The 125,000-nt window shown below is 41.2% G+C and overlaps 3 protein-coding genes across 3 annotated transcripts in view; 1 reads left to right on the top strand and 2 right to left on the bottom strand.

Moving 5' to 3' along the window:
* LOC308090849 (beta-1,3-glucosyltransferase-like) overlaps nucleotides 1-38,346 on the bottom strand; it is a gene marked incomplete at its 3' end in the record, with an annotated part of 82,419 nt that extends 44,073 nt beyond the window's left edge. The window contains exons 1-6 of the mRNA XM_080436122.1: nucleotides 38,236-38,346; nucleotides 36,260-36,309; nucleotides 35,854-35,890; nucleotides 24,711-24,820; nucleotides 4,975-5,051; nucleotides 1,609-1,720 (exon numbers count right to left, since the gene is read on the bottom strand). Of these exons, the coding sequence (XP_080292248.1) occupies nucleotides 1,609-1,720; nucleotides 4,975-5,051; nucleotides 24,711-24,820; nucleotides 35,854-35,890; nucleotides 36,260-36,309; nucleotides 38,236-38,296 (447 nt within the window). The 5' untranslated portion in view covers nucleotides 38,297-38,346. The remainder of the gene's footprint in view (nucleotides 1-1,608; nucleotides 1,721-4,974; nucleotides 5,052-24,710; nucleotides 24,821-35,853; nucleotides 35,891-36,259; nucleotides 36,310-38,235) is intronic.
* Nucleotides 38,347-39,741: 1,395 nt separating this feature from the next.
* Nucleotides 39,742-47,444, top strand: LOC308089978 (uncharacterized protein). Its single transcript, XM_080434976.1, has 4 exons — nucleotides 39,742-39,894; nucleotides 43,572-43,728; nucleotides 44,666-44,866; nucleotides 45,599-47,444. The coding sequence occupies exons 2-4, from the start codon at nucleotides 43,674-43,676 to the stop codon at nucleotides 45,718-45,720; spliced, it is 378 nt and encodes a 125-aa protein (XP_080291102.1). The 5' UTR covers nucleotides 39,742-39,894; nucleotides 43,572-43,673; the 3' UTR covers nucleotides 45,721-47,444.
* Nucleotides 47,445-53,270: 5,826 nt separating this feature from the next.
* Nucleotides 53,271-102,963, bottom strand: LOC308090535 (rab proteins geranylgeranyltransferase component A 1-like). The gene is made up of 17 exons (XM_080435748.1): nucleotides 102,866-102,963; nucleotides 92,199-92,265; nucleotides 92,007-92,082; nucleotides 91,218-91,339; nucleotides 90,684-90,802; nucleotides 89,173-89,267; nucleotides 88,863-89,009; nucleotides 88,173-88,289; nucleotides 84,052-84,172; nucleotides 83,175-83,397; nucleotides 73,512-73,586; nucleotides 66,818-66,925; nucleotides 65,853-65,916; nucleotides 62,916-63,012; nucleotides 60,160-60,258; nucleotides 56,127-56,272; nucleotides 53,271-54,874 (listed from the first exon to the last, which is right to left on the bottom strand). Exons 1-17 carry the CDS (start codon nucleotides 102,915-102,917, stop codon nucleotides 54,479-54,481), a joined length of 2,124 nt encoding a protein of 707 aa, XP_080291874.1. The 5' UTR covers nucleotides 102,918-102,963; the 3' UTR covers nucleotides 53,271-54,478.
* Nucleotides 102,964-125,000: the final 22,037 nt, after the last annotated feature.

Here is a 125,000-nt window from a genome sequence, read left to right as displayed (position 1 = left end):
ACTTAAGTACAATTTTGAGGTTGTTTTACTTTACTGGAGTATTTCCAATTGTCTGTACTTTTACTTCTACTCCACTACATCTCAGAGGAAAATATTGTACTTTTACTCCACTACAATTATTTGAAAACTTTGGTTACTAGTTACTTTGCAATTATCAATATTATAAAATAATACATTAACCACTTTAGTCCTATTTTATACATAGGCTATTTGAAAATAGCCGATCTACAAGCTCACAATGCGTCGCATCGCGACGCGTTGTGAGCTTGTAGATCTGCTATTTTCAAACATTTCAGTACTTTTACTTTTGGTACTTTAAGTACATTAACCAATAATTTTGTACTTCTACTCAAGTACATTTTGAATTCCGGACTTTTACTTGTAACAGAGTACTTCTACATTGCAGTATTGATACTTTTACTTAACACATTGAGTGCCATAAACGGTCTGGACCGTTTTTGAGAAGCTATGCGTTATGTACCATAAACGGTCCGGATCGTTTTTGGCCCATTTAAAAAAATATATATTTTTCCCACGTGGGGCGCTCTAACGAAACTTTGGGATCATCCAAGGAGTCTCTAAGAAGGAGAGGCCGGATGTGGATCCATGTAAAAAATGGTTCCGGTCGGCCGCTCCAATGTTAACTCCTTGACTAAAAGCTTAATATCTCCATTTCTTTTTAACGTGGTGGAAGTGAGCCGTTTTCGATCGGCGATCACTCTGCAATGGAGGATCGCGTTAGAAATATTATTGTTCCAGGCGTTAGCGTTAGTACCCTCCACCGCGAGACGCACGCACGCTTTGTTTACATGCACTTCCGCGTCGGGGCTTCTACAGCACGAAACATATCAACGTAAGTGGCTGGAAGATATGCTGGCACTAGATGTACCCTATTTTAATAAACCTCTGGCACATAATGTGTTAAGTAAGACATTTGAGTACCTTTTCCACCACTGGTGTGTGTGTGTGTGTGTGTGTGTGTGTGTGTGTGTGTGTGTGTGTGTGTGTGTGTGTGTGTGTCTGTGTCTGTGTCTGTGTCTGTGTCGCTGTGTCTGTGTCTGTGTCTGTGCGTGCGTGCGTGCGTGTGTGTGTGCGTTCAGGACCAGATTGCTAAATTATTTAAGACAGATATCTAAGAGATACCTAACTACTGACCTAACGTTTTTAGTTTCTTTTTACAACAAGGTCGGCCTGATTGAGGCTATAATGTTTGAAATATAACCCCCCAAGAATGAAACCAAGCCATTCTCACCATTATGCAGTAGGCACCTACAGAGACTTCATTTTATGTGGGGGGTGTGTGTGTGTGTGTGTGTGTGTGTGTGTGTGTGTGTGTGTGTGTGTGTGTGTGTGTGTGTGTGTGTGTGTGTGTGTGTGTGTGTGTGTGCGTGCGTGCGTGTGTGCGTAATCAAAGGACCACAATGAAAATGTTGGTCCTTTTTTGTGTTTTATCTTTTTGATATACTCTTCAAATATGTTCTTCTTGTATGTGCCTTTGACGATAGAAAGAAATGTGTGTGTGTGTGTGTGTGTGTGTGTGCGTGCGTGCGTGCGTGCGTGCGTGCGTGCGTGCGTGCGTGCGTGCGTGCGTGCGTGCGTGCGTTTCACCTCCTTTGCGTTGTATCTGTTAAAGACATGCATCAGACCAGCCAGTCTGACTCTAGTTCCCTCCTCCAAGAAGAGAAACCAGGACGCTGATTGGCTACACGGGGCTGAGAGGCTGGAGAGACAACCAATGAGAAGCTCCTTTTAGTCTGACATATTTTCTGTCATCAGTTGGGTCATAGAAAGGCCAAATTCAGGTCGACTAAATTTAACCCATTAAGGGAATGCATACTGTCATTTTAGATTTTTAGCTATAACCATTATTTTATACTTTGGGCTATTCAAAAATAGATGATCTACAAGCGCGTAGCGTGGCTTTTTGAATACGGGACTTCTACTTGTAACAGAGTATATCTTTTTTTTTTTTTTTTTATATTTATTTTTTATTAAGGTGATACACTTTTACAACTTTACATTGTGGGGACACAGAATGTGGCAATTCTTGTAATACACCTTGGGGCTTTTTCTTTTTCTATACATAAAAGACACGACACATGGTGAGAAAAAATAGACTGTGGGTGGGAGCATGGGGGTACACATTGCTGCACATATACACAATTCAGTGGAGAACCCAACATGCTGGCAAAATGATCTATGTTCAGAACCATAATATGCACTCCCACCGTAATGCTGGAAGTAGGAGCAGATACGGCACCAAACACAAAACAGGACAGGAGACATACATAAAATAAAATAACCTTAATGAATAAAATTAAAAAAAAGGAAAAATAAAATAAGACATAAAACAAAAATAGAAACAAGACCCCGGGATCCCAGGGTGGGGGCGGCGGGGGGGGGGGGACGGCTTCGAATGCTCCGTGTTAGTGGTTTGCATTGGCGTTTTCCCCCAGGTGTTGAACCAGGGGTTGCCATATAAGGTCAAACCTATCTGTCTGATCCAATCGCAAGTACCGGATCCTCTCTACCTCGAGAGTGTTGACAAGGTCGGCAAGCCACATTTTGACACTAGGACCTTCCTTACCCTTCCAACGTAATAGAATACATTTTTTTGCGGACATGAGACAGAAGTTTAAAAAACATCTGTGGGCCGGGGGAAGGCCCCTCAGGGTCAAAGAATTGTTGAAAATTATAGTTTGGGAATCTGGGGTAATTTGCAGTGAAAGTATAGCGGAGATGGTGTTAAAGACCTTAGTCCAATATGTTAGAATTATAGGACATAGCATATAGCTGTGTGCCAGAGTGGCCTCCCCGGATTCACATTTCTCACATAGTGGTGACAGGGACGGGAATATTCTATGAAGTTTGGCATTTGAGTAGTGCAACCTGTGAACAATTTTAAACTGCATAAGACAGTGTCTAGCATTAATAGAGCATCTGTGAATCTGTGCGAGAGAACTATTCCATTGCTCTTCAGCTAACTGCATTCCCAGTTCCCTTTCCCACCTTCCTCGTATACCTGAGGTATCCACCTTGCCCTCTCTTAGGTTTGTATAAAGCTCAGAAATAAGGTTTGGGGAGAAGGGAGAGCGCTTAATGACGTCCCTGATATTAGACTGAGTCAGTGACATGTATAGGGGTACATTTCTGGAGACATAGTCCCTTATCTGTAAGTAGCGAAAAAAGTGCGTAGTAGGTAGCCCAAATTTGTCCACTAACTGCTGAAATGAGGAGAAGACACCCTCGTTGTACAGATCTAATAGGGTGGAGATACCCTCCCTCTCCCATAACTTAAAGGCAGAGTCCATGTTAGATGGGGGGAATAACGGATTGCCTACAATTGGTAGCAATACTCGCAGTGTACTCAGATCTGCTCGTCTTGCTATCTGTCTCCAAATGTCATCTGAGGCTCTTATTAGAACATTACCGTGATATCTACGACTGTGCACTCTGGATGGTGCCAGGAGAATGGTCTCGGGTTTGTATGGATAGCAGTCATCTCTTTCCAGCATTACCCAGGAGGGGAGATGCTGGGGAGGATGAAAGTAGAACATCATAGCTCTAACATTTGCTGCATAGTAATAGCGATTAAAGTCTGGGAGTGCAAGACCACCCTCCAATTTGGGCTTACATAGGTGGATTTTTTTTAATTCTGTGACTCTTGTGTGACCATAGGAAGGGCATAATAATAGAATCTAATTGTTTAAAGAATTTCTTTGTTAGATAAACCGGTAAATTTTGAAAGAGGTAAAGTAATTGGGGGAGACTGATCATTTTAATTATGTTTACTCTGCCTATAAGGGAAAGAGGAAGGGTTTGCCAAAACCTCATGGATGCCTGTAATTTGTCAAATAACAGAGTATATCTATATTGCAGTATTGATAGGTACTTTTTTTTTAGGTAGGCTAAGTGATGTTTTTTGGGGTTTTGTTAAAAAGGTTAAAGTACTATATTCTGATAGTAATCATTGCTACAGAGCGTTTGTTCGGTCACAGGGGTCTCTCCAGCTCTTTAGTAAACAGAATAAATATAAATACATTTTCAGTTTTTTTTTAAGCCAATCAGGAGAGAGCACTGAAAATACATTTTCTGTTTAATAAAGAGCTGGAGAGACATGGGAGACTCCTTTTACTGAACAAACACTCCATAGCAATGAGTACTATCAGAATATAGAGCTGTTTAACACTTATTTTAAGTAAATCACTTATCCTACCTTTAAAGGGGAATTTTGGACCACGGTTTTCTTACCTTTTCTATGATGTTATGATATCCTAGGATGAATGGTACAGTAGATAACTCCATCCCGGGTCCGCCACATCTAAAAAACGCGCGCCAATAGGCCTTGCGCTAGATCGCATATTTTTTAGCTTGAACACTATGCAACGTGATTGTCTTTAATGCGTCCCACCGGAGGTCTCGCTAGACGAGATTGCAATCTTGAGATTGAAAGGTAAGAAAACCAAAATTCCCCTTTAAAGGACAACTTTGTTTTTTTACAACCAAGGTTTATGTTTTAGCTTGTAATTAAAGTAAATAAAAGATGAGTGTTAAAAAAAATCATTTACTGCTTTCTACAGCTTTAGCAATGTTTTGCGATCTTTTTTATAGTGGGCATTTGGTCAGGTGGCTAAATGTTTTTTTTTACACAATAAAAAAGGTCCCGTGGTCTTTCATGGCCAGATGTGAGTTATTGGGGGTTAGAAGAGCTACTGTAAATAATAATAAAGGAATCGACGGGTTATTGTGTAAAAAATATACTTATTTAGCCACCTGCCCGAATGCCCCCGCCCACTGTAAAAAAGATCGCGAAAATTGCTAAAACTATTTTTTAACACTCATCTTTTATTTACTTTAATTACAAGCTAAAATATAAACCTTGGTTGTAAAAAAACTAAGTTGTCCTTTAAGTACAACATTTTAGTACTTTTTCCACCACTGATTATTTCAAACTGATGTGCGTGCGTTACTCACCGAGGTAGAGCAGGTAAGATGCTCCAATCACCTTGGTATTCAGACAGCTCATGCAGGAGGACGACACATGGAACGCCCTAGATGGATTAAGACCATGTTTACTGTTAGTCGTTTTGGACCAACCACAGATATATACACGTACGTATACAGTCTCCCACTGCTGTTCACTGGAGTGATGCGTCAAAAAGGCTGCCATATGCAGTGGTGTACAGTAACTAAGTATATTTACTCAAGTACTGTAATTAAGTACAATTTTGAGGTACTATTACTTTAGTATTTCCAATTTCTCTTTTACTTCTACTCCAATACATCTCAGAGGAAAATATTGTACTTTTACTCCACTACAATTATTTAAAAACTTTAGTTACTAGTTACTTTGCGGATTATTACAGGACAGGACATATATTAACCACTTAAGCCCTATTTAAACTTTGGCTATTTGAAAATAGCTCACAAAACGTTACGATGCGACGTGTTGTGTGCTTGTAGATCTGCTAATTTCAACAAAAAATATATATACATTTCAAAATTATGATAACTTGTGAAACGGTGTGCTTAATGAGTATTTTAACTTTTGGTACTTTAAAGTTATACAATGCATGTCCACAAATAACGATTTTTAGCAGCCTCTGCTGGTCATTACCGTCACTGCAGGCCGTTCGTTTATTTCTCCGTTACCCAGAATTCCATTTGTTTTCACCGGAAGACGGAAGCTTTTAAAAAAGCGTTCTTTTAATTGTTTTATACGATCTGTGGATCGTTTCTCTTAGCCAGTGGAGCTTTAGTTACCGTGAGCTGTGTTTTCTTTTTCTGTTGTTTTTCGATCTTCAAATCATACAATCTCTTAAAATCAGCGTGGGTTTCCTTTTTGTTATTAGCGCGGTAGTTCCTGGCCAAACAGGAAACCGGTGCGGTAGTTCCTGGCCAAACAGGAAACCGGTGCATTTCCGCTTCCGTTTTCCGGCCAGATGACGTCAATAGAAAACATATAAATAGAGGGGGTGTTGTGAAACATTTGCCACTCACAAAATATATACAATTTAACTTTAGTTTTATTGAAAAAGTTACCTAGTATTACTTTAAAGGTAGGGTAAGTGATTTGCTTTGGTTAAAATAAGTGTTAAATAGCTCTATATTCTGATAGTACTCATTGCTATAGAGTGTTTGTTCAGTATTAGGAGTCTCCTTGTCTCTCCACCTCTTTATTAAACAGAAAATGCATTTTCGTTTCAGTTTCAGTTTCATTTTCAATTTTATCCAACCAGGACAGAGAACTCAATCAGGATACAGATTAAACAAGTGAAATTGGAAGTGATGACACTAAGAAATGAGCAGACAAAATTGGAACTGGAAAACTATACAAATTAAGCTTAAAAATGGGTACTTTCTCCTGATTGGCTGAGATTTTGACACCTACCGAAAAATTTATTTTCTGTTTATTAAAGAGCTGGAGAGACAGGGAGACATCTGTTATTGAAAAAAACACTCTATAGCAATAATTACTATCAGAATATAGTGCTTTAACCTTTTAACAAAATACTTTTTGTTTTAACCAAAAATATCACTTACCCTACCTTTAAGTATATTTTGTATAAAATATTTTGTACAAACATTATAATTGTAATATTTTGACTCAAGTAAATTTTGATTACCGGACTTTTGTTGTAGTGTGTTAGTGTTTCTACATTGCAGTATTGATATTCTTACTTATTAAAGTAAAAAATGTGAGTACTTTTTCCAACACATTCTGAGCTGCTCGGGCAGGAACCTGCTGGTTGTTACTGAGCAGTGTTGCCAGATTTTGCAAGAGAAACAAGCAACCGGGTCTATGAAAACAAGCTCAAGAAAAGCAACTAGGCCACTTTAGCGTGCGCACACACACACACACATGGAAAAGTACATTTTTTTCGGCTTTCTGTTGCTTATTGGCGAAAAAGAAGCTACATTCACCTGCCAATAACTATGGAGTGGATTATCGCGGCGGCACAATAGTTTTTCTCCGATTCTACCAGACCCCCCTATGTCTTTTAAAGAGCTCGGCGGGTACGTGGATCGTTGTGAAGAAAAATATTCCATGATTTTTCAAAGGTTAGCGAAAACGCTCGGAATCACTGGCAAGGGCAGCTATAGACGATGTTTTAACTTTGGCTGTCAATGAGTTAACCCATTTAGACCGGGAAAGAATCTCTGTCATTTTTTAGATTTCTTTGGCTATTAAAAAATAAATAAATAGCAGATCTACAAGCGCGCTATGAGCTTGTATATCTGCTATTTTCCAATAGCCAAAGAAGTGTAAAAATGACACACAGACGCGTACCCGGTCTCAATGGGTTAATGTTCTTATTCCACACTGCAACTTTTATACGTGTTCATTTGTCAGAGTATCTAATTAATTCAGTTTTGTAATTAGACGAGCGTGAGCCTTAACGCTAATCACTCGTCCCCAGCTGTAATGACATTCTTGAATGCAGGCGCAGGTTTCAAGGGTGTTTATTAAAGTCCAACAAAGGTACAAGTGCAAAGCACAGATCATAGAAACTAGACACAAAGGCAAACACGGACAGGACCGTGTGGAGCTGCTAGTCTAGTCTAGAGTCAAACAATACTGCCTGCTGGCAGAGTGGACGAGGGGGGTATATATAGGAGTGCACTAAGGAGGAACAGGTGTGTTAGTTAATAGGCTGGAGATGAGGACCTCTGGAATGAGGGCGTGGGCGTGGTCGTGACAGTACCCCCCCCCTGACGCGCGGCACTAGCCGCAGGACGAGCATGGCCTGGAGGCCGACCCCGAGGGCGTGGAGCGGGTCGATCGGGACGACGCTGATGGAAGTCCCAGATGAGGTTTGGATCCAGGACATCAGCAGCTGGAACCCAGCAACGCTCCTCAGGGCCGAACCCCTCCCAGTCCACCAAATACTGACGCCGACCCCCACGACGCCTGGAGTCCAAGAGGGTCCTAACAGCATAGGCAGGGGCACCCTCTATGTCCAGGGGAGGCGGTGGGGCATCGAGGGGGACAGCATCAGCCAGGGGACCGGGAGTCACAGGCCTGAGGAGAGAGACATGAAACGTGGGTGAAATGCGGTAATGACTAGGAAGTTGCAACCTGTATGATACCTTGTTGATGCTCCGCAGGACTTTGAAGGGACCCACAAAGCGTGGACTCAGCTTTCGGCAGGGCATGAGAAGGTTGAGGTTCTTGGTGGAGAGCCAGACTCGATCTCCTGGCTGGTACACCGGAGCCTCACTGCGATGACGGTCAGCCTGCTCCTTTTGTCTGCGAATGGCACGCTGGAGTCGGACATGAGCTGAATTCCATACCTCCTCAGATCGACGGAACCACTCATCCACTGCAGGGGCCTCTGTCGTGCTTGGGTCCCAAGGGCACAAAGGAGGCTGGTAGCCGAAGACACACTGGAAGGGAGTCAGACCTGTAGAAGAGTGGCGAAGGGAATTCTGGGCATATTCAGCCCAGGGAAGGAACTGAGCCCACTCAGCCTGCCGGTCCATGCAGTGGCTGCGGAGGAACCTCCCGAGTTCCTGGTTGGTCCTCTCCACTTGTCCATTTGACTGTGGACTGTAGCCGGAGGTGAGGCTCACTGCAACCCCCAGTCTCCCCATGAAGGCCTTCCATACACGTGACGTGAACTGGGGACCACGATCTGAAACAATGTCCTCCGGAAGGCCATAGTGCCGGAACACCTGCTCAAACAGCACCTCTGCTACCTGGAAGGCAGTTGGGAGACGAGTGAGGGGGATAAAACGACAGGCCTTGGAGAATCTGTCAACTACTACCAACACGGTGGTGTAACCCTTGGAAGAGGGAAGATCAGTAACAAAGTCAATGGACAGATGCGACCAAGGTCGCTGAGGCACAGGAAGCGGATGGAGTTTTCCCGCCGGAGCGTGTCGCGGGGATTTCGACTGGGCACAGATTGAACAGGATTTTACATATTTACTGACATCTCGGACTAAAGTGGGCCACCAGTATTTTTCAGAGAGTGCCTGTGTTGTGCGAGTAATACCTGGATGTCCAGTTGCCACCGAAGTATGCACCCAAGTCAGTAACTGATCCCTCACCCTTGCGGGAACATAGGTGCGGCCTGGAGGACACTTGGCCGGAATAGGGTCTCCAACCTGGGCCTGACGAATCTCCTCCTCGACATTCCAGAGCACGGGAGCCACAATGCGAGATGGAGGGATAATGGGGCTTATTACCGCTTGGAACTCAGCTGCATCAAACATCCGGGAAAGAGCATCGGCCTTGATGTTTTTGGAACCCGGTCTATAAGAAAGGATGAAGTCAAAGCGTGAAAAGAAAAGAGCCCACCTCGCTTGTCGGGAGTTCAAGCGCTTCGCCTTTTGGATGTACTCTAGGTTGTGGTGGTCTGTCAACACCAAGAATGGCTCCTTAGCACCCTCCAACCAATGACGCCACTCCTTCAACGCCTTCTTCACCGCCAGCAGCTCTCTGTCACCTACATCATAGTTCCTCTGAGCAGAACTAAGTTTTTTAGAATAGAAAGCACAGGGGTATAATTTTGGTGGATTACCTTGTCTCTGAGAGAGGACTGCTCCCACACCCACCTCTGAGGCATCCACTTCCACCACAAATGGCAAGTCGGGATCCGGGTGCTTCAGTAGGGGGGCAGTTGTGAAGCAGTTCTTAAGACGATTGAAGGTGGCCGTTGCAGCTTCGTTCCATGGCAATCTGCGAGGACCCCCCTTGAGGAGAGATGTGAGGGGCGCCGCTATGGAACTGTAACCCCGTATAAAACGGCGATAAAAGTTTGCAAAACCTAAGAAACGCTGCAACTCCTTCACCGTGGTAGGTCTTGGCCAATTCAGAACAGCATCAACCTTTGGTTTCTCCATCTTCACCCCCCCTGGACTGATCACATAACCGAGGAAAGAGATGGTGGATTGATGAAACAAACACTTCTCGGCTTTGGCATAGAGGTGGTTGTCTAGAAGACGCCTGAGAACCTCATGGACATGTTTGATGTGCTCCTCCATAGTGGCTGAGTAGATCAGGATATCATCGATGTACACGACCACCTGGCGACCGAGCATATCCCTGAAGATCTCGTTGACAAATGCCTGGAAGACGGAGGGGGCATTTGACAGTCCGAAAGGCATTACCAGGTACTCGTAGTGACCTGTAGTGGTGCTGAAGGCTGTCTTCCACTCATCTCCCTCCTTGATGCGGATCAGGTTGTAGGCACTACGAAGGTCCAGCTTGGTGAAGACACGGGCCCCCCGGAGCTGTTCCAGAGCTGCGGGCACCAGAGGAAGGGGATAGCGGTACTTAACGGTGACAGCGTTCACGCCCCGGTAATCGATGCACGGACGCAAACCACCATCCTTCTTGGCCACGAAGAAGAAGCTCGCAGAAGCAGAAGAGGTGGAAGGGCGGATATAGCCCTGCTTCAATGCCTCCTGGATATACTCCTCCATGGCCTCGGTCTCCGCGATGGACAAGGGGTAGATGTGGTTACGAGGAGGAGCAGAGCCAGCAAGCAGGTCGATGGCGCAATCCCAGGGGCGATGAGGAGGAAGACAGGCGGCCCTCTCCTTGGAGAAAACCTCTCTCAGGTCCTGGTAGGCCTCTGGGATAGTGGGCTGAGAAGTGGACTCTGGACTCTCTACTGTTGTGAACCCACAAGATAAGGGAAGACATGTTGCACGACAATAGTCTGACCAGGCTGTAATCTCCCTCTCTGTCCAGGAAATGGTGGGGTTATGAAGTTGGAGCCAGGGGAGACCGAGAGTGATCTGGTGGACCGGTGCCCTTATCACAAGAAGTTGGATACTCTCACGATGCATAGCACCAACAGTAATGATGAGGGGATAGGTGATGTGGGTAATAGTGCCGTCTCCCACAGGTCTGCCATCCAGGCCTTCGATGGGAATGGGAGTGGTGAGACGGTGAAGCGGAAGGTGCAGGGACTTGACAAGGTCCTTATCAATGAAGTTCCCTGCAGCCCCGGAGTCCACTAATGCTGTAGAGACATCACATGGAGAACAGCTATCAACAGTAATTGGGACCAGAAAAGGTTTAGCACTAATAGCTGAGGGTGGAGTACTCACTTCAGCAGTAGGACTCAGAGGACTGTCTCTCCGATCTCCGCGGTTAGTGAACGACGCAGGTTTCACAGGACAGTCTGCACGCTGGTGATTCTCTGCTCCACAGTATCTACAAAGATGCAGTTGGATTCTGCGACGTCGCTCAGCCGCTGAGATACGGGTGAAATCCACCTCCATGGGCTCTGGAACAGGCTCAGAGCTAGTGGTGGCTGTCGAAGGGAAGTGAGAGGGTCTCTGGCGCTCTCTGATGAGGTTATCCAGTCGGATGGCCATGGAGATGATAGCATCCAAGGAAAGGTTCTCATCTCTGCATGCCAGCTCTGTCTGGACCTCCCTCCGTAACCCTCTTCGGAACAAGGTGCGCAGAGCTGGTTCATTCCAACCACTGGATGCGGCCACGGTGCGGAAGGAGAGAGCATATTCAGCAGCAGTACGGGAACCCTGACGTAATTGAAGAAGCCGCTCACCTCCCTCCTGGCCCTCTGGTGGATGATCAAAAACAGCTCGAAACAGATTCAGGAACAAGTCGTAGGACCCGACCTCAGGTCCTCCATTATCCCAGACAGCAGTGGCCCATTCCAAAGCCCTTCCAGTCAGGAGAGAGATGACCGTAGCCACTTTGGCGGCTTCGGACGTGGGTGCTCCAGACTGGTGGGCAAAGTATAAGGAGCATTGGAGGAGGAACCCCTTGCATTTTGAAGCAGTGCCATCATACTTATCAGGAAGCGCCCACTTGGCATTAGCAGTAGGAGGAGGGGGACCAGGCTGACCAGCTGGTAGATTGACGACTGGAGCTGGTGTGGGTTGGTCGGATTGTTGAGAAACCGTCATGGTGGTGTTCAGCGTATGGAGTTCCTTAAGAACTTCATCCATGGCAGTGGCTAGTAGATTCAGCTTGTTGTTGTGTTCACCCAGGAGTCGCCCCTGTTCACCAACAGCACGCTGCAAACCTGCTGCATCCTCTTGTGAGGCAGTATTCTGTAATGACATTCTTGAATGCAGGCGCAGGTTTCAAGGGTGTTTATTAAAGTCCAACAAAGGTACAAGTGCAAAGCACAGATCATAGAAACTAGACACAAAGGCAAACACGGACGGGACCGTGTGGAGCTGCTAGTCTAGTCTAGAGTCAAACAATACTGCCTGCTGGCAGAGTGGACGAGGGGGGTATATATAGGAGTGCACTAAGGAGGAACAGGTGTGTTAGTTAATAGGCTGGAGATGAGGACCTCTGGAATGAGGGCGTGGGCGTGGTCGTGACACCAGCAGCACCATCCTACCTTAATCATACCATATAATCAACAGATAGCAACCTCAGGTGTGTAGGAGAATCAAAGTATAATGGAAAAAGAAAAGTCATTATTCAAATGAAATAAACTTTTAAATGGGTGGGGTTATATTTAGTGAGGTTAGGCCTCTGGTGTGTGTGTGTGTGTGTGTGTGTGTGTGTGTGTGTGTGTGTGTGTGTGTGTGTGTGTGTGTGTGTGTGTGTGCGCGTGTGTGTGCGTGCGTGTGTGTGCGTGTGCGAGAGACAGAGAGACGGAGAGAGAGAGAGAGAGAGAGAGGGAGAGACACACAGAGAGAGACAGAGAGAGAGAGAGAGAGAGAGAATGGGTGCACATCTGACAGTAGCTCGGTCTATACAGCCGCCGGGTTCATCATGTCCAGGAAAACTCCTCAATTTCAATGCTTGGGAAAAGATGAATCACTGCATGGTTTTCGGTGCATTCATGTGCATGTACAATCATGCCATTGTCAAAGGGAAATTGAGGAACACACTCTGGTGACAGAATGAGTTTACTGTTCAATCAAAAGGGTCGTAGCGGCAAATTACGCAGCAAGCAGCCCAGTGCTTCCTCCGTCACAGACTGTCTGGGGCTGTCACAGGCTAAAACAACCCAGCACATGTTTTCTCTCTGAGCTGTGCGCTCAATGAGCATACCTATTCTGGGATGAACATTAGGTAGATAGCAGATCTACAAGCTCGCGACGCGTTGTGATCTTGTAGATCGGCTATTTTCAAATAGCCTATATCTAAAATAGGTTAATGTATGTTTTATAATGTAATAATTGATATCTGCAAAGTAACTAGTAACTAAAGTTTTCAAATAATTGGATAAGTGGAGTGAAAGTACAATATTTGCCTCTGAGATGTAGTGGAGTAGAAGTAAAAGTATAGACAACTGGAAATACTCCAGTAAAGTAAAAGTACCTCAAAATTGTACTTAAGTACAGTACTTGAGTAAATGTACTATAGTTACTTTACAACACTAAAAGTAATGTTTGAAAACGGCCATCCCACCCATGAACCAAAATTGCGTTATAAAAGAAAATGCCAGACGCCAGAGTGTGTTTTGTAAACACAATGTATTGTGTGTTTACAAAACTAACTAAAATAAACACATATGACAGAGAACCTTGTCCTTAGTTTTACTCTTTGTCAATATTTCATACATAAGCCTAATGTTTTGGTTGGCAATGAAATATTATGTTCCAGTATTTTTTTTGCCGTGCCAGTTTTAAGCCCTGTTGTCAAACATTGTCAAAACATCGCCTACAAAAATAAAGATCTACAAGCTCACAACAAGATGCATCGCGACACGTTGTGAGCTTGCAGCCCTTCAATTTTTAGCAATTTTTCTGAGCTTTTTGAATCTCGCCCTACCCCATATATCCTAATAAACAATAGAGTGGCGCACATGCGTGGCTGTGTGTGTGTTTGTGGTTCTGCGTGGCTCATACGGGTCCTCATGCTCTCTCTCAATACAAACTGATGGTTACTCGCCCATGCTCTCTCCGTTCTCTTTCTCACTACAAACTGATGGTCACTCGACCATGCTCTCTCCGTCAAGACAACGTTACGTTTCACTTTCGTTTTCCCCTCCCCTCCACACAGAACTGCAGTGGTGGAAAAAGTACTCAAAAGTTGTACTTAAGTAAAAGTATCAATACTGCAAAGTTAGAAGTACTCCGTTACAAGTAAAAGTCCGCAATTCAAAATGTACTTGAGTAAAAGTAGAAAAGTATTGGTAACAAAATGCACTTAAAGTACCAAAAGTAAAAGTACTAAAATGCGACGCGTTGTGAGCTTGTAGATCGGCTATTTTCAAATAGCCTATTTATAAAATAGGGATAAAGTGGTTAATGTATGTTTTATAATATAATAATTGATATCTGCAAAGTAACTAGTAACTAAAGTTTTCAAATAATTGAGTGAAAGTACAATATTTGCCTCTGAGATGTAGTGAAGTAGAAGTAAAAGTATTGGAAATTGGAAATACTCAAGTAAAGTACAAATACCTCAAATTTGTGCTTAAGTACAGTACTTAAGTAAATGTACTTAGTTACTTTACACCACTGCAGAACTGTAATAACCTTGCCTGCTCACACAGTCTTCCCTCCCAACAGTCACATCTGTCATTACTTGGCTGCTGCTCCACGTCGCCCCCCTGGGGTGACAGAAGGATGTGTCTTCATCAGGCAGCTGCAGCACACATGATAAGCTGCTGCTGGCTGGCAGGGAGCCTGCTCACCTCCAAGCAGTGACAATTTTGAGGTATTTTTCACTCTACTGGAGTATTTCCAATTTTCAGTACTTTAACTTCTACTCCACTACTTTTACTCCACTACAATTATTTGAAAACTATTACTAGTTACTTTGCAGATATAAACTATTGTATTATAAAAACATACATTAACCACTTCAGCCCTATTCAGCCCGATGCTTGTTGATCGACCGTTTTCAAACGTTACTGTTACTTTTGGTTCTTTAAGTATATTTTGATGCCAATACTTTTGTACTTTTACTCAAGTCAATTTTGAACACAGGCCTTTTACTTGTAACAAGTATTTTTATATTCTGGTATTATTACTTTTACTTAAGTAAAACATTTGAGCACTTTTTCAACCACTGTGCGTGCGTGCGTGCGTGTTGAGTTCCACAAAATCAATTTATTCTTAAACTTTCTGAACTCCTTTCTGAAGCATTAAAAGTTTGTGAACACCATGAGCCCGGCGGGCTGCAGAGACTGCACCGTGAGATTGAAGCTACTGTCAGACATGAATGAACCCATTCCCTCTCTCACTCACTCACTATCACAAACACACACACACACACACAAACAGTCACACACACACAAACAGACACACACACACACACACACACACACACAGGCGCGCACGCACACACACGCACACGCCTAGTAGCAGTAACAGTTTTCTGGAAAAAAAAAACGCATGTTGCAATAATATGTGGTTCTCAAACTTTTTTGCCAACAACGTGACCGAACCCGTCAAACCCTTCTATGTACCATTATGATGGCCAATGAAAAACTATCCTTTTACACCCTACAAAAAGGTGCTTGGAGGGCCGTTCCACACTGAGCACTACAACTATATTGCTTTCTTTCATCTTAGAAATATTGCGCGAATTAGAGACTATCTGTCGTTAGACGATGCAAAGACGCTGATCCACGCTTTTGTTTTCTCCCGGCTTGATTACTGCAACGCACTCTACTCTGGCCTGCCAAAGAAAACAACTGACAGATTACAACTTGTTCAAAATGCGGCAGCCAGAATTTTAACTAAAACCACGATGAGAGAACATATCACTCCAGTTCTTGCTTCACTACACTGGCTCCCGGTTGTTTTTAGGATTGATTTTAAAATTCTTTTAATAGTTTATAAAGCTCTAAATGGTCTGGCACCTACCTACCTCTCTGACTGCCTAGAGAGATATGTTCCAAACCGGGCCCTCAGGTCTTCAAGTGCTGACCTGCTCGAGGTGCCTACAATGACATATAAAAAATACGGTGAAGCAGCATTCTGCTTTTACGGACCGACAGTGTGGAATAAACTCCCATTACACCTAAGACAGGCAGCCTCTGTCGATAGCTTTAAAGCACAGCTCAAGACCTATTACTTCACTCTTGCTTTTAGCTGATTCTTTGGTTGATTTTTAATTCCTCACTGTATTCCCTATTTTAATGTTGTTTTATGCCTTTGCTTTTGCCTTTGCTTTTATTTTATTTTATTTTATTTTATTTTTGTTTGCTTTATTGTTAAATTGGTTCTAACTGTAATTGTATTCTTGCTCTGTAAAGCACTTTGAGCTGCATTTCATGTCATGAAAGGTGCTATACAAATAAAGTTTATTATTATTATTATTATTATTATAACTATACAAAGATATATAGTTTTAGAAATTGTCAAGTGGATGGCAGAGTTCACACCACAACTATAACAAATACAACCAACGATATACAGATGTTAATGTGACATTCTAAAGTTTCAGAGACCCTGCCATAGGGCAGGGGTTCCCAAAATTGGGGGTCGCGGGACACTGACAATTATTTTGGGTAAAATTAACAAAATTATATATATATATATATATTTTAACAGAATGTATTTCAATCTAAAAATGATTACAAATAGTACATTTTACCCATCTCATTAGGTACTGTAAATGTGATTGATTGAATTCTAGATTATTAACAGTACAAGTAGTAGGCCTACAGTCAAAAGTCATACTAAAATACATTACAAATGCGCACCGAACGTGCAAGTTTATGTGCATAAATTACCTCCAATGGCCTCCATGGCCGTATTATTTTGGGGTCGCGGGCTGAAACGTTTGGGAACCCATGCCATAGGGCACAGCAGTGGCAGCCATGATGTGGTTCCACTTCCCATAGAGATTTCCAAAAATATTGATTTAAATTATTTTAAGCCTAGAATCAAGACCTCCAGGCTCCTGGTGAATCATGACCATACGACATTCCATTCTGTGATTTATTTAATCTTATTTTTATATTTAATTGTAAGATATACTATATTTAATAAATACCCATTGTTTTGCGGTTGTGTATCACAGAAACAAACGCTTTATGGTCATGATTCACCAGCACCCTGGATGGCTTGATGGCTCCACATCTTTTTGAAATGACGTATGCTTAAGTCCTTGGCAGGCAATGTGTTAAGACCGGGAAAGCGATCGGCCATTTTAGATTTTAACCATTATTTTATACTTTGGCTATTCAAAAATAGCAGATCTACAAGCTCATAGCACGGCACCGAGTGCCGCGCTATGAGCTTGTAGATCTGCAATTCCTTTGAAAAATCTTGAAAATGTTGCTTCTGGGGATTCTACAAATGTCTTCTAAATCCTAAAGGCGGTTACACACCGGCGAATATGCGAATATACGCAAAATTCGGACTCGTTCCGAATAATTAAAAGACGCTTTTTTCTCTCCGCGAAACTGATGTGGAAGCTTGCATTGACTTTATAAGGTTTTTTAAAAAAGTGTATTATTCGCATGAAAAAAATCGCCTCGGTGTGTAAGGACCATAACAGTTTATTTTATTTTTTTTAACTTGTGTTGCTGTAATACCGGTGGTTCTCAAACTTTTTCATGTCAAGGACCACCCAAAATGATATGTATTTGGCCGCAGACCCCTATCTCAAAATATTTAGTCTCAGGGACCCTCATGTAGAAGCAAAGATTTGAGTAAAAAAAATGTTTTATATATATATATATATATATATATATATATATATATATATATATATATATATATATATATATATATATTAGAGATGCGCGGATCGCGGTTTTAGCCGCGGTTGCCGCAGTTAACCGCAGTTTGGGTGGATTTGGGTCAATCAAATATAATTATTAATTAATATCGGATAAACGGTAAATAAGCGGTAAATAAATTAATGACATCTAATATATCTATCCATAAAATAGCTAAATCTCTGCGTGCTTGTGTCTGTGTGAGTGTGTAGAGCAGCCTCTGTGCGATGCGATCACAAAATGCATTGATTTAGCCTATGGAATGTCGGTGCGTCTTTTTTCTTTTTTTTTAACCGGTGCTGCTGTGCTGCGCTGAAGAGCAGTGCGCTCTGTCTGTTGGATGCCGCACAGAGTCTGTATGTTCAGCGCAGCAGAGCATTGCGCTCTGTATGTTCAGCGCAGCACCGGTTAAAAAAAAAGAAAAAAGAAGCACCGACATTCCATAGGCTAAATCAATGCATTTTGTGATCACATCGCACAACTAATACTAAAACTAACGGGGAATACCAGAAAATAATAATATTTTGACATACGGGAAAAACGGTTGGTGCGGATGCGGATATTAAAATTGGATAATATAATTATTGCGGTTGGATAACGGATGGATAATTAATTTGTACATGCGGATTCGGATGACCATGAGAGGCCATCCGCGCATCTCTAATATATATATATGCAAATTCAAAGATTTGCACAAATTTTCCACGATTAAAAAAATAAAATGCAGATCTACAAGCTTTTGAACAGCCAAAGAAATCTACAAATGAATGACTAGAACCGTGTCTTTCCCAACAATAGGAGTCCCCGTTTTTTTGTAATGGAAGACGGTGTGCAGGAGTTTGTTCCATTACAATGGCCACGCATTATAAAGGTTTAGTCTATCTTTCTAGTATTTTCTTTTAATAAAATGTTCTTCTCTTTCAATTAAATCTTGAGTTATGGTGCTAGACACCGTTGAGTGTGCCGACTGCTGATTACATCATTAACCCATTCAATCCGGGAACACACACGCATGTTTTAGATTTATCTGGGCTATTCAAAAATAGCAGATCTACAAGCTGTGCTACGAGCTTGTAGATCTACAATTTTTTTCAAACGTTTTTGAAAATTTGCGCAAATCTCTGAATATATATATTTTTAAAGCGAACATTTGTAACTCACATTTTTGCTTCTGGCGGGGGGTCCCTGGCACAAAATATTTTGAGATGGGGGTCCGCGGCCAAATACATATCAGTTTGGGGGTCCTTGACATGAAAAAGGTTTCAGAACCACTATATTATAGCAACATAAGTTTTTTCCAAAAAAAACTGTTAGGATTTAGAAGACATTTTGTAGAATCCCCAGAAGCAAAGATTTGACTTAAAAAAAATCGCTTATTTTTTAAATATATATATATTCAAAGATTTGCACACATTTTCACGATTTTTCCAAAATAACAGATCTACAAGCTTGTATATCTGCCATTTTTCAATAGCCAAAGAAATCAAAAAATCACACCCTGTGTGAAGTGGGCGGTGTCTTCCTAGCTAACCACAATACTGAATGGAGTCAACCAATGATGTACAAAAAATAAATAACTATATAACTAAATAACTATAAATATATTTATATATGGTTTATGATGGACAAAACCATAACTTAAAAAAAAACAATTTATGTTTTTTTTAAGTTATGGTTGCTTATATAGGGCTATGCACATGTGTCATGTGACACTGGCCAATCACAGTCCTGAATAGATTGTGATTGGCCAATCACAGCGCAGGATAATTGTACAAATTTCCAAACCTCACTTTTAGGGGCGGTTTCACTGCCCAAGATATTTGTACATTTTTCCAAATCTCACTTATTTCGCCCCAAAATGACACGATTATTCCCCGGTCTAAATGGGTTAAGATGAGCAGGATGTGCTCACAGGCCAAGCGCTGAGGAATGAAGGGAGATGATCTAATTGCAAACTGACTGATTCTGATGATATGTCAGAGAAGTCAAGGAATATAACAGTGCAAATACATTTAAAAAAAAGTGTGAAATAAAAGCAATAACCACTTTCAACTAGACGTTCCTATTTGGGGCATGTCATTGTAGGCCAAATGTTTGAAAAAATAATAAATAAATAAAATACAAAAAAGTGATTTATCAGCCTTAAAGGGCAAGACCACTTTGAGTGAAACAGCTCTCAAAGTCACTCTTTTAGCACAAACGCAAACAAAGTTGATTCAGACAATCTAGAGCATCACCAAACCCAGTACTATTTTCTATCCTGTTGATTTAGCAATCTTTATTAACACATTGACTGCCAGAGTTTATTCATAATGTACTCACCCCTGTGCCAGCGATTTGCGTGTTTTTTGTTTAGTTTTTTTTTGTAATTTTTCATTCAAATAAATTGTCTGGCTGCGGTTTTAAACACATACGACAGATCTACCAGCAGAGAGCAGCAAATAGACACCTTGATCACTCGCTGACTCGCTCGACCCCCCCCCAAACAGGCTCAAACAGACAATACGTCATAACCGGATGTGACGTTTTCGACAATCGCTGATCGGGCTTAAGTACGATGTGATACACGACGACGATGACTGTTCGTCACCCGGACTAAAGAAATAGAAGTGGAGCTCTCCGTTCGTTTTTTATACCGTGTGAAAAAAACGTGTTTTTCCCTATTCTGGACGAAAATGACAAAAAAAAAAAAAAGAACCGGAAACGGAATCTGCGTCATGAATCCGGATCCCGGTGAGTGTGAAGTAAGTGGAAAACGAAACTGATGATGAAAAATAAACAGAACAGCGCGATCACAGATTAAACAATGAAAATTCCAAAGAACGCATATATGCGATTTTCAGAATTGCAGCACGCAAGCGATGGATTTGAAAAACGCATATATGCGATCTAGGCAATCAATGTGTTAAGAGGAAAACCCGGACTGGATCCGCGGATCCGGATTTTCAAATAGTAAAATCAACCGGAAGTTGACATTTTTAGTAAAAAATACAAACTGTACTGGGTTTGGTGATGCTCTAAATTGTCTGAATCAACTTTGCTTGTGTTCGTTTATGTGCTAAAAGTGTGACTTTGAGAGCTGTTTTACCGTACAATGTAAGTCAATGAGGAGCATATTTTGAATGATCAATTTCTAATCAATGGAGCAATATTTTTTTATTTCTTGTCCACCTTTGGAGTTACATCATGGCAAGGTAACTACACAATCCAAACCTCTACCAAAGTGGTCTTGCCCTTTAACTCATCAGGAAGGTCATTCCACAGTTGAGTCCTGACAGCAAAGACACCCTCACACTTTGACTTCAGCCGCAACTCAGTAACAACCCGCAGGAGTCTGTCTGCCTGAGGACCTCAGGCTGTGTACAGGTACGTAAAGGTGCCCTGATTAAAACTCAAAGTTTTAATTAGGGCCAGGGCACGAGAAGAATTACATTGACATTTCTGAGTGTTTTTGATTTTAATTTTTTTATCCCGCGATTTTTGTAACCCATTTTTTTCACCCGGTGTCAATTTCCTAAGTGATCCTGGGCGCTACACCAGCCCTACACCAGCACTACACCAGTCCCCCACAGTAGGGAGGCCAGGGCCGAGCTCATGCTTCCTTCAGGCATGAGAGCCAACTGACCTTCTTGTCACCTGACAGGGGGGAGTTTTCCTGGTTGGACGTAGCGCGTGGAAGGAACACGTTATTCCAACCAGTTCCCTTCCCCTCCATCAGGCGCCCCGGCTGTCATGGGGGAGGCGGTATAGCGACCAGGATTACTACATGTTTTTGTGAGGGTATTAACTACCCTAGGAGACACGGGGAGAACATGCAAACTCCACACAGAGTAGGACCTTTCGCCATTTCTGGTGTTTTTAAATTAACAACACGTTCATGCCAACGACGAGTTTGGACGACTTTTAACTTTTCAGTGGTTTTCCACTAGTTGGCGCTGTTAGCTATCCTATGGATGATGCTTTCACTGCCTGATGATACAGTGCCGGAAATGCCAATTTGGGGTTCAGAGTCTTGCTCAAGGACACTTCGACACTAACTCTGGGGGAGCCCGGGATCGAACTGGGAACCTCACGGTTGCCATCTGGCCGCTCTACCGGCCACTCTAGCCCTGAGCCACTAGCCACCCCAGGCTACTTCAGAGCGTTTTTTGGAAAGTAACTAAGTACATGTACTCAAGTACTGTACTCAAGTACATTTTGAATACCGAACTTGTACTTGTAATATACTATTTCTAAAAAAGGGTATTGATACTTTTACTTAAGTAGAACATTTGAGTACTTCTTCCATCACTGGCCTTCGGTGTTCCTTGAAAAACTTCACAATATTATTCTATATTATGTTTGCCTAAAGAAGTTCATGGTTATAGTGCACCGACAAACTTTATGGCTGTTGTCAGCAGTCAAAATGTCAATTAATGATCGTGAATAATAAATAATTCATGGGGTTAGGTCGTCGACAAGCTTTAATTGATATTCCTGGGTTGTTACTGGAAAAGTTTGTTGCACCCTTGGTGTAGACGAAGAGTTTACTGCAGTAGTGTCTGAGGCAGCGAGGACGTCTAGTGGTAAGAATCATGTACTGCAGGAAAACCTTCTGATTCCCATACACCAGGGGTCTTCAGCGATTTTCAGGCCAAGGACCCCTTAGCTGAGAGAGAGATGAAGCAGGGACCCCCCAACCAATACCTGTGGTATAACATTGTGTTGCAGATTAAACTTTTTCATAGATTTCATAGACTTCTTTGTCAACACTATCATTGTGTAGTGTTGTGTTGGCTTCATGCTAATGTGTATTTTCAGACAGTTAACCACTCAAACCCCACCCCAAAAAACAACATCTTTGCTGAAAATAGCCGATCTACAAGCTCACAACGCCTTGCAGCGCGAGGCGTTGTGAGCTTGTAGATCTGCTATTTTCGGCTAATGTTCCCCTCAGAATAGGGATGCTAGGGTTCAAGTGGTTAATGTAATCACACAAATATGTGACGGCACCCCCTGTAGTAACTCCTGAGGACCCCCTAGGGGTCCCGGACCCCCTGTTGAAGACCCCCTGCCCATACACTACAGCCTTCAGCCATGGCCGCTTCAAGCAGGACACAGCTGTGATACACCCGACCTTTCTTCACCCAGGTTTGGGACTGTCCACCGAACAACGTGCCTATGGCTGCACTCTTCAACCATGTCCTTCTTTGCCATCACAGGCTGCTACACACACACACCTCCCACACATGGGAGCAGCTTACATGCACAGCTTTCTTCTGCTGGCACCGGGGAGCAGTGTTGCCAGAGACAAGCAACCAGGGTCTATGAAAACAAGCCCAAAAGAATCGACTATAACACATGAGGGGCCCTATTTTCAAACTTCTTTGCCATTCTTTACTATTTTTTAAACATTTTCAAATAGTTCAACTAGCCGATCTACATCGACACGTCGTGAGCTTGTAGATCGTCTATTTGAACTATTTGAAAATGTTTTTAAAAATAGTAAAAAATAATGGCAAAGAAGTTTGGGGATAATGGGTAAGGTACCGGCGAAAATAGGGCCCGAGCACTTTAGACCTATAGACATCGGGTAGTTGAAAATAGCAGATCTACAAGCTCACAACGCGTCGCAATGTTGGGTTGGTTGTCACAGTGCTTATTACAGCCAAACTAGAGGGCGCTGTTTCACCATGTTGATATCAGTCATGTTACATAACATCAGCATCATTTCTACCTGGGAATTTGTTTTAAGACATCAAAGACATTGATGTGAGATGAGATTTTGTATTTTTTAGGTGTCGGAGTAACTTTTTATTTTGGTGTTGGTTTTGTAGGAAAGTTTGTAGGATATTAGACATTTAAAAACAAATCAGTTGTTAGAAAGAGGAAGTCAATAGCTTCATTAAGATGACATGTGTCATTGGCTAGCTACAGCCAAGTGTTGAAAGTTTGTCACATGGTCAGAAGGGGTTAGTTGTCTCAACTAACCCCACGCCCTTTTCTGGTGTGACAACCCCATCCCAAATCCCATTGATTAACTATAGGGACAACCAACCCCGTACATTGTGACAAGCTACCCCGGTATGGGGTTGGTTGTCACAATGTGTCAAAGTCACTTTGATGGCTAAGAACTTCCTGATAGAATAAGTTAAGCCGAAAAAGGTTATACCCATTTCAAGCCAAGACCTTAAACTTCCTTCTAAAGTGGGAGTGATTATCATCAGATGTGTTGTTGATAAGTAATTCAAGTCAGAGTAAAAAGTGTGACAACCATTCCCGGTCTCCCCTACTTGACATGAAAATGTTTGAGAAAACACTGGTTATAAAATTAGGAAGCAAGCCCAAATAACCAACTACACTTTAGAAACAAGCCAAAAAAATCAATGCAACCCGCAACTACCAATATTTCCAAGCGACTTTACAAGGGAAAAAAGCCCAACGTCAGAAAAAGCCCAAAGCAGACATGGCAACACTGCCAAGGAGCCGGACTGGGGGGCACCTGAGGTGCTTTGATCTTTTGTTCTGACAGAAAAGCTGGATAGCGGCCCAGTCTATAGTTAGGGACCAGCCTTTCAGTGAGTTATTCAGTAGCTCCAGTAATAGGAGCCAGCATCGTGTTCTCGCCCCTCCTGTTTTTGTGAGAGCTGGCGAGAACTTCTGGGAACTCAGATTGGCATTATTTTAGCTTGACAAGATTTATGTGGGGGGGGACTGCAGTTCTTACCTGTGAGTTTGATCATCAACACAGTTAGAAGTAGTGGTATAAGTAATAGGCCTATACCAGCAGTGGTGGAAAAAGTACTCACATTCTTTACTTAAGTACAAGTATCGTTACTGCAATATAGAAGTACTCTGTTACAAGCAAAAGTATGGAATTCAAAATGTACTTGAGTAAAAGTACAAAAGTATTGGCATCAAAATGTACTCAAAAGTATCAAAAGTACTCATTATGTAGAATGTCTCATTTCAAGTTTTCAAATGTATAAACAAATCTTTTGAAAATAGCAGATCTACAAGCTCACACCGTGTCGCATCGTGAGCTTGTAGTGTAGTGTGTAATCTACCTGGTTAATATTAGTAGTTATAGTAAACTACCTGTCCTAGTTGGGTCGCCTGCTGTAGAATGTCCTCCTTCCTCTGTGTGGCCCGACGGGTGTGGAAGGAATTCTTCTGGCTTTGGACCACCAGCACTACCTCCTCCAACCCTGAGAGAGAGAGACATAGAGAGAGAGAGAGAGACACAGAGAGAGAGACACAGAGAGAGAGAGAGACAGAGAGAGAGAGAGACTTATCTTTGTTATTTTGATGAAAAACATGATTGATTGATTGAATATTTTATTAGGCAAAAAATGTAAAACAGCACATTTAAAATACTTTGTCTAACAGGTCCGTTCATAAAAGTCCTTGCGGACTTGTTTCCAATGAGGGCCTTGGTAATTAATTCATAGGCATATATAGTGGCACCACAGTTCAAATATCATTACAAAATAAACAGCCAAAAAATATATATAACACTATGTACAACAACAAAAAATAAAAAAGAGGGGGAAAAAAAATATGTACAAGAACAGGGGGGGGGGGGGGGAGGGTCTGCTGTCTAACTGGAAAATGGTACTACCTCCACCTTTGGCCTCCTGAAAGGTGATTTTTTTAAGGCTCTTTTAAATGAGCCCAGCGAACTGCATTTTTTGAGGGATGGAGTTAGACTATTCCAATCCTGGGTGGCAGTGCTGTAGAAGGAGAATTTGCCCATGTTTGATTTATGGGTGGGTGGTACCAAATTGTTGTTAACGCTCCCTCTGGTATTGTGACTGTGGGTGTCGCTAACCTTTTGGAGGTATTTACTCAGATATGCGGGAATAGGGGGCATATCGGGCAAATTTGCATTTACAATTTTGAAGGCCAGTCCCATTTTTAGTTGTTTAACCCTGTCTTCCACCCTGAGCCAGCCTAGGCTGGCAAAATGGGTGGGAGAAAGGTGGGTCATGGGCCCCAATCCGAGGAGTAGCCGAATCAGTTTGTTTTGGGAGATTTGAAGCTTAGTCTTCAGTGACACTGAGGTGTTGGAGTACCAGGAGGTGCAAGCATAGTCAAAAAGTGGTTGAATCAGGGCCCCAGAGAGGGTCCTGAGGGCCTGAGGGTTGACAAAAGAGGAAACTCTGCCCATAAATTTGGTTCTCTGGTTTACTCTTTTGACCACCATCTTTTGATGCACTATTTGTTTGTTCTTTGTTCATCACTTTATGGAAGATACTGTTCACAATTATCCTTTGTATGTGTATTCTGTTAATGCTTTGGCAAAAACATAGGTCCTCTCCTGTCTAGAGACAGACAGACAGACAGAGATAAGATGCGCACACACACACACACACACACACACACACACACACACACACAAAAGAGAAAATAAAAACAGAAGCAGAGAAATACATCATCATTCTCATCTTTCCATTCCACCTTGCGTTATTTGGGAACATGGGGTCAGGCGTCTGCTGTGCATTCAGGGAAACAGCAGCTCCTCAGCTAATTCCAGACGGTGCATATGTGCTGCTGAACTCGCTTGTTTTGACTGACTGCTTTTTTTCATTCATTGGTCTATCAATTGGTTTAATCACTTATTTCACTCATATTTTGTACTTTGTCATACGGTGCTGTTGCATCGTGACGCGTTGAGAGCTTGTAGATTGGCTATTTGATTTCTCCGCCAGGCCAAAAGGCATGGCGAGAGAGTATGTTTTACCCTCCGTCCGTCCGTGTGTGTGTGTGTGTCCGTGTGTGTGTGTGTGTCCGTGTGTCTGTGTGTGTCCGTGTGTCCGTGTGTCCATCTGTCTGTGAACAGCTAATATTCTCCGGCACCGTTGGCCCGGTCGTTGCGAAACTGTGAACACACACTCCCTGGATGCCAATTCAGAACCTCTGCCCCAAGTTTTTGACATGGGCCTGTTATAGCGCCACCAGGAGGCCGATTTGTGCAAAACATTTTTTGACAGTATTCCTACAGATTTTGTCCAAAAATCTCGCAAATCGGTACACAGTATCTCTATAGTCATTAAACGAAAAGAGTCTTTCAGATTTTTCATATTCCATCCTGATTGGCTAAAATGGCTTCCAAAGTTTGCAGGAGTGCTCCGTTTTCAACAAAATGCCTCAAATCATGAACACAGCATGCAATTTCCGTGAAATTTTGCACGCATATTCCCACTATGCCGAGGAAAATTTTCAAATCAGCCTCATGGTGGCGCTATAACAGGCCGATTCATGTTTTTACCTATAACTGCACCGATCTGTGTAAAACTTTGTATGCGCACCTAGAGGTCAAGGAAAAACCTTTGCCCTGCATTTTTCACATTTGCCTTTTATAGCGCCACCAGGAGGCCGACTTATGTAAAACTATTTTTTTTATATTACTCCTTCCGATTTTATCCAAATTTCACGCAAATCGGTACACATGATCTCCATAGTCATGTGATCAAGATGGATGTGTTTTATTTTTCATATTCCATCCTCATTGGCTAAGATTGACATCTAAAGTTTGCAGTAGTGGCTTGTTTTGAACAAAATTCCGCAAATCATGAACGCACCGTCCGATTGCGGTCAAACTTTGTACGCACATTCACACTATGTTGAGGAACAAGTGCCACCCTTTTAACATTGGCCTGTTATAGCGCCACCAGCAGGTCTAATTTAGCAAAACATTTTTTTTACACAAAATGCCTCAAACCATGAATGCAGTGTCCGATTGCCGTGCAAGGCCTAAGAACAAATGGCACCCTTTAAACATTGGCCTAATATAGCGCCACCAGGAGGCCACAATAACCTACCTGACCTGGCGGAGACCTTGTTCTAGTTTTAACTAGTGGTGGTAAAAGTACTCACATTTCTTACTTAAGTAAAAGTATAGATACTGCAATGTAGAAATACTCCGTTACAAGTGGAAATAAGAAAAAAGTCCCCCCCCCCCCCTCTATGTTGCCTAAAACTGGATAATTGATTGAGGTCATGTGATCAGTGACATACGCAGGGTGTATTTTTGGCTCCGCCCAAAAGTACACCCTGCGTATGTCACTGGGGGGGGGGACTTTTTTCTTATTTCCACACAACAGCTCTAAGGTGTATTAAAGACATAGTTCATGTTGAGAATGAGTGGTCTTCCCCTTTAAAAGTACCAAAAGTAGAAAGTATTCATTACGCAGAATGTCCCATTTCACACGTTTTCAAATGTATACAAATCTTTTGAAAATAGCAGATCTACAAGCTCCTATGCGACGCATTGTGAGCTTGTAGATCGGCTATTATCAAATGGCCGAAGTGTATATAGAGCTGAAGTGGTCAATGTATGTTTTATAATAATAATCAAAATCTACGAAGTAACTAGTAACTAAAGTTTTCAAATAACTGCAGTGGAGTAGAAGTAAAAGTATAGACAATTGGAAACACTCCAGTAAAGTAAAAATACCTCAGAATTGTACTTAAGTACAGTACTTGAGTAAATGTACTTGTGTGTAAATGTTTATGGTTATGTCTGAGACGTAGTGACATGGCCGTGTTCCGCCGGCCGGCCCTCCCACAAGCCAATTTTAATATAGGAAGGATGCTAGCCTTAGTCTATAATGACATGCTAGCCTTAGCCTATAATGACATGCCCAACATAGGGACGCAGAGTTGAAAGTGGTTACATGATAACAAGCCTTAAAGTAATACAATGCAGGTCCACAAATAACGATTTTTAGCAGCCTCTGCTGGTCATTACCGTCACTGCAGGCCGTTCGTTTATTCCTGCGTTACCCAGAATTCCATTTGTTTTCACCGGTAGACGGAAGCGTTTCAAAAAGCGTTCTTTTCATTGTTTTATACTATCTGTGGATCGTTTCTCTTAGCCAGTGGAGCTTTAGTTACCGTGAGCTGTGTTTTCTTTTGCTGTTGTTTTTCAATCTTCAAATCCTACAATCTCTTAAAAACAGCGTGAGATTCCTTTTTGTTATTAGCGTGGTAGTTCCTGGCCAAACAGGAAACCGGTGCGGTAGTTCCTGGCCAAACAGAAAACCGGTGCATTTCCGTTTACGTTTTCCGGCTGGATGACGCCATTTTCGCGGGAATGACAACCCTAGCCACCGTTTCAATAGAAAATATAATAGAAAAGGCTTTCGGGGGTGAAATTCATGGAGTGGGTGTTGTGAAACATTTGCCACTCACAAAATATATACAATTTTACTTTAGTTTTGTTGAAAAAGTTACCTAGTATTACTTTAACATCTCATCACAGTTTTTAACAGATTCCATTATGAAATAGCCACATCGATAAAGGCTTTTTTCACCAGAAGAGTGCCTTGTTTTTTTTTCATTTGTTGCATGTTTTCAGTCCCCTACCAAAGTGTAGCGAAGCACCTTCCAGTGTTGATTTCGTCAACTAAAACTATGACGAGAAATGTTCGTCGACTACCTTCTTTCACTGACGAAAACTAAATAACAACTAAGCTATGATGACTAAAACTAAGACTAAATATACTGACCATTTCGTCAACAAATAAAAACTAGACCAAAATGTTGGCGAGGGACTAGTGGAGAAGAGATCCAGTAGAACTAAAAGACAAGTCATTTTATGTTTGGTTGCGCTCTGAAAATAGCAGATCGACGCGTTGTGAGCTTGTAGATCGGCTATTTTCAGCATGCAACCAAGTGTAAAATCAGCCATTACGACGACATCAAGGCACCGCCAAAATATTTTTTTGTCGACTTAATCAACTGTAGATTTAGTCGACTATAATCTTATGATATTTAGTCGACTTAAACTAGACTAAAATATGACTAAAACTAAATCAAAATTTGCTGTCAAAATCACACTAGCACCTTCGCTACACTTTTTTTTTAACTTCCGAGCACCCAGACCCTTTCTTTTTTTCTGAAGCCTTAACATCTGTTGTAATGAATGAAAGTGTTTGAGCGTATGGTGCATGTAAACATTTTTCCACTGCTGCACTAGATCCCAATCTGATTGCATACAGGGCCAATAGGTCAGTGGATGATACTGTGTCTGTCTCCACTTCATCTTGCAGCATCTAGAGGTGCCTGCCATCTACACGCTGTATTAAATGCTGAGCTACTGTATAGTCAATGAAAGCAATCATATACAATCAATGATTTCAGTCAATAAAGTCAACGCAAAAAAACAATTGAGGGAGACCAATGTACACAATTGCTCATCATTTTCTGCCCGAGGAAGAGTTCTTGTACAAAAAATTAGTTGTTGAGTAGGCTAGTCTAAGATTTTAAGCCAATTGTGTTTATTTGCGTAAACAAAAATGGTAAATAAATACATAATAAATAGCTGTTTTAAGGCATTAAAACTATTATTTTGCATTGTACAGTGGTCGCTCTCCTCAATTGTTCTTTGCATTGGATTTTTTTCCTCCTTGGGAAGCCATAGCACTCTCCACTTTTTTTGGGTGGCAGTCAATGAAGTCATACACAGTAAAATCTTCAGTGTTAATTCATACATTGTTTAAATCAGAAAATGTCAAAGTGTACAAAAGGGTTACATTTGTACACTTTCAGAGTTAAACTAACACTCATGACTTTACAGTATAACTACGTTTAGAGAAACAGCTAAAACGAAGACACTGAATATTGGTAATTGGTCCAAAAAGAACGTGCAATATTAATTGCGTTCAGGTAAACCATGATAACAGACGATAAACATATTTCAAAATACAATGTGAAGAAGAGGATTCCAACACATCAGCATCAAACAAATAATTGTTTTAGACTTTTCTCCCCAAACGAGGGAGCCAAGGGACAACAGAACAAGAGAACTTGTTCTGGACCACAATGGAAACTATAAAAAGTGCTCCTCGGAACACAGGTCTCCGCCAGGTCAGGTAGAATCGGCCACCTGGTGGCACTATAACAGGCCCATGTGAAAATTTTAAAAAATTTGGGCAGAGGTTCGGAATTGGCATCCAGGGAGTGTGTGTGCAAAGTTTCGCTGCGACCAGGCCAACGGTGCCGGAGATTAGCTGTTCACAGACAGAAGGACGGACGGACAGGGTGCAAAACATACTATCTCGCCACGCCTTCGGCCTGGCGGAGACAATAAGTGTTTCATTACAATTTATGTGCACAACCTCCTGGGTTGAAGTTATACTTTGTTGGAACTTGCATTTATTTTTTACCAAAATCAAATCAAATCACAACCACAGAAGCTACAGGGGAGCAGAGAATGTAATCAATTTATCAGGTACTCCTCTCACAGACATTCACATTCAAGATTTGTCTCGAGGACTTTCATTTCCTCGAGTGATTTTGATGTCAAAGTTGATCTTTTTCCATTCTACAGAAACCAACATTTGAAAGCATGGTACAAACAAAGTACACCCCTCAGCTTTCTTGCCAGGATAGCCACTCTTCCTCTACACATTTGTCATACTTCTGTTTGTTGTGCAAAATGCCAACAAGCGTACAATGTACTCAAGAAAATTAATCCATTTAGACCTGAGGACAAAATGTCTTCTAAATCAGTAGTTTGCTTTCAGAAAAACGTATGTTTCTATATCGGTGGTTCTCAAACTTTTTCGTGTCAAGGACCTCCCAAAATGATATGCATTAGGCTCGCGGACCCCCACCTAAAAATATTTTGTTCCGGGCAGGGACCTCCAGGGGCAAAGATTTTAGTTAAATATATATATATTCAAAGATTTGCAAAACCAAAATCCCCAATTTTTCAAAAATAGCTGATCTACAAGCTCATAGACACAAAGTGACGCGCTATGAGCTTGTAGATCTGCTATTTTTGAATAGCCAATCAATAAAATAATGGTTAAAGTGGTTAAAATGATGCAGATGCCTTCCTGGTTTTAATGGGTTAAAAGGAATTGGGACCTGATTCAATGTGATGAGACCTTCCTTACTAGAGGTAATCCCATGAACCCCTATAGTTTTTACATTTAAGAGAGCACCAACTAGGGCTGGTCAATTAACGAAAAGATATATTGAAATAGATCACGCCGCATAGTGACGCGCTGTGAGCTTGTAGATTTTAGATCTGCCATTTGCACGGTTTTTGTTTTATTTTTTATAACCCTTTATTAATCGGAATCGAGACAAAAGTTTGAAATAATCGTGATATTGATTTGAAGTCATAATAATCTTTGCTTCTGGGGATTCTACAAATGTCTTCTAAACAGTTTTTTTTTTAAACGTATGTTATCATATAATATCAGTGGTTCTCAAACTGTTTTCATGTCAAGGACCACCCAAAATGATATGTATTTGGCCGCTGACCCCCCATCTCAAAATATGTTGTTCCAGGGACCCCCCAGAAGCAAAGATTTTAGTTAAAAATTTGATTCAAAGATTGCCATGAGCTTGTATATCTGCACATTTTTTTATAGCCAAATAAATCTTAAAATGACAAGAGATGCGTTCCCGGTCTTAATGGGTGTAAAGTTAAGTCAAAAGGCTTTACCCATCCAGTGACTATGTTACATATCAATAATCAATCACTTAATCAATTTTAACACCACCCATGTTATATATTCTTTGTTGTTTTAATGCGATGCCTTTCATGTAGGGCGTACCAAACGACGCCTGCAGGATCACTAGGCTGGATCAAAACTCTGATTATGCAATAGTGAAGCACTTCAGGGAAGCTCATGGTGGTAAGTCCTTCTCAGCTATTGGTATTGATTGATCATGTACAGGGGTCATCACCATGCTAGTCTCGCGTAGCCAGACTCTCTGAACGCTATATAGAGTCTGGAACTACAACTCCCGAAATCCGAGAGAGGAAGCTGGCACTTCCGTTCACGAAAATATATTTTAAAATATCTTTACATTTTATTATTTTATTTCCATTTCTGCTAAGCAGCAAGCTAAATATACTTAGATGATTTGTATTTATATTAGGGTAAATTTGCGCGACTGTAAAGACGAAACGGAAGTGGGGAGGAGGCTTCATATCCGGTTTATATTCTAATCATGATCAGAGCTTCCGAGTCCCAGACTGTATGACCGGAAATATTTGAAAATTGTGGGAGGCAACAGTCTGGGAGATGCGAGACTATCACCATGCTGTCTTGTGGTGGACATTTTGGTCAAAATTCCATTTTTGCGACAGACATACAAAATGAGTGGACAATAATATTACCAGAAACACATAAAGAGCTAACCCTGAATGACCATATAACAGGTCTATAACTCTGAGAGTGCACAAATGGAACCAAATGGACCCGTAAGGGTCCATTTGGTTCTGTACACTCTCAGAGTTCTGTACACTCTCTGGTTCTGTACACTGGTTCTGTACACTCTCAGAGTTATGGTGGTTGTTGCAAATAAAACATTTGAGAACCAGGCATTAGTACTAGTAGGACTCCTAATGTACCATACATAGTGTCATAGTAAATCAGAGTCATACATTTTCTGAAGAAAACCTGGAGACTGACATTCAGTAATTGGGTCTTATGGTCAAAATAAGAACATTATAACAAATATTGCCACGGACAAGACCAAGTCTTTGCCACGGACACATTTGTCCGTGTATGGACAAATTGAGGACCACTCATGTTCCTCTCACCATCAGAAGAGCGAAGGTGATCTATTATCCAAATGGAAACCGGAAGAGTGGGCACCAGAGAACTCTGGGCACTATTCTTTTTCATCACATACATCTACCGGTACATACATTTCTAACTTCCATTTCTAACTTTTTTCATTTTTCATTAAATGTTTTAATGCCATTTAAGGCCTGATATTTCTACAATTGCTACAAAACCTGTGGATAGCCAGTCATTATGGGCATTAACAAGAGGGTGAAGGGTCAATGTAGGTCTGATGATGATGTACCGTGCCTGTTTAAATCATGTATAATTGTTTTCAACAATTTTCCAAAGAATGCATTTTTTATTTCACATTTTGGGAACATTTGCCAATTTAAGGTTGAGGAGAAGGTGGTGGTGTGGCAATTCTGGCTTTTTGGTGCATTTAAAAAAAATGTATAGCATTTACTATGATGTTCTTTTGACTTGTTTGTATTCTTATACTGACCTCTAGTGGTTATTTTTACATGTTTTCTAGGCCACCTTTGGGCTCAAACACTTTGGCAGATTTCTTTTGCCAAAGTGACTGACATTAAAGTTTTTTGTTGTTTTTTTTACCTAAAGAAGAGTGTCTTGGATTCATTTTGTTTAGCCAAAGCATATATGTTGCAAAAAAGTAAAATGGAAAAATATGTCTTGAAATATATTGTTGAAAAAATAAAAGGGCACAGTCAGTCACACACACACACACACACACACACACACACACACACACACACACACACACACACACACACACACACACACACACACACACACACACACACACACACACACACACACACACACACACACACACACACACACACACACACACACACACACACAAATGTTGAGGAGGTGGGGATCACTGAGGGAGATATCAAATATAATGTGAAAATATGCTGTAAATATTCATTTACGTTTTCCTATGGGATGCATCATGCAATCCGCTAGCCCTGGTCCAGAGCGTTAGTGAGTTCTCTCTAACGCCCTGCCAGGCGCTCGGCTCTGCTCATAGACAAGGAATTCCACTGACCTGCGAGGCAGTGGAATTCAATACAATCAATCTAAATTACCATTGACCAGATCTGTAGAGGGCGCAGTGGAGTGAATAAAATAATTTCCGTCTGGCGGTCATATTTTATTTTCTGCCCAAAAATTGTATTTTACAGAGAAGGTGGGGTGCTGAGAGGCTTTGCACCTCCGAAAATAGACCTTCAACAACACAAAATATTCTTTGTTTCGGTGAGTAACAAAGTGGTTTTGTTTATTTGTACTACAGCCCTCGCAGGCCAGTGGAATTCCTTGTCTACGAGTAGAGCCGAGCGCCTGGCAGGGCGTTAGAGAGAACTCACTAAGGGCAGGTACACACTGTAGGACTTTTAAAGTGGTCGGGATTCATCTGATCGTTGGGCATTACACACTGCAGGAGTTTATTTCTTGAAATCGGCTGTCATATATCGTTGTGGTTCACTATAGATTGATCCCCGACCAGGGATTACACACTGTAGGATAGTTCACTAGGATGCTATCCAGGATCAGACCCAATACATACATTTGTTTTTATTCCAAGTCATTTTAATTGACGTCTCCCGTGATGCGTCTCTCTCTTTCTCTCTATCTCTCTCTCTCTCGTCAAGTAGGCTACGCAGCACGCACGCAGTGTTGCCATGTCCGCTTATTATAAGCGACGTTGGTATTGTTTTTCTGTAGAGTTGCTTGAAAGTGTAGTTGCTTATTTGGACTTGTTTCCTAATGTTGTTTGAACCAGTTGTTCTCAAACATTTTCATGGCAAGGACTCTCAAATTCTGAAAATAATATGTTGTGCCATTGACCCCCATACAAGATCTGTGGATTTGGAAAACATTCGACAATTTTCAATTTTTTTCAAGATGTTCTTCTTTGAAAATAGCCTATCTACAACGTGACCTGGTAGATATTTTCAAAAAAGTGCTCATGTTGCCTGTCGCTTGTTTTCATAGATCTGGTTGCTTATTTCTCTGGCAACAACAAGGCACGGGTTCCCGAGTGACAGACATGCTTCACTCACTCACTCACACACTCACACACACACACACACACACACACACACACACACACACACACACACACACACACACACACACACACACACACACACACACACACACACACACACACACACACACACACACACACACACACACACTCTCTCTCTCTCTCCTTCAGTTTTATAATGTTTAACTTAAAACAGGACTGGACGGTAATATTGTGGGGGAGGGTCTGTTTGTTGCTGTTTGGTCAGGTCCATTGATCCTCTCCTAGCCACGGTGGCTGCTGTAATGTGCTCTCATTGGCTGTGGCGCTGATCTACTCGCAGACTCATCTCAGACCCTTTCACATTGTATGATTTTCAGTCTGGGACAGACCTGAATATCTAACGAGGTAGTTATTTGAAAACGGTCGGAAAGCCATCGCAGAGCAGATGACCGCGGCCAGATCGTCTCGCAGAGCCTTTCACACACAGCGAGCATTATCTCACCGATCAAAGGCCGATCTGCGTCAGATCGGGAGGTTTTGTCGGCGAGCGCCAAAAAAAGTCGCGGACAGCATAATCGGACCAAATATCCTGCAGTGTGTACCTGCCTTAACGCTCTGGACCAGGGCTAGCAATACGCCTACTTACCACCAGGAGGACTGTGTGCAGTGTGACTCTCTGTTGCCTGCAGTGACAACAACAATGATATGTCTATCATTTAGAAAGCAAAACAATATCATCATCATCCTCATCAACTTTCTGGCAGTGGATGTCAAGGACCCCCAAATTCATATTGTGCCAGGGACCCCCAGAAGAGAAAATTTGCATTTCTAAATCATTCAAAATTGTCCCAATAACTATTTTTCAAACTTTTTCAAAAAATAGCAGATGTACAAGCTGTCAAGCTTGTAGATTTGCTATTTTTGAATAGCCAAAAGTATAAAATATTGTTAAATATTGTACATGTGTCTTGTATTACAGTTATTCCAATTCACCCATACACACATAGGCCTACTGATAATGCACAATGGACTCATTTGGAGACCATACTTACATAATTGTGTTGTGTGTCTTTGCCAGCAGCCCCGCAGCAGGAATAAAGACCTGGAGGAAAGATGAACTTCAGTCCATGTGGGGAGTTATGGCAATAAATACTGAAATAACAGGATTCACTAATTATCTAGATCTACTGTATCTATAAAGTAGCAAGATAATTAGTGAATCCTGAGTGGTTCTCAACCACAATTTCAAATAATATAAGAGGCAAAGATTATTGAAAATAGCCGATCTTCAAGCTCACAACGCGAGGCGTTGTAAGCTTGTAGATATGCTATTTTCACAATATTTATCTTCCATGTGCTTATCAGGGTGGAGGGTTCCCAGTTCAAATATCATTATGATTTGGGGGGTCTCGCGGCCTGAAAAGGTTGAGAACCACTGGACTATTGCATGTCTTCATAAGGATCCCTGGCTTATAAGCCAAATATGCCTTAATACTGTATATTATAATTGTCCTTAAATATTGTATTTATTTTAGAAATAAAATCGCAAAAAACGTCGCAAGTTGATGATGTCATTTGTCCATGTGTGGTCTAGCCCTATGGAATTTATGGAGATAAAAAATGTTTTTTATTTTAAAATACATTCCATAACATGGACAAATGACATCATCAACTTGCGACAGGCATTGTCCCTATTGACTGAAATTAACTGTTTCTAAAATAAATACAATATTTAAGGTGTTTTACATTTTTTATTTTAGTTATAGAGGGCAATTATAATGTATTAAGGCTTATTTGGCTCATTAGCCAGGGATCCTTTTAACTAAGACAGCCATGTTGAGTACAAATATTATTTTAAGAATGTTTTCTCATTGATTTAAGGCTCAATTTACCCCAACCCCACTTGCTCATCTTACCCAGATAATACCCAAATTCTGAACAAATAAATGGTAGGGTACATGTAGCAGGACAGACCATCTGATCTAGTATGCTACAATTATACTGTATATCAAGAGCTCAATGAAATCATTCAGTTCATATTCCAGAAACAGTCATTCTAGTAGCCCTGTTTATTCTGTACACTCTATGATCAAAACCTAATTCATAAATTATACTACTACATGATATTAATGATTTTTGGGTTCCTGGACATATGGGGTGGCTGGCTCATGTTACTCCATACTCCAAAACAATCTGTATTACTAGGTTAATTGTCTGTTATTTATAACACCTAAAAGCCACGGTCCAGCACGTGGGCGAACCAAACATCGCCACGCATTTCAATGAGCGAGACCCCTTCAGCGTGGGGACAGACCAGCGTTGTCGGTCTATCCCCACGCCCCGCACGCCCCGAAACTACCAGCCTGACGTCAGCGGTCACGCTCAGTTGCTACCTGGGAATGGGTAAACAGACCCGCTTGACTCTGTAGGTTCCCATCCCTGAAACATAGTGCAACTTGTTCCTGGTTTTGGAAATGTCTCCATTTACAACCCGTATATCTACATAAAAGCTCAAATTTCTAATATAAAGTGCTGACCCAACTACCATGGATGTAATAAGTTAAAACGCCTGAGTCTAAGTACCCATATCTTCCGTATTGTTCAATAAAAAGCATTTTAATCCAATCGGTGACCATTTCCCCAAAATGTCCTTCATGCTTTCAACTACGCGACCTTATCGGTTGGGAGGTGTATTGCACTCTGATACATCATAACTCTATGAGAAAAATGGCCACCAATCGGATTAAAATGCTTTTTTATTGAACAATACGGAAGATACAGGTACTTAGACCCAAGCGTTTCAACTTGTTACATCCGTAGCCGTGTGGTCAGCACTTCATATTTGAAATCTGAACGTTTATGTAGATGCACGGGATGTAATTGGAGAAATGTCCAAAACCAGGAACAAGTTGCGCCATGACGCTTGTGACAGACGAGCGTCCATGGCTATGTAGGTTCCATGTCTGTCAACATTCCATTAGCTGCTACTAGCTGCAGCCTGTGCTGTGGTCTAGAACCGTCTACTTACCAAGCAGCAGAAACACAGCGACACGGTTGCAGCCGATAACCATGTTATTATATGGTATCATGGTTGCTTGTAAGTGTTGCTTTTATGGAAGCCTAGATAATGACATTATGCATGGTGGACCGCTGTCTATAAGTATAAGGTAGCCAACAGTGTTCAGCAACACGCTCTGAGAGAGAGAGCCTTGTCTCTGTTGCGTTGTGTTATGACGCCCTCCTGTGGCCAAAGAATGATGGAGCAGCCTCGTTTGAGTTTGAAGTGCTTTTAAATCATAGAGTTATAATGGTTTAAATGGGCTGGACATTAATTCATGGTTTAAATCATAGAGTTATAATGGTTTAAATGGGCTGGACATTAATTAATGGTTTAAATCATAGAGTTATAATGGTTTAAATGGGCTGGACATTAATTAATGGTTTAAATCATAGAGTTAATGGTTTAACTGGGCTGGACATTAATTAATGGTTTAAATCATAGAGTTATTGTTAGCAGAGCAACACAACAGCGATCTGCATGTGTACCACAATACTTCAGTGAAATAATATAGACGGAGGAATAAGGAGGACAAGGAGACATCAGGCATCATCTCAACCCATTCACTTTGAACTAGGGCATATTTATTAAGTCACTATTTTATAGTGTCAGTAACAAGCACTTCCTGTTGTGCGCTTCAAAATAAGAGTATACATACAGATACAATGGAGAGCATATGTTAACAGTTATAATGGTTTAAATGGGCTGGACATTAATTAATGGTTTAAATCATAGAGTTATAATGGTTTAAATGGGCTGTACATTAATTCATGGTTTAAATCATAGAGTTATAATGGTTTAAAAGGGCTGTACATTAATTCATGGTTTAAATCATAGAGTTATAATGGTTTAAATGGGCTGGACATTAAATAATGGTTTAAATCATAGAGTTATAATGGTTTAAATGTAACGTTTATTATGTTAATTTGATTGTTTTCTTACAGGTTTAAAAATGTACCCTATAAGCAATGGTTTAAAGTAACTACATTTACTCAAGTACTGTACTTAAGTACAATTTTGAGGTATTTTTTACTTTTACTCCTCTACAATTATTTGAAAACTTTAGTTACTAGTTAGGCTTTGTAGATTTTGACTAACATTACAAAACCACTTCAGCCCTAAACTTCGGCCATTTGAAAATAGCCGATCTGCAAGCTCACAATGAGCTTGTAGATCTGTTAAAGTTGTTTTTTAAACTATGTGAAACAGGACATTCTGCATAATGAGTACTTTCTACTTTTGGTACTTTAAGTACATTTTGATACCAATACTTTTGTATCAAAATGTATATGTATTATGAATTCCGGACTTTTACATTGCTAGTATTTATACTTTTACTTAAGTAAAGAATGTGAGTACTTTTTACACCACTGGTAGCATGATAATGGAGGGAGGGAGGAAGGGAGGAAGGAGGGGAGGAGGGAGGAAGGAGTATTCAAGTATTGAGACTCAGCCCACAGACTGTCATCTATTCCTCCAGGCAGCAGCAGCTCTATTATCAACTGACTGGTGAAACTGCAGGACTTTTAACTGTTCAACAGAAACAGCTGCTTTAGTTTATCTTAGGATAACCTGGACAAATAGAAGGGCAAGTTGAACCATTCAACTAATGTTTGAATTCTACTGATGGTAAGTCTGAAAAATGTCCTTAAAGCTGTTTCCTAATCTATCCTTTTAATCCATATTTACAGAGACATGAAGTTTAACTCAATTCAATGATGTTCTGGCCCAGTTTTGGGGTTTATTTTTGCCAAAACGTTTAAGCTTTTACCAGATTGGGCTGTTTGAGATGCAGACAGCAGCAATCTGTCAAACTATACTGGGCTGAATCTGGGGATTTATTAAGCTCAAATTGTGCCACAATTAGGCTGTTATTACAAGGACGGGGCTTTAACAGTGAACAAAACAAAGTCATTTACTGGAATGGATGTCAAAGTCAAGTACATGCTGTAGATCTGCATTTGTCACAGTTCTGTCACAGTCTGTATTTAGTAAGAACAGGTGCGTGCAATCTAGAAAATGAAATACAGTAGTAGCCTAGAGTTCTGCAAAAGCACTTTCTGGGTGCCACTGTGTTTAGATTTCAATATCACCAAAATGATTCCCATGCATGCTACTGAAATAAAACTATCTACTAGGATACCATTTGTGTAAATATTTTTCTATGTAACAAGAAGATGCAATTTGTAGAATAAACAGGTAAACGATGTAGCCTACAATAGGCCTATAGATATAATTACACAGAAATAACTAGGTCCTATATCAACTGGACATATTGTAATTCATTTTGTGCATCGTTTAAAGTGCAAATGGCACGGCTTCTGTAAAGATTGTCCTGTACACAGTAAAATCCTCAGTTTAATTTAACTCAGAGTTAATACAGTGGTTAGTTTAACTAGGAACACTCAGGGTTCTACTGAGTTTGTGCCATTTTTGTATGTAAAGTTTATGTTGTATGTGTCAATCAGCTTCAGTGTAATTAGCTAGCATCTCACCAGCAAACCCACTGCACTTCTTGAGTCAAAACTATACAACACAGAGGAATGTACCTCCTCAGCTATCGCTCTCTCTCTCACTCACACACACACACACACACACACACACACACACACACACACACACACACACACACACACACACACACACACACACACACACACACACACACACACACACACACACACACACACACACACACACAAGGTCACAAGGCAGGGGGAGAGCTGTCCCTTGTTATGTGACAAGGCCTCCATTCAGCGCAGTCAGACAGTAAACACAGGACATGAGCTGTTGTTTGTCTCTCTCTGTGCTTCAGGAGGGTTAACCTCACAATGTCATCCATCACATAACTCACCACCACACTCCTGACCCAATAGCTATAGCATTAGTAATGCCTGTGGGTCAGGTGACTTATTCACCTCCCCAAATGGCTCGTTGTTGTTGGACAAAGTGCATTACTGTTTATTTGCTGGATGGATTATACTCAGATAATGTTCTGGTGTTGTTCAGCAGTAAGGGGTATTTGCAAGTCAATGGCGGAGGGGGGGCCACTGCACTGCACAAAAAACACACACAAGCACACACACACACACACACACACACACACACACACACACACACACACACACACACACACACACACGCACACGCACACGCACACGCACACGCACACGCACACACACACAGTTATTGTTCTGACAACGCATCGCGTCAGGTCCCAAAGGATCAATCAGTGTGTTCAAGCTTTGGTACCCAGCATTGGCCAGGTTATTGAATGAGAAATAGGCTCTCTCTTCCTCCCGAAACCAATATTTGTGTCGCGATGCGACGCATTGTGAGCTTGTAGATCAGCTATGTTCAAAAGATGTTTATACATTTTAGACATTTGAAAACTTCTGCATAATGAGTACTTTCTACTTTTGGTATACTTTAAGTACATTTTGATACCAATACGTTTGTACTTTTACTCTTTTGAATTCCGCACATTTACTTGTAACAGAGTATGTCTACATTGCAGTAAATGTGAGTACTTTATTCCACCACTGGTATCCGGGATTTGCATGTTTGGAGTACAACAATATTACTGACACGGTTGCTAAGCATCTCATGTTCTGGGCACACTGCACATAACTCAATATAATGTCCTCCGCGGCATCCATCCAACCCATGTCAGTCAGCCAGGGTCTCGTGTCTCATACTGTTGGCTCAACAGCATGACCATAACAACAAACACAGAGAGATGGTGATGGTTTTGTTTTCGTCCTCCTGACCGCACGACCGTCTGACCAGCACCAACCACCAGACCGTGACTCACTCACCGTCAGTCCAATTTGAGCAATTTAGCTGATACTCTAATCCCAGCGGGACGCCACAGGCACCGCATGAGCATAATAGAACGTGTTCATCAGAGTGAGATTTCAGTGGTAGTCATCATAACGGAGTCCTTGCACACAGTCCAGGACCTAAAGCCGTGGTTGTTGGGAGAGGCCTGCTGCTTCTGGCTGGCTGGCTGGCTGTTCTATCTGTTCTTGGACCCCTACTATTCTCCATTTACATGCTGGAGTTAGGTCACATCATCCGCAAGCATAAGCTTCGCTTCCACTGCTATGCGGATGATTCATAAATATATGTCCCAACCGCTGGAAGCTTGGATGGTCTAAGGCAGTGGTTTTCAACCTTTTTCATGCCAAGGACCCCTAAAATGATACACATTTGGCCGCGGACCCCCATTTGAAAATATTTTGTGCCAGGGACCCCCAGAAGCAAAGATATGCAAACCTTTTCAATGTTTTTCAAAAATAGCAGATCTACAAGCTCATAGCGCGGCACTCGGTGCCGTGCTATGAGCTTGTATATCTGCTATTTTTGAATAGCCAAAGCTAAGTGGTTAAAATGATTGTGACGCTATGTTAACTAATTTCGCTGGGGACCCCTGGTACCCCCCCAAGGACCACTGGCGGTCCCCGGACCAGTGGTTGAAAACCACTGGTCCGGGGCCTACCTAAGGGCCTACCTCGCTGACATAAATTCATGGATGTCACAAAACTTCCTCCAGCTGAACACAGATAAGACTGAGATGGTTCTCTTCGGTCCCCAAAATCTGACAAGCCTCTTAAAAAGACGACCTGGGCAGCCTATCCAGCGCGGTGAAACCGGTCGCCAAAAATCTAGGTGTCTTCTTGGATTCTGACCTCACATTCAATGTCCAAGTCAAAAAAGTCGTCCAAACCTGCTTTTATCAACTTTTTTATCAACAGAACCATTGCAAAAATGGATACGCTATGGAACACCCTACCCTTGGCAATCAGAAAAGACAATTCTCTGGAATCTTTTAAATCACTTCTAAAAACACATCTGTTCATTAAAAAGCCTTCCCAGGGCCCTATAGGTCACCTCTTTCATTAACATGGAGGAGGGAGGGAGAGAAGGAGGTTGTGTGTGATGATAGACCAGAGCTCGATCAGTGAGAGAGAGAGAGGGGGGGGGGGGCAGCGAGAGAGGGAGGAACGGGGGGGACAGAGGAGGAGGAGAGAGCGTATTTCTCATTCAATGACCTGGCCAATGCTGGGTACCAAAGCCTGAACACGCTGATTGACGCTTCGCTTTGGGACATGAAGCCATGCGTCGTCAGAGCAATAACAAGCACTTCTGCCTGTTGTATGATAAAACTATCAAGATTGCAAGATAGAAACACAACTCAAAGGACACTCACTTGGGTCAAAGACATTCTCAGTGTTCTGTGGGCAGCTTCTGGTCTTTAGATTCTATCGTTAGTTTGAGCTCATCTGTTTCGCTTTCTCATCTAGATTGATCCGGATTCATCCATCCAGAGAAAATAACAGCCTCCTTGTGGTCCTTTCCTCTTTCTGCCTGTTCATCCCTCTGTCCATTCATCCTTCCATCTCCAGATGAATATTGATAACCCTCCTCCCTACGGCCCATCGGCCCCTGGCTTCCCTCAAGGTACCGAGACCCTCAGCGTCAAACTGCTTGTTGCATTCCTCACTATGGGCCCTATTTTCGCCGATGCCTTACCCATTATCCCGGAACTTCTTTGCAATTTTTTTACTATTTTTAAAAACATTTTCAAATAGTTCAACTAACTGATCTACATCGAGCTTGTAGATTGGCTATTTGAACTATTTGAAAATGTTTTTTAACTGCTGTTTTTTCTGCTCTCTGGATCTCTGACCAGTGACAGTGTCGATTTTGTCGACTAACAGTATGACGAAAAATGTTGGTCGACTACCTTTTTTCAATGATGAAAACTAAATAAAAACTAAGCTATGATGAATAAAACTAAGACTAAATAAATTGACAATTTGGTCAACAAATAAAAACTAGACTAAAATGTTGGTGAGAAGAGATGTTGGCTAGTGGAGAAGAGATCCAGTAGAACTAAAAGACAAGTCATTTTATGTTTGGTTGTGCTCGAGTGTTGCGCTCTGAAAATAGCAGATCTACAAGCTCACAACGCGTCACGCTGCGACGCTTTGTGAGCTTGTAGATCGGCTATTTTCAGCATGTAACCAAGCAAGTGATAAATCAGCCATTACGACGCCATCAAGGCCTGGCATACTGTCGTCGACTAAATCAACTGTAGATTTAGTCGACTATAATCTTATGATATTTAGTCGACTAAAACTAGACAAAAACGAAAACATCTCAGATGACTAAAATATGACTAAAAGTAAATGGAATTTTATTCAAAAGACTATGACGAAAACTAAATCAAAATTTGCTGTCAAAGTCAACACTGCTCTGACCTCTCCTTGTTTTTTCCTGCTCCTCGTTTTCTGATCGCTCTTTTTATTGCTTTTGGCATCTAGCTGTTCAGATCTCTCAATGTTTTTTCCTGCCTCTAGCTGTCTGACTTGACTTCTCCTTGGTCTATCACCAGGCTACAACCCCCAGCCCGGCGTTTATCCCGGGTACCCCACTCAGGGCTACCCCCCTGCCACGGGTTACCCCCCACCGGCCGGGTATCAGGGACCCCCCGGGCCATACCTTTCTCAGCCAGGTTACCACCAGGGCTACCAGGGTGGGCCCCCCGTTGGCCCAGCGTATGGCCCAGCGTATGGAGTCCCGCCCAAAAATACAGGTACGATATACGGTCAGGTCATCACTAGGCCTCTGAGACAATGGACCGTACATTTATTATTATTATCAGTGGTGGAAGAAGTACTCAGATATTTTACTTAAGTAAAAGTAGCAATACCAGAATATAAAAATACTCTGTTACAAGTAAAAGGCCTGTGCTCATAAATGTTACTTGAGTAAAAGTACAAAAGTATTGGCATAAAAATATACTTAAAGTACCAAAAGTAAAAGTACTAAAATGTTTGAAAATAGCAGATCTACAAGCTCACAACGCGTTGCGATGCAACGCGTTGTGAGCTTGTAGATCTGCGATTTTCAAATAGCCTAGGTATAAAATAGGGCTAAAGAGGTTAATGTATGTTTTATAATGTAATAATCTATATCTGCAAAGTAACTAGTAAATAAAGTTTTCAAATAAGTGTAGTGGAGTAAAAGTACAACATTTGCCTCTGAGATGTAATGGAGTAGAAGTAAAAGTATTGAAAATTGGAAATACTCCAGTGAAGTAAAAAAGAAAAAAAATTGTACTTAAGGACAGTACTTGAGTAAATGTACTGATAGTTACTTTCCACCACCGTTTATTATTGTATTATGGTAAATGTGCAACATTGTAATGTCTCTCTGTCTCTCCCTCTGCCCCTAATCCATCTCTTTCTCCCCCCACTCCATCTCACCCTTTCTGCCTCTCTCTCCATTCCACCCATCCTCCATCTATCCCATGGTTCCCACACAGTCTACATGATGGACAAGCCCCAGGAGCATCACAGCGGTATGATGGGAGGAGGCATGGGGACGGCTCTGGCCGCCTGCTGTGCAGCTCTCAGCTGCTGCTGTCTGATGGACATGTGTCATTGACCTGTAGCCTATAACGCTGACCCCTGACATGCTCGGACCCCTCCTCCCAACCCCCCCATTCTATAGAGCACCGAAGTCCTGACGTCACTCGTTCATCCCCAGGTTTGCGGAAGTAATTTCTCTATGGAGAATAACATTGGGTCATCTTAGAATCGTCTCATATAAGAATTGTGGTCCAAAAATAAACACCGCGTGTCGGCGTTATTGTCAGGGAGGAGGTTCTGTATCGTTTATGATAGTCAGTCACTTATATTTGATACAGTCTGTTTCTGGTGAAAATGTAACTAATTTGGCGGAAGTAACATTAGCGTTTTCTCACCGTCAGTTGATGCTTCATATCCATAAGAGTCAACCCGCCGTGGTCATTTGTTTATTTTTGGAACACAGTTCTTATTTGACGCGATATTAAATACGTCTATGGGATTCAGAACGGGGGTGGAAAACTGCGAACCAGGTAGACAAACAAAGGATGTGTAAATTACGTCAGACTTCGGCGGTCTATTGTATAATGTAATGTAATGTAATGTAATGTAATGTAATGTAATGTAATGGCAGACTTCTCATGATGCATCAGGGCTAAATTCCAGTCAGTCAATATAGGAACCTGCCTGTTGAAAAGCCACTTTGATCAAGAGGTGTAGACATAAAGTAGCTGTTTGTATAAATGTTTCATGTCATATTTGATACAGTAACTCACCTTTGTGCCTTGTTGAGAAAAGTCTGCAATAAAGAAAAGACAGGAATATGTCACTTATACGGTACTTCACTCAGGTTGTATGTGAAGGCCTGGTCACTGATGAAGGTCTGTTACACCTCCTGAGTTAAGTTAGCTTGTCATGGGTTTATACAGTAGTCACATGACTGAGGGAAGATAGCTTTCACCAAGCTATTGAAACCGCTATACTATACAAGTATCACCTGCATACACAGCTGGAAGTAGGAGGAAGATTCCTTAATTTTTTTGAATATTTTTTATTTATTTGTTTATTTGACAGGGACAATACAAAAAAAAACAATGAATCAAGTTATAAAACATGAGACCGTTGCATTGTACATGGGGTTTATAGCCGAGGCTAATTTGCGACCCCAGTCCCTGGTAGAATAGAATGAATAGAATAATGAGACCAGTAAGTATCTGTTCTAAAGGTCCTGTGATGTAACAGTCTTGATGCTTTGGGCTGTGTGCTCTCAGCCAGGATAAAGTTTGACAAGGGTTAGGTGAAAATGAGGCCGAGATAGTGCAAAAAGGTGTAATCAGACCTGTTTTGAGGCATTCTGGTGAGTCCTTGTAGGCCTTCATTATGTTAGTGAAACAGAGATAGAATAGAAAGTGACCTAATGACAGTTGTGTGTCCTCCATTATGCTCTGCCACCAGGTCATTTAGCTAATTAGTCCCCCACCTGCTCTCTGGTTTTAGGTGTGCTAAATCGTTAAATCATCTGGTGTAATGTTGGTATGGAATAAAAACCTTAATGCACTAATACCACACAAAACCTTGCTCATCATGCTACGACCCAACATGACGTAGCCAACCAAAACATGGAGGAGAGGCCTATTAGAATTCACAATTTATGTTTTTGTAACCGCTTAAAACAGTGGTTCTCAACCAGTGGTCCTTGAGGGGGTTCCAGGTGGTCCCCAGCTAAATGATGGAGTTGGTGACCAAATGGACCCTTTATAGATCTTTAACTCTTGAGAGCGTAAAATGAGCGTAAAATGAAAACCAGCGTAAAATGAAACCAAATGGACCGTAAGGGTCCATTTGGTTTCATTTTACGCTCTCAAGAGTTAAATTATAGTTAAACATCTGCATGACTTAATTAAAGAATTGTTCTTTTGATCAACGTTTGCCTGTTATCTCTCCTATGGTACCAACATCAATACGATCAATACGTCATGGAATTGTGGACAAAATCGTATCCAACGGCAACAAAATATTCAAGTCTTGGGTCTGAGAGGCTAAATCTCATCAAATGGTGATGAATCCGTGGCTCAAATGCAGAATAAATAATGGACCTTGATATGAAAAGGGTTGAAAACCACTGGCTTAAAAGACACCTGTATGCATCACACCTGTCGAACATTAATGGCTATTGTTGGTTGTATATTTGTTAAGATTGTTTTGCACAGTTCTGACGCCTGCTGTCTGTTGCAGTGACACCTAGCTTTATCAATATTAATAAAACTATGATGTTGAATATCACTGGTTATTATTCATGTTTCAGTGATGCTGGGAGTTGTTGGAATTGTACCAACAGTTTACCTTGATAGTTCCCTGGAAACAAAAACTGGCCATGCGAGTTAAAATGATGTTACTAAGCACACATGCTGCGGGGCTGTTTGATGTAAATGTTAACGTGTATAATATATGCATGTTGTGATACATTTAGCGTTGGCCTGAGAGACCATTAAACAGTGTCCATGATTCAGATATAGGGCTGTTGACCACTTAATCCCTATAGTGTCGCAATTCTGGTCATAGTAGGCGTCTAGGCGAACATTCAGTGAAAATGGCAGAGATTTGGTGTACAGGGGAAAACAGGAGGGGGATATATACCCCTGGGTGACACCAGTCAACAAAGTATACAAGGGTTTAAGTGGTTAAAAATACACAGGCATTGTATATATTTTAGTAATGAAATGTGCAGTAGACAAAACACCTCCTGTTTTCTATGAAGGCCAAATCAGTCCTGGTAAGATGAATTACCAAATTGTCATCAATTAATTCCTGACCAATCAAGACATAAACATGGAGTGAGACTCTGGACTGCTGGAGCAGAATGGTTGATCATATCAGGACTGAATTCCGGAGACATTTCAATAGTGAAATACAGCAAAGCAGAAAAACGATTCAGACCTGATAAGCCATGACCTAAAACCTCTTGTTTTGTTCACCAATGTCCAATGCAATGCTGTGTAAGACAAAGTGAAACAGTGTCATGATTTGCAGTCAAAACCTTCACATATGGCTACTGATAAGCATGTGATACTTGGCTAAGAACATTACATGTACTGGTATACATGACAGAATGGAGGGGGGGAGGGGGGTCACTGGAACGCGTCCACGCCATCCATCATCATTGTTGATGCCATAACTGAGCAGCAAGAGCAGTTTGTAGTAAAATTATTATTACTGAAAATTACTGGGATGAAAAAAAGCAGTAACCTATACAGGCCACAAGATGTCACTATAAGACTGATATGAACTACATTTATTATCATATAGGGCAGGGATTCCCAAAGTGGGGCGCGCTTGAGCTGCCTCTAGGGGGCGTGCGAGAGCAAACATTTAAAGGTGGTTTAATGGATGTAATAATTACATCATCATTCATTACATTGTCATTTTTTTCAAATGGGATTTTGCATGAAGTAAAAAACATGCAATTAAAACATTTCCTTTGTAAACTGTGCCCAAAGTGCACTTTAGCTGCAATTTCAGTAATTTTAATGAATGTAATTTTCCCTAATTGAATGTGGCTCACAGTAATTATGACATCATTTCCCCTTATCTTCTCTCATGATGGCTCTCTGCCAGTGAGCCGGTGAATGTGTCCTTGCCCTCACCCTTCCTCTTTGCTATTTAAAAGTGACAATTTGTAAAGCACAATAAAATTGCATTATGTGCATTCATGTGGGGACCCCCTGGGGGTCCCCACATGAATGCACATAATGCAATTTTATTCGGGCGAGGGACTCCCCCAGAAGACAGTAAAGTGACAATGTAAGGACTTTTAAGACCTTTTTAATCCCTGACAAAAAAAGATAAGAAATTCAATGAAATTCAATGAAAAAAGACCATTACTGCATCAAGAGTAATCCACAGAGTGAACAAACTCTACTATAAAAACTGGCCAAACATAATATACAAGCTCACAACGCCTTGCGTTGCGAGGCGTTGTGAGCTTGTAGATCGGCTATTTTCACAATATTTATCTGTGGAACAGAGTCAACCTAAATGTAAAGCCTCAACTCCTACATTCCAAGTGCTTATCAGGGTGTGTGTGTGTGTGTGTGTGTGTGTGTGTGTGTGTGTGTGTGTGTGTGTGTGTGTGTGTGTGTGTGTGTGTGTGTGGGGGGGGTGTCCCCAGTTCAAATATGATTATTTTGAGGGGGTCACAGCCTGAAAAGGGTTTTAGGGTATTATCCCTACTATTATTACTGACATTTTGAGAAATGAAAAAAAAAAACACTAACCCACTGTATAGGCCTACAGGCCACAAGATGTCACTATAACACTTGTAACTATATGAACTACTGTACACCATGAACTACATTTATATTTAAAGACATGATGCCATTAAATGCTCCTCAAACCACTTCCAAAATACCCTCATTTCAAGCGCTATACAGATCTTACAATGAATCTAAAGACACAAGATACTCTATTCATTCTTTATTATGTGTTTCCAGTCATTTTTTAAAATGTTTTATCTGATAGCCAACTCTGTTGCATTCTACATTTAGATGTGTTTTATATTTTGTTGAACATTGCACTTTTTAATTCCAATGTGGGCGATGATGAAACATGGGAAATAAACACACAAGTGTCGGTGGGAATTACAGATCCAGTACAGTACAGGTTAATACAGGACTTGATCAAGGTTGTACAATATTAGCCAAATTCTCATTGAGAACAAAGAAATGTAGTTCAACAGAGACAGTTAGTAGATTTTGATCTTCCATAAAATGTAAAATACAATTAGAGCTCTCAGATAATGTTAAATAATTAATAATTATTTGCCAAGGTAACAATCCATTACAAAATATACACACAAATATTTGTATATAATATATTGGTATATTTGTGCAGTAGCCTAAATGCATATTCTGTATATTATGCTGTATTGTTATATTATATTGATAAATGTAGGCAACGTGAAATACATTTCAAATGGGTATCTGCAGGGGTTAAATCAATGATATTCAACTGGTGGACCACGGTGAGTTTTCTTGTGGCCCTGGAACACATTCCATACTCCAAAAAATTATAATAATCTTGGATGGTTGGTTGTACAGGATGACAATTTTGAACATAACCGTTAACCAAAACTAAGATTTTTTTTTAGAGCTTGTACATCTAATATTTTTGAACATTAAAAAAAAAACGTTAGAGCGTTTGAAAATGTTTTAATTAATTTTTAATTACGAAAAAGTTTGAGAAACACTGATTTAGTCGGCCTCAGGTCTTAATGGGTTAACCCATTTAGACCGGGAACGCATCTGTGTCATTTTTAGATTTCTTTAGCTATTAAAAAAATTGCAGATCCACAAGCTCATAGCTATGAGCTTGTAGTTCTGCTATTCTTTTGACAAATCGTGAACATTTATGCAAATCTTTGAATTTATACTTTTTAAAGCGAACATTTGTAACTCAAATCTTATCTGGTCGGGTCCCTGGAAAACATATTTTTTAACAATGTTGGCTTTAAAAATATATGTATATTCAAAGATTTGCACAACTGTTCACGATTTTTCAAAAGAAATGCAGATATACTAGCTCATAGTGCTATGAGCTTGTAGATCTGCTATTTTTGAGTTCTCTTTCGCCAAAGAAATCTTAAAATGACACCGATGCGTTACTGTAATGGATTAAGAAGAGCTTCAGGTTGGGGTTAGGATTAGGGTTAGGCATTTAGAGGTTTGATTTTGGGGTTGGGGTCGGAGTTATGCCTGATTATACTCGGTTTGTGTGCCAGTATTGTGCACTGACAACAGCAGATCTACAAGCTCAGTATGACGCGTTGTGAGCTTGCAGATCGGCTATTTTAGGCATGCATCTGAAATCTCATGTATACTTGATTGAATGCTAGTGTTGCATGCAGTAAATAGCAGATCTACAATTAAAAAAAAGGCATTCATGAAATCGCCGTCCTAAAATAGTTGATGTCCTCACAAGTATAATAATACGTGTGTGTGTGTGTGTGTGTGTGTGTGTGTTCAGGTGTCCCAGGTAGACGGTGTTCCATGGTATTTACTGTCATTTCACGGTAGTAAATGTGATTTGGTGCTGTATGTTGTCTGTAGGCGTCTGACTGCGTGGAGGAGCTCTCTGAGTGACAGGTTCAGCATTATAGGGATCATTTACATCATTTAGCCCAGGGGGGTAATTCAACTAGATTAGGCAGGGGGCCACAATTGTACAAATTACACAAAAAAACAACAAGTGCATAGTTTAACCCATTAAGAACTGAGGCCGCATCTAAAGATTTTCTAAATCCTAACAGTTTTTTGGAAAAAAATATAAAAAAAACATTTTCACGATTTTTCAAAATAGCAGATCTACAAGCTCATAGCGCTGCACTCGGTGCTGCGCTATGAGCTTGTATATCTGCTATTTTTGAATAGCCAAAGAAATCTAAAGTGACACAGATGCGTTCCAGGTCTCAATAACCGGAGACCGTTAAGAAATGTGTAACTGGTTGGTTAATTGTAAAAACGAAACTCTAAAAAACATTTTTAACCAACAAACACATTTATCTTGTGAGGATCGGGAAAATTGTCCTTGCAACGTCCATTTCTCAAATTATAATATACTTGTGGGGACATTCGGTACTCACAAGTATAGTTAATACAAGCACTAACACTACTAACAAACACACACACCCTCTTTGTATTAACCACGCTGATCAGGGACGTGCTTCATTCACTGTGTGTGTGTGCGCGCACGTGTGTGTGTGTGTGTGTGTGTGTGTGTGTGTGTGTGTGTGTGCGCGTCATACCTCCACACGGTGTGTATCTCTGGGCACTTGGTACCCTTTTTCTCCCATCATGCCACTCTGGTTGCCCAGGAGGATTGTGGGTAGTGCGCTACTTTAGCTCCAGGACAGTGGGTCTCAGCATGGGGTCACATGACAAGGTGCCAGTGGGGGAAACGAAACACAGTTTGGTCTCGTTTTGCTCAGGAAGGAATAACAAATATTCTATTGTTTATATATATTAATAATATATAATATATTTTAGCCAGTGGTGGGGGAAAAAAGCACTTACTCTCATTCTGTAAAATTCCAGTATTCAAAATGTACTTGAGTAAAAGTACAAAAGTATCGGTATCAAAATCTACTTAAAGTACTCATTGTGCAGAATGTCCTGTTTCACATGTATAAAATGTATAAAAATCTTTTGAAAATAGCCGATCTACAAGTTCCGACGCATTGTGAGCTTGTAGATCGGCTATTTTCAAATGGCTGAAATATATATAGGGCTGAAGTGGGTATGTATGTTTTGTGATAATAATCTAAATCTGCAAAGTAACTAGTAACTGAAGCTGTCAAATAATTGTAGTGGAGTAAAAGTGCAACGTTTGTCTCTGAGATGTAGTGGAGTAGAAGTAAAAGTATTGAAAATTTGAAATACTGAAGAAAGTAAAAATACCTCAAAAGTGTACTCAAGTACAGTACTTGATTAAATGTACTTAGTTACTTTTCACCACTGATTTTAGCACACTGAATTCCTGAAGTCAGTACATGTGAAACACAATTCAAGACTACTAGATTATATTTCCAGGAGAACCCAGTCAATAAAAAGAAAGCCAAATACAGTACTAGTTTGTGCTGAAGCTTTATTTATGGATTTATACTTTTATGGTTTAGAGTAGAAGCACAGTAGAGTATGTAACTGTACAGAGAGTCTATGACAGGCTCCTGGGGGACATGCGTCTGTCTGCTGTTCATCGCCCCGACAACCGTGACATTTATTTATACACAGTGACAAAATAATAGAAGCAAAATAGAAACACAGAAATAGAAAGGCCACAGTTCAGTTAGAAACTCACACACACCATGCACACACACACACACACACACACACACACTCACTCACTCACTCACTCAGCCACTGCACGCACATGTCAGAAAATATATAATTGGCTGCATTTGTTATAAATACATTTAAAACAAAAAAGGCAATGAGACAAAATACAATGACTGGAAAGTCACAGTAAGTCATTTCTCTTAAATCAAACAATATTAACCCACCAAGACCGGGAACACATCTGTGTCATTTTCAGATTTCTTTGGCTATTCAAAAATAGCAGATCTACAAGATCTACAAGCACCGAGTGCCGCGATATGAGCTTGTAGATCTGCTATTTTTGAAAAAAATCTTGAACATTTTTGCAAATCTTTGAATATATATATAATAGATTTTTACAGCGAACAAAATATTTGGAGATGGAGGTCCGTGACTATTTTAGGTGGTCCTTGACATTTGAGAACCACTCGCAACATAACGTTTTTTTCTTTTTGTAAAAATGATATATTTTCAAAGATTTGCACAAAATGTTCAAGATTTTCCAAAAATAGCAGATCTACAAGCTCGTAGTGCGGCACTTAGGAGCTTGTAGATCTGCTATTTTTGAATAGCCCAAAGAAATCTTAAAAATTACAGATACTTTCCCGGTCTAAATGGGCTAAATGAAACAATATTAAATAAAACACGACCCCCAGTGGAAATATTAGAGACATCATTTAGGAGATTCTCTAGCAGATGAGTTGAGGCTTGTAGCACAAAACCATTTGGCAAAAACAACAACGACAACAATAAAGTATACAGTACATGAATACAACCAGAATAAATAACAGCCGACATGATGATCGTTCAGACAGTCTAACAACTCCAGACAGCTTACCCACAATTCCCTGCAACTGAGTTTGGTGTCTATAGTTTTACAGACGTGTGTGTGTGTGTGTGTGTGTGTGTGTGTGTGTGTGTGTGTGTGTGTGTGTGTGTGTGTGTGTGTGCGTGCGTGCGTGTTTGGGGTCACTCCTCCACCGGAGGCTCCTCTTGAATCTCTTCCCCCTGCTCCTCCTCTCTCTCCTCCTTATCCTCCTCTCTCCCTTTCTCCTCCCCTCCGTCTTTCTCTTCTTCCCTCTCCTCTCCCTCTTTCTCCTCATCTCCCGCCTTCTCCTGCTCCCTCTCCTCCCCTCCCTCTTTCTCCTCTCCATCTTTCACCTCCTCTCCCGCGTTCTCCCGCTCCCTGTCGTCCTCCTCCTCTCCCTCTTTCTGCTCTTCCCTCTCCCCCTCTCCCTGTCTCTCCACCTCCTCCTGTCCCGGTGAGGAGGAGGAGTTGTCTCCGTCATAAATGATGTCTTCGGGGTTGGGAGCCGGAGGACAGAACTCCTCCTCTGGAAGAATCTTCTGGAAGATGGACTCCGCCTGGAGAGAGAGAGAGAGAGAGAGAGAGAGAGAGAGAGAGAGAGAGAGAGAGAGAGAGAGAGAGAGAGAGATGAGAAGTGATTCTCTAATATAAGTCAGCCTTTTAGTATTACAAATGCCACAAGGGTTCATACACAGCGCCGTCGGAAGCTATTCCCAGTTGGGGGGGACATATTTGTACCGGCCCACGAAGTCGTGGCCGCGCGCGCGCAGCGCGCGTGCGCACCCCCATCCTCGCGCGCGCGATTTTTGCGGTTCTGGGCGGATATTTCCAAGTTTTGGGTGGTTATTTGCGGTTATTTCTTTTTATAACTCTTAACTCATTTACTGCCAATAACGCATATATGCGTTCTATTGAATACATCACTTGCCTGCCAATAACGCATAAATGCGTTCTATTGGAAAAAAAATAATAATAATTAAATTTGACCCTAAGACCTAGGAGATATGATTAGTTGAAGATCTAGACTCCTATCCACTTCCTTGTTAACTTAAAACTTAAAAATTCTGTATCTCGGCTCCTGAGTACTTTTTGTTTTTCAATTAAAAATCTCTGGCAGCCAACAGCTAAAAATCTGAAATAACTCTGGCAGCTAGTAATAAATGTGATTGTGCCGCTCTTCCACCTTCAAGCAGCTCACAGCAGCAGCCAGCAGCCCTCCCTTCCAGGCAGCGGCCGCGGGGTCCTAGTGCCGGCCTCATTTGAGGCTTTTTTTTCCTCCTCTTTTTCCCCGTGGCCTCGCGGCCCAAATACCGGTTCGCGGCCCACGCGAGGCCGCTCCGCGGCCCGCGGGGGACGAGTCCCCCCCGTCCCCCCCGTCTCCTACGGCCCTGTTCATACATGCCCATCATGTCATGGGTTCAGATTCATTCTAGTCATATTATGGGTTCAGAGCCATAATATGACAAGCTCACAATCTCACAGTGAGCTTGTAGATCTGCTATTTTCAAATGGCCGAAATATAGGGGCTGAAGTGGTAATGTATGTTTTGTAATAATAATCTAAATCTACAAAGTAACTAATGAACTAAAGTTTTCTAATAATTGTAGTGGAGTAAAAGTACAATATTTGCCTCTGAGATGTAGTGGAGTAGAAGTAAAAGTATTGGAAATTGGAAATACTCAAAATTGAACTTAAGTACAGTACTTAAGTAAATGTACTTAGTTACTTTCCACCACTGGGTTTAAGTGGTTGAGTAAAGTGTCCAAAAAGTCCTTAGAGACAGTGGGTTAGACTAGGTGTAACTCTGACCAGGGCGATGGGGTGCTGGTGTCCCAGGGAGGCGTCCGGCCCGGAGCAGACGTGCACGTTGGAGGGAAGGTCGTAGCTCGCTGCCTCCACCGCTGAGCTGTCAGCCATGTTGAAGTACATGCACCACAGGACAGAAGGACGGCCCTCTAGACACACGCAGGCACACGCACACACACACGCACACGCACACGCACACACACACGCACGTGCACACAGATAACAGAAATACAATCAAAGTCAGACAGCAACACTATTAAAAAAATATAGAAAACAAAAAATATTTCTTATGTTTCAAGACACTGCTCCGTTTGTCCCTCCCAGGCTTCCATTTGTCCGTGTCAATTTGACATTTTAGTGAGCTTAGCTCCCCAGCATGCTAGCTATGTCTCTGATGGCAAGAAAGGGGGGAGGGAGAGAGAGAGAGAGAGGTTTACAAGTCTGTTAATACTCTGTCTAATATTACCCTTTAAAAAGCATAAGGAAAAAAGGAACAGAGAGAGAGAGAGAGGGAGGGAGAGCGGAAGAGAGAGGTGTCAGTTGTGAAATGTCAAAGTGGCCATTAGTCAAATGTCAATTAGAATACAGGTAAGTTTAACTGGAACATTGTTTGGGATAGCAGAAGAGAGAGAGAGAGGGGGGTGAGAAGAGAAAAGAAGAGAAGAGAAGGGAAGATAGAAATGGAGAGGAGAGATGAAGGTAAGGGGAGCGGAGGAGAAGTAAAGAATGATGTGAAGAGAAGCGTGGAGGAGGGGTGTGAAGAGAGAGAGAGAAGAGGAGGACAGGAGGGAGAAGAGAGGAGAATACGTGGAGGGAGGGAAGAGAAGAAAATATAGGAGAGGAGGAGAGGTGTAGCAAGACGAATGCAGTTTTTAAAATGTCAGTCAAAAACACACTCAGGAGTGTCACACAGATGTGACAAATGTCAGATTAGCATACAGCTGCACTCTGGGTGGTTCACACATGCAGAGAGAGAGAGAGAGAGAGAGAGAGAACCGCCCGAGAACACACTAAAAGGTTTGAATGTTGCTCTTCATTCCTTTTGTTTCCATGTCTCTCTCTCTCTCTCTCTCTCTCTAACACGTCATGTAGAGAGCTCATTAGTCGGCCAGGTCATCTAAAATGTCACCTAAAGACTGATTTAAATACTTAGTCGTACCACGGTGTCGTTTGCCTAACATAGCTGTTGAGAATAGCTGATCTACAAAGAACGATGGGAGGTTCCACCACCGCGGCCTCAGGCCTGTGTGTGGAGGATCTCAGGTAAGGCATGAAGAAAGAAGGCACCGGAGCAAACTCAGCAAACATCTTCGGCAGGACCTGACGTAGATGTATTGACATTGTTTATTTGCCTGCACCCTGTTAATAAAAGAAAGGCTTCAATTGTCCGAGTTTGCTCCAGTGCCTTCTTTCTTCATAGCTGATCTACAATCTCAAAACGCGCCGCAACATTGACGTACAAATTAAGCATGACTCTACAAAGACACGAAAACTTCCATTCTACGTACGTTCTACACACTATAACACATGAACCAAACACTAAAAAGTAGGGGTGGGACGACATATCGATACTTTCTCCCGCGATAAATAATCGGTATACTGCCGGAAAATATCTATATAAAAATGTTGTGACACTTTGTTTTTCCGACTCTGTATTTGTGTAATGATGATTTTGAACTGTTTGGTGCTATTCTATGTGTTTATGAATTGAATACAAGGACTATCGTGATATATCGTTGGTAAAATGTCATGCAATATATCGTGTTATCGCAATATATCGAATATCGTGATATTATTGTTATCGAGGGCCTAATATCGCCACAGATATCGTATCGTGAGATATCGTCCCACCCCTACTAAAAAGTGTATACATGATCACTGGTTACCATTTCACATACTTAATGTCACTATGAATTGAGTACAAAAGGACCCCAATTGAAACAAGCCATTGGCTTTTGGTTTCAAAATTGGCAGACTTCTAAATAAAGTATTCAATCAATCAAACTCCACTTTTAGCTATTATTCTAATATTTGGCTCATTTGGTTATTTTAATAACTGCTAGAAAGATTAGCTCAGTAGAGCACGTCCACCAAAGCAGGCAGCTTGAATGTCCACACGGTGTTGCAGTGCCATGAACACTGCTGTGTCCCTCTGTTGGGAAAAGGTTCCATTGAATATTTTCATTTCATTTCATCATGGTTAAAACAAATTAAGCCATTAAGACCTGGAACGCATCTGTGTCACTTTTTGATTTGAGCAACAAAAAAAAAGCATTATTTTACACTTTGGCTATTCAAAAATAGCAGATCTACTTGTAGATCTGCTATTTTTGAAAAAGTATGAAAATGTGTGCAAAGCTTTGAATATATATTGTTTTAAAGCGAACATTTGTAACTCAAATCTTTGCTTCTGGGGGTCCCTGGGACAAAATATTTTGAGATGGGGGTCCGCGGCCAAATACATATACATTTTGGGGGTCATTGACATGAAAAAGTTTGCGCACCACTGAACATACGTTTTTTCAGAATACCATTGGGATTTAGAAGACATATTACAGAATCGGAACCTTAGGCCTCAATGGGTTAATAATAAATGCGCACGCCATGGCCCGTTTCTAAAACAAAGCATAGAGACAAAGGGAGTATTAGCTCTTCAACTGCCAGAGTATACAACTAAATAAGGCCCAGTTTGCCAGCGATTTTTCGATTTTCTTACCTTTTCAAGTAGTCACAGAATATTTATCTCCAGTACGATCGATCGCCTGATGGTTGCTAATCACTGAGGGTTTCACTATGCTTCCCCCCCCCCCCCAAAAAAATGTCATCGCGACCTCCCGTTCGCTTGTTATACGCCGTTAAAAATAGCATGTTTCGGCAAGAAAACACAGGAGCCGAGATACAGGATTTTTAAGTAATAAGTTAACCAGGAAGTGAATGGAGCAGTAAATCTTTGGATCACGTTATCTCCTGGTTCTGTGTGAAAAAACTAAAGAAAAAAAAGAAATGTCTGGCGTTGAATTCATGCTTGAGCTTTTTTTTTGGGGGGGGGGGGCTTTTTCTGCCTTTATTGATAGTTTACAGAAGACTGACAGGAAATGGGAGAGAGAAATGGGTGACACACAGCAAAGGTCATCGGGAACGGGAGTCAAACCCGCAAGTGTGCGCGTGTTGCACAGCACATCATCTCGGAGGTCGTTCACATTATAATTACAGACAGTGTCGGGGAATAAAGATAATAGTTCTACAGACAGAGAAAGAAAGGAAAGGGAGGAAAGGAGCGAGGGAAGGAGAGAAGAAGGTAGAGATGGAGGGTTGAGTGCTGGTGCGGAACAGGGTCAGAAAGAAAGTCACCTGGATGGAGAGATCGTTTATTCATTCATCAGAATGAGCGAGAGTGCAGAGAGAGAGAGGGAGAGAGAGAACGATGTAGTACTAATAAAAAAATACGAAAAATACGAAAAAGAAAATAAAAACACGGCATAGTTTCAAAACAGTGATAGTCATTACAATGAGTTACACTGCTAGAAAATAAATCATGTCATATCAAATTGTCTCCATATGTAATACGCCAGTAAGTTCACCAAGTCTTGAAGTGAGGAACAATTGAAATTGTAATATCCCAAGTAGGGTTAATATAGTTGTTAGAAATTAATTGAATGTGTGTGTGTGTGTGTGTGTGTGTGTGTGTGTGTGTGTGTGTGTGTGTGTGTGTGTGTGTGTGTGTGTGTGTGTGTGTGTGTGAGCACGCACGTGTGTGTGTGTGTGTGTGTGTGTGTGTGTGTGTGTGTGTGTGTGTGTGTGTGTGTGTGTGTGTGTGTGTGTGTGTGTGTGTGTGTGTGTGTGTGTGTGTGTGTGTGTGTGTGTGAGAGCACGCACGTGTGTGTGTGTGTGTGTGTGTGTGTGTGTGTGTGTGTGTGTGTGTGAGCACGCACGAGTGTGTGTGTGTGTGTGTGTGTGTGTGTGTGTGTGTGTGTGTGTGTGTGTGTGTGTGTGTGTGTGTGTGTGTGTGTGTGTGTGTGTGTACACGTATGCTTACCTTGATCTTGGGACTCTGGTGTTTGGAATAGTCTGGTAACCACAGGCAACAGGTCTTGGTAGGCGGAGCCAACTGATTGACAGGTGAGGTGGACTAGATCTGACGGAATAAAAGATTAAATGAATCTATTTAGTTGCAATAAATACAACAAAAACAGAGATAGATCTATCTAACTTTATACCACAATCATCTCCCAAAATGATTGGCTGAAAAGCCAGGATCTAAAGAGTGCCAACATCTCCTGATAGGCTGCAGTAACAAATAAATATCAATAAACATATGAATGAAACTGTGTTATAATGGCAATAATACACGCAAGGTTATGAAACTGTGTTATAATGGCAATAATGCACTAAAGGTCGTGCTATTATGGTGACACTTGCACTGAAGTGCGACCCTAGCACATCAGAGCCAATATCTCACAGATAGCTCTGGCTCTCATGTATTATTGCTTAAGTCTATCTATCCATTCATCCATCCGTCTAGCCATCCTTCCAAACAAACAGAGTTCATCATTATCTTTGCCCAATGGTGTGTGTGTGTGTGTGGGTGTGTGTGTGTGTGTGTGTGTGTGTGTGTGTGTGTGTGTGTGTGTGTGTGTGTGTGTGTGTGTGTGTGTGTGTGTGTGTGTGTGTGTGTGTGTGTGTGTGTGTGTGTGTGTAAGTCAAGTGCAATCACATTTAAGTCAAGAGCAATCACCAAAGGATGGAATTTAAGGACAAAGCCAATGCTTCTGCTGTGTGTGTGTGTGTGTGTGTGTGTGTGTGTGTGTGTGTGTGTGTGTGTGTGTGTGTGTGTGTGTGTGTGTGTGTGTGTGTGTGTGTGTGTGTGTGTGTGTGTGTGTGTGTATTGAGATGAATAGGGTTAGTGTTTTGTCTTAAAAGTCGTTCTGGCCTGATAGTTGAGTAACCAATCATACTGTACTGTGGCATCCTGATGATGTGGATCTGACAAGCGGAACACACACACACACACACACACACACACACACAGTCACATTTACCCTTCATCGTTCTCTCTCTTCCTGCTCTCTAGCTTGCTGTCCCTCTTCCCTTACTTACTCCAGAAGAAGATGATATCGTGTACATCATTTATCAGCGATCATCTTTTCTTGCCTGCTTTGCGGGTTACAAATGATCCGTTCATTTCCTGCCATAGGTGGTTGATTAATCAGTTCTGTTGTTTTTCACCTCAAGGACAGAGGAGGAGTTTTACGCTAATTCTTCATACGATTTCTCACTCCCCTAATTTAAAAGGGAACATCTCACGCTAATATAGGTGAAATATGTTTGTTATTAGCGTTAACGTATGTTAACCCATTAAGGCCTGAGGCCGATTCAAAAATGTTTTTCTAAATACAGTTTTTTGAAAAAAATTCCCCCCAAAAAATTCACGATTTTTCAAAAATAGCAGATCTACAAGCTCATAGCGCGGCACTCGGTGCCGCGCTATGAGCTTGTAGATCTGCTATTTTTGAATAGCCAAAGAAATCTAAAGTGACACAGATGCGTTCCAGGCCTTAATGGGTTAATATGTCATCCTGGGCTTCTGCAGATTTAAAAGTTAACTTTTTTAATGATTACTGCTGCTGTTGTGTCGTATTGTGTAGTGTGTAGTGCAGTGGTTCTCAAAGTGGGGTCCGGGGACCCCCAGGGGTCCTTGAGGGGAATCCAGGTGGTCCCCAGCCACATTATTGATAGAACCAAATGGACCCGTATGCGTCTGTAACTCTGAGAGCGTGCAAATGGAACGTACACTCTCAGAGCATCTGTCATTTTAGATTTTAACCACTTCATTATTTTATACTTTGGCTATTCAAAAATAGCAGATCTACAAGCTTACAGCGCGGCACCGAGTGCCACGCTACGAGCTTGTAGATCTGCTATTTTTGAAAAATCGTGAACATTTGCGCAAATCTTTGAAAACGTATATATTTTTTGAACAACATTTTTAACTCAAATCTTTGAGTCTGGGGGTCCCTGGAACAAAATATTTAGAGAAGGGGGGGGTCCGCGGTCAAATACCTATCATTTTGGGAGGTCCTTGACATGAAAAAGTTTTAGAACCACTGATATAGAATATGTTGTTCCAGGGACCCTCAGCAGCAAAGATTGGAGTTACAAATGTTCGCTTTAAAAAAAAATATATATATATATATTCAAAGATTTGCACTAATTTTCACGATTGATTTTTTTTTTACAGATCTACAAGCTCATAGCTATTTTTCAATAGCCAAAGAAATCTAAAATGACACAGATGTGTTCCCGGTCTCAAAGGGTTAAAATAACACTGATGATACTTCAGTGTAGATTGGGGGGTCCCGGAGATAAAAAATTGTATCAAATGGGGGTCCTTGGCCTAATGCATATAAACTGTGGCCCCTTGAAATTTAAAAAATCTTCTCTTATGGGGGGTCCCTAGCACATCTTATCAAATGGGGGTCCGCAGGCTAATATGTGTCAATTAGGGGGTCCTTAACATGAACAAGTTTGAGACGCACTGCTGCAGTGGGTAGAGAACACATGACACACACACACACACACACTAGACATTGTAGTTTGATAAACTGCGATCAAATATTTGGTCACTGTATTTCTTTGGCACAAGTTCAGCTGTGTGTGTGTCTGTGTGTGTGTGTGTCTGTGTGTGTGTGTGTGTGTGTGTGTGTGTGTGTGTGTGTGTGTGTGTGTGTGTGTGTGTGTGTGTGTGTGTGTGTGTGTGCGCTTGCGTGAGTGTGTGCGTGTTGTGGTACTTACAGGTTCCAGGTATACATGTCTGGGTGGAGGAACATAGCTCTACCAGCCTCACCACTGGACCACCTGGTTCTACTGGTGGAACCGATACTAACGATACCTACAGACAGACAGACAGACAGACAGACTCAGAACCCAAGATATGATGATTTGAAGATTTGCTGCTCCATTCACTCTTTGTTTAACTACTTACTAAAAAAGGCTGTATCTCGGCTCATAAGCACTTTTTTTTTACAATTAATTTTGGTTGTGGCACTCAGAACCAAAATTCCATAAATAAGCATGGCACTGAAAGAGTTATACATGTATAAAAAATATTAAATCTGTCATTCATTTCTATGAATGTTTCAGTTATTTGTCATAATCTGCCACGTGGAATTTTTGCTAACGAATCCTATAAAAGGCTTCATATGTCTCAAGGCTTCACAATTAAATCGTTAATCGCAATTATTTGAGTGTCACTTAATTGTCAACTTAAATGTGTAATCGTGACAGGCCTAAGCACAGTATCTCTGTGTGTGTGTGTATGTCCCCCCCCCCCCCCCCCCACCACATAACTCCACAACTCGGATCATCCAACCAATCCGAGTTCAACCCTGCCGTGCGCAGGGCCGGCCGCTGCTATAAGCAATATAAGCAGTCGCTTAGGACCACAACCACTACGGGGGGCCACATCAACAAAAAAAATAGTTTATTTATTTTATTTTTTATTTTTTTAATTTACTTTCATATTGTAATTATGTAATGTATCTCCTATCCAACAACTAACGTTTTTATTTTAATATTCAATACAAATGATTTTATAATGGGGGTGTTTAGGGGGCCAAAAAAATCTTGCTTAGGGCCACGAAAACCCCAGGGCCGGCCCTGGCCGTGCGTATCGCAGGGGACCCCAAGGATCAGGGGATGTGCAGGTGAAGTTGGCCGTATCGGCGGATGAGGAAAAGAGACACAGACAGACAGATACAGAAGAAAACAAAAAAAACGAGCACTCTCAGTCTGTATATGATGCAGTTTGCCTGGTGAGCGGATCACGTAGATTCACAGTAAGAAAGTAATAGCCAGCCTCTCCGAAGTCCTTCTGGTACTTTTAATTCATTGCGCATGGACAGTCACTGCATACACGGACGCGTCAAGCCTTCCTCAGCGTGATACAGAAGTCTCAATATATATGTGTGTGTGTGTGTGTGTGTGTGTTAGCCTGCAGTGTTCACTAATAACATGAAACTAATCTGGTTCTCGCTCTCACTCTCTCTCTCCCTCTCTCTCTCTCTCTCTCTCTCTCTCTCTCACAGACACACACAGACAAGATAAATGAAATATAATAATTCTCCCTGACCAAACCTAATTCAATATTTCAATATTTAACTCTCACCTAATTAGGCGGCACTGTGTGTGTGTGTGTGTGTGTGTGTGTGTGTGTGTGTGTGTGTGTGTGTGTGTGTGTGTGTGTGTGTGTGTTGGGTGTGTGTGTGTGTGTAAGGTCGAGGCAGAGCAATTCATTTGAGGATTTTCTCGCTCTGTCTTCAGTAATTGAGATTGCTTTCTCCATTTCTCTCTCTCTCGCTTTTTGCCTGAATCTATCACTCCATTTCAATCTCTCTCACCCTCTCTCAAAATGATAATGATCTCAGGACTCAATGACAATGGTGACGGCCTCGTTCTCGTTCTGCTGATGAATTTTGCCATTTCAAAATGTGTTTCATTTGTTAAATGAAACACATTTGGATTTTGTTTCCCTGTTAAATACGGTTAGACTTTTCTACTCTTGGTATTACTGGTGGTACACAGATTCGGGTCCGGGTGGTTTCATATTATATTCTATATCTGCTATTTTAGAAAAAGTCGCGAAGATTTGTGCAAATCTTTGAATATATATTTTTAAAGCGAACATTTGTAACTCAAATCTTTGCTTCTGGGGGGTCCCTGGAACAACATATTTTGAGATCGGCGTCCGCGGCCAAATACATATCATTTTGGGGTCCTCGACATGAAAAAGTTTCAGAACCACTGACATAGCAACATACGTTTTTTCAGACATTTCAAGACATTTTGTAGAATCGGAACCTCAGGCCTTAATGGGTTAACACCTGAGTGGATCTGAGAAGACATGTACTCAGCACTGATCAGTAGAGAAGAAAGAAAATAAGTGCTGTGTGATGATTAGACCGACCTGGGATCAGATTACTGCAGCGCAACATACAGTACAGGGAGGAAAAGTTGAGCTGTGCATGCGTGCCATGTTGGCAGCTGTGCGTTCAGTGACTTGGGAGAGACCATAACAGTTATGTGGCTCCACAGACGTAGAACACTAGTACTATCTATTATGCTATACAGAAATATAGCACACTATACATGCAACTTTAATCATAACAATCAATATGGTTTAACCCATTGAGACCGGGAGCGCATCTGTGTGTCATTTTTAGATTTCTTTGGCTATTCAAAAATAGCAGATATACAAGCTCGTAGCGCGGCACTCGTGTAGATCTGCAATTTTTTCGAAAAAATTCGTGCAAATCTTTGAATATATATATTTTTAAGCAAATATTTGTAACTCAAATCGTTGCTTCTGGGGATTCTACAAATGTCTTCTAAATCCCTAACAGTTTTTTGAAAAAAACATATGTTGCTGTAATATCAGTGGTTCTCAATTTTTTTCATGTCAAGGACCCCCAAAATAATATGTCTGGCTACAGCTGTCTGCGGACCCCCCTCCCCCATCTCAAAATATATTGTTCCAGGGACTCAGATTTGAGTTAAAAATGTTCAAAGATTTGCACACATTTTCACGATTTCTTTAAAGAAATAGCAGATCTACACGCTCACAGTGCGGCACTCGGTGCTTGTATATCTGCTATTTTTAAATAGCCCAAAGACATCTTAAAATGACACAGATGCGTTCCCGGTCTTAATGGGTTAAAAAGTGTCACTGGTTACCTGTTGTTCTGATTCGCTGGGAAGAACAGAACCATCTGTGATGAGAACAGCTCTGGAAATGCTCCTGGAGATACAGAGTAAAACAAATTGAGACACACAGGCAGACCCAGAGACATACAGCTGGTACATTATTACGTTGGTCTATCGCAGTGATTCTCAAACGGTGTGCCGAGGTACACTGGAGTGTCGTGAAACAAGTGTGCTTTGGGATTTTGCGACAACCACACATTATTGCAATACAGTATATACTATAACTATACAAAAACTATTTATGAATTATTCTTTAACATACTATATCAGTACTTTGTGCTCACTCATTTCCCAGTACAGAGGCAAATTCTACACCCTAAAAACATATATTTTAACCATTTTAAACAAAAATAGCACAGCGTCGCAAGCTTGTGGATCTGCTACTTTTGATGCTTTTGTGTGCAACGCTTTGTGTTTTGCTTTTGCGCTTGTAGATCTGCTACTTTTGCTATTTTTGAATTTGAATCCTGAAAAGTAACAATCCTGAAAAGTAACAGGGTAATAATATTGTTCTAAACCCATGTTCTTGCTGCTCTATACAACTAGAAATTGCATATTGAGTTTTTAACCGTAGTTTTTTTTAGTTACATATTCTGATTTTATGGAAGATGCTTCTGAACATTGATAATTCAAATACTCTTTAATCTTAAAATAATTAATAACCGGAAATAGCCAATCTACAAGCTCACAAGTTTGTAGATGTTTTCGGTGCTGGTTTCTATGGAGACCAAATGACTGAAATCAGTCGTGGCGACTGAGAACTTTAATCCATGATGATAGTAAACCAGCAGTAGAACTCTGAGTTAACGGCTTACAAATGGTTAACAGGAGTGATTAATAGCCCATTAACTACCATTTATCTGTCTAAAAAAAGTCAATCTATAAGAGTGAATGAGTGACAGACCAAGCTGGCACCACGATTGGCTAATATTCACCTAGTGGGTGTGGCCCTTGTCTTCTGCCCGTCCCCAACATGGCCGTCCTCCACCACGAAATGGCTACAGCTGATTCGCAGACCTCGGCTGTCGATCACGGCCTTGCACCTAGAAGGGGGAGGGGACAACAGAATCAGAATCATGCTTAGAATGAAGACTCAAATTCAGGATTAAAATCAGAATGAGGATGATAAATCATTTTATTCTGCCGTTCATACGAGGAATGTTGTTTGGTGCTACTGTAGTTGCTATGAACTGATCGCTCAGCCCCAGAGAACATAATGAACCAGGTCCTTGACAGGCAAATGTATTACTATTATCATGACTTGAGCACAGCTATAACGTTATGTTTTTATTTAACTGACACTTGGGCAGATGAAAACAACTCTTCTAACTTCAGCTTTATGGGTTAAAATATAATACGAGAGCTTAAGTTTTTACCACTGAACTAATAGAGCATGCCTGCGTTCTCAGGGGAGAAATAGAATTTTGACCTTTGGGTCAAACTCTGTGTCAAACCAGAAACAGTCAAAGGTCGTGTCCAACCTAGACACTTGATCTAAATGTCTCAATAGAGGAGCAGGGAGACCAAATAAAAGAACCTTTTATTCACAAAAAATAATTACATATTAGAGCTTTAATTTTCAAAAATAGCGAAAATAGCAGATCCTCTAGCTCAAAACTCGTTTCATTGCAACACGTTGTGAGCTTGTACATCATTTTCCGATCTACAAACATGTCAAAGACACTAGCTTATTTTGACAAACAAAATGTTTACATGACTCATCACTTAGCTGATCATAACAAAGATATAAATTGATACATTATTTCTAACTAATTGTTTTGTGTGTGTGTGTATATATAGAGATATATATAGATAGTTATGGTATACACACACGTACACAGCACATGTGCGCATCTCCAAAATATTGAAGGCTGCTCTCAAACGCCCCGCCATGTCTGTTTTTGGTTGGTGGCCTTTCCAAGGGTGTTTCACACACACACACACACACACACACACACACACACACACACACACACACACACACACACACACACACACACACACACACACACACACACACACACACACACACACACACACACACACACACACACACACACACACACACACACACAACCAAAACCTATTATTGGGAATAATGATGCGCATAAAAGCTCATCCATAACCTTCTGACATAACAAGGAGGATGGGGAGACACACACACACACTTCTCTTGGGGCATCACTTTTGCTGGAAGGTCATTGACACACAAAGTGTATGCATACACATATATGTAGTAGACAGACAGATACACCGACAGACAGACAGACAGACAGACAGACAGGTGAGTGCAAGAGCAGAGACAAAGGCAAAAGAGAGACAGACAGACACGCACGCACGCACGCAGGCAGGCAGACAGACAGACACACAGGCAGGGTGAGTGTATGTAAATAAAGATTTATTTACTAGTAAGGAGACCTTCAGTCGAACCAATGGACTGATAGATGGACTAAGGGACGCACACACATCTCCACTTCTCTCTTTCACACACACACACACACAAACAAACGCACGCAAGCGCGCACACACACACACACAACACAAACACACAGTCGGCCAGTCAGTCAATCAATCAATAAGTCAGTCAGTCAGTCAGTTCAGCAGTCCTCCAGCCAGTCAGACATGAAGGTGTCCTCTGTGTGGAGAACAAACGTATCTAGCATTGTTAGCCTTTTCCACTGGCGTCATTGGGTACAGTTAGCCATAAGCTATAACTGCCCTTAAAAAAATGTGGCTACAGGGCATTTAAATTGGCTGCAAAACAATAGTTAATTTTAGTTATATTGTATTCATTCTAATTTGAGGTCATTTTAGTTACTAATTATGGCTCTACCGCACTGCTGCTGCTGCTATTACCCCGATGTCCAAATTCATGCTCTTTAAAAGAGGTTCAGCTCTAGCATGCACCTTAAAGTTAGAAACTGGGTGAATATTTAGTATGTACTATGTTTTACGGCGTATAGTTTTATTAATGCTTAACATTTTTTTATTGATCTTACATTTCAAAGTGTTCTCTGGAAACCTTGGACCAATAGAGAGACTGATAGTGGGGCCGACAGACTGAGTGGCTTACTAGCTGAATATTGACAGCTAGAAACATATATTATTAACCAATTAACACATTGATTGCCTAGATCGCATATATGCGTTTTTCAAATCCATCGCTTGATTGCCGCAATTCTAAAGAACGCATATATGCGTTCTTTGGAATTTTCATTGTTTAATCTGTGATTGCGGTGTTCTGTGAATTTTTCATCATCAGTTTCGTTTTCTGTTTACATCACACTCACCGGGTTCCGGATTCATGACGCAGATTCCGTTTCTAGTTCTCGGAGGCCTTTTTTAGGCATTTTAGGCGAGAATAGGTAAAAACACGGTTTTTCACACGGTATAAAAAACTAACGGAGAGCTCCAGTTCTATTTTCTTTAGTCTGGATGACGAACAGCCATCGTCGTCGTGTATCACATCGAACTGAAGGCCGATCGCCGATCTGCGAAAACGTCACATCCGGTTACGACGTATGGACTGTTTGAGCCTGTTTGGGGGGGGTCGAGCGAGTCAGCGAGTGATCAAGGTGTCAATCTGCTGCTCTCTGCTGGTCGATCTGTCGTATGTGTTTAAAACCGCAGCCAGACAAACTATTTGAATGAAAAATTACAAAATAACAATAACAAAAAAACACGAATCACACAAATCGCTGGCACAGGGGTGAGTACATTATGAATAAACTCTGGCAGTCAATGTGTTAAGACCTGAGACCGATTCTACAAATGTCTTCTAAATCCGCTATGTCGCTATATCAGTGGTGCTCAAACGTCAACGACCCCCGAAATGATATGCATTTGGCCGCGGACCCCCATCTTAAAATATTGTTCATATATATATATTCAAAGATTTTCACGATTTTCACGATATATATTTTTTTGCAGATCTACAAGCTCATAGTAAGGCACGAAGTGACGCGCTATGAGCTTGTATATCTGCTATATTTGAATAGCCAACTAACTAATGTGGTATATATAGCGAATATAAAATGACACCGATGCTTTCCGGGTTTTAACTCTTTGATTGCCATGGACAAGCTAATTCATCCGACGGTACTTGATCCACAGTGCCACGAACGAGTTAGACGAGTTGGGGATTTTCAGTGGTTTTCCTTCAGATGGCGCTGTTGGCTACCTTATGAATGATATCTCCTTTCCTCTTGCTTTACGGCCAAAACAAGGCATATTCAACTAGCCACAGCTTGGCAATGGATTATTTTTTTCCCCCCCCGAGACTCCCGAGATCCGAGTGCGTGTAATGAGGCGACTCTTTGTGTCTCCTACTGTAACTGCTGCCGGTCATCAAATTATTGGCTTAGGAATGCGACAAAAACTAAAAACTATCTATGAATTCAAGTCTCCATGGGGTGACTAATCGGTAAGTCTTTTTGGGGGTGAACTATCCCTTTAATGTTACCCTGAAGTACAAATTATGATCTTACAATTCCACAAAATTCCACCAAACCTCTTCTTGTATTATGGGTAGGGGTGTGCCACAAATTTCACGATACGATACAATACACGATATTGGGCTCACGATATCGATACGATATATGGCACTTTTTTATTATGAGGGGGGGTAAAAAAAGCTTATGAAAATATATGGGGGGTAAAAAAAGCTTATGAAAATATATGGCAAATGCAAACAAATACTTCTGTTTTTGAATTATTATTATTGCCAAAAAAAAAGCCAAAACGATACATATCGTCACGAAAACGTATCGCGATATATCGCGGGACAATATATCGGCACACCCCTAATTATGGGGATAATTATTTTATCATGTATACTTGGCCGTGATGTTCCAAGGCCCCAACAGTAACTCAGTCAACAAATCAGTCATTTAATCAGTCAGTCAGTCAAGCAGGCAGTAAATAATGACCAAGAGACAGAATAAGAGGGAGAGAGAGAGAGAGAGCGAGAGAGCGAGAGAGCGAGAGAGCGAGAGAGCGAGAGAGAGAGAGCATCAAAGAAAGGAGCACTGAAGCATGGATGTCACGGGCTGCGCACACACACACACACACACACACACACACACACACACACTTTCTCTCTTTGTCAAGGTAAGCATCGTCCATCATAACAGAGTGGAAGAGAAGAGAAAATGATAGTAGAGAGAAGAGAAGAGAAGAGAAGAGAAGAGAAGAGAAGAGAAGAGAAGAGAAGAGAAGAGAAGAGAAGAGAAGAGAAGAGAAGAGAAGAGAAGAGAAGAGAAGAGAAGAAAAGAGAAGAGAAAAAAAGAACAGAAGAAAAGAGAACAGGGGATAGGACTGAGGAGGGGAGGGAGGAGAGAGGAGAGATTAAGTTATGATGTTAATTTCCTCTCCATAAATTGCATATTTCGCCGATCATAAATTACCTGACTATGTCTGCTCTTAAGAAAGGTCACTTACACAGAGAGACTTACACTGCTTTACCTCTGTCTGAGTCTGAATCTATCTATTTAAAGTTTCTATCTATCTATCTATCTATCTATCTATCTATCTATCTATCTATCTATCTATAGTATCTATCTACAGTATCTATCTACAGTATCTATCTATCTATCCATCCATCCATCTATCTACCTAAATATCTACTGTATCTGTCTGTCTGTCTGTCTGAGTCCTTATCTATCTACCTGTCCTTATCTGTATCTATCAATCTAAATATCTATCTATCTATCTATCTATCTATCTATCTATCTATCTATCTATCTACAGTTTACACTCTGTCTGAGTCCTTATCTATCTATCTATCTATCTATCCATCCATCTATCTACCTAAATATCTACTGTATCTGTCTGTCTGTCTGTCTGAGTCCTTATCTATCTACCTGTCCTTATCTGTATCTATCTAAATATCTATCTATCCATCTACATTGAGTTGTTCAGTTCCTGACAGTACTGAACACATTGAGTTGTTAGTTCCTAACAGTACTGAACATGTTGAGTTGTTCAGTTCCTAACAGTACTGAATACATTGAGTTGTTTAGTTCCTAACAGTACTGAACACATTGAGTTGTTCAGTTCCTGACAGTACTGAACACATTGAGTTGTTCAGTTCCTAACAGTACTGAACACATTGAGTTGTTCAGTTCCTGACAGTAATGAACACATTTGAGTGTTTAGTTTCTAACAGTACTGAACAAATTGAGTTGTTCAGTTCCTAACAGTACTGAACACATTGAGTTGTTCAGTTCCTGGCAGTACTGAACACATTGAGTTGTTCGGTTCCTGACAGTACTGAACAAATCGAGTTGTTTGGTTCCTGACAGTACTGAACACATTGAGTTGTTTAGTTCCTGGCAGTACTGAACACATTGAGTTGTTCGGTTCCTGACAGTACTGAACACATCGAGTTGTTTGGTTCCTGACAGTACTGAACACATTGAGTTGTTTAGTTCCTGGCAGTACTGAACACATTGAGTTGTTTAGTTCCTGGCAGTACTGAACACATTGAGTTGTCTCTGTCAGATGTGGGTCAGCAGTACAAAACAGCTTTGACAACTCATTTACTGCAACCTGCCCACCGGCCAAGATGAAAGACACACACTCAATATATCAACGCACACGCACACACACACGCGCACACACACACACACTCTCGCTCTCATTTTCTCCTTTCATCTCAGGGTTATGTCAACAATCTAGTTAAGAGGTCGTTACTCTGTGTGTGTGTGTGTGTGTGTGTGTGTGTGTGTGTGTGTGTGTGTGTGTGTGTGTGTGTGTGTGTGTGTGTGTGTGTGTGTGTGTGTGTGTGTGTGTGTGTCCTAGCTAACTGATTAATTTAGACACACACACACAACGCCTTTGTTCTCTCGGCTTGATGAAAATCAATTAACAAGTTAAAATGAAATGCTGCATCACTCAACGCAGAGCAAAGTAGATTCTGTCTCACTCTCACTCACGTCTATCTCACGCTCTGTCTCACTCTCCTAAGCTTAAGCCATACTATGTAGTAAGATGGCGCCGCACGCAGAAAATGGCTAGATCTACAAGCTCACAATCGCAACGTGTTGTAGCTTGTAGCTATTTTCGCTGAGCATAAACAAGGCTTAACCACTTCAACTTATTTAACTCATTGGTTCTCAAAGTGGGGACCAGGGGTCCGTGGGGGTGGTCCAGGGGGTCCCCAGCAAAATGTGTGAATATAGCATCACAATCATTTTAACCACTTTAACCTTTTATACTTTGGCTATTCAAATTTAGAATTTAGAAGACATTTGTAGAATCCCCAGAAGCAAAGAATTTAGTTTAAAATGTTCGCTTTAAAAAAATATATATATATATATTATAGATTTGCAAAAAAAAATCACGATAAATAAAAAAAAAATCTACAAGCTCATATCGCGGCACTCTGAGCATCGAATCGCGACGTGTTGTTAGCTTATAGATTGTAGATTTGTTTTCTCTATTTTTGAAACATTTTGAAAGTGAAAGTGGTTAAGTCTGTCTGCTTGTTTTCCAAATATTTAACCAATGACAAGTATTAACAAGAGCAAGGTTTCCACCTGGCGACAGTCATAATGTGTCTATTGCTAAGTGGCCTTGGAGAATAAAGTGATGATTAAAGCCATTATGTTTAAAACAAACAACTCTTACTTGTTGTCTTTGTCGATCACCAAACCCTGGATTGAATGACGGAGACAGTAGATCCCTCCGAACACAGCAGACATTCTGGAAAACAGAGAGTTCACTGTAAGTGGGGTCCTTGGGGAGGTTCCAGGGGGTCCCCAGCTAAATTTGTTAATATACTATAGCATCACAATCATTTTAACCACTTTATCCATGTTGGCTATTCAAAAATAGCAGATCTACAAGCTCGTACATCTGCTATTTCTGGAATTCTCCAAATATTTTACTCAAGTAGGGCAATGCCCGTCACAAGTTGATGATGTCATTTGTCCATGTGTGGTCTAGCCCTATGGAATTTATGGAATGCAGGTGTAAAAAATATTGATTTGATGCTCATATTAACCTTAGGAAATATAAAGTTTCACATGCATTCCATAGGGCTAGATCACACATGGACATGAACTATTTCTAAAATAAATACAATATTAAAGGTGTTTTTAATTAAAAATTTTAGTTATAGACGACAATTATAATGTATTAAGGCATATTTGGCTTATTAGCGAGGGATCCTTTTAAAGGGTTAAAACACCACTGCACATGCTTCTACCGTCTGAAACCCTTGTGCGCCTGCTCGGTGCTCAAGTCTTCCGCATTTGGGCACCAAAATATGGTGCTCAAATCAAGAGAAATGCGGAAGCAGAGCGTTTTTCCGGGTGCTTCAAACGCTGGTGAGCAACTTCCATTGAAATGAATAGCTGGGGGCGGGGCAGTCCGCCCTCTAGATAAATGATAACTCTATGGGTGCAACAGTTGATCGAACTAATCGAATTAATTGGTTATATAAAATAATAGATTTTAGTGTAGTAATTGATTATTCAAAACATAAAACACACAAGCTTGTAGATTGGCTATTTTTCCAGGACACCATTGTGCAACTAAGTATAAAATATGGCTTAAGTGGTTATAACTATTGATATAACAAATCTATTCAAATTCAAAAGAAAGTTCTTCTTGATTATTCAATTAATAGAAAAGAGTAATCGACACAATAATGGCTAAGAAAACAATGCAGCCCTACTAGTTCTGTTCTCACTTCTCTCCCTGCACTCCATCTCTCTTCTCCTCCTCCTCCTGTTCTTTTGTTTTATTTTCACCCCCTTCACTCTCTCTCTCTCTCTCCTCTTTCTAATCTGCCTCTCTCCTCTAATTAATAACATTATCAAATTATGGCACACTTCATAAATCAAAGAGCGCTTGCTGCGCGCGCACACACACACAGTGGGTCAGGGTGTGTGTGATGTGTCCTGCATATGGAAACACACACACACACACACACACACACACACACACACACACACACACACACACACACACACACACACACACACACACACACACACACACACAACTAATCTCCCCAGACGAGATGATGACAGTATAAGAACCTAGCTTTGTGTGCGTGTGTGTGCATGTGCGTGTGTGTGTGCGTATCGTATGCGCATGCACATGCGTGTCTGCAGGGTCGGGGTTCACAGAGGGGTCCTGTCTGCGGCCGTTTTTTGAGGCATCCATAGACAAACCAACACACACACACACTTAATTAAAAACTAATAGCAATCTAAATGTCTGTCAGCTCATGTTAATGACGCCCTGTGTGTATGTGTGTGTGTGTGTGTGTGTGTGTGTGTGTGTGTGTGTGTGTGTGTGTGTGTGTGTGTGTGTACAGTACGTATGTGTGTGTGTGTGCATGGGTGCCTGCGTGCATGTGTGTGCGCTCATGCGTCAAACCTTTAGATCTTTTTAAACCTTTTTAATTTGCCGTGCCAAATTTTTACATGGGGGGGTGGGGGGGAGGGGGGGGGTTGGGGGATGTTGGGGGGTGGGGGGGGGGGGTGCGGGGCTGAGAGGAGAAGGATGTGAAAATATAAGACTAGATGGACAGAGATGACTGTCCTCTCTCTCACACATGCAGCAACGCCACTATCATGTTCCTGGTTGTGTGTGTGTGTGTGTGTGTGTGTGTGTGTGTGTGTGTGTGTGTGTGTGTGTGTGTGTGTGTGTGTGTGTGTGTGTGTGTGTGTGTGTGTGTGTGTGTGTGTGTGTGTGTAAAACGGGAACGGCTTGATTAAAAGAAAACAAAGTAATAAATATGATGACGGGAAATTACATCACAAACAAATTATTACACACGCATGCACGTGCACACACACACACGCACACAAACAATAACCTGCTGAGGTTATTAGTTATCAGCATTTACAGACCAACCAGGGAGAAATGATTATTAACCGAGCAGACAGAATCCAGTGCAGGTGTTCTTACTTTGACATCAATGGACTTTCTATTATTACTAACTACTTTCTATTACTCCTATAAGAAATGGCATGCGATACAACTGCACAGTAAAATCCTGAATGATAATTTAACACTCAGGAGTGTGCTCAGGCGTGTACAATTCAAACCATTTGATTAAAGGTCCATTTGGTTCAAATTTGTTCAATTCTCAGACGTACGGGTCCATTTGGTTCTCGGGTTTAAATTAACACATTGGGTGACAAAACCGGGAATTCCCGGTTTTGCAAAAAGTGACATTGAGTGCCAAAACCGGGAATCTCTGTTTAGTCAATCTTTTTGGTTTTTTGTTTTTTTCCACAAGGGGGGGGCTAGCGCAGCTCTGGAATCACCCACGGTGACTCTGAGAAGGAAGGGACAGATGGATCACCGTGCCAAAAAAACTGGCTCCCGTCCGCTCCCATTCTATCTCCCTAACTCCATATTTTTACAGTGGGGAAAACGGCTCATTTTCGATCCGAGATTATTATTATTATTATTATTATTATTGTTATTGTTCCAGGCGTTAAACAGGACCATCCACCATCGTGCACGCATATATTGTTTACAATCGGGTGCTCGTCGTGGAGTCTGCAGCTGTAAACAGCGCAGCGTTACAAGCGGTGAGATCTCTGGCACTCAACGTCACTTTTTTAACCCATTAAGACCTGGAACTGTGTCATTTTTAGATTTGAGCTAAAAAGCATTATTTGCACACATTTTCACGAATTTTCAAAAATAGCAGATATACAAGCTCATAGCGCGGCACCGAGTGCCGCGCTACGAGCTTGTAGATCTGCTATTTTTGAAAAATCGTGAAAATATGTGCAAATCTTTGAATATATATATTTTTAAAGCGAACATTTTCAAATCTTTGCTTCTGGGGGTCCCTGGAACAAAATATTTTGATGGGGGTCCGCGGCCAAATACATATAAATTTGGGGGTCCTTGACATGAAAAAGATTGAGCACCACTGATATAGAAACATACGTTTTTCAGAAAACTGTTGGGATTTAGGAGACATGTAGAATCGGCTTCAGGTCTCAATGGGTTAATAAAACTCTGGCACCGAATGTGTTAACACTCATGGTTTCATAGTGTATGATTTTATTTTAGTCAGATTACACTATAATTATTTTAAAAGAAAAACTTTGAAAGTTTAAAGTAAAAGTTTCAATTACCTCCTATCAGTACCCGTCAGTCTTTTCTATCCATTCATTATTTAATATTTTCCATGAACAAAGTAACTGTAGATGTAGTGATGAGATACATAAAAAATCTTTCTGATATTGATTTAAAAAGGTAGTCAAAAATATTAAATATTAGTGTATAAATTGAACACACTGTTGACACATTTGTTATATTTAAAATCAAATGACAAATTATTTTATACCCAGAATTACATGGTAAGACATGTGTGTGTGTGTGTGTGTGTGTGTGTGTGTGTGTGTGTGTGTGTGTGTGTGTGTGTGTGTGCGCTCAAGTGCATGTGCGTACGTGCGTGTGTCTTGCATGTGAGTGACAATCTCCAGCAAGCTTCATCTAATATGCAAACGAGGTGTGCCAGGGGCGACACCCTCCTCATTAATATTCATGACCTATATGAGCTAGAAGCATCACACTAACCCTGTTTGTATTTCTACAGGCCAAGACTAAAGAGGATAGGAGCAAATATGTTGTTCAGTGAAATCATTTAAATATAAAGGATCTTGTATCTTGTTTTTTTTGCAGAGGTTATGGCATTATACGTCTCATCTAGTCAGATAACTTGGAAGACATACTCAGCTGTCTGAAGGTGCATAAAAAAAAATTATCTCGTCGCTCTGTTGTTGTTTTTTGCTTGAAGCTTAGTCAATTTGCCAACTCAAAGCTTCAAAACATTATGGGTAACATGACAGTCCATTATGTCCATTTAGAGTGTACACAAATTCACACTATAGGTGGATTCTGCCACTGGATATAAACACAAGATAAAAACAGTTAAAAAGAAAATATTGGCAGAATCCGCTTTGTTCGCATTTGTTAACCCATTGATACCTGGAACGCATCTGTGTCACTTTAGATTTCTTTAGGCTATTCAAAAATAGCAGATATACAAGCTCATAGCGCGGCACCGAGTGCCGCGCTATGAACTTGTAGATCTGCTATTTTTGAAAAATCGAGAAAAAAATTTTTTGGTTATTTTTCCAATATTTTTTTAGGATTTAGAAGACATTTCTAGAATCTTCTCAGGTCTTAAAGGGTTAAGATGCTCAAAGTTTGATACAGCCTGCCAACCACAACAGAGGTTTTGGGTTCGAATCCACCGTCCGTGGTGCATCCGGCTTTGTCGAGCGTCTATATACAAATACAATTGTTTGGGGGGGAGGGAAGCCGGGGGGGGGCGATATTTGTCACTGCACGTAATTCTACGTGCTGGGGGGGGGGGGGGGGGCACCTGTCAGCAGGGAGTATTGGGCGGGAGGAGTAGGACGAAGGCTCTACGTCCTCACGGTGGGGGCTCCTCACTGGCAGGTGAAGTCAGTAGGATACAACATCAGTGACAACACAGAAATGTGTGTGTGGGGAGGAATCAATTGCATCATGATTAAATTGGGGAGAAAAGGAGGTACAAAGAACAACAGTGTTTGGGTTCAGGCATAAAACATGCATAGTTTTACTACTTGCAAACAATAAAATCAAATAAAAAAGTTTGTCTTTCTTGTCACTTTAGTGACGACACGTTTAACCCATTAAGACCTGAGGCGATTCTTTAAAAAAATCTAAATCCTAACAGTTTTTTGAAAAAAAAAAAAAAAAAAAAAATCAAGATTTTTCAAAAATAGCAGATCTACAAGCTCGTAGCGCGGCACTCGGTGCCGCGCTATGAGCTTGTATATCTGCTATTTTTGAATAGCCAAAGACATCTAAAGTTACACAGATGCGTTCCAGGTATCAATGGGTTAATCCTTCCAGGTGACCGTGGCATCAATACGGCTCGGCTGAGGGAAGGTACCGGCGTGCATAGGTCAGCTCAGGAAGCTCCCGCTGCGAGTACGTAATGCAAACACAGATCAGCACGGACACCAGCTCAAGTGTGCTATCCTGTGCTACTGGAAAATTGACATTAGTTAATCCATTAAGACCGGGAATGCATCTGTGTCATTTTAAGATTCCTTTGGCTATTAAAAAAAATAGCAGATATACAAGCTCATAGTGCGGCACCGAGTATGAGCTGGTAGATCTGCTATTTTTTGAAAAATATTGACAATTTGTGCAAATATTTGAATATATATATATATTTTTAAAGCAAACATTTTAAACCCCGATCTGTGCTTCTGGGGGGTCCCTGGAACAACACATTTTGAGTTGGGGGTCCGTGCATATAATTTTGGGGGTCCTTGACATGGAAAAGTTGGAGCACCACTGATATAGCAACATACTGTTAGGATTTAGAAAACATTTTTAGATATGGATTTGGCCATGGACCCCCCATCTCAAAATGTTTTGTTCCAGGGACCCCCCCAGAAGCAAAGATTTGAGTCACAAATTTCGCTTTTTCTAAAAATAGCAGATCTACAAGCTTGTATATCTGCTATTTTTGAATAGCCAAAGAAATCTTAAAATTACCCAGATGTGTATCCCGGATGGAATGGGTTAAGAACAGTAATCTCTGTGTGGGCTGTAATGTCATGCTACTTGGCCGTGAAAGCTAAAGCCTGCGTCGGTGCGCAGTGAGTTGTGTTGCTAGCTTGTTCGGTTTGCGCGACACCCACGTGCAGCTAGGTGTCATTCAAGGCTTTAGTCCAGTGGTTTTCAACCCTTTTCAAGCCAAGGACCCCTAAATTTATATACATTTGGCCGCGGACCCCCATTTGAAAATGTTTTGTGCCAGGGACCCCCAGAAGCAGAGATTTGAGTTAAAATGTTTGCTTTAAAAAATATATATTCAAAGATGCAAACATTTTCAAGATTTTTCAAAAATAGCAGACCTACAGGCTCGAGCTACGAGCTTGTAGATCTGCTATTTTTGAATAGCCAAAGCAAAGTGGTTAAAATGATTGTGACGCTATGTTAACTATTTTTGCTGGGGACCCCCTGGTATACTGCCCCCAAGGACCACTGGTGGTCCCTGGACCACTGGTTGAGAACCACTGCTTTAGTCAACTACATGCGTGTTATAGCGAGAGACACTGTGTAAACCGGACGCTGAAACTGAAAACAGCTGCCCACTTTCATCAACCTCTTCAAAAAGTCGCAGTGTCTGGAGGTAAATTAATGAATATTATAATCTAAAAATCTAACACCTAATCTGAAAGTCTAATACCTTGATCTTTAAACTTTTGAGGAGAGGAGACAAATTCTTGACTCAACAAATCCCTCTCTCAACCCGAGAGAGAGGGAGGAGAGGAGAGCGGTGGAAACAAGAGGAAGAAGAGGGGAGAGAGGGAGGAAGAGGAGGAGGAAGAGGAGCGGAACCGTATAGGAGAGAGGGAGGAAGAGGAGGAGGAAGAGGAGGTGGAAGAGGAGGAGGAAAAGGAGCGGAACCGCATAGGAGAGAGGGAGGAAGAGGAGGAGGAAGAGGAGCGGAACCGTATAGGAGAGAGGGAGGATACGTTGAATAGGAGGAGAAGAGGAGGAGAGGGCGGGGGGAATGGAGGATGGAGAGGAGAGGAGAGCAGGAGTAGGGCTGGAGTAGGGCAATTGACCGAAAATATATCAAACCGATAATAAGAACCAATAACAATTTTTTTTCAATAACAATTCATCTTTTCTTATATATCAATTTATAGAGATTTCTTTTATAATAAACTAAAACATCTGATTAACCACATAACCCTGTATTATACTTCGTTCTAACAATGGCGGCATGCAAAAATAGCAAAAATTGTCGATCTACAAGCTCACAACATGGGCGATGCGCTGGCTGCAAGCTTGTACAACTGCTGCTCTCACTTAGCGCTCACTTTTAGAATAATCGTTATCGAGGCAAAAAGTTTCAAATGCTGGTGATATTGATTTGAAGTCATATCACCCAGCCTTAAGCAGGAGCAAAGTGGGGAGGAGGAGGAGCAGGGGATGAAGAGAGGAGGAGGGGAGCAGGGGGAGGAACAAAGGTTGTTAATCATGGTTGTGTAGGAAATTGATGTCAGCATGGGAGAGATCATCCTTTTAAATGAACGATGGGATACACACACCGGCTTCACCTCTCTATTCTCTCTCACTCTTAACGTCTCCTCCTTCGCGTTGCACACCCCTCCCTCTCTCTACCAACCACCCCCCCCCCCCCCCTCTAATCAAACTTTTAGTGTGCTGCTACAGATATAGAGACGCATATCGGGGCCGGGGACAGTCTATCTATGTACAGTATGCAGTGACACTGTGTGTGTGTGTGTGTGTGTGTGTGTGTGTGTGTGTGTGTGTGTGTGTGTGTGTGTGTGTGTGTGTGTGTGTGTGTGTGTGTGTGTGTGTGTGTGTGTGTGTGTGTCTTCCGAGTCAATGGTCACCTTTTAGCACTTTAGGTCTTGAGGGACAGGCTGTGAAATGCCTGTACTTAGTCACACACACACACACACACACACGCACGCGCGAGTGCGAGCGCGCATGGCAGATAATTTGCCAGTTAGTTTCTTTGAAAGAGACATGAAATAAAAAAGATCAAAAGATCTTAAAGGCATCAAATGGCGGCTATAAAAAGTGACAGATTGAGCAAGAGATACACAGTGTGTCCTACATATAGTAGACACGCTGATAGTCCACCGATTGATTGATTCAAGAGCCAGTCCAATGAAAATCATGTTTTTTCCAATATGTAGTATTTGTCGTTGGCGTGGCTGTATGTGGAGCTGGGCAATTAACCCACATTTAGAACCAACAAAAACAACCACCAACTCATAACCGTCCTGGAGAATCAATGAATTCTCATGATCAGTCAGTCTGTCCGTCGGTCTGTTGTTAACCCATTAAGACCTGAGGCCGATTCCACAAAATGTCTTCTAAATACAGTTTTGTTGAAAAAAAAAAGTTTGCTACATCAGTGGTTCTCAAACCTTTTCATGTCAACGACCCCCAAAATGATATGCATTTGGCCGCGGACCCCAATCTCAAAATATTTCGTTCCAGGGGCCCCACCATAAGCAAAGATTTGAGTTACAAATGTTCGCTTTAAAAATATATGTATGCAAAGATTTGCACACATTTTCACGATTTTTCTAAAATAGCAGATCTACAAGCTCGTAGTAGCGTGGCACTTGGTGCTAGGACCTTGTAGATCTGCTATTTTTGAATAGCCAAAGAAATCAAAAAATGACACAGATGCGTTCCCGGTCTTGATGGCTTAATCAGTCAGTGGGTTAGCGTAGAAAGATTAGCGTGGCTAACAACTCTGGAATGAATCCAGAATGTGGGAAGGATGCTTTGATCCTCTCAGCATATTAAACAGATAATGAAGGGGCTTTGGTGATGGGGTCCTACGCTGCTTATTCCCCGTTGTAAACTTAACGAACCATGTGTCTGACACAAATTGACCAAAAAATAATAATAATACAAGAGAACAACAAAACATTATGCATTTTCTTATTGGTTGGCAGGCGAAGGGCATTGTCCATTCAATATGAGAAGGACCCATGAAACACTTGCTCTGTGGCAGGCTGCTGAATAATGCTAAATGGTTCACTCAATTGTGTAACTTTCAGTATGTATGTTTATATTTTGTGTTATTTTGGTTAAATTTTCCCTGTGAATTTTTATTGACTGTTGTTGTTTATCCCTGATGTTTTTTATCTTGGCATTGTAAAGCACTTTAGAAGCACTAAAGCGCTTCATATATAGAGTTTATCATCATTATTATAAATGAATGGAGCCTAAGCAGACCTAATGGATACAGTGGCTTTAGCCAAACAAACTACACAAAGATGCCTCCCATATTCATTTTGAGTGCAGGGTCTATCTCCAACAGATATCTGTTCAAATATTGAATTACTTAAAAGCAATGGTTGACACAATTAGAAGTGTACGCTTGCCTTATATGATAAAAACAAAAGAAGCCTGCACAACACAGGGTAATCCTCACCAACATTATAAGTAATGGAGCTCACACGTTCAAAATATCCACTGTTGTTTTCAATTATCTTAAACATTGAGCAGAAGTAAACAGTCCGACTACGGACAACAAAGACAATTGCAGTTTCTACCAATTCCGGACTGGCAGAAGCAACATTATTAATTTAGACATTAAATTATTTCTTGGGGTGAATGAAGATGAGTGACCCAAGTTGATCAAAGATCAAAGAAAACACGCCTCTCGATCAGTTGATTAATCAAAAAAGTAATCGATAGAATAATCGCTGATTAACATATCACAATTGATTGATATCTCACCTACAGAAACACTGGGGGATCTCTCCCAGACCGTACAGTGGGAAAAGGAAGGGCGTGTTGCCATAGCGTCCCAGGCACCGCAGGAAGTGACGCGTGGACGCCAAGCCCTCCTCCGTGGGCGTGTCTTCCGTCACCATGGCGATGGAATGAAGCAGGAAGTGCTGCAGGTTGTCCGTCAGCTTCTGGGTGCGGAGGTACTCCGCGAACGGACGCTCGGCGAACGCTATTGAGCAAGGCATCGGCAAATGGTAAACGGTTGCATTTATGTAGCATAGTGGTTCTCAAACCGTTTCATGTCAAGGACCCCCAAATTGATTATGTATTGGGCTGCGGACCCCCATCTGAAAACGTTTTGTGCTAGGGAGCCCCCAGAAGAGAAGATGTATGTTCTTATAATAATAATAATTCTGAGATTTTCAAAAATAGCTCGCAGAAAAGCTTGCAGTGCGGCACAAAGTAACGCGTTATGAGCTTGTAGATCTGCTATTTTTGAAAAATCAACATATAAATGGATAAAGTGGTTAAAATGATTGCGACGCTATATTATCAAATTTCGCTGGGCACCCCCTGGAACCCCTCCAGCTTGTAGATCTGCTATTTTTTTGGGGGGGGGATCGTGAAAATGTGTGCAAATGTTTGAATTTTTATATAAAATTGTAACTAAAATCTTTGCTTTTGGGGGTCCCTGGAACAAAATATTGACATGAAAAAAGTTTGAGAACCACTGGTATTATAGCAACATACATTAGTGGTTCTAAAACGTTTTCATGTCAAGGACCCCCAAATGAATATGACCCCCACTTAGAGAACACCCTTCTTTAGAGACCCGCCCGCTATAGCAAGGCTGAGAACAAGAGGCAACAGTTTGATGGAGTACCTTGGTATTCCTGTGGCTGGTCCTGGTAGTCCAGACAGAAGGTGAGGAACTTCATCAGCATCCTCTTCTCTACCACACTCAGCTGCTTACTGCCAAACACATCAGCTCTGCTGCACGGAACCTAGACACACACACACACACACATCAGTTCTACTGCATGGAACTTTTTAGTTTTGTTTTAGTCATCGCAAATGTTTTAGTTTTAGTCTAGGTTTGGTCTACTAAATCTACAGTTGATTTGGTCCACTAACATTTATTTTCGCAGGCCGTGATGGCGTCGTAATGGCCGATTTGCACTACTTAGCTGCATGCCGAAAATAGCCGATCTACAAGCTCACAACGCGTCGCGCTGCGACGCGTTGTGAGCTTGTAGAGGGGCTATTTCCGGAGTGCAACACCCGCACGCAACCATGCATGAAATGACGTGTCTTATTTCTACTGGATCTCCTCTCCACTAGTCCCTCCCTAACATTTTAGTCTATTTGTTGACAAAACTGTCAATGTATTTAGTTTTAGCTTTAGTCATAGCTTAGTTTTTATTTTATTTGTATTTACTTTTATTTACGTTAAAGTGTATTTTGTTCATTATTTATGGTGTTTCTTTGAGTGTGACGTATTATACCCTGCTGTATCTACAGTACTTTTCTTGCCCTGTAACTGTATCAGTGGTGTAAAGTAACTAAGTACATTTACTCAAGTACTGTACTTAAGTACAATTTTGAGGTACTTTTTACTTTACTGGAGTATTTCCATTTTCTACATCTCAGAGGCAAATATTGTACTTTTACTCCACTACAATTATTGAAAACTTTAGTTACTAGTTACTTTGTAGATTTCGATTATTATTACAAAACATACATTAACCACTTCAGCCCTATATACATTTCGGCCATTTGAAAATAGCCGATCGACGCATTGTGAGCTTGTAGATCGGCTATTTTCAAAAGATTTTATACATTTGAAAACGTGTGAAATGGCCGGGACATACTGCATAATGAGTACTTTTACTTTTGTACTTTAAGTATATTTTGATACCTATACTTTTGTACTTTTACTCGAGTACATTTTTTATTCCGGACTTTTACTTGTAACAGAGTATGTCTGCATTACAGTGTTGATACTTTTACTGAAGTCAATATTTTGTTTGACTTTTTCCACCACTGAACTGTATCTTAACTGCTGTGCTGACTTTGGTGGCTGACTTTCCCCCACGGGATCAATAAAGGTCTTATCTTATCTGTATCTTATCCTACAGATGGACTGACAGACAGACTGATCACTCAGCTCTGCTGCACGGAACACAGACAGACAGACAGACAGACAGACAGACAGACAGACAGACAGACAGACAGACAGAATGTATCAGCTGGTGGTTGAAGGGACGTGTGGATGGAGAGATGGAGGTGTGAATGTAGAGAGAGAGAGAGAGAGAGAGAGAAGAGGAGGCAGAGGGCTGAGGGAGGGAGGTCAGCCATCGGCCATCCATTGTGTGTGTGTGTGTGTGTGTGTGTGTGTGTGTGTGTGTGTGTGTGTGTGTGTGTGTGTGTGTGTGTGTGTGTGTGTGTGTGTGTGTGTGTGTGTGTGTGTGTGTGTGTGTGTGTGTGTGTGTGTGTGTGTGTGTGTGTGTGTGTGTGTGTGTGTGAGAGATGAACAAAGCCCTCTAGACACACACACACACAGGCTGATGATTAGACAGAAAGGCGCACACACAAAGACAGACACAGATTGTTTGATAGAAACACAAGCCGACACACAAACAAATATACTAAATTCTGACCAAGGGATGAATATGATTTTTATGCAAATTTAAATTGTTTTATCCTGTAATCAAAGTTACAGAAAGGTTCCAAACCTTAATACTTAAGGGCTGTCCACGGCAAAAACAACAACTATAAACATGTCATTTAAACACATCTTTCTAAAAGAAGTGTAAGTCAGAGAGTCAACACCACGACTATAACGACGACATAACAAACAATATCGTTGGGATGACTTTCAGAGCGATTTAATGAACACTGACAGCCAATCAATTTCTAAAACGAATTCCCCACCAGTGAATCATATCATTCAAGACAATCATATCGTTGATGTTGGCCTTTTGTTGTAAATGAATGTCCTACTTTGTCATACTACAGTGTCACACAAAGAGGCATCTGATTGATTGAATACTTTGTTAACAGCTTGCAAAGAAAAGTAGTGAAGTACTGTTCAATAAAAGGTCTGTTAACACATTCCCTGCCATTGACGGAGATCTCCGTCATTTCATTTAAAAAACACTTGACTTCATTTTTTTTTAAATTACGCTAGAGGGCGCTCCTCCACAACCTATGAATGATCCCTTGACTGCGAGAGAAGGAATGGACGGACATGACGTCATCCCAAAAAGATTCACTTCCGTCCACTCCTATGTTATGAGATGTAGAAAAACACATCTAGCTCGGATTTCATCTTTTTTTGATGAAAACGAGCCATATTCAACTGCCGATAACAACAGAACGGACAATCGCGGTAAAAATGTTTTTGTTCCGTTGGATAGACGAGACCCAGACAGCCTTTGTTTACATCCGTGTTCACATCGTGGCTTCCGTGGGTCTCCGTGGATCGTCAAAATAAGGTTAATAAAACGATGGCAACTGCAGATGAATTCATTAGTTAGTACCTAATCTCTCAAGAACAGATCCATACTGTAGCTGCGCTTGGATCTGTCGGGAGCCGTGTTGACAACCTATGCACATTGGCTACAAGTGGTCGTGCCTTCAGATCAGGAAGCAGGCCGCGCTTTACCCAATCAAATGTAGCAGGCGGGATTTACATGTGTGCGGCTCGCTTCCCACTGGAAACAAGCCGAAACTCATTTAACAATAGCGTCCTCGGAGCCGACAAAACCACTGAAAGTTAGTAACATTTTAACTTATTCTTTCATCATAGAAACAAGTGGGCTTATAACCAAAACGATCCATGTTCTATTGGAGAAATGGTGTTAGTGGGAATGAAAACATAAGCGCTAAACCGGAAGTGGAGGGCTGAGGGCAGACCAAAACCCCGGTTTCCCGTGAGCATGGGTACAGCTCAGCCCAGAGTCAAATGGAAAATGCAATTTTTGAAAAATAAATTTAGTGTGTCTGTGGTTATAAATACTGAACCAAAGAAAAGTATTAACACATTGATTGCCTAGATCGAGTTAACTCGTTTTTAGAATCCATCACTTGATTGCCAAGATCGAGTTAACTCGTTTTTAGTAAAAAAAAAATAATAATAATTTTTTGTAAAAAGAAAATTAAAATTTGACCCAAAGACCAAGGAGATATGATTTTTCAAAGATTTAGACTCCTATCCACTTCCTTGTTAACTTAAAACTTAAAAAAATCTGTATCTCGGCTCCTGAGTACTTTTTTTTGTTCAATGTAAAAACCCCTGGCAATAAACTGCAAAAAATCTGGAAAAAAAAATGAAATAATTCTGGCAGTCAATGTGTTAACACATCGACCGCCAGAGGTTAATCTCATAATGTACTCACCAGTGCCAAGGTGTTTTTGTTGTTTTTTTGTTTTTTTCATGTCGCCATAGATCTTGTTAAAATCCTTAAGATTGAGCTCTCCTGTATCTCCCAGTGAAGATCGCGTGTCAAACGGGGCATCCATGTTGTAGTTAGAGCGGATTACGTTAAACAGTGAAATGCGAGGAGAAAAAACTACAGGAAGAGAATTGAGTTTCAGTTTCGTCTGTAGAATGGGAGCGGGCGTGATCGTCAAAACCGGATCCCAAATAATTCTATTTCCGGTCATCAAACCGGAAACGGAAGTGGATCAAAAAAATTCCGAAAGTGAACCCGGAAGTGAATAGCGCGAAAAGACCGTGGACCGTAGGGCTACGGTCTCGGCGCTTAACAGTTGGATTTAACGGACCGTAGGACTACGTTCTTGGCGGTTAATGTGTTAACAAGAGGTTGTGACTAAATAATAACTACATTGGATTCATTGAAACACAGGTGCGTTTTTTCCATTTTCCTGAAAAGTAACCGTTTTGGACATACAAGGTTTCAAGACCCAAAGAATATGAAAGACATTTTCCAAACGTTCCCCGTGAGTAGAACCTTCACATGTTCCAGGGGGCGGTCCTACCTGTTCCACTCGGCCGTCCCGATAGGTCAGAATCCTGGTGAGGTTCTTGAACTCCGCGTAGCGGCTGACGTTTGATTTAATGAGCAGGTCAACCAATGGGCCACGAGAATACATCAACTGGCGGGGAAAAAAGGACAGAAGAAGGAAAAGCAGAGGTGAAACCCACCATCTATGTGATTAACTTTACAGACTCATCACACCATGCATTGGATCTCAAAGTGGGGTCCGGGACCCCCAGGGGTCCATGGGAGGGTTCCAGGGGGTCCCCAGCAAAATGTGTTAATATAGCGTCACAATAATTTTAACCACTTTAACCTTTTATACTTTGGATATTCAAAAATAGCAGATATACAAGCACTGAGTGCCGAGCTATGAGCTTATAGGTCTGCTATTTTGTTTTAATCTTACAAAAATGTGCAAATCTTTAAGCAAAGCAAAGATTGGGTTAAAAATTTTCGCTTAAAAATATATATACATACAGATTTGCACAAATGTTCACGATTTAAAAAAGAACAGCAGATCTACAAGCTCATAGCACGGCACTCTGTGCTATCTGCTATTTATAGCCAACTAAATCTAAAAATGACACACAGATGCGTTCCCGGTCTTAACAGGTTAAAGAACCACAGGAGAAATCTAATACAGCAGAACACAACACAGCACAACTTTTAGAAATAATAGAATAGAAACCTTTGACACCAGGTCGATATTGAATCGTCGTCCTTCCTTCAGTAGCCGAGCATAGGTGATCTTCTTCCTGACTGGCTCTGATTGGGTCTCGGAAGCAGAGGGGAGGGACTGGATGCCCTTAGGCCCTTCCTTCTCCGTCTCCACAACCTACGTGATTGGTCAGTGTTAAGTCTTCCATCTTAACATCATTCAAATATCCTGAATGTTTATCTAAAATGTTGTTGCATTTATTAATCCTTCTGAATTTACATCACTACCATAATTATACATTAATACATGGGTCACTAAACTCATCCATCCTGTGTTTCACCTGTTCTGGTGTTTCTGTGGTTTGTTCTTCTGGTGTTTCTGTGGTTTGTTTCTCTGGTGTTTCTGATGGTTCTTGGGCGTTCCCAGTTACTGCGTCTGTTATAGGAGATCAAAAAATAAAACAAGACTTTTAGAATTCTCATCAGAATGTGAGGAATCTCAGTTATTTGGGGAGTTTTATGAAGGAAGACCAGGGGATCCTGAATCTGTGAGTTCATAGACTCCAGTTCATGATATTTGATATTTTTAAATGTTTTGAAAGTGAAAGTGGTTTAAGTGTGTCTGTGGGTTTTATAAATATTTAACCAATAAAAAATATTAAAATGAGTTTGTGACTAAATAATAACTACATTGGATCTATTGCATACATGGGCAACTGGTGGCCCAGGGGGCCACATGCGGCCCCCACATTCACTTAATGTGGCCCGCAGGTTAATATCGGAATACTGATATATTATTGATTTCAGCTGTTACAATTTCAAACATGCAAACATGACCCACTTTAATTACTTTAGTCAGTAGCTTAGTAGCTCAGTCTTTTTTCTGTCCAATGTGTTTGTATTTAAGTTCATAAAGTTAAAATAACTAAATGCATTTGAAATCAAATAAAAATGTTACTTTTCAGGATTCCAATTAAAAAATAGCAGATCTACAAGCTCAAAACGTGTCGCAGCACGACGCGTTTTGAGCTTGTAGATCGGCTATCTTTGCTACTTTGGTGTGACATAGAATGGCGAAGTACAGCATTCATTTACGAAAAAATATGGAGATACGAGGTGTCTGCCAAACAAAATTATGCAATGTGGCCAGTGGTGGAAAGTAACTAAGTACATTTACTTAAGTACTGTACTTAAGTACAATTTTGAGGTATTTGTACTTTACTTGAGTATTTCCAATTTCCAATACTTTTACTTCTACTCCACTACATCTCAGAGGCAAATATTGTACTTTTACTCCACTACAATTATTTGAAAACTTTAGTTACTAGTTACTTTTCAGATGTAAATTATGATATAATGAAACATACATTAACCACTTTAACCCTATTTTATACATAGGCTATTTGAAAATAGCCGATCTACAAGCTCACAAGGCGTCGCATCGCGACGCGTTGTGAGCTTGTAGATCTGCTATTTTCAAATATTTAGTACTTTTACTTTTGGTACTTTAAGTACATTTTGATGCCAATACTTTTGTACTTTTACTCAAGTAAAAATTTTGAATTCTGGACTTTTACTTGTAACAGAGTATTTTTATACTGCAGTATTGGTACTTTTACTTAAGTAGAGAATTTTAGTACTTTTTCCACCACTGAATGTGGCCCTCTGGAGTGAGTGTGGAAATATAGTGGCCCTCTCCATCATCAAAGTTGCCCACCTCTGATCTGTTGGAACACAGGCACTTTTTTCCCCATTTTCAAAAAAGTTACAGTTTTGGACATACAAGGTTTCTACCCGACAGCGACGATATACAGTATTGCTGACCCCCTCAGATCACGTCTGGGATTCAAACCTGTGGTCTCTGTGGTGCAGCCATCGTCGCCTCCTCCTCCTCCCCCCGATTCTTCTTCTGTGGTGTTCGAAGCACCAGGAGTCTTAGTGGCTTCCTCTTCTTCTCCCTCCTCTTCCTCACTGTGGAGACAAGTAGGGACACAAAGATTAATCGAATAATCAATCTAAGGGAAATGTATCCAATTAAATGTTGTGTTTTTTTTGTACTGTAGCTTTTAGCCCTTGAATCCAAGACAAATGTATCCTATGGGTGACAAATAAAAGTGAATCTTGAAACTTGAACATTTTAGTATCAAATAAGTCAAATATATAAATCGTTAAAATATTGTATATAACTGTAACTCTAGCAGTATTACGTGCTCGTTCTGATTTTCAAAGTAACCGTCGGCAGTTCCTCAGATTAGATTAAACACATTTATTATTTCTACAATCGTGTGGGATTTGCACTGTTTTGATGCTGACGTGCGCTACTGCTAGTGACAGCTGAACTGCCAACCCTATCCAGGGGGTGTGTGTGTGTGTGTGTGTGTGTTACCTGGCGTAAGAGAACACCTGGAGGTTGCTAATAGCAGAGTCTGTAGATGACAGACATATGGTTTCCTCTCCTTCCTCTAGCAAGCTGGACCAATCATGGACCGTCTCCTCTATGTGACCCGCCTACCACACACACACACACACACACACACACACACACACACACACACACACACACACACACACACACACACACACACACACACACACACACACACACACACACACACACACACACACACACACACACACACACACACACACACACACACACACACACACACACACAATGTCCATGTAGTAAGAGCAGCATAAAATGCCTAACTTTAACCTATTAAGACCTGAGGCCGATTCTACAAATGTCTTCTAAATACAGTTTTATCTTTTCTGAAAAACTCTTGTTGCTATATCAGTGGTGCTCAAACATTTTCATGTCAAGGACCACCCAAAATGATATGTATTTGGCCACCGACCCCCCATCTCAAAATATGTTGTTGTTCCAGGGACCCCCAGAAGCAAAGATTTGATTTACAAATGCTCACGTTAAAATATATATATTCAAAGATTTGCACAAATGTTCAAGATTTTTCAACAATAGCAGTTCTACAAGCTATCTGCTATTTTTGTATAGCCAAAGAAATCTAAAATGACACAGATCCCGGTCTAAATGGGTTAAAAGAGACATTGTGCCAACAATCTGCACTCTACTTATAAAGTAAAATAAAATGGATAAAATGAGAGGAGAGGAGAGGAGAGGAGAGGAGAGGAGAGGAGAGGAGAGGAGACTCACGTTGTTGTACTCTTGGATCCAGGTCAGGAGGCTGTTGAAAGTAAAGCTAGCCCAGTTCCCTGCATAGTAACTCCTCCTACAACACACAATACAGAATTACATCAGTGTCAATATTATGTTGTTGTGAGCTGTAGGTACATCTTCTAGTTTTTAAACGGTTTAATAAACCACTAATAACATTGTCATTCTGACCTGTCCAGATGGAGCACTCGCTGTCCAACTCTGGAACATGCTGCTGCCACGATGGACTCAGCTAGACCTGAAACACACACACACACACACAGTCACACACACACAGTCACACACACACACACACACACACACACACACACACACACACACACACACACACACACACACACAGGTTTGACATTATTCACAATAGTCAGTTGATGTGTTCATCCACAAAATGAAACCTGAACCTGCTCTTAACTGACAGATGTCTGGGGACAGCAAGTCACTCCATGTTTGATTAGTATTAGTCAGGTGACCCAGCCACCTGACATCTGATTTCATGGCAAGAGAAAGCATTGTAGCCTGTCATTTATATATAATTGATATAATCAATTAAGGCAGAGTGATAAGGATATCATTAAATATCATATTTTGTGCTAATAACTCAATATAGATATTGTGACCATAATACTGTATTATGATCATTATTTAACCAAGAACTTTAAAAAATAGCAGATCTGCAAGCTCACGACGCCTTGCGCTTATAAATCTGCTATTTTCAATTTTTTGAAAATGATCTAAATTATGGCCTATTATGTGATAAAACCAGGAAAAGATAACACTTATGCCATATCACATTACGACATCCAAAATCAATTGTTCCATGTCACAGTATTGATATAATATCAGCATGTATCACAGCATTATAATTAATAACAACAGAGTAAGAGTCCATGATGATAGTCAATAATGTAGTTTAGGAATAAACGATATCGGTGCAAGAATTGATCCTTGCGCCCCGTCCTGTAGGGCCGCTGGACCATATGATATCAAATCGATATCACCATCATTTCAAACTTTTGCCTGAATCGCAATCAATTAAACGATTATAAACAATGAGTGAAAATAGTAGATCTACAAGCTCACAATGCATCATGATGTGACGCGTTGTGAGCTCAGAGATCAGCTTTTCCTGCACGCCACCATTGTATAACGTTCAGTGATTAATCACACTAATCGATGTAGTCGATTATACAAAGTTCGTTGATATAAGAAATGAAACCGTGATCAAAAAGGGAAAATAAATGCTTCTCAATTACTCGATGAGCAAGATTAAGTCGGTTAGAGGTTCTAAATGTCTATTTGGACATGTTTTTGATTAGTTGCCCTTGGGTCCGTCACAATTATTACATAATCGCTTAATAGCAATTATTTGAGATTATCCCAATTATTTTGCATAATCGTAACCATGTTGAAAAATGTTACATTTTTAAACATTTTCCAAAAATAGCAGAAATAGCCGATCTACAAGCTTGTAACTGTAAGCTTGTAGATCAGCTATTTCTAATCTGAAAATGATTAAATATGTCGGTAATTTCTTTGTATATTTAAGTTATGTCATATCTGCCCTGTGGAATTTTTTACTACGAAGCCCTAAAAAGCAAACAGAAATTAAGTTTATATTCATACGTTCCAATGTTCAATTCCAAAAACACAATTAAAAAGGAGTAGTTCACCCCAAAAATGACTTATTTTCTATCAAATACGCACCCCATGAAGCCTTGAATTCATGGATTTTTTATTTATTTTTGTCGCATTCCTGAGCCAATAATTTGATGACCGGCAGAGACTCCGGGAGGAGACTCAATGGAGACTCCTTTGAGTCTCCTACCGGATACATTAGAATATTTCTACCGGTAATCAAATTATTGGCTCAGGAATGCGACAAAAACTAATAAATCTCCATGCATTCAATGCTTCATGGGGTGTGTAATTGATAGATAATATAAGTACTCTTTTGGGTGAACTACTCCTTTAAATCGTTAATCGCAATTAATCGTCAAGTTAAATGGTGACAGCTGTAGTTGCCCTGCCCTACAGCCTTGAGGCACAAACCACACTTATGCACATAAACACACACATGAAACAACAGCCTGAAACACATCCCTATGTGTGTGTGTGAGAGAGAGAGAGAGAGAGAGAGAGAGAGAGAGAGAGAGAGAGAGAGAGAGAGAGAGAGAGAGAGAGAGAGAGAGAGAGAGAGAGAGAGAGAGAGAGAGAGAGAGAATAGAGAGATATCTGGTGAGAGGCAGAGGGCAGAGAGACAAAGGACAGGAGAGGCTGATTGAAAGGCAGAGAGAGAGTGAGAGAGAGTGAGAGAGAGAGAGAACAACTCCATTATGGCTCCGTTTTCTGTCCCATCCTGTCCTCCCTCCATCCATCCATCCTTCTTTCAGTGACCTCGCTCCCCAAGGTTCCATCACACACACACACACACACACACACACACACACACACACACACACACACACACACACACACACACACACACACACACACACACACACACACACACACACACACACACACACACACACACACACACACACACACACACACACACACATCCATCTTGCAAGAGTGCACATGCTCATCTAAATTACACATCATCGCAACACACATGCACGCACGCGCACACACACACACACATTCTATCAGCTGAAGACAATGGAAAAGTGATTTATTTCTTGGAAAGCTGAGCTAGTGATATAAAGTATTTCACACACACACACACACATACAGTTGTACCCGTATACAAGAAAAACATATTTTTTTTCTCAAGAAGCACATGAGCTACAGCTAACTAAAACACGGACTGCAGAACACATTTAGGAGCAGCCTATATATTTATCATCTTTAGAACCATTCAGTTTGTATTTTAATATGTGGACAGGTAAAGATGATACTACCGACATACCACAAAAGAAGAATCACAAATACTAGGCTAGCATATACAGTACAAACTGGGGCTGGTGGACAAAATCAAATGTCACGATACTTTTGACCAAATACCTAAGTTGATATCAATATTGTGTGCTGAATCACATATATAATAATATTGTATTTTTTACATTACATTACATTTTATTTTTTATAAACATTTAAAAAAAATAGCCAAAGTAGCAGATCTACTAAAAGCTCACAACGGCGTGAGCTTGTAGATTTTCAGTCAAAATTTTTCGAAATGTTTAAAAGGATCCCTGGCTAATAAGCCAAATATGCCTAATACATTATAATTACCCTCTATAACTAAAATCCTACATTTTAATCACCTTAAATATTGTATTTATTTTATAAACAGTTCATCTTTCACACAATAGGGGAAATGCCCGTCGCAAGTTGATGATGTCATTTGTCCATGTGTGGTCTAGCCCTATGGAATTTATGGAATGCATGTGAAAATAAAAACCAACTTAATACTTCCTAAGGTTAATATGAGCATCAAATCAATATTTTAAATATGTTTTTTTGCACATGCATTCCATAAATTCCATAGGGCTAGATCACACATGGACAAATGACATCATCAACTTGCGACGGGCATTGCCCCTATAGATGGGTTTCCGCGCGACGTCATCACAGAGCAGAGTGCGTCATCTGCGCATGCGGGAGGTAGAACGACCCGGAAGTGCCATTCACTCTCTTGTTATTTTCGGGATTTAGATAGGCATAATGCTGCTATTATAGGCATAATAGGCATAATGCTGCTATTATATACAGACAGATCCAACTTCCGACAAATCATTTTTATTGAGTAAAGAAGATATGACAAACTGCATCATTTAATCTACTTTCATTAAACCCGGTGAAGACCATTCATTTTATGAATGTACAATGGCCAGAGATGCTGCGGGTAATAGCGCCCTCTACAGGCTCATACCTCCACTGCGCGTGCATCATCCTCTCATGTTTACAAACAAGAAACCCATCTATGGAGTGAAAGATTAACTGTTTCTAAAATAAATAAAATATTTAAGGTGTTTTTAACTTTACATTTTTGTTATAGAGGACAATTATAATGTATTAATGCATATTTGACATATTAGCAGGGGATCCTTTTAAACATTTTGAAAGTATAAAATAAGGCGTATAAGTGATTAAAAGACAAACACATTACCATGACAATACGATATCCAAAAAAAACAGAGGATATCTCGTCTCATATCACGACGAAATCGATATAATGTTGATATACTGCTTAGTGCCCAGCCAGCTCTACAGTACAAACAGAAACGGCAGCAGTGTAAAGATGCTATAGAGACGTGTCACCGCCGTATAGACAATGGATGGATGTGTGCTGGACACACAGAGAGAGGGAGGCCAGACTGTTGATGATGACCACGCAGAAGGAGACAGAGAGAGGGGGGGGAGAAGGAGAACGTCTCACCATGGATCCTATGAACTCATAAATCTCTCTCTGCTTTGATAGAACATTCTGTCACACTTTGCCATCTCTCTCTCTCTCTCTCTCTCGCTGTCCGTCGCCTGTCTTTCTCTCTCTATTTGCTGCTGGCTAGCAGTCCCTATAAATAAACAGTCTAATGTGACTTTTTCAAGATGGAGAAAGCGAGGGTGAGTGAAAGAGAGAGAGAGAATGAACACACACCACACTACTCACACACACTACATTGCCCTACAATCATCTCTCCCTCCCTCCCTCCCTCCCTCTCCCTCTCCCTCTAACCACACCTATTCAGTTACTCCTCCTCCATCCGTCTGTTGGCTGGCGTCCAACGTTTACATAAACAATGACATGCCTCTATACTGGTGAATCCATTTTAAATCAATACGCATTCTTAGCATCTTTTGAACGCAGACAAATACATTTACATTTACACTCGCTGCGCTAAATTAACACCCAGCATTTTACTGTGCAGGCAATAATGTTAGTTAAAGGGCATGCTGATATTACAGATCTGTTTTTTTGTCTTTAACCCATTAAGACCGGGAACGCATCGTCATTTTAAGATTTCTTTGGCTATTCAAGAATACCAGGGGATTCCCAGCGAAATTAGTAAACATAGCGTCACAATCATTTTAACCACTTAGCTTTGGCTATTCAAGAATAGCAGATATACAAGCTCATAGCGCGTTGCCGAGTGCCGCACTATGAGCTTGTAGATCTGCTAATTCTTTTTTATCGTGAAATTTTGTGCAAATTGAATATACTGTATATATATATATTTTGTAAAATATGTTGTTCCAGGAGCAAAGATTTGAGTTACAAATGTTCACTTTAAAAATATATGTATTCAAAGATTTGCACAAAATTGCACGATTTTTCAAAAATAGCAGATCTACAAGCTCATAGCGCGTCACTCGGTGCCGCGCTATGAGCTTGTAGATCTGCTATTTTTGAATAGCCCAAAGACATCTTAAAACGACACAGATGCGTTCCCGGTCTTAAAGGGTTAAAAAAGGTAAGGTACAAAAATGCATCTGCTATGATATTTCTTATCCACGTTTTGACAATGATGGATTACGTCTATGGAAATGTACAAAGAAAAAAACATAAACCGGAATCCTTTAGCACTTATCTCAGCAACATGCTAATGGTGTCCAAAGGTCTGAAAACATACCAAAGTGAATTTCAGTTTTTAAAATTTACATTTAATTAACACTTGTGGTCTTTAAAAAAAAAACAGTTGCACCTGAGACCTCATGCCAAGAGTCAGGTGTGTGTGTGTGTGTGTGTGTGCGTGTGCCTGTGTGTGCATGTGTGTGTGTGTGTGTGTGTGTGTGTGTGTGTGTGTGTGTGTGTGTCTGTGCGCGTGCGTGCGTGCCTGAGAGTGACTGAGTAAATGTGTGTGAATGCGTGTGCGTCCGTGCGTCCGTGTGTGTGTGTGTGTGTGTGTGCGTGCGTGCGTGAGAGAGTGACTGAGTGACTGAGTAAATGTGTGTGCTTGTGTGTCTGTGTGTCTGTGTGTGTGTGTGTGTGTGTGTGTGTGTGTGTGTGTGTGTGTGTGTGTGTGTGTGTGTGTGTGTGTGTGTGTGAGACAGGGCGCATCCAACAAGAACCAACATGGTTCCTTGGGCAGATGGTCTGCGTATGTGTGTGTAATTTTGTGTCATTCTTCGAAAAGTGCTTGGAGGTACAACACCTGACCCTGACTGACTGACACACACACACACACAGGTTTGTATTACTATTCTTGTGAGGACAATAACCTTTTGGATAGGATGGTGATTTTTTTTTACGAATACCATTTTAACCATGAGCCTAGAGCCGAAAATAGCAGATCTACAAGCTATTTTTCTTGTGAGGAGGAACAGGAAAATGGTACTCACAACGCCTATTCCTCAAATTCTACAGATTTTAGCTACAGTATAACCATTATTTTTATACTTTGGCTATTCAAAAATAGCAGATCTACAAGCTCATAGCGCAGCCTACTATTTTTGAAAAATCTTGAACATTAATTTTGTGCAAATCTTTGAATACATATATATTTTTTAAACATTTTTAACTAAAATATTTGCTTCTGGGGGGTCCCTTGAGCACCACTGATGTTTGCTTTAAAAAAAAATGAATTCAAAAATTAGCAGATCTAAAAACATTTGGTCCTCCTCACAAGTATAGTAATACAGACACAACACACACACAACCCTGACTGCTGACACTCATACCGCCTAACGTCTCCACAAGGTAAGTGTGTGCTTGTGGTCACACATCAAGATGTCTCCCATTGGCTGTGTCACCTGCAATCTGGACGGGCCAGCTGGTCTAGTGACACACAGTGTCACACACACACACACACACACACACACACACACACATACACACACACACACACACACACACACACACACACACACACACACACACACACACACACACACACACACACACACACACACACACACACACACACACACACACATCAAGAGTCTGTCTTGCTAATATTGTAATTTATGCGGTCCCAACACCTGGTTGATTTGAAATTACTGTACAGAAACATTCTGTTAACCCATTAAGACCGGGAACGCATCTGTGTCTTTTCTTTGGGCTATTCAAAAATAGCAGACCGCTTCTAGATCTGCTATTTTTGAAAAATAATGAAAAGAAAATCAAATCTTTGAGCTTGTAGATCTGCTATTTTGAGAAGATTTGTGCAAATCTTTGAATACATATTTTTTAAGCGAACATTTTTAACTCAAATCTTTGCTTCTGGGGCGTCCCTGGAACTAAATACATATAATGTTGGGGGTCCTTGTCATGAAAAGGTTTGAGAACCACTGATTATAGCAACATTTAGTTTTTTAAAAAAAAACTGGATTTAGAAGACATTTGTAGAATCCCCAGAAGCAAAGATTTGAGTTACAAATGTTCCCTTTAAAATATATATATATATTAAAGATCTTCTTTTCTTTTCATGATTTAAAAAAAATAGCAGATCTAGAAGCTCATAGCGTGGCACTCGGTGCCGCGTTATGAGCTTGTATATCTGCAAATTTTAAATAGACAAAGAAATAAATAAATAATTACACAGTTGCGTTCCCGAACTTCCCGTGTAAATGGGTTAAGCATGTTTCTTAAATGGTAGGTCATGACCAAAAACTGGTCACACTCACAGCCTTGCTTCAGTTGCCTGTGGTTGGTCCATCCATGATGCAAGTATCAATATGTTCTACTGAGCCCGGGTTCCAGGGTGGATGAGTATATTATTTAGGCTAAAAATGATGTACACAATGTCTGTTCCCTCAGGACAAGAAGAGCACTGCATGGATCCCAAGAGGAGATGAGCGATACAGTATGAGCTAGGGATGTTAACAATTCATCTATAATCAATTAATTGCCGTTAAAAAATATATTTTTTGGGGGCTAGTGTTACAGGTATGGTGTGTGTGATATCAAATGTGAGTTTACCATAATCACAGTAATCCTTAATCAGATTCCATCAAATTCAAGGGATTTTGGAGAGAAATGAGACAAGACTCCATAGAGCCCTTCAGAGGGGAGGTGTGTGTGTGTGTGGGTCCAGCTGATGCTCGTTAATGTTATACACATCAAGGCAATTATGCTTCTGCACTCGTTTTTGGTTTCAGACAAGAATTTTGCTTGTAGATCTGCTATTTTTTTTTAAATTGTGAAAATGTGTGCAAATCTTTTAATGTATATATATTTTTAAGCGAACATTTGTGACTCAAATCGTTGCTTCTGGGGGTCCCTAGAACAAAATATTTGACAGATATAAAAAATATATATATTCAAAGATTTGCACACATTTTCAAGATTTTTCAAAAATAGCAGATATACAAGCTCATAGTATGAGCTTGTATATCTGCTATTTTTGAATAGCCAAAGAAATCTAAAATGACAGAGATGCGTTCCCGGAATGAATGGGTTAAGTCGGTTAGAGGTTCTAAATGTCGGTTCTCGATGAACTGCCCAGCCCTACAATGAATGAACATAAAGCTGTTCTGAACACAGGACATGCAGGTGTGATAAGCAAGCAAGTCACATTTCACAAAACAAATAGCACCGATCCTGTTCACGTTCCTCCCTCCCCAGCCAGCAATGATCAAGCATTATTGCTGATCCGTGAATAAAAGTACACAGTAAAATCCTCTGTGTTAATGTATCAAGAGTGTACAAAGAGAGCGTACTACTAAGTTCTACTAACGGAACCAAACGGGTCGATTTGGTTCCATTTGTACCCTAGATGATTGATTGATTGATTGATGTACTTTATTTAGTAAGACATGAGAACATCAGTACATGGAAGTACAAATTCACAATACAAGGTCTACTAAACTGGAAGACTCAATAACACTGAGCTTATTTAAGATGAGATCCCCATGCACACAAATCATGATGACATATAAGAGACAGACAGATACACACTACTATACAGAACGTCATACAATCAGCTTACAGGTTACTGGTATGAAGAGTGAAAAATATGTACAAGAGAAGAAGAAAAAAAAGGGGAGGTTAAGACTTAGACAGGGGACATTTTCGAATTGCAGCCTCCTGAAGGTGTATCTTTAGGGCAGTTTTGAAAGTGAGTAGGGTTTTACACTCCTTTACTCCTTTTGGTAGGGCATTCCACATTTTTGATGAATAGCATGAGAACGAGTTCATTCCCTTTGTTGAGACAAATCTGGGTTGAACATGATTCGTGGAGCTGCCTCTGGTGTTGTGATCGTGGACTTCATTAACGTTTTGGAAGTATTTTGACAAATACAGGGGGACCCCAATGTTGTGGTGTATCTTAAAGACCCGGCCCATTGCAAGTTGCTGTACTCTGGCCTCAACCCTGAGCCATCCAATCCTAGCTGATGAGTTCATGACAGAGTAACCGGAAGATTCACCCCAAAATACGCTCGCCACCAGTTTTTTGGCGGACTAGCAGATCTTGTTTTACTGAGGAAAAGGTTAGAAACAAGTTCAGGGTTTGGCATAGTTTTACTGAGGTTAAGTTTAGGAATACCAGGTGAATACCGCCGGATTTGCCCCGGGGGTGACTGTGTTTTGGGGCGAGTGTTTTGTTATTCCATGACAGCAGGGGCGTACTGCGACCAATAATCCAGGCCGGGAGTAATACATACACCCTTCCAGCCACCACCCTACCCAAACACACATGTGCCCGCACACACACACACATGCACGCACACACATACACACGCAACAGTCTTAGCCATGAACAGTGCTTCAGACCATTAACAATAGTCAATTGTGTCTGAGGTGTTCAATTTCCTGTAACAAAAAAAATTATTCGACATACTCTATAGGCCCAATAGTCACTGAAACACTCACTTCTATACAGCAGTAGTTCTCAACCTTTTCAGGCCGTGACCCCCCAAAATAATCATATATTTCAACTGGATCCCCCCAAAATAATCATATTTGAACTTCCACCCTGATAAACACTTGGAATGTAGGATTTGAGGCAAGTTTTTATAATAGTTTGTTGATTATTTACTTTTGATGCAGTAATGGTCCTTTTCTTTCTTTTTTTCCCACTTTAAAAAAAAAGTATTAAACAGTCCTTAAATTGTCACATAACTGTCATCTTCCCTCTCATTGACCCACAGGTTGAGAACCACTGGTATACAGTATGTCACAGGAGCACTCCGTCAATGATCACAGCATTATTCCATTCCACATTATGGGCTAAGTAACCCCATCATACACAACAATAACAACAGCCCCCTGGATATTCATCCAGTCCAGTTCTTTTCTCTTCCCAAGTAACATACCATTAAATCTTCTCACCAAAATGTGTCCCTCAATACAACAGTCACACAACAGTACCGTAGGACTCCTATACAATAATGCTACTGGTATATTGTTTGTATGCGAGTGTAAAACATTGAATTGTAAAATGCAACCATAACAGTCAGTAGTGTGTGTGTGTGTGTGTGTGTGTGTGTGTGTGTGTGTGTGTGTGTGTGTGTGAGTGTGAGTGTGTGTGTGTGTGTGTGTGTGTGTGTGTGCGTGTGTGTGTGGTATTTATTCATGTAGGGTCATAATCAAAACATGAAAGTAGTTTCTAAACGACGCTGCAGTATCATCATGACTCAATGTATTCATGTTTCATCTTTACAGGATTATTGCTGGACACACACACACACGCACACGCACACGCACACACACACACACACACACACACACACATATATACATATATATGTACATTGAAAACCTATACTAGTATAATACCGTTAGCCACGACTCACGAGCTAACGTCAAGCTACTGTTTATAGCGTTTACAATGCAGTTGTTACACAACAATGCCATTTAAAACCGTTCAAAACACAGACAGGCGTCAGGCTGGAGCTCCATCACTAGACATGAATGTGAAGTGGCTGTAGTGTTTATTATTATTATTGATATTTACCTGTGCCCAATATGACAACGTCAAATTCTGAGGGGAGATTCTCTGCAGCCATGTTTAGTTGTTGTCACCGTGCTGGAGGTCATGTGACCATGGAGTCATGTGACACACTGATGACGCTGCTGCGCTGGCTGCGTTGCAGTTCATCAGACGAAGCTGCGAAGAGGAGGAGGCTGATGTAGGGGCGCGTTTGTAGTTCCATGATCTCATGGTTTTTCATTGATGTATACTTAGTTTATTAGACATAAATGCACACAGTACAGGTAGTCATACATTTGATAACACAAAAACACACTCAACACAAAAAAGGTCCTGTGGACTTTCCATTGAGGTCCTATATTAGCCCTGAAACATGACTGTCATAAGCGTCATGTGAACCATGGCTAGTCCTATATATGTATTCAATTAATCAACATAGCATAAAAATGAATATCATCAACAAATATTTTTTTTTTCAAACTTTTCCCCAATATATTTATTTGGACCACTATATTTCATGCCAGAGACCCCCATACAAGATTTGTGTTTTTAAAAATATTTCAAAAATATTACAGATTGAAAAAAAAAAAAAGGTTTGTTTTGTTTTGTTTTGTTTTTAAATAGCAGATCTACAAGCTCTCAAAGCATTGCATAACTGAATTTACAGGTGTAAAAGAGTGGGTGAAATTATTTTCCATACAAATTTACATGAATTGCACTCACAAAAGGAGAATCAAAAGGAAGAACAACAATATATGTACGCAAGGTGTATGTAGGCCTATATACTCAGAAAATAAAATAATATGGCAGAGTATACTTCAGTCTGTTGTGCAAGTATAAGAGACACATACCAACAGATATCAAATGTACTAAATATCTGGGAATGGAGTATATTATACAGTAGTTATACACTGTATATAGATATAGTGCATGCTTAAAGTGATAGTGCCATTATGACTGTTGCCTTAAGACATGCCACTATTAGGGCTTAGCACTGTTCAGCAGCCTGATGGCCTGGCCGTGTAAATCCTAGACCATAATATTAGTCCCCATGTGATATCTTTATGTAAATGTGTGTCGTCTGCATAATTATAACATACTTTGTTGTTTTCCATAATCTGAGCCAGTGGGAGCATGTAGGCTACTTTAGATGTTGAACAGAAGAGGCCCCAGAATGGAGCCTTGGGGAATTCTGCATGTCATTTTACCCGCTCAGATGTGTAATTACCTAGACACAAAGTAGGCCTTTTTTTAAGTAAAATTCAAACCAATTTAGTAACTAATTTAGTCAGTTTTAGTGTAGGCTATATGTTGTGGTCGATCTTGTCAAATGCAGATTCAGATTAGATCCACTAGTGCTTAACCAGGAGCAGTCTCTGTAGTGTGGACAAAATCCTGAATGCAAGACATCAGAACAGTGGTTTTCAGGTTTTTATATTACGTTTACTCAAAAAAACGGGAGGTTTTATAATAATTGTAAGTTTCTAGATGTATTCTTTTTTTAAGAGTGGCTTGACGACTGCGGTTTTCAGGACCTGTGGGAAGAAACCTGAGCGAAGAGACATGTTGTCAATTTGTAGAAGATCTGAGGCAATTTGAAACATTTTTGATAAAGGCTGTTGGCAGAACATCAAGGCAAACAGGAGGAGGATTTCAGATGTTGTATTAATGTCCTACAAGGTCGATCTGATCAAATGGTGTCATGGCATTTCAATTCCTTTTAGGTGGACACCACATATCCTATATACCCCCAGGGGTCCTTGGGGGGGGGGGGTACCAGGGGGTCCCCAGCAAAACTAGTTAAAGAGGTGGTGCCATGGTTTTGCACTTTTTCTGTTTTTCATGTGTCTATGAGGTTGATAGAACTTCATTAAGCCCCCTGGTGTGATGTTTTTATGGTGTTTTATGTCTTCTCTGACTATTTTGACTTTCTACCTGGAGGCTGAAACCTTGAGGGTCAAACGTGCCAATAGAAAAACAGCCCTTTAGTGACATAGTAAAAATATACCCTCCCCCTCATTATCATAACACAACAGGTGTGGGCATGAGGAGGAGGAGGGACTAGGACAGGTGGGTGGTGCTTAGGTGGTGGAGTAGGTGCTAAGGTGAGAACCAGGTATACTTAATGAACTTAAGGGCGTGTCCACATAAAAACATAATTTTAACAATTTCTGTACATTTTTTTGAAAAAAATCTTCCTCCTAGTATAACCATAATACCTGATGATTATGTTTTAGGGGGGGGGGGGAATCACTGAAAATCATTGAAAATCACGGCACCCCGTCTTTAATATGGCGTCACAATCATTTTAACCACTTTAACCATATTTTATACTTTGGCTATTAAAAAATGGCAGATCTACAAACTCATAGCGCGGCACCGAGTGCCACCCTATGAGCTTGTAGATCTGACCATTTTTGAAAAAATCCTGGCATTTGAGGGTCCTTAACAGGAAACTGTTTGAGAACCACTTCTATACCCAATATGGATGCGCTGACCGTTTGTCTAATTTCCAGTTGCTGTAGAAAAATAAACTGTTTAGTAGATAAACAGTAACAGTAAGATATAATGATATTATTTATTTTTTAAATAATTTAAAAAATACACTACACTAAAGGTCATTACACACCGGCAATTATGCGAATATACGCAAAATTCGGATAATTAAAAGACACTTTTTCGCTTCGCTTTTTCGCTCCATGGAAGCTTGCATTGACTTTATAAGGTTTTGAAAAAAAACGTATTATTCGCATGGAAAAATCGCCTCCGGTGTGTAAGGAGCTTTACTCTTCACATTATGACTGTGAGTTTATTTTGTGTGACCGACCAAGTCTGAAGTACTCTGTGAATATATAGGAATCCTATAGCAGCATATTCAAGGTTCTTTTGTGGGGAGTGGGGACACACAGTGTCCATTTTGGCATCCAAAAGGCACTACAAACCTTTGAGTTAGTTTTGTCACCATCTTGGCCCAGTTGGCCCTCTGTCATGCTGCCAAGGCAGCCATCTTGTTTTATGGGTCTTTTTGGCAGTGCCAATTCCTCCAGGTGTTTTAATATGACTAGTGTGCACACGTACACAATACACACACACACACACACACACACACACACACACACACACACACACACACACACACACACACACACACACACACACACACACACACACACACACGCACACACGCGCACACACGCGCACACACGCAGAAAGGGAGGGGTAGAGGGAGGGAGGGAGGGAGTGTGATCTAGCCAAAACACTGATAGGTTCTGTTTCATCTTTCCTCTCTCTTCTAAAATCTCTCTGCTTTCTTCAACTTGAAACGACCAGATGGTTGCAAGACTTCAACCTCCTCTCCTGTCCTCTCTTCTGTTGTCTTCTCCCTCGCACCACTCCATTTCACTGGAGAGCTTTCCCTCTCATCTCTCTATTCGTCACACGGGGGTCAGGGGTCAAGCCTACCATTCGATCCCCTTGAGGAGACGGCCCCGCGTGCGCTTTTATTTCCTACAAAAAATATATATTTTTTTAATCCAGAAGAGAAATGAAAGAAGATGGGACAGAACCTCAGCTGCGATAGAAGGTCTCTTTTGGGTTTGTAGTTGCTGGGAATTCCTTCTTTTTTCTTTCGTTCTTTTTATTTTCTTTTAAATATCGTTTTTAATTCATCCTGTGCCATTCCCGGCAAACAGCAGACGCTTTTAGAAGGGTCGGTTTTGTTTCCCTCAGCTCGCCCCCATTCAAACCACCCCCCCCAACCCCCTTCTCTCCCCCCATACACCCCCCATTTCCACCCCCCACCCCCTTCTCCTTGGCTCGCTTACAAACATATTTAACTGCCGGTTAAATACAGGAACCATTTGGTTTTTAGAAGGGAAAACAGACTAAGAGAAAAATGAGCGCAATCAAAGAGAGGAAGTCTTTATCTTTCAGCTTTACCCCCGAAAAGCTGCTGCCCCCCCATACACCATTACTACCACTCCACACACACACGCACTCGCACGCGCACGCGCACGCACACACACACACACACACACACACACACACACACACACACACCACACACACACACACACACACACACGCACACACACACACACACACACACACACACACACACACACACACACACACACACACACACACACACACACACACACACACACACACACACATGCATCTTGTTCTCTGTGTTCCCTATTTTATTTTCTTGGCATGTCATCAAATGTGTGGAAGCAATGTTCAAAAGTGTGATCAATTACCGATTACATACTGGGAATGTAATCACCAGTGATGTCCACCAGAATACTCAAAGTCAGTGATTATGTTTTGTTTCACTTTGGAATCAAATCCAAAGATTCTCGCTTCAAATTCACAAGTTTATTCACATAACCCAACGTAAATTTCAACTTGGAATGTTTCAACTTTGCTTCATTTGCGTCAGCCACCCGGTGCAAATTTGCATCGATTTGCATTGACTTCGCTTTGGCTCCGGTGTATACACACCATCACCATTAGAGGCCAACTTCAGTGGTTTTACATAGACCATAATGCCTTGCGTCTTTCCACAGTAGCGCTTGCCAGAAGTAACATCCGTAGAAAAATGTGGTTTAGCACTAAACCATTTCTCATTAAGTGCCATCACTTAGTTGCACCTGATACCATGCAGTGAGCATTAATGGTCATTCATTCTTGCTTTCCAGGCATGAGACCTGGTTTGATTCCTGGCCAATGCATGCATGCAGAACGTTTAAGCTGTATGGTATATGCTGTATATGTGCCAAATAAGCTCAATTAGCAGAGCTGTTGTGGCCGGGTCTTGTCTGGGGCATTACATCTACACCCTCGCGCTTCACACTTCACGCATCATGCCCCCCAAAGACTCACAATGTCCTTTATGTACCTCACATGAGAACCTCCTCCATGTCCTGCCGACTACGCCAGATGTAGTGATTCACACCGAGCTGGGATCGAACCCCACTCTCCCACTCAGCAAACCGACACACAACCCACCATGCCGATAGAGCGGCCTGTCTGGTCTGGTGCATATACACGTTGTCTGCGTGTGTTGTGTGTTGTGTGTTGTGTGTGCGTGTGTGTGTGCGTGTGCGTGTGCGTGTGCGTGTGCGTGTACGTGTGCGTGTGTGTGTGTGTTCTTGAATCCTGAATCCTGAGTCTTGAATCTACCATGCTGAGCTGTTCAAATGGAAATTACACTCAAATGTTGGACGTTTAAACGACAATTTACGGTGATCTACAAGCTAATTAATACTGAATTGATCAGTGAACTGATATACTTGGATAACAGATCTTATTTGAATAAAGTATACTATTATATTTAGTTTTAGATCATGCAGCCTAACATAAGACACACATTTTGCACAGCCCTATTCTGAACCCATTTAAAGCTGGTGTACAGGGACAGCAACCAACATAGAGTGAGCCTTATGGAAGCCGGGGGAAAGCCCGAATTGGTCAGAAAGCCAAAATTGTTTTGAAAGGATTATTTTGGGTTGGAATAGGGAGCTGAAATTGGTCTCCTGATGTTTGACCATGATCAAAACATTAACCGAACACCTGTTTGTGTTTTGGGGGTGATGTTGGCATATTTCACAGTTTCATGTGTTTTACAATGCTGCTGAAAATGTTATTTTCCACTATTTGTGGAAATAATGATGAACCAATAAGAGAAACCACTGACCTCAAAAGTAATCAGATAACATTTCTGATAATCAGCCATTTGAGTATAAAAAAAGAACATACATCTTAATCAGTAATGTAATTACAGTTTTACAGTAACCCTTCCAACCCTGTATTTTGGTTTGAAGAGCATTGAAAGGGAAACATAACAAAGCAAAACCGGTGGTCCTCAGGGGGGTTTGTCCTTCAAAAACAAAAACAGTCCTGGCACAGATTCTGTTTGTAACATTAAACAGCCTTTTGTAGTGCGTTGTTGCGAGGTGTGAACGACACTGCGAGCTGATAGGACCACTGTGTTTTCCTTCCAAAAGGCTTAACGATTGATTATTCTTCAGGTTTTTTTTTACTTTTAAAATCTGCTAGCGACTGCACTACGCAGCTTCTGGAGTCTTAAGAAAGAAAGAAAGAAAGAAAGAAAGACCTGAAAACCCCGACTTAATAAGAAAAAACAAATGAGAGAGGAGAAAGAGAAATTCATATATGGAGAACGAAAAAATACGAAAATGGAATGTGCCACAGAATGAGGAAAGGATTGAAGGTCAGACAGACAGACAGACAGACAGACAGACAGACAGACAGACAGACAGACAGACAGACAGAGGTGGGAGGAAGGGGAGCAGAAAAGTTGGGATTAAAATAAAATAAAGTGTGTGGATGGATAGCCATGAAGATGAAAATGGTCTCAGTGACATTGAAAAAAGTTCAGCTCATACACATGAAACGACACATGAAACAAAATGGCCGTCCACAGAGAAGCCACTGAGGTTTTCTTGGAAGCGGCTTCGAGAGTAAAAAACCCTGAATAGGATGAAGAGTGAAATGCACACAAAGCGTTCGTTAGAGATACGAGTCCGTGTCCAGGGACAACATGGTGCTTATCGCTTAAAAGTCTCTTTATGTGTATTTTCAACCGTTAACCCTAATGGAACCAGAATTCCTTGGCTGGAAATACATTCTTTCTGTTCCTACAACCACAAATAAACATGGGGAAGCAGCATTTAGTTATTATGTCTGGAACAAACTCCCAGAAAACTGCAGGTCTGCTGCCACCAGTCGTGGAAAAAGTACTCACATTTTTGTGTATGTAGGTATAAAATAAGGCTAAAGTGGTTAATGTAAGTTTTATATATTTACCTCTGAGATGTAAAGGAGTAGAAGTAAAAGTATAGACAATTAGAAATACTCCAGTAAAGTAAAATGTTTTACTTAAGTACAGTACTTGAGTAAATGTACTTAGTTACATTACACCACTGGCGACCGGCTAGTCTCATTCTCCTGATTACTGCTCTCTGATACACTTGTGGTTGTGCCCCGTACGCACAGACGTTTGTTGGTAATGTGTTCGTCCTATTTGATATGTTCACTACTGGCTCCCCTCCCAAGCTGTGGAATGATCTCTGACCTCCCTTCGTCAGTCAGGACTGCGGAGTCACTTCTCATCTTGAACACTGACCTCTTCAGACTTAGCACTTAATTGCATGTATACACTAGTATGCCCAATCCCAAGCCGGTCGGCCTCAAAACCCCACCCCCAAGTCTCTGTGATTGGCTGAATGTGCCGAGGGATCGCTGAGGGATATTGCTCATTTTGGTTCACGTGATGAACCTATTCCGTTCACGACGGCTTGCCAACTCAGACGGCATGCTTGTTGATGCACGAGGACATTGGCTGCTCGGCACGGGCCTCGCTTGCCTTGCAGCCCGCACGAGTCTCAAGGCCTTGCCGTCGGCGGCACACCCGCCTTGTGATTAAAGCTTAGGAAAAAAGTTTGTAAAACCTTGCACATATGCAGGATGTTGAGTGAACCAAAATGGGCCTTCCACGAAAAAGGAAACCAGCTTGGGAATGCCATACACGCTTACATTCTACCTTTACTTCTGCACTTCCTGCTTACACTGAGAGATATGTTGTGTTTTTTTTAACACAGATGCTTAGTATATTATTTCAATGCTGGTTACAATACTTTGTAACTAATACTTGTTTTCTTGTACTGAACTGTAATTCCTTGATTTCCCTCGCCCTGTTGTTGATTGAGTAAGGTTCATGGGCCTTACTCAGACCTTGCACTCTGAATGACGGCATCTGCTAAATGGCAACAATAATTAATTAATTAATGTACTGAATATTGTGCTGTTTATTATCTTGTTAGAGGATCTGAACTGGCGACTTGCTATTTCCTAACATTTTGGTTACCTGTGGACCCTAAGAGGAGTTCAAATTCTTCTCTCTGTCTCTTCCCATCTTTTAGCTCTTATTTGTTGATCCTCTCCATTCCTATCTTTCTCTGTGTCATATCTTTCCTTCCTCTTCTGCGCCTTTACCCACTCCAGCACGGACTGAGAACATACGCCCCCTCTCTCTCCTTCTCTTTCTCTCTCTCTCTCTCTCTCTTTCTCTCTCTCTCTCTCTCTCTCTCTCGCTCGCTCGCACGCACGCAGACACACACACAGACAGACAGACAGACAGACAGACAGACAGACAGACAGACAGACAGACAGACAGACAGACAGACAGACAGACAGACAGACAGACAGACAGACAGACAGACAGACACACACACACACACACACACACACACACACACACACACACACACACACACACACACAGACACACACACACACACACACACACACACACACACACACACACACACACACACACACACACACACACACACACACACACACACACACACACACACACAGAGGTGCAGTAGGAGGAGAGAGAAGATGGAGAGGGGGGTCGCTCACTGTTAGCGATGTTATGCTAATCATTCTAGTGTCAGTCATCAAACAGAGAGGAAATGCTAATGACTACAATAGCACACCATTAGTCAGGTTAGCTCGCAAATTAAAAGCTGGATTGAAACTCAGCCCTTAACGCTTTAATCTGGCCAGGTAGCTATAGCTCCCTGACAGCAACCTGCATGCCATTAAAGGTCTCATTATGTTATTAAAAAGGGTAAATCTGCACAAAAACACCATAAAATGCCGGTAATTCATGGAAAATATGAAATGTAATTTTGAAATAAACTTTCAGTTGAAAGTTTGTTGAAATAATTAGAAACATTTTGAAAACATTTGGAAATTATTGAAAATCTTTTAATTTAGGTGGGATGTTTTCCCCATGGGCCCTGAGGTCCTCAAAAACTGCCATCCTGGTGGTTCCTATAAAAACAGAAGCTTAGGTTGTAACAACTTTCCATAGAATGTTAGGATGGCTAAATCTCTTCTTAAAACACACTTGACACTGTTATGGTCTCCCCTCCCCTCTCTTCCATCTATCCTAATCATTGTTTTATTGTTATGTTTTATTATGTTCTTGCTCTTATTTTATTGCTTTGTTTTACTTGTTTTATTGATGCTGCTATTATATTCAGTGTTTCTAGGAGGATCACTTCTGTGGTTACCGTTGTTTGTTGTTGTTTACCCTATAAAGCAACCTTGTTTTGCAAAGGTGCAAATTAAGTGTATTATCATTATCATTATTATTATTTTATTGAGACAGGCTGATCACAGACAGGCTTGGGGTTATCAGTGTAATAGAATGAATGAATGAATGAATTGTCAGGTCTCATGATCACATTGTTCCTTCCTGGTGAGCTATTTGAGCCCAGGCTGTATCCTCGTGAACATCTCGTTGCCAGAGGTCAGTCACTCCATTCCTCTCCTGTTCTCTTTTGAAAGGCATCAGGACTTGAAACCCACATTAGAACCATCACCTCCAGCCCCAGAAATGTAGATGTTGACTGAAACCGCAGATCTGAAGTGACAGTTTAATCAAAATGTTAGTGTAGTGTATAAAGATAACAATTGTGAATGTCCAAAAGTACAAACTTTTCTCTGTGAAAGAGATGGCTTGATGGATGGATGGATGTTTCATGTTTGTTATTGTTATTGTCACCGATCTCATAAGAGCTGTCATGAATGGACAGATGGAGAATAGTTTGTTGTGAATTCAAGTCAAGTCACAAAATAATACTGTGTAAACTGAATTGCTTCAGACAAAAAAAAATATGTCAGAAATGCTAATTTGCACCATATCGGAATTTAGCCAGGGAGCTTTTATGTTGCTTTGTCAAAAAACATTTCATCTAATTGTCTGTCCAAACTAACCTTGACACAATAAGTTCTTAATTAATTTCTCTGTGGTTTAATGATGTTATCAAGCCATTTCTGCTCTCAATGGCACATCTACAAAGTATTTTTAATTGGTGGTTCACCCTGTTAGTGTTGGTACAGCGCATTAACCCCATGGCATTCCTATTCTGGGCATGTCATAGGAGAAAATGGACAAACATTTAAAAAATTCTTCAGAATGTTTGTTAAAAGTATAGCCTATTTATAAGCTCACAACGTGTCACATTGTGATGTGTTGTGAACTTGGTCCTATTGTTGAATACACTTAGTATAAAATTGAGCCTAAGTGGTTAAATGACACACATTATTGGTTTTAAACAACCTTGGTAATACAAATGGGTATTTTTGTTTTGTACCTCGGAGGAAAAAAAAAACTGACTAGATAGACCGACAGACAGTGGTGTAAAGTAACTAAGTACATTTACTCAAGTACTGTACTTAAGAACAATTTTGAGGTACTGTTACTTTACTGGAGTATTTCCTGGAGTCTATACTTTTACTTCTACTCCACTACATCTCAGAGGAAAATATTGTACTTTTACTCCACTACAATTATTTGAAAACTTTAGTTACTAGTTACTTTGCAGATATAAATGATTACATTATAAAACATACATTAACCACTTTAGCCCTATTTTATACCTAGGCTATTTGAAAATAGCCGAACTACAAGCTCACAACGTGTCACATCGCGATGCATTGTGAGCTTGTAGATCTGCTATTTTCAAACATTTTACTTTTGGTACTTTAAGGATTGGATACCAATGCTTTTGTACTTTTACTCAAGTACATTTTGTATTCCGGACTTTTACTTGTAACAGAGTACTTCTACATTGCGGTATTGATATTTTTACTTAGTACACCACTGCCGACAGAAAGACAGACAGACAGACAGACAGACAAGTACACAGACTTATCAGTTCTGGAATCTGTTGCTGTATTGTGTCTTAATAATGAAATTTAGTGGCGCTCTCTTTTAATCACGAGCTAGTGTTTTTAATCTTAGCAGGTAGCCGGCTGCATGGCATTTAGTCCCCATTATTCTCATAATATGCCAAATTAGAATGCACACCTCTCAAAGGTTAAGCACCAATCGCGCTTTTAATTTGAAACTTCAGCTGATGTATGAGGTGGCGTTGCAGTCATTTACATTTCACAGCCGAAACCTCGTATATATATCAAATATTCTTCTTCCTTCCAAGTGTGTGAACTGTGGTCTTTTGTAGAGTACTCCAGTCATTGTGTGTTTTCCACACAGTGTAAATGAGAGATATTGTTCAGTGAAAACTTTTTTAGACACACACAAGTTCACATTTCACCAGCCGGGGTCAGAGGGCACACTGTAAAATCCATTTGGTTCCATTTTACACACTCTCAGGGTCAAAATAGAACTGTGAATGTTACTGTGCAGGCTATAGGGCAGGGGTCTTCAACGTTTTTCAGCCCAAGGACCCCTTAGCTGAGAGGGAGATGAAGCAGGGACCCCCCCACTACATATTGTATGTGTAGAATTGTGTTGCAGATTAAACTTTTTCATAGATTTCATAGATAGCTTCATAGACTTATTTGACAGCACTATCATCAATGTTGTAATCTATCAAGAACAGATTCAGAGCTGCGCAACTGATGCAAAAGTGAAAAACGCTGGGGGCGCTGTTTTTCCTTGTTATTTGACTTGGGATCCTAGATTGTCAATGTTGTATAATAAGTTAATGTTTTTTGTTTCTTTTTTGTGTATTTTCAGACATTTACTTGGTCTGCTCTCTTTTCCCTCTACACCAAACCTCTTTGCCAAAACATAGCAGATCTACAAGCTCACTGCGAGGCGTTGTGTGCTTGTAGATCGGCAATTTTTGGCTAATGTTCCCCTCACTTCCCTCAGAATCCCATCACACAAAGATTTGGAGGACCCCCTGTAGTAACTCTGAGGACCCCCTAGGGGTCCCGGACCCCCTGTCTGTTGAAGACCCCTGCTATAGGGGGTTGTCTATACAGTGGCTCCGCTCAAAGGTCCACACACACACACACTACAGTACGGGTCAAAGTGTCCATTACACTTTGGAGGGATGGGCGATGACCCTGTCGTGTAATGGATTACATTGTGAAAACAAACAACCATAAACAGGACCTTTGTGTTCTCTGGATGAGGACAAGTGTCAACAAGTGACAATTGTCTAGAAGAGTCCTGCTGGTTTAGGGATCCGATCTATTCGGTTTTTAAGTCTGACGTCTTTTTGTGGTCCGACGTCGATTCCGGGTCCAAGAGGCACCAAGCGCCGTCCACTCTTCATTGTAAACAAACATGTCGGAACCCGTAAATCTTTTTTAAAAGGAGGTTACAATAACCTCCTTTTTCAGAAAGGAACCATTGAGAGTTAAAAGGGGTCTTAATGCTAATATCATAGACAGTAAAAAAAGTAGGCTAATATATGTATACATATTTATTATATTATATTATTATCATAGCGGAATAGACGCTCGGTGTCTCATCATGCTGCTGGCGTTTCCAACGTTTAGCTGAAAGACAATTCAAAACATACAAAAGAAACACCCCGGTGGACACGGCCACTTACTGTTTTTCTGATTCCACAGCAACCCTAGAATGGAAGTTCTCGCCACCACCCACACCCCATTCTTCTGAGCACAGGGTCACCCATGGTGCAGCACCTGTTGGAGGTTTTGTACTCAACATTGGTTCAACATCAGGGTTGCGACATACTAAAGCCTATACAACTTGTGCTATAACCACGCCCCCCTTCTGTGGCCAACGCGGAAGTGCCTCTGCCTACAACAACTGCGGGCTATTTTTTAAACCCGTATCGTTTTTGACCGTGACAGAGGCGCGGCGTCTCAAGCGAACTTGAGCCACGTGAGGCACCACCGAGCAAGCTAAAGCGAGCGAGTTGCTGTGCCGAACGTTGCGAAGTTCGCTTGGGCCGACTCAGCGCCGTTCGCGTTATGTACCGATAGGGACAGAATAGAAAATCACGTTTTGATGGGAGTGTTTGCCCCAACTGTCACTCAAAGTGGCTACTGGCCAATCACAGCGCGTCCTTGCACAAGCGTATTGGCCAATCACAGGTGCGTCCTTGCACAGGTGGTATAGGTTTTGGGATGACGCATCAGGGTCAGAGGCAGCCTGTGAGTTGAACAATGCCTAGGACACTGGCACTGGTCACTTTACAACTTTTACATGCACACAGATGTTTAAAATATGTTTATAATCTTGGAGTAAGAAGAAACTTGTGGACAGCATCTTCAAGCACCTTAAGCACTAAAGGACAATGGGCAAACTGTTGTATTATGTTTACTATTATTGTTGTACTGTTACGATGTCAATACACAAGACATAACAATAAAGAATACCTCAAACCTTGATCTTCAACTTGAATGACACTTCATCAGGGGAGAGTGACAGACAGGAGGGGACTTGAACACAGGCCGGAACAGTGGCTCTCCCTACAACTCTCTCACCCGTCCTGACTCCTAGACTTGTGGACTTCCACACCACCTGCTCTCGCTCTCTCTTCTAAAGGCCAGCCTGCTCTGCTCGTGTCCGTACGTACGTGGACAAAATGTGTCTGTGGCAAAACAAACAGTTTTAACATTAGAACATTATAATGTTCTTCTGTAAAAGTATCAATAACGCAATATACTCCTGTAGCCCTGTATTTACTTGAGTAAGAGTACAAAAGTATTGGCATCAAAATTTACTCAAAGTTCCAGATGTATAAAAATAGAAACTCACAATGCATCGCAAGTAAAAGTATTGAAAATTGGAAATACTCCAGTAAAGTAAAAGTACCTAAATATTGTACTTAAGTTCAGTACTTGTAAATGTACTTAGTTACTTTCCACCACTATAGGTATGACACTGTACCAGTGTTTCTGGTATATTATTATTGTCCATCACAACTGGGCATGAGGCATGGTGAAGAAGTAAGAATACTCTGAAGATTCTTGCAGGGGCCCTCATACAAGGTCATTATGATTATGCATGCACTTCATGGTATCACCTCCAAGGCCTTAAAAACAAGGCTCCAAACATCCCAAAACAAACTTGTAAGGCTACTTCTTGGCCTCAATCACAAAACCCATCTAACCCCTGCTCATTTTGCTAGGATTGGATGGCTTAGGGTTGAGGACAGAGTACAGCAACTTGCTATGGGCCTGGTCTTCAAGATACACCACAACATTGGGATCCCCCTGTATTTGTCGAAATACTTCCAAAATGTTAATGAAGTCCATGATCATAACACCAGAGGCAGCTCCACAAACCATGTTCAACCCAGATTTGGCTCAACAAAGGGAATGAACTCGTTCTCATGCTATTCATCAAAAATGTGGAATGCCCTACCAAAAGGAGTAAAGGAGTGTAAAACCCTATCACTTTCAAAACTGCCCCAAAGATACACCTTCAGGAGGCTGCAATTCAAAAATGGCCCCTGTCCAAGTCCTGACCTACCCCATGTCCTAACCTAACCTACCCCCCTACCTCCCCCCTCTCTCTTTCTTCTTTTGTACATATTTTTCACTTGTCATACCAGTAACCTGTAAACTGATTGTATGACATTCTGTATAGTAGTGTGTATATCTCTCTGTCTCTTATATGTCATCATGATTTGTGTGCATGGGGTTCTCATCTTAAACAAGCTTAGTACTTCCATGTACTGTTATGTACTGTCATGTACTGTTCACATGTCTATGTCTTACTAAACTAGACGCGTCGCAATTCAGGGCAATTGCAAAGTGTGGTTGCGCCGACGCCGGTCGTGGGCTGCGGCCGCCGGGACTCGAGGAATACGCTGGGAGGAATACTGTCGGAGGCTGCGCCAATTACATTGTCACGTCTCTCATGAGATCACTTGCGTTTCATTTTGAGAGGATCGATCCACCCCGAAATAATGTTTTTGCATTAAACGGTTACGTTTTGCGCATTTGTGGCGCACCCCTATGGATCAAAGTGGAAATGCTTTTGGGGATCCGTTGAGTAAACCACCCTTGACATGTGATTCAAATTTGGGATTGACTGGAGGTTTCGTTTGTGATTTTTGGCCTTTTTGTAAAACGGGCCCCTCCCGCTAACTTTGGAAGCCATTTAAGGACGAACCGTAAGGACTATCAAAATTCAGCTTGGAGACGTTTATCGCATGGGTCCAGAGATCATGTGTACCGATCTTTGTGAAATTTGGACAAAATATGTGGGAGGAGGAGCTAAAAGTGGCGTACATGGGGAGTTGCGTCATGACCCAAGGAATCTAGGGAAAAATAAATTTTGATTTTACGACCTACGGTTCAAGAGTTATAGGCCAAAAGGTAAAGTGGGCTGTTATAGCGCCACCATGTGGCCGACTGGTGTGATTTTTTTTTAAATAATTTTGCAATAATCTATTAACCTCCCCTCCAAGTCATGTAACTGTAGCCCTTATGGTTACCGAGAAAAAAATACTTGAATGGGAGTTTTTGCAATTCCCATTAAAGTGGATGGGGAAATTTAATGCACTAATAAATCAATATAAAAAAATCTATCCAGACGCAAATGGGCGTGGCCTATATGGGGAGATGCGTCGTGACCCAAGGAATCCAGGTGAAAAGAAATTTTGATTTTACGACCTACGGTTCAAGAGTTATAGGCCAAAACGTAAAGGGGGCTGTTATAGCGCCACCATGTGGCCGATTGGTGTAATTATTTTTTCAATAATTTTGGACTAAATTATGAACCTCCCCTCCAAATCTGGTAACTCTAGCTCTTACGATTTCAGAGAAAAAAATACTTGAATTTGAGTTTTTTCACTTTTTCATTAAAGCGGATGGGGAAATTTAATGCACTAATAAATCAATATCAATTAAACTATTTAACCAATCTCTTAGCAAAATACAAGCGCACGATTCCAGGTCAAGACGGTCATTTTGAGATAAAAACTGTGGGAGGAGAAGCACGGCAAAGTATTGTTTATCTAGAAAGTTCATCAAGTACTATAGTCTGGTACACTAATAAAGTACATCAATCAATCAATCAATCAAGACTCCTGTCCATCTATCTATCTGCATTCATTGGGATCATCTGCAGAATCAGATAAAGATATGTGGTAAGTTTGACGGGGAAAACAGACTAATTTAGACAAATTATGGGTATTTTATATAAAAAAGGGTGAGAGTCCCAAACTCAGCTGTCAGAAACATCTCCGACCCAAAACCGTTCATCCACTCCACAAGTCCCGCCTTCGACACGCCTTTTGAGCCAATGAGATGCTCGTCCGTGCGCTGTGCCGTCTTCTGATTGGCCATGAGGGCGTGGAGGTGAGGGGGAGAGGGGCAGGGGGCGGGTTTCACAGACAGAGCACGAGGTAACGCGGTAACGAAGTAAAGACCTGACAGAAACCTGAAGAGTGATAGAGAGAGGGAGGGAGAGCGAGAGAGAGAGAAGGAGAGAGAGAGAGAAAGAGAGAAAGAGAGAGAGAGAGAGAGAGAGAGAGAGAGAGAGAGAGAGAGAGAGAGAGAGAGAGAGAGAGAGAGAGAGAGAAAAGGAGAGATAGGGAGAGCAACAGAGAGGGAGAGGAGAGAGATACAGAGGGTGTGTGTGTGTGTGTGTGCGTGTGCGTGTGTGTGTGTGTGTGTGAGAGAGAGAGAAAGTGGTAGGGGTGAGAGAGAGAGAAGAGGGAGAAGGGGAGAGAGAGTGTGTGTGTATGAGACTGAGGGGGAGAGAGAGAGAGAGAGAGACAGAGAGAGAGGCAGCAGCACAGTAACAGTTTACCGTCGCACCTTAACGGACTCAGAGCAGGAGCAGAGACAGAGAGGAGAACACCACTGGAGGATAAACACCACTAGAAAGAACACTAAAAGTCACTCACATTGTTTTAAATATATATATACAAATATATATACAAGTGTTTTAGTATTTCTTATTATTGTAAAACCATGGCGGGCTCTTCCTCCAACCCTCTCCTCTCCGGGAGGAGCTCCACCACGCCGCCCTGCACCGACCCTCTCTTCCACTCCGACCCGCCGTACAGCGCGCCCAACCCGGCCAACGGCGGCCACGGCTCAGCCCTCCCTCCGGTCCCTCGCCTCCCGCTCCCCGGTCCTCCCGCTCCCGGTCCTCCCGGTCCTCCTCCCCCGCTGCCGCCGCCGCCGCGCCTCGGACCGGGCTCGTTCCTCGGCCAGAGCCCGGCGGTGGTCACCCTGAACGGGACGTCCGGCGGCGGCATGGGGGGCATCGGCGGGGGTCTCACCTCCACCTCCACCTCCACCACCGGCACCATCAACGACTGCAAGATGGTGGAGCTGCACGGCCTGAAGGTGGCGTCCTTCCAGGTGAACGGGATGGAGCTGATCTGTCTGCCGCAGGTGTTCGACCTGTTCCTGAAGCACCTGGTGGGGGGTCTGCACACCGTCTACACCAAGCTGAAGAGGCTGGACATCTGCCCGGTGGTCTGCACCGTGGAGCAGGTCAGGGTGCTGCGGGGCCTGGGGGCCATCCAGCCCGGGGTCAACCGCTGCAAGCTCATCACCAGGAGGGACTTCGAGGCGCTTTATAACGACTGCACTAATGCCAGGTAGGACTTTATCATTGTTGTTAATTAGTTGGTTTCTTTCTTTCTTTCTTTCTTTCTTTCTTTCTTTCTTTCTTTCTTTCTTTCCTGACTAGGGAAAGAAAGAAAGAAATAATGAACTTGTATTTGTGCTGGGGGGAAGGTATGGGGCAATGAAATGTTTTTAATGTTGAAAATCAAATAAAAAGATAATACAAAAAAAAGAAAATCCTCAGCATTTAGGCTGTTATGGGGTCCAATTGGTTACATTTCTTTCCTAAGTTAAACACTGAGTGTTTAACCCATGAAAGAAATGGAACCAAATGGACCCCATAACATAAATGCTGTGGATTTTCTTTCTTTCTTTCTTTCCTTCCTGAGAGTTTAACTCTGAGAGTTTACAAAAGTAACCAAATGGACGTCCATAACATAAGGCTCCGTTTGTAGTTACAAATAAATTAATGCTGAGGATTTTCTTTCTTTCTTTCTTTCTTTCTTTCTTTCTTTCTTTCTTTCTTTCTTTCTTTCTTCTGTATATTTTATTTATTTATTTATTGCCTTATTTTTATTTCTTTTATCGTTCACTGTTAAATAATTAGTGTTAATTTAACTCTGTGGGAGTTTACCAAATTTTGTGTACGCTTGTACACAAATGATAAATATCACTGTCCATGTGCTCCCCCTCTTTATTTATTTCAAAGACATTACATAAAAAACTAAGTCCATACAGACCTTTTAGTGTATTTTAAAGCAAATTCTTCATCCATAAAAATCATATAGGAAGGAATAAACCTTTTGGAGGAAAACAAAAGTTGCATTTTATTTATCTTGTGAATTTGACTTGTTTTATTTTTTTCTGTCTTTAACAACCCATCTTTACTTAAAAGTATTGAGTATTATGTACGGTGAGAGAAAAGATCTAAGCGCACAGAGTAACCACTGACAGGGTTGCATCCACCGATGTAGAAAGAAACTGTGTGTGTGTGTGTGTGTGTGTGTGTGTGTGTGTGTGTGTGTGTGTGTGTGCGTGTGCGTGCGTGTGTGTGTGTGTGTGTGCGTGTGCGTGTGCGTGTGCGTGTGCGTGCGTGTACACATCATTGTCTTCCAGATAAGCAGGTAAAATGGAAGCACTTTGGTTTGGTTGGCGGGCTGATTTATTGACTCAATGTATTTGCCAGATGAACATTTGAACCATTGTGAACACACACACACACACACACACACACACACACACACACACACACACACACACACACACACACACACACACACACACACACACACACACACACACACACACACACACACACATCCTCCCACCACGGGAATGTGCGTTCCACCGGTTTAGAGAGACGGACAGGCTAAATCAGTGGTTGACATTTTCATGTCAAGGTCCACAAAAATTGGGGGGGGGGGTAAAGTATTTGGCCGTGGACCCCCGTCTGAAAATATGTAATGCCAGCGATGCTCAGAAGAGAAGATTATTAAATTAATATATACAGTATATTCCAAACCTTTCAAATTCTTTCCAGATTTTGACACATTAAAAAAAAAATAGCAGATCTACCAGCTCACACCACATCGTTGTGGACTCGTAGATCGGCTATTTTCTGAATAGCCCAAGTATTAAATAGGGTTAAAGTGGTTTAACTTTAGATGCCACATTAATAACCCATTAAGACTGGGAACGTGTCATTTCTTTAATTGCTTTGCCAATTCAAAAATAGCAGATCTGCAAGCTCATAGCGCTATGAGCTTGCAGATCTGCTATTTTTGAAAAACCTTTCTTTGAATATGTATATTTTTAAAGCGAACATTTTAACTCAAATCTTTGCTTCTGGGGGTCCCTGGAACAAAACATTTTTTATAAATGTTTGCTTTAAAAAATGTATATTCAAAGAATTGCACACATTTTCAAGATTTTTCTAAAATAGCAGATCTACAAGCTCATAGGGCGGCACTCGGTGCCGCCCTATGAGCTTGTAGATCTGCTATTTTTGAATAGCCATAGAAATAAAAAAATGACACACGTGCTACGTTCACGGTCTTAATGGGTTATCACATTTTTGCCGGGGACCCCCTGGAACCCCCTCAAGGACACACCTTGAGAGCCATACTGGGCTAAATGTCACGAAGGTGTGAAGCCTGCAGTCAGTGATGTGTCCCGTCTCTGTGGAAGGGGACCGCGACCACTAAAGACCCCCCTATATGCATGCTCCAGGGCCGGGGGTCTGTCCCCCGCTGGTCGGCCCCTCTGCGCTCAGACCCCCCGTAGAGAAATGCGTGCAAGATCACGGCAAATTCCTTGAGTCTTATTATTATCGAACCGCTTTCACCCTGCATGCATGGAGTCTCTATTTTGGGCATGTCATTGTAGGCAGAAATCATATATATATATTTTTTCTAGATCTTTCAGTTTAACACAGCATGTTTCAGTTTTTTTTTAAATGTAAATCACTGCTGTAAAAATGGATGGTGTCAACTTAAATGTTTTAATTTATTCACACCTTGTCTCACACGTGTGTGTGTGTGTGCATGCGAGCAGTTACTGTACTTAAAAAAACTAAACAATTTGATGACAGTGTAGGTGATTTAAAAAATACATAAAAACTCAAAGTCAGTCCAGATTAGAACACTTGTAAATATGAGCAAAATGTTGACCGGTCCGCTGCAAAGGCCTATTTGCAGCAATTACATTGTGAGAGGTTAAATGAACACTCAGGACGTGTACAGTGTGTAGTTCTACGGTACATTTGACCACGCATGTTATTAAAACTGAGCAGAGCTGTGAGACAATTAGAAGAAGGGTTCTCAATGAGATACAATATTATGACTCTCATAAACTCACGGTGCGTGTGTCTGTGTGTGTGCGCACATGCGTGCGCGCGTGTGTGTGTGTGTGTGTGTGTGTGAGGGGGGTAGCTACCATATGGACAAATATGTTGCTGATGGCATTGCCGCAAGCGCGTAAGCGCACGGACACCCACACCCTTCCACACCCATCCACACAAACACAAGTGGCAAGATTCTACACCTCCGTACCAATGCAAAAATGTGGAATGAAATAGACAGACAGACAGACAGACAGACAGACAGACAGACAGACAGACAGAAAGTTGGTAATATATACTCAAATGCCAGACATTAATTATAGAGCTGTGTCCGTCTCACTCTCTCTTCATCTTTCCTTCTAGGCCTCTCTTTCTCTATACAGTACGTGTCTCTCTCACTCCACGTCCCCCCCTCTCTCCCTCCCTCTCTCTCTCTTTCTATCTCTCCATCTCACATCTGCTTGCTTTGCCCTTTTCCATTTTAAATAATGAATTAACAGAGAGGGAGATACTGTAACTGTTAGTGTTTGCACACACACACGCACGCACGCACGCACGCACGCACGCACGCACGCACGCGCGCACACACACACACACACACACACACACACACACACACACACACACACACACACACACACACACACACACACACACACACACACACACACACACACACACACACACACACACGCACTGGGGACCAGCTCATAAAATAGTGAAAGAGCTTTTTGTTTTTGTTTAGGTGAAGCCTCTTCTCTTCTCTTCTCTTCTCTTCTCTTCTCTTCTCTTCTCTTCTCTTCTCTTCTCTTCTCTTCTCTTCTCTTCTCTTCTCTTCTCTTCTCTTCTGAGTGAAGAAGTAAAAACAGACAGACAAACAATAAGTGTTCTCTTCCAACTTACTTGACTGGAGGCTGTGTAAAAAACACACACAAATAAACAAGTCCCTTATACATCCAAAAGGTTCCATTAGTCCGTTTGGATGGAAGCAGTAGAAGCAGAAACACATGCCGTGTACTAACGGTGTACTTTTTCTGCTATACTCGTATGGGTTCAAGTCCCAACACAGTGATCATCTTCCTGTATCTTTGCCGCTTCCCTCTGCGCTCTCACTATAACGACAGAAAAAAGGACAACCTTTGTTGTGTTCTGTCTAATCTATAATGGAGGACACATGCTGAGAACTGTCGTTTTTTTTTCTTCACTTGATGCAGCGCATGGCACAGCGAAAGCCAAGTAAACCTGCTCACATCTCAGAGGGTCCAGAGACCTTCATTTAATCCATTAAGACTGGGGAACGCATCTGTGTGTCGTTTTTTCTTAGATTTCTTTGGCTAGTCAAAAAATAGCAGATCTACAAGCTTGCAGCTCATTGTCTTTTCAAAAATAGCAGATCTACAAGCTCATAGCTCATTGTTTTGTTTTTTTCAAAAATAGCAGATCTACAAGCTCATAGCTCATAGTTTTTTTCAAAAATAGCAGATATACAAGCTTGTAGTGTGGCACTCGGTGCTGCGCTACGAGCTTGTAGATTTGGTGGGTCCCTGGAACAACATATTTTGAGATTGGGGTCCGCGGCCAACACATATCATTTTGGGTGGTCCTTGACATGAAAAAGTTTGAGAACCACTGATATTAAAGCAACATAAGTAAAAATCTATATATTCAAAGATTTGCACACATTTTCATGATTTTTCAAAAATAGCAGAATAGCAGAACATTGCATTGTGGTGTGAGATTGTAAATTAGCATTTTTTTAAATATTTTTGCACAGTTGTTAATTCTTTTGGCAATTTTGGTCTACATTATAATGACACGCCCCACATATAAGGACCCCAGGTTGAAAGTGGGTAACGTCCTCCTTTATGCGGTCTGAACCTCCACAGAAGTCAATCACACATGATCAGGACTTTTGGATTTGTTGGGTGATCCTTATTTTGTCCCAAAATTCTA

This window comes from Gymnoscopelus braueri, assembly GCF_963280865.1.
Source record: "Gymnoscopelus braueri genome assembly, chromosome: 8".
Lineage (NCBI taxonomy): Eukaryota > Metazoa > Chordata > Actinopteri > Myctophiformes > Myctophidae > Gymnoscopelus > Gymnoscopelus braueri.
This window is presented reverse-complemented; position numbering and strand designations above follow the sequence as displayed.

What these genes read in the sequence shown, in the direction of transcription:
- LOC308089978 (XM_080434976.1), top strand. Translation starts at nt 43,674, where the DNA reads ATGAATATTGATAACCCTCCTCCCTACGGCCCATCGGCCCCTGGCTTC. An exon ending in GGCCCCTGGCTTCCCTCAAG is followed by an intron (nt 43,729 to 44,665) that starts GTACCGAGACCC and finishes GTCTATCACCAG; the next exon opens with GCTACAACCCCCAGCCCGGC. An exon ending in AGTCCCGCCCAAAAATACAG is followed by an intron (nt 44,867 to 45,598) that starts GTACGATATACG and finishes GTTCCCACACAG; the next exon opens with TCTACATGATGGACAAGCCC.
- LOC308090535 (XM_080435748.1), bottom strand. Translation starts at nt 102,917, where the DNA reads ATGGCTGCAGAGAATCTCCCCTCAGAATTTGACGTTGTCATATTGGGC. An exon ending in CGAGTGCTCCATCTGGACAG is followed by an intron (nt 92,083 to 92,198) that starts GTCAGAATGACA and finishes TGTGTGTTGTAG; the next exon opens with GAGGAGTTACTATGCAGGGA. An exon ending in ATATCGACCTGGTGTCAAAG is followed by an intron (nt 88,290 to 88,862) that starts GTTTCTATTCTA and finishes TTTCCCCGCCAG; the next exon opens with TTGATGTATTCTCGTGGCCC.